This window comes from Vulpes vulpes, chromosome 8 (genome assembly GCF_048418805.1).
Source record: "Vulpes vulpes isolate BD-2025 chromosome 8, VulVul3, whole genome shotgun sequence".
NCBI lineage: Eukaryota > Metazoa > Chordata > Mammalia > Carnivora > Canidae > Vulpes > Vulpes vulpes.
The window spans coordinates 4,975,275-5,084,197 of NC_132787.1; the positions used below are offsets into that span (position 1 = coordinate 4,975,275).

Genomic DNA, 108,923 nt, shown 5'->3' on the forward strand with positions numbered 1-108,923 from the left:
ATCATTACCAACACTCAGATCAGACTTCTTAATTTTAGGTGTATAGTGGTATCTCATTGTGGTCTTAGTTTGCATTTCTGTAATGACTAATGTTATTGAATATCTTTTCATGTGTTATTTGTCATCCATATATCTTCTTTAGTGAGTGATCTGTTCAAATTTTTGCCCATTTTTTTTAAAGATTTTATTTATGTATTAATGAGAGACAGAGAGACAGAGAGGGAGAGAGAGAGAGAAAGAGGCAGAGACACAGGCAGAGGGAGAAGCAGGCTCCAAGCCGGGAGCCCGATGTGGCACTTGATCCCGGGACTCCAGGCTGAAGGCAGGTGCTAAACCGCTGAGCCACCCAGGGATTCCCCAATTTTTTGCCCATTAAAAAAAAAAAAATGGGTGGTTTCTTTTCTCTCTCTCTCTCTCTTTTTTTTGAAGATTTCAATTATTTGTTCATGAGAGACACACAGAGAGATGTAGAGACACAGGCCGAGGGAGAAGCAGGCTCCCTGCAGGGTTTGATCCCAGGACCTCGGGATCATGACCTGAACCAAAGGCAGACGCTCAACCGCTGAGCCACCCAGGTGCCCTGGTTTATTTTCTTAGTATTGATTTTTGAGACTTATTTATATATTTTGGATACAAGTCCATTGTCAGTATGTGATTTGCAATATGTTCTCCTGGCTTGTGGTTTGTTTTCACTTCTCTTAACAATACAATGCCTTTCAGGGGTGCCTTGCTGGCTCAATCAGTAGAACATGTGACTTTGATCTCTGGGTTGTGAGTTCAAGCCCCACACTGGGCGTGGAGCCAACTTAAAAAACAAAAGCAAAAAACAATGCCTTTCAAAGAGCATTAGTTTTTAATTTGATGAAGTCCAATATGTCAATTCATTCTTTTAAAGATTGTGCTTTTGGAATCATAGCTAATAAATTTTACTTCATCCAGGTCATGGAAAAGAGCAAACTATAGCCTGAAGGACCAAGACCAAAGACTAAATCGGCCATCAGGGTTGGTGTTTGGCAAGGGGAATGGGGAAGGAGGAAAAGATCCAATTGTAGATAATAACAAGACTTGGGTAGATTTCAGACTAGCAGAGTGGTCGATATGGTTCTCATCTCCTTCTGGTGTGCTTTCCTACACTGCAGAGGCTGAAAAGCTAAGGATTATATTTCTCAGAATGCTTTGTAGGCAGCCAGATGTCTTTGGGTGAGATTTAGAAGGCAGAAGTGAGACAAAGGCCATTGTACTATGACTTTGGCTATTTCTCCTGAAAGTGAAGTCATAGAGATGTGATATATTTGTGCAGCAGTGATTCAGTGATGTCTCTAGCTTTGTAAATATTGAGAGGTGGTTGCATCAGAGTGTAGCAGCAGCAACGTCCTGATCATAGCTTCCAGATCCCTGGATCACTCCTGTAGCCACTTGTTCTTAGACCCAGTCATCAGTGGAGACCTCCAGATACACCACCCTTCCTGACTGTGGGAGACATAGCAGCCTCTTTGCCAGAGTTTCAGCCTACAGTGGGATCCTAGTACTTGGAGGAACTTTTATTTCCTGCATTAAACCCTGAGTGATACAAGCAGACAGATTGTATCTAGAAGGAATGATAAAGAATAAAGGGACTGCCATTGTGTGGGAAGAATGTGACAATGTATAAAGTCATTCATTTGTTCAAGGAGCATGTTACAGACATAAAGTGGGTGGTATTGCTAGATATTAAGAATCTACCTGCCCTGAAGGAGCTTTCACAATTTGATGATTTCATAGTATGATGATAGAGATATGTTGGGACACTATGTGATCATGGACATGTTCTCAATTAAATTTAGAAAATCATGAAAGAGGTGTCTGTAAGCTTTATTTATTTATTTATTTTTTTAAAGATTTTATTTATTTATTTGAGAGAGAGAGAGCATGAGCCGGGGATGGGGTGTGGGGAGGGGCAGAGGGAGAGGGAGAAGCAGACTTCTGGTGGAGCAGGGAGCTTGATGACTGGGTTGTGATCCCAGGACCCTGAGATCATGACCTGAGCTGAAGGCAGACACTTAACTGACTGAGCCACCCAGGTGCCCCTGTAAGCTTTATTTTAATGGATAAGAGGAATTAGCCAGCAAAGAGGGAGAGAAAGAGCACTCTATGTGTAAAAGGGTACATTTTTAAGAAAAGCTTTTAGATATCTGTGTTCACTTTCCCCTCCCCCACCCTCCATACCTTCCCAGGAAAGAGAAGGAGAAGGGAAGTGTATGTTTCTCAAGACTTTAGAGGAGGAGGCCAGGGATAATGTATGAACTTCCTCCGTGGGGATGGTGGAAGTGGAGGCAGGAGCCTGAAAATGTTTCGAGTAAAGCAGTGGACACAGTTGACCTAAGAGAGAGATTCTGGGCTTCCCTAGAGATTAAAGGTAAGGCATCTTCAAGCTGGCCTCAACTTTTCAATCTTCTTTGTTCCCTTACATCTCACAAGAGAATCAGAATGGCATAGGAGTCTGAGGCCAAGGTCAGGTCTGATGTCAGGTTCACCATTTGCTAGCATATGGCTTTGAACATATTATTTAACTTCATTTAGTCTGTTTATTCATCTGTGTAATGAGGATAATGATAATATCCCCCTCCTACAGTGTTGTAAAGATAAAATCAGATAATGGTGGTGAAAAAAATATTGTAAATTATAAAGCACTGTAAAAATATTAGTCACTATTATCTAATAGGTATAACTAAGTCTTCTTGATACCATCTCAAGTATATCTCTGATATAGACTGAATTGTGTTCTCCCCAAATTCATATGTTGAAGCCTACCCCCAAAGGTGACCCCCCTGTATAGCTCTACCCTCTATTTGGTGGGTATTTGGTGATAGGGACTTTAAGGAGGTAATTAAGGTTAAAGGAGGTTACAGGGTAGGGCCTAGTGCAATAGGACCGGCATCCTACTAAGAAGAGATGCTGCAACCTCTTTCTCCAAGTCTCAACAGAGGTGAGACCATATGAGCACACAGAGAGAAGGTGGCCATCTACAAGTCAGGAAGAGAGGTCTCACCAGAAACCAATGCTGATGGCCCCTTGATCTTGGACTTCTAGCCTCCAGGATCATGAGAAAATAAATTTCTGTTGTTTAAAAATATGTGTGGGTTTTTTTAAAAAAGATTTTATTTATTTATGAGAGAGAGAGAGAGAGAGAGAGAGAGAGAGACGGGCAGAGGGAGAAGCAGGGGCATGCAGGGAGCCCAATGCAGAACTGGATCCCAGGACCCCGGGATCACACCCTGAGCCAAAGGCAGACGCTCAACTGCTGAGCCACCCAGGCGTCCCAATCTGCAGTATTCTGTTATGGCAACCCAAGCAGGTTAATGTAATCTTTACCGACGACCTTATTTCTCTTTGTTCTCCTGCCCTGATTTGGCTTAGGCCCTTCTCTTTTCCATATCATCTCTGTAGACCTTTCTGTATTCTCCATACTGATAAAGAAACCTTTCCAAAGAGCATACTAGAAAACCGTCTAGGATACAGAACTATCGACAGCATAGGACAAACTTCTCAGCTGAGCACAAGACTCCTTTTGAATTTGATTTGATGTGTCTCTCTAGCTTTGTCTACTGTCCTCCTGCTACACACACATCCTATGCTTCAGCCTCACAAAATTCTTACCATTGCTTAGACATCCCTACTCTTTTACAATTCTTTTCTTTGGCCTGTAATTTCTCCTCCTTCCTGAAATGCCCCTTCCCCTCCTAATCACCCCTCCTTCCATAACCTTCTCATTACACTGTCTCATCTTTCCTTCTGGGACATCTATTCATCTTTCAGACCTGGCTTAAGTGTTGCCTACTCTCCGAAGCCCCCCTGTATAGCTCTACCCTCTTGGGAACATTTTGCACACCCCTCTATTCCAACACTTACTACGCTGTTTTGTAAATATTTTGGGACTCTTTCCTAGTAGATTTTGAGAACCTGAAAGAAAGACACCTAGTTGTCATTGAATATTCCTTCATACTTATGAAACAAAGGAGGTACTAGATACATATGTTTTAAATAAACAAACAAAAAAAATCCCACAGTCGAGACAAGACACAGACACAAAATTAAACAACAGAACAGTGGAGGCACTACGAGTTATGAATCTAGGTAACCTCCATGGCACCTAGCACAGTCTCTTGCATGTAGTAGACTCTCAGTAAATGTTGTTCTTTTTTTTTTATTTATGTAAATGTTGTTCTAAATGAAAAGTAAAAGTTCTAAATGAAAAGTCAAGAAAAGAGTCATGATTATTTAAATCTAGGAGAACTCTAGGATGGGACTTAAAAAGCTGGTATCCAGCAATGATTTCATCTGACCCCTTCAAACTCAGTCCATATTCTTTCTCTCTATTTTGCCTCCCTTGCCTGTGAGCTCTTTTGAAGTCAGGGTATCTTTTATTCGTCTTTGTATCTTGCATTCTTTCTCTATTTACTGGTATCGAGGCAGATGCTTTGGACATGATAGCATCCAATAAGTATTTGTTGCATTTTTGTTAAAAAACTAAAGATTATACTGAGTCTAGGTGGGATTTGAATAGGCTGCATAGAAGAAAGCAGAAGTCTAAAACAGGGACACACAGCAGGGGTGTATTCATTCCCAATTACTACTTTAACAAATTACCACAAATTCAGTCTTAAAACAACACAGATTTGTCACGTTAAAGTTCTAGAGGTTAGAAGTCTGAAAATAGGGATGCCTGGGTGGCTCAGTGGTTGAGCATCTGCCCTTGGCTCAGGGCGTGATCCTGGGATCCGGGATCGAGTCCCACATCAGGCTCCTTGTAGGGACTCTGCTTCTTCTTCTGCCTGTGTCTCTGCCTCTCTCTCTCTGTCTTTCATGAATAAATAAAAATTAAAAATCTTAAAAAAAAAAAGAAGTCTGAAAATAGGTCTTATGGGGCTAAAATTAAAGGGTTAACAGGGCTGTGTTCCTTCCAGAGGCTCTAGGGGAAAATCTATTTCCTTGCCTTTTCCAGTTTCTAAAGGCTGCTGCCCTTGGCTTATAGCCCCGTATCACTCCAACTTCTGCTTCTGTTGCCATGTCTTCTTCTCTCCTTACTCTTCTGCCTTCCTCTTAAAAGAGCCCGTGTGATTATATTGAGAGGGCTCAGATAGCCCTCAATAATCTTCCCATCTCAAGATCCTTAACTTAATCACATCTGCAAAGTCCCTTTTGCCATGTAAAATAACACATTCACAGGTTCTGGAGATTAGGACATGGGCATTTTGCAGAGCCATTATTATGCTTAGCACAAAAAGCAAGTTGAAGACATAAGAATGTACAACTAATGTTTGGAGGTGGACCTTCCAGCTGAAGCAAAGGGTTCATAAAATATTAGAGCCAGGGGATCCCTGGGTGGCTCAGCAGTTTAGCATCTGCCTTTGGCCCAAAACGTGATCCTGGAGTCCTGGGATGGAGTCCCACGTTGGGCTCCCCACATGGAGCGTGCTTCTCCCTCTGCCTGTGTCTCTGCCTCTCTCTCTGTGTCTCTCATGAATAAATAAATAAAATCTTAAAAAAAATATTAGAGCCAGGTAAGATAGGAAAAGTAGTTTGAAGGGGCACTACGGTTTAGAGATGATATAGACCTTTGAATACCAGATTAAGTTTTGGTTTTACTTTGTATAAAGTTAGACACTTTGAAGGTGGGTGAGCAGAGTTAACAATGAAAGTAGTAATCTAGAAGACTCCAGAAGTCCCTGGAGTATGTAAATCTGGTGGTCAAGCAAAACCAAAAAGAAAAGTTTGGGGACCAAAAGACCACATAAGGGTAAATACACTGCTGTTTACTGTCTTATCAAGTCTCTTCTTTCTGCTGGATGTTCCTTGAGCAAATGTTAAAAAAGTGATAGATGAATTATTTCCCCTTTTGAATTCTCAAGTTTTATGTAGTAGAAGTCTTCAGTCACATTATAACTCTTCTGCTCTAGAAGAGTCTGCTACAGCAGTTGGGAAAATATGTTTGGGGAGGAGGGAGAGAGTAAAAGGGGATAAGTTGTGAGGTGATTGATTTGTTCAACTGCTTGGAAGATGTTGAGCTTCACAGGAGAGAGGTTCAGTGGTCGGGAAAAGACAAGGACTCCTCCACTTTTGGGTTGTAAGCAACAGAAACAGTGCATATTGACTTGCAAAAGAGAATTCACCAGCTTTAGATAGCATCCATATGCTAATGATTTCCAAATTGATACTGCCAACCTGGATCTCCGGACTCATTTATATCCAATTGCCAAGCACTACCTCTACTTGGATGTCCAGTCCGCAAATCAGACTCATCACAGCCAACACCCTGTTCCTAATCTCTTTCTGGCTCTCCCTCAACAAACCTACTCCTCTCTCCATTTCAGTTAGTGAAAATTCCACCCTCCTAGTTGCTCAGGTCAAATAAAACCTTGAATGCGGAGGGTGAATAAAAGATAATTCCAAAGTGCCAAACAATTCTACTGGTTCTACTCTCAAATCTGTTAAGAATCTGACCATTCCTGGGGCTCCTAGCTGGCTCAGTCAACAGAGCATGTGACTGTTGATCTTAGGGTTGTGAGTTCAAACCCCACATTGGGCATAGAAGGTACTTAAATGTTCTACTTTCAAATCCATCAAGAATCTGACCATTTCTGGGGCTAAATAAATAAAGTTTAGAGATAATTATGCTTATATCTATAAACTAAATGTGGCAAGAAAAAACATTAAAAAAAAAAAAGAACCTGACCATTTCTCTCCATCTGTAAAGCTACCCTAGTTCAAACCACCAACATTTCTCACCTGTAATATTGTATCAGCCTCTAAGTGATCTCCTGGACCATGCCTCTATTCCGTCTGTTTTCAATGCAAGAGCTATTATGATCCTGTTAAAACAGAAGTCAGATCATACCATTCTTCTGCTCAAAGTCCTCCAATGGCGCTCTCTCCTACTTTGAGAAAAACTGAAGTTGTTATGGTGGCCTACAGTGCCCTGCACACTATGGCATCTAGTTACTTTCTGACCTCATCTATTCTGACTCTTTGTCTTGCTCATTGGACTCCAGCCACACTGGCCTCCTTGCTGTTCCTCTAACAAATGAGGCATAGCATGCACTTGCCATCCTCTCTGTCTGGATCTTTCTTCCCTCTGATATACACATGACTTACTCTCTTTCTTTAGATCTTTATCCAAATCCAAATGTTATCTTATTACTGAGGCCTTCTCTGACCATCTTATTTAATTTTTTTGGGGGGGGGCAGCCCAGGTGGCTCAGTGGCTTGGCACCACCTTCAGCCCAGGGCCTGATCCTGGACACCAGGGATCAAGTCCCACATCAGGCTTCCTGCACGGAGCCTGCTTCTCCCTCTACCTGTGTCTCTGCCTCTCTCTCTCTGTGTGTCTCTCATGAATGGATAAATAAAATCTTTAAAAATAAATAAAAATAAATAAATAAAATAATAAAAATAAATAAATTTAAAAATATTTTATTTATTTATTCATGAGACACACACACACAAAAAGAGAGAGAGAGAGAGGCACAGACACAGGCAGAGGGAGGAGCAGGCTCCGTGCAGGGAGCCTGATGTGGGACTTGTTCCCGGGACTCCAGGATCACGCCCTGGGCCAATGGCAGGCCCTAAACTGCTGAGCCACTGAGGCTTCCCTTATTTAAAATTTTAACCTCTTCCACCTCTATCCCTTTTTAGTTTTATTTTTATTAACACTGATCACTAACATCTGTACATTTTACTTGTTTAGTTGTAAATGTAAGTTCCGAAAGGGCAAGATATATGCCTTTTTGGTTTACAGCTGTATCTTCAAAGCCTCAAACGGTATCTGACATATAATAAGCTTTTCAGTAAAAACAAAACAAAACAAAACAAAAACAAAAACAAAATTGTTGAATAAGTAAAGAAAGAGTCAAGGTGACAATTCAGGCTTGGGTAGATTCAGGTTTTCAGCATATCCCTATCTCTTAGCTTTGCTTTCCCCAGCATGCTTGAGGTGTGACAGGTGATGGCATGATGGCTACCAGCAGCTCCAGATTTACATTCTCACAATCCAACAGCCCTAATGGAAAGAGAGTGTCTTTCCTGTTACAGTGAAAGCCTGGGAAACGAATTTTATATTGTGGGTTTGGGTCAAGTGTTGATCCCTAAAACAGTCTCTGAGGGTAGGGTCTAGGTCATAGGGCCCCCTGGAGAGGGGGTGAAGTTCAGCTCCATTTGGACTAAGAACAGGCGATGGATGGGTGGTACTCTAAGAGAAAGCATGTGTGTGTGTGTGGGTGGGTGTGTGTGGGTGTGTGTGTGCTACTACTGGAAGAAAAGGGATGGAAGCTAGACTGGCAGAAAGAAACAGTAAATGTTCATCACATCATCAGTGATGACCCACCTGCAGACCTAGCCCAGAGTAGCATCCTTCTTGGGCACCCGTGTTTTCACATCCAGCCAGATCAACCTCTGAACTTTGGTAAGATTCTGTCTTCCTAAATGCTTTGTTTTTTATTTTTATTTATGAGAGACACACAAATTGAGGCAGAGACACAGACAGAGGGAGAAACAGGTTCCCTGCAGGGAGCCCGATGTGAGGACTCCCAAGCCCAGAGGATCACCACCTGAGCTAAAGGCAGACGCTCAACCACTGAGCCAGCCAGGTGCGCCCTAAATGCCTTTTCACCTGTCTCTGAGGATTAAGGTCTTCCTCACTCCTCAGTGCGAATGAATCCCTTATGATAAGGCTCAACAGTTGTGGTCTCTCTCCCTCTCCTGAGCATCCTAGTTGTTTCTTTTTTAAAGATTGCATTTATTTATTCATGAGAGACACAGAGAAAGAGGCAGACACACAGGCAGAGGTGGAAGCAGAGGTGGAAGCAGAGGTGGAAGCAGGCTCCCCGCAGGGAGCCCGACGCGGGCCTCGACCCCGGCCTCGACCCCGGGTCTCCAGGGTCACGCCCTGGGCGGAAGGCGGCGCCAATCCGCTGCGCCACCCAGGGAGCCCCCTATCCTAGTTGCATCTACACCGTGCGCTGTATTTTCCGTAGTTGTGCGCCTCACGAGCTCCCGGCGGGCGGGAGAGGGCCGGGTCCACCTCCCGCGCGTCCACGCCGCGGCGATTCGATTCGCATGGGGGCCGCCAGGGCGCGCTAGGCGCCAGGCGCGAGGCGCGGGGGGCGGGAGGCGCTGTGATTGGCAGGCGCGGCCGTCAATCGGGCGCGGGGGCGGGGCGGCCTGTGGGCGGGAGGCGGGCCCTGCATGAATGGGGCGCGCGGCGCGGGCTGCAGTCGGCGCTCGCGGGGGGCGGGGGGAGCGGGAGCCGCGGCCGGGAGTGGGTGGGAGGAAGCGAAGTGGGGGGGGAGGGACGGGAAAGAGCGCGAGGGGGCGGGGAGGGGCAACGCGGGAGCGGCGGCCGCCGGCTCTGTCGCTTGGCTGCCGCTGTCCGCTGCGCTGCCTCCGCCCTCGCCGCGCGCCGCCGCCCGCGGGACCCCGAGGAGCCCGGCGCCCCGCACGGGGCCGAGGAGCGGGGGCCCGGGAGCCGCCGCCGAGGGAGGAGCCGGGTCGGAGCGGCCGAGCCCGAGGCCCCCGGGCGTGGAGGTGGGGGGCTGAGGCCCCCGAGGGGGCCCCGCCGAGATGGGCAACCTGGAGAGCGCCGAGGGGGGCCCGGGCGAGCCTCCTTCCGTGTCGCTGCTGCCGCCGCCCGGCAAGATGCCGATGCCCGAGCCCTGTGAGCTGGAGGAGAGGTTCGCCCTGGTGCTGGTGAGAGCCGAGCCCGGTCCCTTCCCCCTCCTGCCGTCCCCGAGGCCCGGGTGCCCCCGGCCGGCCCACCCCTTCGGGGCCGGGGGCGCTGCCGATGCGCGCTCGGTGCCCCCTTGCAACCTCGGAGCAGCCGCTGGCCTCCCGACCTCGGAGGAGGGGTCCCCGGCCCGGGACCTCGCCGGGATCCGCACGTCTTCTTCGCCGGGATCTCTCCCTCCCTCTTCTGCAGCCCTCACACCTCTCCCCACCGCCCCGACAGCCTTCCCGGTCCGGGTCCCTAGAAGCCCCATTTCTGAGCCTCCTGCTGGTGCGGGGTGGGGGGCGGGGTGGAATCCAGAAACTTGGGGCCGGCCCGCCCCTCAGCCCAAGTCAGGGTCCTCTGGCTGGGGAGACCGCCTCTCGTGTTAACATGGAGGCTTCCCGGGGAGTGGGTCCCACTTCCAGCCCAGACCAGATGTTTGGGGAGGTGGGGAATGGAGGAGAGGGGGCTGGGAGCTGTCGAAGGGGGTGGAATAGAGGGTGATGCCATTCTACTTATTTTCAGAATGGCCTGCAGGCATCCTGCAGAGTTCTTAGTGGATTTGCCCAAAAGGCTGAACATGTGGATAAACCATTTCACCAGTGTATTTTTCCAATTGAAACAATACACAAACCATCCCGCGTCCTTTTTTTTTTTTTCCCCTCCCTCTTTATGTTAAGCCCTAGTGGCTGGTTTGTGTTCTTTGCCTGTGCTTCTTTTTAGTCTTTCTGTGGGTTTCCCAAAGACCTGTATAGATGAATTTTAAGCCGACTTTGGGATTCTCCTTTGATGTGGGAATTGGACGTTGGTGTCACTGGCTCTGTGGATAGGGAGGATTTGACCTGGTATCCCTGGGATGAAGCCAGTAAATGTGTTGGAGGTAAAAAAACAAAACAAACAAACAAACAAAATGAGGTTTTGGAGAAAGAAAGTGAACTAGGTGATGGGACATTTGCTAGCAGAGGTAAACCTTTAAGAAACTTGGGGAAATAGTTCCTAGTTCCTCCGAGAACTCTCTAAAGGAGCAGTGTTAATGCTGCTGTTATTCTTGGTACGGCCCAGAGGGCCGATTTTGCCTTTGCCCATGCGGAGGGAATAGTTGTGGACTTAGCAGCCTTATTGGATTTCATCTGCCTTGGAATAGGGAGATTAGATCTATTGGCAACAGTGGGACTGTCTAGAGATCCCGGCCTCTCCGATGGTGGAGAGCCTGACATTAGCCCACTGGCACCACAAGCCAGCTCAGAGGTATTCCAGGGGGAAGCCGTGTTACGGGAACCTCTCTGCCCACCAACTCTGCAGAGGGCCAAAGGGATCTGGGCCACACATCCTGTGGCCCTCTGCATTTCCCCCAGCCTCCTCAAGGGGATGGGTGAGTCAGTGATTACTAATGTACTGTGGCCAACTCAGAGGCTGAGAAGGAGAGATTGGGATTTGGTGCCCTTGAGAACAAGAGCTCAACTGTTGGGGAAAAGAGTGGGAGGGAATATGCACTCCAGTGGGGGTGTGAAATCCCCCCTCCTCCCCACCACCACCGTGAGTTGGCGGGAGGTAGTTACAGAAATTGGAGAGAAAGCGATGGTTTCAGGTGGACTGGGTCAGGGGCTGCCTTAGGTAAAGGCTGCCAGGCTGTTGGTTGTGTGAGCTCAGAACCAGAGTTGATCGTGTCCTCATTGGAGCTTGGTTGACAAGTTTGTTTAGTTAGTTGGCAAATTGATGGCTTAATAGCCGCAACATGCACATGGTGTCCTGATTACTAAGCAGAGCACCCAGAGAGCACAGGTCAAGCCAGAGGGACCACCCACTTGCAAGTTATATTTTCTGTATAAAGTTTTGATTTGGTTCCTCTTGGCTTTTGTTTTGGTCTTGTTTCTGTGTGTCTGAGCTGCTGCTGATCGGGGGTTGGAACAGGGCAGGCCAGGGCTAGTTAGCTGTCTTATGGGAGGAGGGGATTTTACCTCACTTTTCCAACACAGAGAAATCATACTTTCTTAGGGATCTGAGTTCTTCTCTGGGGGCTCTTTCCTCTGCTTCTGTAACATGCCCTTTTCACTATCCTTCTTTTACTGTCCTACTATTTGGAAATAGCACTGGCCATTGGATGTTTGACCCTGGAGTAAGCTCAGGTGTATTTCCTGTATTCAGGAGAAGTGTAGTGTGGTAGAAAAAGCCAAGGCTGTTTTAGTAACTGTCTTAACCTCTCTAAGCCTCATCTATGAATTTTATAGATTTCTTTATCTAGAAGATAGGGTAATAATTTCTGTCCTGATAGGTTTATGAGAATTAGATGAGCCATGTATATAAGGCCCTTGGTACCCAGGAGGTACTCAGTATAGATTAGCTTTTTTTCTTGATTGTGTGAGTCAGACAAGCTGATCCTTTCTTACTCTTTTCTTTCCCATATTGTCAGCATCATTATGATTGATTTGGTTTATGAAAAAGTTATTTGGGTATTTGTTGAGGTGACATACTGGTGTCTTGGTTAAGCATATGGATTTTCAAGGTAAAGTGGCCTCAAATACTGGCCTCTCCACAGTCTCTAGTTAGAAAAAAGTGTTTGGCCTTAAGCAAGTTGCTTAATCTCTTCGAGTCCCAGTTTCTTCTTATAAATGAGGATAATAATAGTATTTGCCACATGAAGTTGCTGTGTGGATATAATGAAACTGGAAGTCAGGTACTTAGATAGCAGAGTCTGGCAACTACTATATGCTCAGTAAATGGTAGCTTTTAAATTTGTAGCTCTCAGCAGTGACTCAGATCTGAGATCACTTGTATTCCCCAAAAGGATTTTAAGTTTAGAAATATGATGAGACCAATTACCCTATTCTGTATAGCTAGTCTCAGGATTTGCCTTCTGTGAGATGGAGGGATTCCCCCAGTTCCAGTGTATCTTTGGAACAACCCCACCCCCCCAAAAGCACACTGGCTGGGGAAGTTATATCATTGTGAGTCAAGACCACAGGTTCCCAGTTTTCTGGAACAGACACATGATCTGACACATAGCCTGTCAGCCGAGGTTGTAGAGTTGAAGGTCTAAGGCCATGAGATGATTTGTTTAGGACATTGATCCCAAGAGTTCTAATCTGGCCCAGTGCCCTAATCTAAGACTTCCCTACTGTTGTGCTTGGATACTGATCCCCTCATACCTGGGGGCAGCTGAGGTCCCTGATTGGTCACCTCTGACTGGGATCAGTTCCATCATTTATTCCGTGTGCTATACAAATAGTATCATTTTCTAGCTGTGCCCTGATATGAAAAAGATTGTGAAGCTGTGTTATGCTTCTTTACCCCCCTTCTCTGGGATCCTTCTTTACCCCCCTGTCTGAGCAGCAATTCCTATGCTGTTGAGCTGAGAAGTTTAGGGATGGTGCAATTATTGGAGCTTCTCTATTAATACCAGAATGAGAACCCATCTCTGTTCTGATAAAGCCCCAGTCTGTGTTTTGGTCCCAACTAGATTACTACCCAACCTCAGTTTCTCAGATGCCAGTACTGGCCTTTGCTAAGAGAGGAGAGGCAGGGATCTCTTAACTGCTTTGAAAGGATAGCTGTCTGCCCATGCTGTGTTTGCACCCTCACTTTTCTCTTTGCTGACTTATTATGGACTGGAAATGGAGTCTAAACGTTCTGACGCCAGAAAAAGCCCTGGATATCCCTCAGGAGAAGGCTGTCAGGGCAAAAGGGTGGGGTTGTATGACAGAGCCTGTCCTTGCCATGGGTCCTCCTCTCCTCCTCTCACATTTCCCTGGTGATGACTGATGGCTTGGGGTTTTGCTCTAAGTGTAGCGTTGACATGGGAGCTAAGCTGGTCTGGGTGCTAGCTGTCTAAGAGGCTTTGAGGGCCTCTTGTGACACAGAAAGGGGATGGGAAAAACTTGGATTAAATATCAAGTTCCAAATGGCCATGATGGAAATTTTTTCCCAGCCCTGGGGATTGTGGTGAATTAGTTCAGGCTGGAATAGGACATGGGGGAGGGAGAGGACCCTTGACAGCAGCTGGTCAGGGGAACCCCTTTGCTCAGAGACCCCATGGAGAAGACCTTAGGCCACAAGAGAGGAGCCTTATTCTCTTGACCTTTCCATGTGACCCTGCCTTAGACTGGGGGAGGTGTGTGGGGAGTTCAGGGGATAGGGCTGATGGAGTGGGCTTCTTGTCATTTGGGAATGTTTTCATTGCTTAAAAGGAGTTTTAGCTTTTTTCTTTTTCCTCTTAAAGTAATACTCATTCCCTAAGAAAAGTCTGAGCAATTTAGAAAGAGGAAAAGACTAAAGATTTATATTGAAGAAAAACATCCATATTTTCTCTAGTTCCTTTACCAAATGGAGCCAATGTGTTTTTAAAACTGTTCATATTTTTTTCTCTGCATAAGGTTTTGTATAATGTTGTAATATTGGAATATACTTTGGGGTTTGTTTGTGTTTTTTCTTTCTTTCTTTCTTTCTTTTTTTTTTTTTTTTTTGGCTTTGTTATTTCACTAGTTTTCCCAAGCCTGTCATTGTAAACATTTTTAAATGCCTGTACAGTGGTTCCTCAAGTGAATGTACCATTGTGTGCTTAACTGTTCTATTGTTGGATATTTAGGTTGTTTGCTTCTGCTTGCCATCATAAACAATGCTATGATGAACATCTTGATGTATAAAACTTTTTCAATATTTAGAGTTTTCCTTAGGATAGAAACCCAAAATTGAACCTGCTAGGTTGTAGGATGTAAAGTTTTTAAGGTCCTCGATACATATTTCCAAATAGTTTTTAAAAAAGAAGTAGTGCATGCGCGTATCTTCAAAGGAAGGGGGGAGGATTGAGAATAGCTTCTTTTCTCCTGATTATGACAATAATAATGACATGTTTATTAAGCAAATTTAGAAATTAAAAATGCAACAAGTATAAACTATCTAGAAAAATATAAAGAAGAGAATTAAAATCACCTGTAATCTCACTGTCTACTATTAACTTTTTGATGTACTTATACCTATTTTAACCTTTAGGATCATACTGTGCAAATTGTATTGTAAGCTGATTTTTATTTTACTATCTTTTTTTTTTAATGAACTAGATTTTATTTATTTATTTATTTATTTATTTATTTATTTATTTATTTATGAGAGAGAGAGAGAGAGAGAGGCAGGAGACACAGGCAGAGGGAGAAGCAGGCTCCATGCAGGGAGCTCAATGTGGGACTTGATCCCAGGACTCCAGGATTACGCCCTGGGCCAAAGGCAGGTGCTAAACCGCTGAGCCACCCAGGGATCCCCTTTATTTTACTTTCTTAAGCATTTTCTCCTTTGTTTAAACATTCCTCAGTATCACGATTTCATAGTTAGGTAGTATTTCATAGTATAGTACTTTATTAATGCCTTATCTTTTTTCTCTTTTTTGCCACTATAAATAACAACTGTGAAGAATATCCTGTGCATAACTATTTGTATGCACCTCTGATTATTTATGTAGGATAAATTGCTAGAAGTATAATTATTGGGTCAAAGGGGATGTGTTTTTTTTTGGGGTGGGGGGGATATGCTTTTTTAAAGTCTTTTGAGAAATATGTTTCTAAAAAAGTTATACTAGTTGGCTTTTTCACTGACAGTATGTATCTCTCCCATTCTTTGTAAGCTAAACATTACTGGATGGTTTAACATTTTTAAAAAACCTTTGCCAATTTCATTAATGAGAAATAGTGTTTTACTTTGTATTTCTTTCAACATTTCATCATAAATGTTTTGGCCATCTTTTGTGATCTTTGCTCTCTGTTGGGTATTTATTACAGATACATATTTCTATGTGATAAATGTGTACATTTCCACATTTTTATTATAAAAATTTTCACATATGAAAGAGCATATTATGAGATTAAAATAATGTTTAAAATGGATACACTGGTGTATCTACTGTGGAGTTCTTGGAATTGCTTCCTGTCCCTTAATTTCTTCTCCCTGCTATTTTATCTGGGATGAAGAAACCCTTTAGCTCAGGACTTGTTGGGTCTGGGACAAGTCTGCAGCTGGGACGGTCCAGGTGGCAGCCACACCAGTGTTTCAGAGCTCTGTCTGTGGGGAAACAACCACGACAGCTGCTGAGAACAGGAACTAGTCGTGGTGGAAATAGCTAATCTTCAATGAAGTGAAAAAAGAAGCCAAGGTGGAGAGGAAATGAGACCACAGATCCTCCCGTGCCCCTGAGGTTGCCTGGGAAGGCTGGTTGGAGCCAGGGCCTGGTTCTGTGGTCAAGACCAGAGTTCCGCCCCAGAACTGACTACCGTGGGCTCAGGGGACGGCAGCGCTGGCTGCCTGAAGTCAGAGTGTTGACTGGTCGACCAGGCTGGTCGCCTCAATCCTGGGGAAACATTTCTTCCAAGTCTGAGCCGAGCTGAAGCAGTGCCAGGGAAAGGCCGGGGGTTCATTCCAGTTCGGAAATGCACTTCAGAGAAGAGGAAGGACCTTTTACTTTGAAGATAAGAGAGGGTGCTGTCTCCACACAGCACCCCCACCTCCTGCTCCTCGCTGGGTGCTTCAGGACTCCCTCTTTGATCAGCACCAGTTGGGGACTGAAGGGTTTTAAGATCGTCATCCATAAAGAAAAGTACATTCTGGAACAGAGATGAACTAAGCAGCTAGAATTCCTGAGTTCCCAGTTCCAGTCTCTCTTTTGCCTCCCTCAGCAAAGCCGCATCTTTGCGTGTTGTTTTCCTTCCACATGGGAAAATGAATCACCCAAGGAAGACGTCGAACTGTCAAGCCGCCTCCCTGTCCTTGAGATACCCTGCTGGCCTTTGCCTCCCAGCCTGTTCTCTGCTTCTCTTTTCATCTTTCAGAGCCCCCTCTGTCCAGATTCTCTCGCCTTTTCTGTCCTTCATCCCCTCATAGCAAAGTCATGGGCTGGGAGTTTGTGTGTTTTGGTAAGAGAGGACCTGGAGAGGGTGTTTTGGAAGCAGTATACCCCCCCGCCCGCTTTATGAATTTGCACATTCTTCTTAGTTTATAAAGTACTTTGAGGTCCTTGAATGGTGTTGTAAATAATATTCAGAACCAGGGGGCTAGCAGAATTATTTACGTGATGAATTTTGCCAGGAGAAGAAGGGTTTAGGCTGTTTCCAATGTGGTGGTTCAGTTCTTGTCCTCATCTCTTCCTCCTGTCCCCTCCCCATCTCTTTTACCACCTTCCCACCCTAAGCCAGTGTTATTGCCAGCGGGGCTGGAGTTGGGGCTGGTCATCTTGCCTCTGGGTCCCTAAACACATTAACAGAGCTGGTATGTATTCTCTTCCTTCCCTACTTGCTCATCTACTCAGGTCTAGACTATGTCATACCCCTTCTGCAGTTGCCCAGTGCCTCTTTAAGAAGAGCTGGGGATGAGCCTGGTTTTCCCTACTTTAGGAGATGTTTATTTTAAGAACTACCTACCTACAGGGACACCTGGGTGGCTCAGTCGATTAAACATATGACTCGTGATTTTGGTTCAGGTCATGATCTCAGGGTCTTGGGCTGGAGCCCCATGTTGGGCTCTGCACTCAGTACAGTCTGCTTGAGTTTTTCTCTCCCTCTCCCTCTGTTCCTCCTCACACTCATGCACCCACATTCTCTATCTCTTAAATAAATAAACTTTTTAAAAATAAAAAGTTTATTTATTTGTGAGAGAGAACAGAGAGAGAGAGAGAGAGAGAGCATAAGCAGTAGGGATGGGCAGAGGGAGAAGGAGAAGCAGACTCCTCACCTAGCAGGGAGTCTGATGTAAGCTCGATCCCAGGACCCTAGGATCATGACCTGAGCTGAAGCCAGATGCTTAACCAACTGAGCCACCCAGGCACCCCTAAAATAAAATCTTTAAAAAATGTTTCTTTCTGAGCAAACTTCATTCTTTATGAAATGGCTGATGATGATATACCTATCTTACAGGATTTTGAGGCTGTTTAAAGTAGAAAACATAGTAAAAATACTTTGTAACCCTCAAAGGTTCTACAAATAAATGTTTGTGGCATATACATTACCCACTACACCAATCTCTGTTCCCATAAATAAAAGTGGTTGTTGTGTGGGGGTGGTATGATCCCAGGAGGGAGTTGTTGGAAATAAGTGAGGATGTTTTGGTTATACTGACTGGGTGGCACTTAGTGCTGCAGGGCCAGGGATATTAACTATCCTACAGCGTTTGGGCAGCCCCACACAGTAAAGAATGCTCCTGTCCACATGCTGACAGCACCCCTGCTGAGAATCATCTTCTACTAATCTATACCTCCCTTGTCCCGTGTCCCAGTTGGGGATTAAGCTTCGGGGGGGCAGTAAAAGTGAAAGCAGAACCATAGTTTTTTGGTACTTTCTTGATTTTCCCCACTTCCTGTTATGCCCTCAGGCAAGAAATGGATCTCTTTTATGACTTCTGTCTTTAGGTTTAAGGCCCGATTCCCTGATCCCCTCTGTACTTTGGGCCCTACCATAAATTTATCAAGGAGCAGTTTGGGGTATGCATACTCCACTGCTGATCTTTACCTACCCCTGGTTAGCTACTCAAGCCAAGGTAAAAATTCTTTGAGGTTGGGAATATGTTTGAGAGATCTTTGAACAATGCTTCTGAATCTTGTGGGTAACCAACCCTTTTGAAAATCTGATTAGACCTGTGACCCCTAATTCTCCCCACCCTAACGCATATGTGTACACACACACACACACACACACACACACACACACACAGTATCTGGGGGTTTAAAGCTTATTCTTGGATCTGCTAAAGAATTTCTGGCTTTGAGCCTAGAGGAATGGGAAGGTAGAGCTGAGGGAGAAGGTGGAGCCACAGAAGTCCCTTGATACAAGTACTCTTGATATTTTGTAAGGAGAAGAAGCCCTGGCTATCACTTCAGATAAAATGATGTCTCTTGGTGGTGGTTCCAAACAAGAGAGCTTGTTGAAACTTGGCTGACTCTCATTTAGGGGAGATATTCTTGCCCCTGGACATTTTGATTTATTTTTGATTAAGGACACTTTGTGATAGGGTCTGTCCTTACACTCTCAGCCTCCAGGAACATCTAGTTTAGGGATGACAGGATGTACTTTGACGAGCCAGGGGAACCAGTGGCATCCTTGCAGTGAGATCCAAAGTTTAGGTCATATCCTGTGTTTGGCGGTCCTACCTGCCTAATGTAGCAACTGCCTCCTGCAGGCCCAAGTTCTGGGAATATTCAGGCAGTCAGCTTCCCAGGGTGTGCCTGAGAGGGAACTGGGAATAGCCAGTCTCTAGGAGTTACTTTTATGCTTAAATCCTCTTGCTTTCTACCTTACAGGGGGAAAAAGAAACTAATAATAATTTTAAGATTTTTTTTTTACATCTCAGAACATTTCATACTAAAATTTTTGAAGGAAAGAGGTTTTAGGGGCCTTATTATGAAAAAAACTTTTTTTCTGGGTAGAGTCTCCTACCTCATCCTTATAGGAATGGCTCAGTTTCTGGTCTCCACCAAATGCCTCAATTTAACTTGTATAGGTTAAGGAAAGACAACATTTGTTGGGTATATGCCGCATGCTGTTACATGTGTCACATCCGTTAACTTGTCAACAACTCTGTGAGGCATTTGTGTCACTTCTCCTTTGCAGGTGATAAGACCAGGGCTCAGAGCGGTTAACTAACCTGCAGAAGGTCTCCACTTAAATGTCACTTACTTAGAGGAGCCTTAAGCAAAAATTTTCAGTTTTTTTTGTTGTTGTTGTTCATGTTAAAAGGACTGCTGGAATACAACTTCTAAAAAACGCTTAATCCTTGATCGTATGTATAGATTTTTAAATGCACAGAAAAATTTCTGGAAGTATACGGTGGTTACCTCTGGGATGGAGGGAGGGAAGGGACCGTATTGGGAGGAACAGGAAAGTCAAATTAAATTTAATTTAGCTTTATAAAATGTTTACATTTTTTATAAGGAGAATGTGTACTTGTGCGTTCATTATGTAATTAAAAGTTAAGGAAAAAGGTTCTTAATCTTACTAGAAGTCAAGGAAATGAATATTTAAAATATATGCTTTTGGGGAGTCTGGGTGGCTCGGCTGGGCATCTGCCTGCGGCTCAGGTCATGATTCCAGGGTCGTGGGATCCAGCCCTTCATCCGTCTCTCTGCTCAGCAGGGAGTCTGCTTCTCCCTCTCCTTCTGCCTGCTGCTCTGCCTACTTGTGCTTGCAGTCTCTGTCAAATAAATAAATAAAATCTTTTTAAAAAATACACTTTTTTTTTTACTAATCATCTAGGTGAAATTTGAGAGATTGATAATGTCTATGGGTGTCTTAATGGTACATTAATACACAATTAATGGTGGGGTAATTTGGTACAGGCATATTTGAAGGCATTTTAGAGTGTCTATCCATTTCAAATGGGCACACCCTCTGACCAGGCCATCTTCTAGGAAACTGTCCTACAGAACTATTTACACATGTGCAGGAAGGTGCATATAAAGGATCCTCAGGAAAAAAAAAAAAAAAAAAAAAAAGGATCCTCAGGGCTGCACTGTTTAACTGTAAAAAACTAGGGACAACCTGATGGTCTGTTTTGTGTCCAAATCTATTTCCCTTCCATTCACCTAGTTACTCAAGGCCAATGTTGGGAGTTATCCTTAATTTTTTCTTCTGTCTCTCGCATACCTGATTCCATCTCCAAAAATATATCTCAGATCTATCCATTTTCTCTCTACTACCATGGTTTCAGTCCAACCAATATCAGCTCTTGCTTCTATTATATCCAACCAACTGGCCTCCTCTACTGCCCCTTTCTCCATCCCCCTGTTCATTTTCCACAAAGCAGCCAAATTTAAAATATAAATTACATAGCATCTTTCCCCTGCCTAAAACCTTTAATGGCTTCCTTTTGTACCTAGGAAAAAAGGAAACTCTTGGCCTTGGCCCTTAAGATTGTGCATTATTTGGTCCTGCTGACCTCTTCAACCTCACTCACCCTCCTGTTCACCACACTCCATGTTAGCCTTCTTTTATTTCAGTACAAGCCCCTCTGTCTCAGGGCCTTTGCACAAGTTGCTTCCTCTTCTGGAATGCCTTTTCCCTGAATCTTCAAGCGGTTTGATCCAGCTTATACTTCAGGTCTCAGTTTTAAAAAAATGTGGAACACCTGGGTGGCTCAGTGGTTGAGCATCGCCTTCGGCTCAGGGCATGATCCTGGGATCCAGGATCAAGTCCCGCATCAGCCTCCCTGCATGGAGCCTGCTCACTCTGCCTGTGTCTCTGCCTCTGTCTCTCTCTGTGTCTCTCATGAATAAATAAATAAAACCTTTCAAAAAAATGCCACCTTTCAGAGAGGCCTCCCTCACTTTTTATTTTCTATCTTAACATGCTACTTATTTCTTTTGTATTATTTTCATTTTCAAATTATTTGTTGATTACTTATTTATTATCTGTCCCCTGAGACTGTTGGCTCCAGGAGGGTGGAGACTTTATGTATGCTTATCACTGTACAGCCAAATAACTGGCACTGGGTAGGCACTCAATAAATGGCGGTGGCTGATGGGAATCTCCAAGATGTGTATGTGTGTAAATAAAATAATCTAAAAAGCAGTTAAAAGGAGACTGTGTATAATGCTTTATAAGCCACATGTTTATATGTAAATATATAGAAAAAAGGTCTGAAAGAATCAACAGCAGACTTAATTGTGTGATGACCCTTGGAAGGCAATGGATAGAGTTGGGGCTGATGAGTGACTCATTTTTTATTCTGTAAGCTTTTGAGTTGATTGAAAAAAATTTTTACTCATGTATTTATTTTTCTTCTGAGGGAAGAGGAGGCAATAAAAAAAAAAACAGGGGAGAAGGACTCAACTTTTTTTTTTTTTTTAAGATTTTATTTATTTATCCATGAGAGACACAGAGAGAGGGGCAGAGACCCAGGCAGAGGGAGAAGGGAGAAGCAGGATCCTTGCAGGGAGCCTGATGCAAGACTCTATCCTAGGAACCCTGGGATTATGACCTGAGCCAAAGGCAGACACTCAACCACTGAGACACCCAGGCATCCCAGCACTCAACTTTTATTGCAAAGAAGAAAGTTCCTCTTTATTATTCCCTGCACTGAGCCAAAAGAAGTGAACAAGAGGGAGAAGGGACACCAGTGGGGTCAGCAACTGGCCACAGCCCATTCCCTGCCCTGTGCTGAGCTGGCACTAGTTTTTAGAGTAGAAAGAATCTTAGGAGATGCTCTTTTGCTCTGAGGTTGTATTTTAAATTCTTTAATGTAGGCATGATCTTGGTCCCCCAGACACAGCCTCGTTGTGTATTTTTAGCCTTTTTTATTTCTAGGCCAGTGAAAGCTGCACCTCCAGCCTTAGCAGAGCTGTAGCAGGTGAAGTCAGCAAAGAGAATAAATGTGAGCTCTGGACTTCACTGCTGCTAAGTTTTTCAAAGTCAAGACCATTTAGCAGCCCTGACCCCCACGGAAGCCACATTCTCTAGATTCTTATCTCCCGGGAATACAGATAGCTAATCATGTTCATAGCTAACATTTCCAGGGCTAATGGTATGCCAGGCACCATGCAAAGTTCTTCACATGACTTCATTTAATCATCACAACTTTATGAAGTAGTTTTATTATCTGCATTTTATAGATGAGGAAACTGAGGTCCAGGAAGGTTAAGTAGCTCACTAGGATCACACAGTAAGTGGTGAAGTTAGGATTTGAATCCAAGCAGTCTGACTCCAAGCCCCTGTTGTGAGCTAGGGCTTCCTTCTCTTCCCGGGGTCAGCCTCCTTTCCCTTGGTTGCTGCTTTGGAGGAGGGTGTGTAGATTATAGCAGAATATATGGGAGGCTCCAGGACAAGGCGTCCTTTGCTAAGAGGTGTGGTAGGAAGATTTGGGCTTTGGATTCAGTCAGACTTATCCCACTAGGACATGGGCTATTCAAGTGTTTTGGTTTTCAGGTTTTGGAGGGTTTTGTTTTATTTTGTTTTGTTTTACTTACTGTGTGCCAGCAATACCACTGGGTATACAGTGGTGAAAAGACAAATATCGCCTCTACCTTGGTGGAGTTTACAGGGAAAGACAGATTTTTTTTTTTAGATTTTATTTATTTGAGAGAGTGAGAGATTTTATTTATAGTGAGAGAGGATACAAGCCAGGTCAGGAGGAGAGGGAGAAGCAGACTCCCTGATGAGCAGGGAGCCCAAAGTGGGACTCTATCCCAGGATCCAGGAATCATGACCTGAGCCAAAGGCAGAGGCTTAACTGACTGAGGTATCCAGGCACCCCTGGAAAGACAGATATTAAGCAAATAATTAATCGCAAATTATGGTATGTCCTTGGGAGGCAAAGAACAAGTAGTTAGGAGAGAGCAATAACAAAGGCTCCCTCTAAATGAATGCCAGAAACAGCCTTGGAAGTTTATGAGCGGTTTTCTGCTTTCATTTCATTTTCCTTCCTTTCTTGATTTATTAAGGAAGTATGTCTTAGGTGCCTGCTGTCAACACAGCACTTTCCTGAGTACTTTGGAGAATACCAAGAAAGAGAAGACAATGCTCACTATCTAAGTTAGAGAGACAAAACATATACCTAGAACTGTACTTTGAACAACTAGAGAATTAGAACAAGCGTGTGTCCTCAGATTGTCTACGAGACTCCTCATGTACCTCTCGTATACCTGTTATCTTATCCATAGCATGGGGATGCCCTTTGTCTTGCCCAGTCCCATCTGGGAAGACCAAAGGAGATCATGAGGTCACAGAGTGTCACACAGCTACAAGCACTGAAGTGTTGGTGAGTTAGGGAAGAGTCCCTGTGGCAGAGGATTGCCAATCAGGCGGTGCTCTGAGGAGGACATGGACTTTCATTCGGGTCTTAAAGGGGATAGGTGTAGATAAGGAGCGAGGACATTGTTGCAGGCCAGAGCTTAGGGGAGGAGGTTAAAGGGGAAGAATGAGCCAGGCATGTGAGGGGCAGCCAGAAGCCCTGCTGCTGGGACAGAGGAAACCAGGTACAAACAGAGAGGTGAGCTTGGATCAGGTCAGAGGGGCAGTTGGTAGAGAGTTTTGTCTGAAGTGTCCCTGATTGCTAGAGAAGGCTGTGGAGGCCTTCCTGCCTGGGCTTTCAGCGGGGGAAAAGAGATCGTTGGCAAGTGGTTCATGGCCATTCATGGGTTTGTTCCCTAAACTGAATGATTGACATATGGGAGAAATACACGGCGACCCAGTCCTTATAGGTTACAAAATCAGAATAATTTGATGTAAGCGGCACTGGATAGAGGATGATCCATATGTTACCTCTAAACTGCAGAAGTCCAAAAATTTAGAAGACTCCATTTCTGGTCACCAAGTTTGGAGCTAATTCTTTCCTTTTGCTAAATCTATTATGCCTTCCTTTAGGATGAAATGTTGTCTTGCACTGTATAACTTGTATTATTAACAATGGCTTGTTCGTGGTAGGTACCCAATAAGTGTAGCTCATTGTGTAGTAATAGTGTCCGGTGTTTGTGAGCCACTTTCTACCCGCTCGTGTTTCCTTACACACTATTGGGGTAGAGGGTGGAAGGGTGGCCCCGCAGCCTCTTCCAGCTAGTCATCTAGGCCAGACTCCCGGGAGTCACGCTAAGCTATTCTTCCTCCCACCTTCTCTCTGTATGTACTACCACTGCCATAGTTGGTCCTCATTGCTTGCCTGGTGTATTGTAACAGATCCCTCTGTGGTCTCTCTACTCTGGTCGTGCAGACCCACCTGCCCTGATCCATCGTGTAGCCATATGTAAAGACCTCAGGGAAGGGTTTTCTAGGAAGAGAGAACAATCTGTGCAAAGCTGTGGAGTGGGAAGGAGGTTTGCACAGTTGAGAACGCAGAGGAGTGCCAGATTGATTGACAAGGATGCTGGAGAGAGGTGAGCAGGGCCCCCAGATCACGGGAGACCTTGTCAGCTTTGGTGAGGAGTTTAGGTACTATTGTAGGTGGAATGACTTGATCTGCTTTATAGTAGTAAGAGTTCACTATGGCTGCTGTGTGGAGAATTCTGGAATCTGGCTCCCCTCTGGGCAGCATGGTGGTCTGAGTGAGACCAGGCTCCTCATCCTCACTCAACTTTGTCCACAGCAGAGTGATCATACCCTCTGCCTTTTCAAGTTTGACTGGTGCTCAGTCCTCACTCCTCTACCCACCCTCAGGCCAGAAAGGGCAGTGCCTCTGCTAGGCTGGCCCCAGTGTTTGGCGTGCCTACTGGTGGCTTGAGCCTATAATTTGGCGGGTTGGCTGGTTACAAAAATAAAAAGTGCGACCTATAACTAAAGCTGAGTGGATTCAGTAAAGAGGGAGCTTTTAATTTGCAGAGGTCCTGGGCTGTATTTAAGTGGAGGAGAAATGTGTCTCCTCCCTATGTGCTGTTCCATTTTCTCCCTCTAGTACCTGCTCTGGGCAGGGTTGGGACTCATAGGTCTGCGGGTGAGCTGTGCAGGACTTTATTTTTTTTATTTTTATTTTTTAAAGATTTTATTTGTTTACTCACGAGAGAGAGAGAGAGAGAGGCAGAGACACAGGCAGAGGGAGAAGCAGGCTCCATGCAGGGAGCCCGACGTGGGACTCGATCCCGGGTCTCCAGGATCACGCGCTGGGCCGAAGGCGGCGCTAAACCACTGAGCCACCCGGGCTGCCCTGTGCAGGACTTTAGGGAGATATTTGGAGGGGATGTTGGGTCCAACAAAAGGTTGTAGGCTTCCTGTGAAGTCAGTATTATTCAGTCTTGTTTCTTAGGGATAGAAGTAGAGTCTTTAAGAGTCTAAGAGTAAGTCTTTTAGAGTCTTGTCTTTTCAGGGCTCCTCAAGCTTGATTCTCTAAAGATTTCCTGAATCCACTCTGTATGTTCTTGACTGGCAGAGAAATAAGAAATCTGGGCTGGGAAACTACAAGGAGCTCAGGGATTCCTTTTGCCTGTTCAGCCAGGCCTTTTTCAAGAGCTTTGGGACTCAGTGAATCTGGATTTGGATCCTGGCTCTGCCACTTATTATCTTTATGACCTTCGGCCAGTGCCTTAACTTCTTTGAGCCTTAGTTTCTTTATCTGTGTAATCAGGATAATAATACCTAGCTTCTAGGGATTTTGTGAGGATATAAAGGATCCAGGGCAGTGTTTGGCATACTGGCCACTTAATAAATTTTAAGTAGAAATATTTTAAGACCACTAACCTCTTAATGTTACGGATCTAGTATTAAGGGGCCGAAAAAGAATGTTCAAGAAATTTGAATTACTGTTGATGGGTAGGGACTGGTTTTATGTACCACAAGTTGTCAAATCACTGAGCTGCATGCCACCCAGTCATCTCCTTGCTTTCCCAGCTGATGATATTGGCTTTGTCCTGACCTATCCACAGGCCTAAGGGCCTTTCAGAACCTGTAACCCTTGCCTGCTGTTTAGCACAATTTCATTTCTTGTACAGCCCTGGACGTTAAAAGCCTTTTGGACTGGGGCATGTACCAAAGCCAGAATCGCTTGAATAGGCCTGCCTGGGCCAGATCCGTGCTCCTGGGACAGTAGGGAACTCTGGGGTGGTGGGGGCCACTCTTAATGTGCCAGATGCAGACTGGCAATCAGGAGATCACATACTCCCCTCTCCTTGATGCCAGCCTTAGAGGGAGGCCCAGATAATGTTCTAGAATAGATGGATCAGAGCTAACTGGGAAAGAGTGTCTTTATTTGAGCCTTATGTGTCCAGGATATGCTTGAGCCTCTTAGTTTGGACAAGCTTCTTGTTTGTGGTTGTGGTTATTTTGTTTTTACTTGCTGCTCAGCGGAATCAGCATCACACAAGCGCTCATTATCCTCAGGTCCTTGGCAGTCAGGGCACTTGGTGAATCCCTTGTGAAGTGCTCACGTCTGCAGATTATTTTCCAATGCATCTGGCATGAGTTCCAGAATGATGGTCCAACAGCAGCTATTACTTGCTCCCTTTGGGTTGGCTAATTACTGCTGGCATCGTGGGTGACTGAGGAATTAAGAATCTGTGCTTTTATGGGGCAACTGGTCCTGGTGAGCTCCCAAAGCAGTTATTTGTCATTTCCCCAGAGTATCCTTATTTAAAGTTTGGAGCATAACCTCAGGAGGTGAGGGGTAGCCAGCTAGACAGGCTATGGTGGCATTTGGCTACTCAGTTGATTCTTTCCAAGAATTGTAAAGAACTCATCCAGTACCTGTTGCTGCAGATGCCCAGGGAAATATCAAGATGGTGTCATAACCATATAAAAACACTATCAGTTGTTTCCGATTGTCTTGGGGGCAAGAGGGCAGACAGTTTACTCCATCCTTACTCTATGGCAAGGCAGGTGAAAAGATTCACATCAGTACTCTGGAGGGCCTGAGGCTGTGAACTGAGAACAGTTACGGTGTCATCTTTCCTGCCTGGAGAAGGGGGGGAAGGACCCAGTGCCAGCCCTCGGAGACTCACTGACTGCAGCCTAGCCTTCATTCACTCTGTAAGCATTTACTGAGCACTTAGAATAATGTTAAGTGCCAGAAAAGTAGAGATGACTAAGGCAGTGTCTGCCCCCAGGAGTTCAGTCTAGAGAGGGAGACAAGCACACGAAACATGTAATTGCAATATACAGCTTGGGAAGTGCAGTGCTAGAGATCATGCGGGAGCATCTGGGGAGCCCAGCGTAGAGGTGAGGCTCGGGAATGCTGCCCGCACGGGGAAATCTGCGGCTAAAGGGAGAATTAGGAGTGGGAGAGACGTGTAGGCGAGAACGTGGTCCGGGCAGAGGGGACAGCACGAGCAGAGGCAGCCAGGCGACGCAGAGCAGGCATGTCAGGAGTCCTCGTGCAGACGCTTGCTTGAGGGTTGTTGGAGTGGGAGGCGTCAGGCAGATTGGTGGGCAGAGAAGCGAGCGTGGTCAGGGAGGCCTTGGTAGTGCCGCCTTGCTAGTGGGAGCCCGAGCCAGGGCTGGTATGGAGAAGCATGCAACAGAGTCCATAGGTAGTGACAAAAATTAAATGTGAGGGCCTTGACAGCTGGTTAGACTTGACATTGAGAAGATGAGGGGCAAGAGAGGATTTCAGGATGGCACCCAGATTTCTAGCTTGCTAGAGCAGTGAGATGGGGGTGCTACTAGTTAAGAGAACACAGGAGAGAAAATAACGTTGAAGGAAAAGTGGTGAGGCTGGTTGGAGGCGTGTGAGGTCTCAGAAACTGGGGACATCCAGGTGGAATGTCTACCAGGCAGTTGGCTATTTAAAGCTGAAACTCCGGGATCCCTGGGTGGCGCAGCGGTTTGGCGCCTGCCTTTGGCCCAGGGCGCGATCCTGGAGACCCGGGATCGAATCCCACGTTGGGCTCCCGGTGCATGGAGCCGCTTCTCCCTCTGCCTATGTCTCTGCCTCTCTCTCTCTCTGTGTGACTATCATAAATAAATAAAAAATTAAAAAAAAAAAGAAACACTTTAAAAAAAAATAAAGCTGAAACTCCAAGGAGAAGTCTGGGATAGCAATTAATACTTGACAATTTTCAGTGTCTACTGGTCGAATAAAATTGGGGGCCGAAGCATTCTCATACCTTTGTCTCTGTCCCCACAGACAGTATGGCCCTTTGAGTGGCTGGGAGGGCGTGCACTCCCACAAGGCAAGGACAGACTTGCTAGGAAGAGTGGTTAGTCGAGGGGGCCAAGCTTAGAGATTTGTGGTAGAAATCACACCTCAGGTTTGCAGACTGCAGATTTAACCTGAGAAGTCAGGAGATAATGGGGAAATGAGGGATTTGAGACAAGGAGGAACACTAAAGGTAGCTTAGCCAAAACTCCGAAAGGTTAGAGGAATTGGAATTGTCCCAGATCACTCGGCAGGGCACCTTAGTGACTCGTTTGCATCTCCCCAGATTCTGGTCCCAGCTTTCTTTTTTTTTTTTTTTTTAAGTTTTTATTTTTTTATGTCTTTTAAAGATTTTATTTATTTATTCACGACACACACACACACACACACACACACACACACACACACACAGAGGCAGAGACGTAGGCAGAGGGAGAAGCAGGCTCCCTAGGGGACCCGATCCCAGGATCCCAGGATCATACCCTGAGCTGAAGGCAGATGCTCAACCACTGAGCCACCCAGGGATCCCGTGGTCCCAGCTTTCCTGTGAATCTACTGGGTGGCTGTTGGTGTCTCCGTCTTTTTATTATTTTTTTTTAAGATTTATTTATTCATGAAAGACACACACAGAGAGAGAGAGAGAGAGAGAGTGACAGGCAGGGGGAGAAGCAGGCTCCATGCAGGGAGCCCAACGTGGGACTCAATCCTGGGTCTCAAGGATCATGCCCTGGGCTGAAGGTGGCACTAAAACCGCTGAGCCACCGGGCTGCCCCAGTGTCTCAGTCTTATCTTTCCAAGGGGAATATATGCAATTGCTCTAACCTAGAGAGTTAAGAAACATATAAATATATTTACACTCTTCTACTACAGCATTTACTCTCACTTTTACGTATTTTAAAGGACTATGAAACTGTATTTTGAATGTATCCTTAGAAGTTAACTCGAGTCAGCTGAGTCTCCTGGAGTAGCTCACCCCAGTTACCATTTATAGAGTCTTTCTCCTGGGCCAGGTACCGTGCAAAATCCTTTTTGTTCATTTGTCCCTTCACTTCTTAAAAGGGGTAGATACCATAATCCACATTTTATAGATGAAGAAACTTAGGTTCAAAGAAATTTAATAACTTTCCCTCTGTCTCATAAAAAGTACCAGGCTTCAAATCTAGGTCACCCCTGATTCCAAAGTCCATGCTGTTATCCATAGCCCTCTGAATGTTTAAAATGCCATTCATATATGAGGGAATTGTCACCGCATGGTGTTCAAGAAGGCAATGCCCTTGTCTCTTTGCCCTGCATGGTCTCCTTTGTACTCTGAGACAGAAACCTTGAACTTTAGGTGTCTGGCACACCTTGTTTAGCTGGTTTATCCCAGTTGTGCTGGACAGGGAAGTACTGTTTAATGATCAACCAAAGCCAGTCAGACAAATCCAGGTGGACCTTCCCAAGTTAGAAATGGAGATTTTTTTGTTTTTTGTTTTTTGGGGGTTTTTTTGATAAAGAGATGGCAGGACATGGTAGAAAAAAAACCATGTCCTGGCAACAGTTACGTTGGAGGCCACATATCTGGATTTGAATCTGGGTTTTGTCACGTCAGTCTGTGTGATCTCGAGCCAGTTGGTTTCAGAGTCTTAATTCTCTCACCAGTTAAACAAGCATAACATTTACCTGTAGTGGTTATCGAAGGCAGTAAGGCAGATTAGGTGAGAAAAGTGCCTGGCGTGTAAGAGATGCTCAGGAACGTTCAACTCCCCATCTGTAGCCTGCAGTGAATTTGTTACTTAGGGGGCCAGATGTCGTAAGAAGCAGAGAAAATTCAAGGTCTCTTTGGTCATGGGGTGGGAACTGTCAGAAGGCTAACTCCAAAGAGATTTTGTTGTTGTTTTCCTAGCTGGATGATCGAACGAGACCTAAAAGATCTGGGACATTTACAGATGAAATTGGGGTGTGAGCACCAACAACGGTGTGTCAAGCTCTGGCCTTACTTAAAGGCACGAGAGGGACAATGTTGGGAAGAGAGCAGACTGGGGTCATTATTGTTTCTCTCCAAAGAGGACAGGAGCACTGAACCACTGAGGACAGACCTACATGTGAGAGCAATTGAGAAAGAAAAGGAGACAGAAATCTTGTGGTGCCTCTCTCCAGCGCATGTGACTTATTATGGATGGACGTGCGCCCAATGTTGGGCCTCGGTTTATCCTTCCAATAAAGCAAGAGTCCCACATATAGTCTGGAAGTAGGAAGGGATTCATTAAGTTTTATGGTTTGATAATAAGCTCTTAGTTTTATAATGAGAAAGCCAGAGCTGGGTCCCTCGCCAGTGTACTGGGTGAGATGGAGTGCTGCCCCCAGCTGGCCTCTGCTGCCCACATGGGTGGCCCAGTGTCTATGGAACTTCTTCTGGGTGCCAGACATTCTTGTCTAGGAAAAGTGTGTTCAAGGCAAAGTCCATCCCCTCACAGAGCTTACAGTGTAGTTTGGGAAATAACGCAGAATGTGAAGGGTGAATAACAATATGAGAAGTGATTTTTCCATGACATCCTGTAATTAAAGGATCTAGCACAGTGCCTGGCCCAGAGCAGATGTTTATAAACTGCAATTTCCCCATTCTTTGTAAATATATAAGAATTACCACAAAGCAAAACATATCTTCCCGTTGGCACAGCGTGTAGTACATAAAGGTCCCCAAAGTTGTTGAAGATGTGATTGAATATGATTGTCAATAGGAGGTGAAGGTCAGTAAACCTCATGCAAGTTCTGAGGAAGGAGTGTGTGAACTCTGGGTAGTTTGGGGAGGTTCCATGAGGGAAGTTGATCTGGAAGGATGTGTAAACTTTGAAAAGGCACAGAGAAGGGCTAATATAATTCATTGCCTCATTGTGTGAGGTTACAAGCTCAGGCTTTGGAAGCAGACCTGGGTTCAAATCCCAGCTCCAGTACAGATTTGCTCTGTGAACCTGGCCAAGTTCCACAGGCTTTCCAAGCCTTTGCTAACTCAGCTATAAAATGGGAGTAATGATAGTCCCAACTTCATGGCGTTGTTGTGAGAATGAAACGAGGTAATTCATAGAGAGCTCTTATCACAGTTTTGTGAATAAATGGTAGCTTTTGCCATTATTACTATTTTCATTTTAATAGTGGTATCATTATTATCCTATTCATGGCCACCTACTTACCTTAGCCCCTAAGACCCTTTGTCTTCTGACTGTTTGCTGCCTACTCTAATTTCCTCCTATACACTGTCATTTCATTACTGCAAATCGCTTAGGGACTTCTGGACTTTTTATGATGTTTTGAGCTTCCATGTCATGGAGCTGCTGTCTCCTTGCCTAGAATATCACCATCTTCCCTTCCTTTATTGCCATTACCTGAATCCCTCCTGCTTGATGTTTAAGACTAAATCCCTTTTTTTTTTTTAAGATTTTATTTATTTATTCAAAAAAGGCAGAGACATAAGTAGAGGGAGAAGTGGGCTCCCTGTGGGGAGCCCGACACAGGGACTCAATCCCAAGACACCAGGATCACGCCCTGAGCTGAAGGCAGACACTCAACCACTGAGCCACCCAAGTGTCCCAAGACCAAATCCTACAGGATCTCTTCCAGGAAACCTTCCTTGGTTTCTCTGTCCAATTAGATGTTGCCTCCCCAGGCTTGCACGGTGCCATGTGTAGCTCTCTCACAGCAGCACTGCTTACACTGACCCATGGTCTGCTTATCACCTTGCCCTCTGGATATAAACTTCCTGAATGTAGGGATCCTGCCCTATTTATTTTTATATGCCCAGCTCCTAACTTAGTGCTTGGCATATAGTTGTTTTCCAGTTAAATGTTGAATGAAAAACCCCAACAAAGAGCATAGCTAGCATTATATGTAACATTTACTACCTAGGTTCTGATTTAAATGCTTTACATAGGGGATCCCTGGGTGGCTCAGCGGTTTAGCACCTGCCTTCAGCTCAGGTGGTGATCCTGGAGTCCCAGGATTGAGTCCCACATCAGGCTCCCTGCATGGAGCCTGCTTCTCCCTCTGCCTGTGTCTCTGCCTCTCTCTCTCTCTCTCTCTCTCTCTCTCTCTCTCTCTCTCTCTGTCTTTCATGAATAAATAAATAAAATCTTTAAAAAAATAAAATAAATGTGTTACATAGACTAAATACATAAATAAACAAATAAATACTTTACATATGTTAACGTATTTAATCATCATAACAACCCTAAAAAGGAGATACTATTTCTACCTCCACTTTACAGATAAGGACACTGAGACTCACAGAGATTAAATAATTCTCCCAAGGCCACATAACTAGAAAGTGGTAGAGTCAGGATTCCTGCCAGAGCAGTGTGGCTCATCAGTCACTGCTGTTTAAGTACACTCTGAGGTTGTGATAGGATATTTAGTGGGTGTCCAAGAAAAGGTGAGGCGACATTAGCCATAAGTCACAGCTCTTTGAACGTAGTTTTGAAGGCATTGGTAAATGTGTGGAGATACTGTTGGGGGGGTGTGTGAATCTTGCCACTCTAACTTATGAAAGATTTGCTAGATCACCTATTTTGAATTGGAGAGGCCTTGCTGATAGTTGGGAATGATCTCTCTAGGGTGTCATGGAGCAGAACACTTAAGCATAGGAGGAAGAGGAGTATCTGTATGGGGAAATTCAACCTGCCCAATCTTTATTGAGCACTACAGTGTTAAATAATCTGGTAGTCATCCCTGTGCTTGGGAGCGTATGGTCTAGGAGGCTCTAGGATGAGTCTGATTAAAGAGAAGGGCAGGGGAGTGGCTCAGATTTATGGCATGAACTGAAGGACAGACTTGAAACTCAGAATGAGGAGTGGGAGTTTGCTGAGGGAGACACAACATGTAAAGAAAGTGATTTGGGCTACAGTAGATAAAGCAGATTACCTGAGAGAGAGGCCAGAAATAGAAAGGACAACAGTGAGGAGTTGGATAATCCCCTCCAAAAATAAAGAGAGGTCAAAAAAGAAGTTGGTGGTAGAAGAGGTAGTAGCAGGAGCAGTTACTTATTAAGCACCTGTACACGATTCAAGAAGGGATAAGGCATGGCCCCTACCCTCAAGGAATTCATGTTCTAGTTGTGAACAGAGGAAACATCCCCATGAAAGACACTGTATGGAACACATTTAATTTGGGTTGAGGTCCATGGTATCAGTGACCAGGTACTTTCCTTCTTGTTGCTTCATCCATCTGGACTTCATTTCCAAGGTTACTTCATGGTTCAGAATAGCTGTTGAAGTTCCAGCCATTACCTCCGCATTTCAACCAGCTGGAAGTGGAGAGGGGGAAAGAAGGGTGTGCTCCCTCCTTTTAATGACACTTCTCAGAAATCGTACACACTACTTCTGTTTATGTCCCACATGGCTACACAGCCATACCTAAATGCAAGGGAAGGTGAGAAATACATTAGCTGCCAAGTGCTCAACTGAACATCGGGGTTCATTGCTAAGGAAGTTGAGAAGAAGGTGGGGAATACCAAGGTCCCTGCGATACCATTCTTCACATATGATTAGGCTTTGGAGCTCAGAAGAGGGGCTGATTATTTTAGGTTGAGTTGTCACAGAACTGATGGATTTTGAGTCAGTAATAGATAGGGATTTGGGAGATTTGGGGAAACATCAATTACAAGCAGCTCCTATGGCAAGAGTGGCTATTCCAGAAGAGAGTCCCAAAGAGAACAAGGCTGGTCAGAGATGCAGGGGCCAACCTGGGAGACAGTCTTACCTTTGAAGCTCTTTCTTATTTTAAGATGCTAAGAAGAGGGGATCCCTGGGTGGCTCAGTGGTGTAGTGCCTGCCTTCGGCTCAGGGCGTGATCCTGGAGTCCCAGGATCAAGTCCCACATCACGCTCCCTGCATGGAGCCTGCTTCTCCCTCTGCCTGTGTCTCTACTTCTCTTTCTCTCTCTCTCTCTCTCTCTCTCTCTGTGTGTCTCTTGTGAATAAATAAATAAAATCTTTAAAAAAAAAAGATGCTAAGAAGAGCAGGCCAAGGAGTGCAGGGTTTTGTGTGTGTGTGTGTGTGTGTGTGTGTGTGTGTGTGTGTAAATGATAAGGAATCAGAGAAGATTTCTGAATTGAAAAGAGACATGATTTATCTTAGGTGCTGAGAAGTTGAGACATTTCATCCATGTGCAGGTAGGAAGGAAGGGAGGGCTGGAAATAGGGATGTTAGCTGGAAGTTTATCCCAGAGTGTTAGGAGTAAACAATGAGGGTCTACTTAATGGTGACAGTGAGACTGGAAGGGAGGGTATGGATGAGAGGCCCTGGGAGGGACACGTATAGGGTCTCAGTAAGCAATAGGCTGTGGTCTTGGGGGAGAGAGGAAAACCTTTGGGTGATGTAACCGCAGAAACATTGTGTCCTCTGAGAGGTAGCACTGCCTCTCAGGGCTCCCCAAGCAGGAGGGGAGAATATGAGGAGAAGTGGGGACCTTGGTTGGCCACAGGGAGAATGTGAGGCTCTGCCCCAAGCCTCCTTAGCTTTGGAAATCCGGCTGCCCCCAGCAGAATAGTTTCCATTCTGCGTAACTGGGGAGTGTGTGGGTCTGGCTAACCGCGAGGAGGGGCTGAGGAGCCAGCAGACAGATCAAGTTGCTGTGGCAGTGGCTTTTTAGCTAGGGCCTGGGGGCTCAGTTGGGAACAGCTACCTTGAGTTCCTCTATCCGAGCTCGTGTGCTTCTTGACCGAGTAGGCCAGAAGGGATGTCCCTGAGCTGGCATATGGGGGCCCCTTACCTACAGAGGTTATCTGATACCAGGTATGAGGCCGACAGTGTGGCAGAGGTAGAACTGGAGGGTTTGCTGGCATTGGGGAGATGACCAACTTCCTTTGCCTTTTCAGGATCCAATGGAAGGGTCCTCCAGGGTGAAGAAGAGGCCTCTGGGGGTACAGTTGTATTTGGAAAAAAACTACCTCTTTGATTGATGCTGGCCTTCTAGGGCCTCTCCTTCATCTGACTTCCCTGGTGTAGGTTGCAGAGCTCAGCCTGAGACATCTGGTGAATCCATCGCTTTTTCCTCCAGACTGTTCAGGGACTTGGCCCATGACTGCTCAGCAAGTCATTTCTGGTTATAGAGTCATTGGTGACCACAGAAGCACGTTCTCCAGACAGGGCTCTGAGCCTGTGAAAGCTGGCTTTCCTCTGGCAGTTTGTCCCCAGAGTGATTAGCTCCAAGTAAACAAAAGCAGCAAGCTAGACCTAACCACGACAGACTCTGAAGTCAGGGCGCACCCACTTTTCCGATGTCTGCTGTCATGAGGTACCCCAGCAACTTTCCCATGAGTGTAACAGGGCAGCCCAGGCCTAGATGAAACTGTGTGTGGCTAGAGTTATGTTGAACACCAGAGCTCCTGTGCAAGAGGGTTGTGGCCGGAGGGAGATGAGGAACAGAGGGGAACCGTGGGGTTTGGCAGCACCAGGGCTGGAGGCCTGGAGCCCACCCCTTCCTATCCTTGAACTCTCCAACGTGCAGGGGGCTGAGTGAAGCGCTTGCCCCCAGTCCATCACAGATGGGGAGGGCCACCTCGCCCTCCAGCTAAGTGTCCTACACCCAACTGTCTTGTGATTGCCTTTCTGCCCCAGGATACGGTTCTTCTCCTGGAACCTTTCACAGTTGGCTCTGGCTCATTCCAGGCTGTCTCAAGTGATCGTCTCCAAACCTAAGGTCTAGAAAGAAGGATGCGAGGGAGGTAGGCCAGGAGAGCCGTGCTGAGCTTCATCTCCTGGTTGGCAGCAAAGCCAGGCGTGGCCTGGGCCCGTGGGGGCCGCAGTGAGACCTGGCCTCCTATCCATTCCGTTTCCTCCCCTGCACTACTCCCGCCAGTCACGGGACTCGGGGGAAAGAGTGGGGGTGTTTGGGGGGTGCTCTGCTTCCCGGCCCCGGCCCTTCTGAATTTTAGCTCTTGGATCTTTGATCAAACCCTCTGATTTTTTTGATTTCCTTTGGACAGGGTTCTAGTTTGGGGGTGGTGGGCAGTGAGGAGGAGCTGTGCTGAAAGGAGATAAACAGTGACGCAGAGGCGGCAGCGTAGGCCGTGGGCTGGGCCAGCGGCTGCCGTCTGGGCGGGCTGGGCGGGCTGGGCGGAGGGCTCCCGCCCTGCACCCCGGCCAGCTGGCTTGCGTTAAAGCGCTGGCTGAAAATAACTCTCATTGTCTGGGAGCTGCTACTGCAGCGGGGCTGGCGGTGGCCGCCAAGGGGGCCGAGGCAGCAGGAGCTGGTACCTCCTACCTCCCTGGGCTCTTGCCCTTCGGGAGCAATGGCCAGCTGGCCACAGCTGTGCCTACTGCCCACCAGTAGAGATACGTGGAGGGCAGGCTGGGCCCCTCCCGGCGCTCTGTCCTTTTGGCAGCCGGGCCGGGCCATTGTGCCTGGGGTTGCTTGCTTTGCTGTTGACTTGGGCAGGGATGTTGGGTTGTGAGGGAACGCAGGGCGGGAACGCAGGGCGGGAGCGCAGTGCTCCGGCTCCTCCTGCAACGGCCTCCGGGCGCCCGAACCTCGTGCCTCCTCCCCACATTCCACCTCTGTCCATCTGTACAATGGGCTGAGCCGGGGTGCCCGAGAGGACTCGTTGGCTGCTGTGGCCAGGCGTTCTGCAGCATGTGGTGCCCAGGACGGTGCCTCATTTGGTCTCTGGGGAAGTTCTAGGTTCAGCTTCCCAGGCTCCCCACCCCTGTGGGCTGAGCACGGGGGACTGGGCCTTCCCCACGTGGGGGAAGTGTCAGCCACAATGGTCTTGGTGGGGAGACAGTTCCAAGGGGGAAAACACTAAGAAAACCAACTCACATTCTGTATTTGCTCAGAATAAACAGTCCCTGCCCGCCTTCCCTAAAGCCTCCAGAATCCCCTTCGAGGGAAAGTTTCAGAATCCCTCTCCCGCCGCTCAGAGGAGCTATGCCAGCGTTCTCTGTTCCTAAGATTCATGGGGATTGACTGCGACCAACAGAAATAGTTGGGAGTTTTTGGTGGTTCCTATTTCTGTTGGCTGGGTTTTCCCCAGGCCCGGCCCAAGGAGATGGACAGAGTCAGGGGTGAGTCCCAGAGCAGAACCCACACCTTCGAAGGAAACTCCAACCCCACCGGCATTTCCCTTCCCCTGCGATGGGAAGGAAGTGAGGAGGGGCTAACTGGCCAGGGGTACAGAGCAGGAAAGGGAAGGGAACCTCTGTGACCACAGCCACCTCCCTCCTCCTTGGCCTCACCGGAGTGGGGGGGGGCTGACAGGGGTCAGGTGGGGAGCGAGGAAGACTTGCTCCCCCAGAACCCAGGAAGGGGTTAGGCACTGAGCAGGGCTCCACGCCTGACCTCAAACTGGCAATAAACCAGGACAGCCTTGCTGGAGAAGCGTCAGGCCCACCCCTTTCTGCTGCTTCCCGTTATAGGTTTTTATTATTAGATTTCTGGCTGGTTCCTCAATGTGAGTTCATCTTCTCTGTCTCCTCCCATCCCTCCGGGGTCTCACTCCTCAAGGATGTTGGTATTTAATTGTCTCCTAGTCTTAGGGTTGATGGGGGGGTGGTGAGGGGTGGGGGCAGGTGCAAAGGACGGCTGTGTCCTGAGTGGTCGAGAAGCAGCCCTGAAGGGGGGACAGAGGCAGAGACAGAGGCAACTCAGAAGCAAGAGGGGTCCTCGGGGTGTCAGAACATCACACGGGATTTTCAGGAGGAAGGGGAAGGAAACTGAAGAACACCCACAGCGTCCCAGACACGTACGGCTATAAAATATTTATCATTTAATCCTCATAAAACCCTGTGAAGTAGCGAGATTATCTCCATATTATGGATGAGCTCTGAAGAGCCCAGTGTTGATCTTGGTCTCCCTGACTCCAGGGCCTCTGCTCCAGGTCTCCCTGACTCCAGGGCCTCTGCTCCAAGACAGCTGCACCCCCTTCCTGTTCTGCAAGGGTTTAGGGGAGGAGCTAGCAAGAACTTAGCCGAGCTTCTTGGATATAAACCCAGGAGAGGTCACCGTCTCTGTGGAACCACTGAACAAAAACGTCAAGGAAACACACCTTTGACTGAGACCGGCACGCGTCGGGTGTGTCCCTTGGCTGTGCCCAGAACGCAGGAAGGTGTCCTTCCTCGGGACGTCGGAGCCCTGCTGGACTCGCGCACATCATCAGGTGGCTGCAGAAGCCCTAATGCCCTTGTGTGGCAAGGAGAGAAACCCGGGCGGGTGGCTTCCACCCTGCAGTCGGGGACCAGTCAGTCTCTTGGGAGGGTGCTAGAGGCTGGGGGAGTTCCCCCCGTACCCACTTCCTTCCCCGTCACACTTGGGCCCCAAAGAAACAGAGAAACCAGAAAGTGCTGCCTAGATCTTTAGACTGGAGGTTGCGGGCTTGTGGTCTGAGCTGATTCATGCTTCTGCTGCCCCTGTCCATACTCCTGGGAGCGGGGGATCTCTCTGGGGCATCTAGAGTTTTGAACCCTGATGTACCTCTTCCATGCTCTTAGACTAGGGTTCCTAAAGGGGGTGACTTTGTTCCACCTTCAAAGTCCCCAGGGCACCAGACATTTTCTTCCCAGTTCACCTGGTGGGGAAGCATGAGGCTGCAGCAGCTGATAGTGGGTGGCTGAGGAAGTTGGTGTAGACAGGATGTGATGTTTGCCACGGTAGCGACAGCCACCCCCCACCCTTCTCTGCCTGTCACTTTCTTCCAGGGGAGACAACTATTTTCTATTTCCATGGCACAGACTTGGGAGAAATGGGCAGAAGACATGAAGGGCTCGAGATGTGCGGAGAGCCAGAAGCAGGCCTGAGGTCTCACTTGGGCTCAGCTAGCAGAGCAGCCTGGCTGTGGTTAGGAAGGAGAACTTGGTCTGCGCTCACCTTCAACTTTTGGGTCCCTGTTTTGTGGTAGTCTCCTGTCCCTGGGCTCCTCTCCACACAGACATGCTGAGAATGGCCCTCAGCCAAGTTGTTTCAGAGAGAACATTCGGGATTGTATTTGCCCAGCCAGCCATCCCTACTGCATCAGCAAGTGTGGGGGACTTGATTAGCCCCTCTTTCCTGCAGGGCTTCAGGCAGGCTCTCAGGGCCGCAGAAACTGAAAAGGGGGTGTGATGGGTGATCCTCTTCCCCTTCTGTTCTTCTCTTCCCTAAGCACTGAGCAGAAATCCCAGCCATACTCCTCTTTAGAGCCATAGTGACCAGGTTTCCAGCAGAGCTTGGCCCGTTACTCAGAATCAAGATGCCTTAACCTTAGCTTTATTGTCCACTTACTGTCCACTAGGTGCCTATCACAGTATTAGACATCATCAGGGGTTGGAGACCATACAAATAGATAGTCTGTGAGGGGCTAGATGAGTGTACAACTAGTTTAATCCCATGCACACAATTCGTGTCCCCAGGGATGACGATGTCAAGGAGTGGGTAGATATAAACCCAATGGCCGTACTTAGGTGACCAGGGAGTTAGAGCAGGACATGGAGCTGTAGGTAAGGGAGAGAAAGATGAGAGGAAGGCCTTCCAGGTGGCCTGCAGCGTGCTGGGGGAAGAGGCTGGATTCGTGGGAAGTCACGTGGGTTATCAGACAGCTATGATACTTCAGGTAGGAGAACATGCTTGATTCAGGAGTATGGGGTGAGGGGCAGGTACAGGGATCTGCCTTTAGAGGTAAGAGCTACAACAAAGGCAGCCACACTGGAGAGAAGAGAAGCTTGGGTGGGTGGGGATAGAGGAGGGGAAGGGAGGGCTGCTGGCCTGGGTAGGGCTAGCCCATGGGCACCTTGACTTCCCTTGCTCATACCCACTTTTATTTCTTTATTCATTCTGAAAACAGTAGTGAGCAAAATAAAATGACTCCTGGACTGTCCTCCTGCATTCTAGGTTAGAGTGTCTTTCAGTTCCAACCCTGGAACACTTTACTGTGTTTTAATTAATTAGGAAGTAAGTCAAAGTGACGTGCTACTAATAATTAAAGTACTGAAATCTGATAAATTATTTCCTTTAAAAAGTGAGCCTTTATCTTTATGCTGATGTCCTTCTCATGTATTTGTATCCTGATATGGGGCGAAGGGCTAGATTTGTAGCGTCTACACAGGCTGTGGCTGGCTCAGGATTCACCTGTGGTTGAGTATGATGTGGGAAGGCCGTGCATCCCTCAGGCCGTGGGGGAAAAGCAGGTTGAAAGTTGCTCTTGTAAACGGGTGGCTTTCCAACTTTTGCCCTGTCCCATGTTAAGAAGCACATTTTATGGCAGGACTTGTGTGTGTGCACATGTGTACACATATACTTAAAATGCAAAAGAAACAAAAGCTTCATGAAACATTATACTTCCTACTTGTAGTGATTTCTAGTATCTTCTAGCCTCTTTTATTTTAATCTATTTGTTTTCATTAAAAATAAAGTTAATCTCGACTCACTAAATTGGAAAACATTGCTCGACCAAACTGAACCAAATATGAAGGGGAGGCAGAGGGACTGTCCCACCTCTCTGAACCTTCCTTCTCAGCCACAGAGTGTCAGGGTGAAGCCGAGGGCCGGGAGGGGAAAGGTATGTGCGCTCTCCCTTTCTCTCCTCTGGGTGCGGGGAGCTTTCAGCCCTGGTTGACTCAGGTTCTCTCCTCAGAGCTCCATGAACCTGCCTCCCGACAAGGCCCGGCTCCTGCGGCAGTATGACAATGAGAAGAAGTGGGATCTGATCTGTGACCAGGTATGGGGTTTGGGGCAAGGTCCAGGAGTAGGGGTTGTGTTTTGGGCTGGGCAAGGCAGCAGGGCCAAAGTCACTGACCGCAGCCCTGGGATCCTTTGAGGAACCCTAGCCTGGCCTTGGCCTTAGCCCCTGCTCACTTCCTGTTCCAAGAGGACTGTCTTTAACAGAGGCAGGGCTGGTAGGCCAAGTCCCCCTTTAACTCCTGCAAAGAGCTGTCTTGATTTCTTCCTGATGAGCGGTAGCCTGAAAGAAGTCTGGGAAGGGCTGGGTGGCTGGCTGGCTGCAGGGTGTTGGGCACTCTCCCGGCAGAGCCTGTTCCTGCCCTTCCCCAGGGTAAGGCCTCTGCCTGCAGCATAGACCAAAGGGGTGTTTCCTTCTCTCTCTGCCCCGGCCCTGGCACATAGGGGTTTTCTCATTCTTTGCCGGCCTCTATGAACGAGAAGACCCAGTCCCCTAGTCCTCTGTTCCCAAATCTCAGAACAGGAGGACTGGAAGCTCTCCCTACATGAATAGTGTTTCCAGCTGAAGAGAGGGGAGGGATTATTACTTAGCTCAGAACCGAGAACCAGCACCCATGGCTTGGCTCTTGCCCCTGCACACGTTTGAATTTCACAAGTCATGAGTTTCTGAACTCAGGCCTGTCTGCACGGCGAGGAGAGTCCGCTTTTACTTCCTTACCTCTTGGGAGGTGTGGAAGCCTCTGGCACAGCGTGTGGTCAGTGTGCTTACCCAGTACTTCGCCGTGGAGCTGTCACGAATGTATTATTTCTTTTCAAGAAGTACTTGCTGTGGACCAAGGACTTCACATATACTGAAATATCTCGTTTAATCCTCACAAAACCCCCAAGGAAGGTGCTTTTTACATTTAATGGATGAAAAACTCGAGGCTCGGTGCCTTGCCTGACACGAGCTGGGGCGGTGGAGCCGACTCCATCTGTGCTGCCTGTGACGTTCCACTGCCTCCGAGATCAAGCTGCTTGACCTTGGGTAGAATGACGCTCCCGAGCTCCTAGTCCAGGTCCCCTCCTCTCCACGGAGGGCCTGTTTCCTTGTGCTCTGCATAAGCAGAGCTGGCAAGCATGGTGAGCCCCCGCCTGGGGGTTGCAGAACAGTAGCCTGTTGATGCTGAGTTTCTTTTCTTTTTATTTTTTTTAAGATTTTATTTATTTATTCATGAGAGACACAATGAGAGGCAGAGACACAGGCAGAGGGAGGAGAAGCAGGCTCCATGCAGGGAGCCCGATGTGGGACTCGATCTGGGGACTCCAGGATCACACCCTGAACCAAAGGCGGATACTCAACCACTGAGCCACCCAGGCATCCCTGATGCTGAGTTTCTTTAATTGATAATCTCTCAGTCTTTTCTAGGTCACGTAATTTCGACTGTTTCTCAAGCCTTTCTTTTTTCTTTCCTTTTGTGTCTAGGTTATGTCCTCACCTTAGATCATTCCACCTGGACCCTCGGCAGTCCCCCCACCCAGCAACTCTTCAGCTATCTTAGTTGTGAAGGCCCTAGAGGGACCAGGATGCTTAAGAGTTTCCCCTGAGTTTTCTCTTGGGTCTGAGGCGGGGGTTGGACCAAAATGGGGAGGACACAGTCCTTTGCCCTCCGTGGAAGGGGATCGAGGGATGACCTCGCCGAAAGCAGGTTCAGCATTTGAGGTTGCCTGGACTGTTGGAGCCTGGGGCCTGGGCAAGGAACAGAAAGTGTGTCTGCAGCCCTAAATATGTAGCCTGAAGCCCAAGTCTGGGTTCACGGCTGAGGAGGTTGCACTCTGCGAGGCCTAGCTCCCCGCTCCACAGCCCTGTGAATCCCGGTCCATCAGTCAGCTAGGCAGTAGACACCATTTCTCAGTTGTATCTTTATTTTGAGCACTGTGCCCAGCTCTTCCATCCCCACATCTTAGCAAGCCGCAGGCTCTTAAAATAATTTTCAACATAGGAAAATATTTTAGGCTCAGAGATCACTAATGAGAGAAGGGGAAGATGGCGGTAGATGGGGAGCACCTGAAAATCAGGCAAGGAAGAGGACCTGTGCTTTGAATGGTGTTACGGACCAGCTGACAACTTGAGGAGTCTGAATCCCCTCACACCGAACACCATGAGTGTTCGGCTCCCTCAACCCTCCTCAGAACTCTGGGTGTCTGTGCACACACACGTGTTTCCCTTACAGGAACGGTTCCAGGTGAAGAATCCTCCCCACACTTACATCCAGAAACTCCAGAGCTTCTTGGACCCCAGCGTAACTCGGAAGGTGAAGTGTGAGGCAGGGAGGACCCACCTTGCTGCCCCTTATAGTCCTGCGGGATTTGGGGAGGGGGCAGACCCTTTGACTTGTGGGGGGACATCTGCTTCTGAGCAATGGGAGTTGGGTGTCTGGGTTCTGAGGCCATGGGCCTGGAGTGGCTGGCTACCAACAGAGGGAAAGGCTTATAACTGCCCTCTTGCGTCCCTTCCCTTTTCTGCCCTTTTCGTTTGTACTATTAAGTTGGATCGGGGGGCCTCCAATAGTGACAGGAAATTCCGTGTTTACAGAAGTTCAGGAGGAGAGTGCAGGAGTCAACCAAAGTACTGAGGGAGCTGGAGATCTCACTTCGAACCAACCACATTGGGTGAGTCAGAATCGGCCATCAGGATCCGGTGTCCTCGGAGGATGGGTTGCTTGTTTATCTCCCTGTCAGGAGGCACCGTTGCCCCCTAAATGGCTTTTGGTTCCCTAGAGCTTCAGACTGTTCTTTTTCTGGCTTTTCTCCCTTTCAGCTCTGCCAGCTGCTGACTGGATGCTGCTGGCAAGCGTGAGGCCTCTCCTGGGGTCTTCAGCCTGTGGCTTTAAGGAGAAGACATTCCCATAGCAGCTGAGACGAGAGTCTGCTGTGGCCTGGGGCTGGGCCAAGGGAGGCCCGGAGAATGCTGGGGATGGGGGAGCATATTACATCGGGGAGCTGAGACCTGGTTCCCGGACTGTTTGGTGCCCAAAAGATGATTTTCTTGATTACAAGACCGTCTTAGTTCACGAGCAGAGGTGGCTTCCCAGAGTACCAAGCAAGTAGAAGTAAGGCAGTGGGGGCCAGGAACTGAACGTCTTCGGTACCTACAGACCTTGGTTACTGCCAACCTGTGGACAGGGTCCCCAGGGACTGCGTGGGTCTGAGTGGGGAACCAGAACCTGCTGAACGGGCTGAAGGCGGATGTGTGAGGTACAGTGAAAGACGCCCGTGGTCTCAGTTTTATGAACCTGTAACCAGTCAGAGTATGTGTAGTGGAAGTGAGACAGACAGACAGACAGAGGGAGCGTACACAAAGTGAGGAAAGCCTGATGGAGAACTGCGGGCAGGGCTGCTCTCCTGGCACAGATACGGAGAGCTTGCGCGACAGAGGCGTCGAGCCCGGGGTGGGGCGGGGGTGGCTGGGCAGGTGCCATCCCCAGGGTCCCGGGCTTCCTGAAAGCAGGGGTGGAAAGAGCCGAGTGACATCATCTGCCTTTCCCTCCTGCCCACGGCAGCCGCCACTCGTCCACGCCGGGCTGAGCCTGCCTGGGGCCCTCAGAGAGGCTTACCTGGTTGCAGCAGCTGCTGCAGCAGTCAGGGAGGGGGGCGGCGGATGGCGCGGGAGAGAACAGGAAAGGGACGGTTCCCGGCCTCGCAGCTGTGCTTGGTGGCCAGATTGGCTTCCACACCTCGTCTGTGAAGCAGAGTGAAAGCTGACATGCTAGCAAACGTGAACCCGAGCCTCCAGCTGGATTTGGAGAATCCTCACAGAAGGAGTGGCAGGGCCTCGTCAGCTAGCCTGCAAGGGGGGGCAGTGAGCCGTTGGCAGCTCCCGTCCTGCACGCCACCCCCACGGCCTTCTGCTCCCCTCCCTTCTCTCTCAGGCCCTCCTCTTAGTCTTGCTGCATGAGGATGGGCCCGGTTCTTCTCAGGAGAGGGCCGCGGAGCCGGGCGCACTGCCCTCCGCTCACCCCTTCCTTCTACCTGGTGCCCGCCTCTCTGGCCAGTGGCCAGGAGCTGGGGGCAGAGCAGCACGGTTCCCAGGCTCGGGCCTCTGGGCAGCTGGCACCCCAGTCAGAGGCCCGGACCTGGTCCTTGGTTCCCAGGGAACAGCTCGGTGTCTGGCATGTTAGGGCTCCTGTCCTGAACTGTGGCTTCTCTGGGTAGTTACGTGGGAGGACCAGGCTCCTTCCCAGATTTCTGGCTGGAAGAGTTTGTCCGGCTGTCAGGCTGGGGTGTGGGTGCTCCGGGGTGGTCGGAGCCCAGGGCAAGGCGGGGAGGGGGGAGGGGGATCCCGCTTCTGGCACAGCCGAGGCCGGTGTGCAGGGGCAGCCCAGCGGAACCGAGCCCCGGAGCGGGCCGCTGGACGCAGGGCTCCAGGGCCTCACCAGGGCCTCCGCTCTCTGGCGTGGCTTGGTTTCTCTGCCTGCCCAACTGCCCTTTAACCTCTCCTCAAAGTGTCAAGATCCCGAAAATAGCAGTGTAGACTCAGACAGGAAATGAGAAGGGGGAGGGGAGCTGGAGAGCAGACAGACAGGAAACGGGAGGCCTGTCGGCCCCCTGAGAGGAAGCTAACTTCAGGCAGCTCCGGTGTCAAGCCTCCCCGGGCCTGGTGCTCCGGCCCAGCCTCCGGCCCAGCCTCGCACCGGCCCAGGGTGTGGCCAGCAAACATGGCGCCGGTGCTGCAGCCGCGGGAGGCCGGCCCCGCAGGGCTTCTGGGTGCCGCCGGCCTGTGAAGACCCCGGACGTCCAAAGGAGCAGAGCACTGAGGAGAGCCAGGGGTTTAGCCTGAGAGGTTTAGGTTTCTCTGTGCCGTGGAATGAACCTGTTCTGGAACAGTCCTGGGATGGGCTCTTGAACTTCCTTCCAGGGATGCTCAGGCCAAGAGCCCAGAAGGCAGAAGGGGGAAGTGCCCGCGGCCATTGTCTGCAGGGTCTTTGCTGTCCACCGCCTGCCTCGCTGGCTGAAGGGGCCTGAGTCCTCCGTCTGGCTCTGAGGCGTCACGGCCGTTCTGGAGTTCCTCGAGTGACTGACTGTTCCCCACCCTCTCCCTGGCCTCCCGGCTTACCCTGAGCAGACACAGAATTCCCTCCCACATATGCGCCTTTGCTCGCTGTGGCCCAACTGTCTTGTCTTGAACATGGTGGAAGGGCCCTTTGGCCCACCATGTCTCTGTTCCAGAGCTCTCCTTGACCCTTCCCGCCTGTCTTTTGACTGAGGCTTGAGTCCAGTTGGAGACGAGCTAGCCCTTCTCGGGCACAGCCGTGCACAGCGCCGGCGGTGAACGCTCTTGATAAACCTCCCCACCTCCCCGCAGTCCTGCCAGTGAACATCAAGCAGGGTCAGTGCACTTGGCGTTGTGTTAGACACCAAGGGCACAGAAAATGACCGAGCCAGGGCCCTGGCCACTTAGGGGAGGGTTTCTGAAAGCTTGTGTGGCTGACATGGTATTAGAAGGCCTTGTGCCTTTCCCCATCCCTGGCTCCCGGACCAGTGGAGGTGGTGTGACCATGGATAGGTCTGCTGTGGGTTTTGAACCTTAGAATTTTCCCAGCCTGGTGCTGAGTTTCAGAGGATGCAGGAGCCTGTGGGGTCAGAGGCCCCTCACCCTTCTCCCCCTCGACTCGCTTTGGCAGACCCCTCCACTATGTTTCCTTTATTTGCAGGTGGGTGCGGGAATTTCTGAATGATGAAAACAAAGGCCTGGACGTGCTGGTGGATTACCTGTCCTTTGCCCAATGTTCCGTCATGTGAGTACCACCCTGGGGCTAGGGTTGGGGACTGGCAAGGGAGGACACAGTCCCATTCTGATTTGCTGAGGAAAGGTGAGACTGCAGGGCTGAAGATGGGAATGGGAGGCCGAGGCAGTGGTGTGGGAGTGGACACACAGCCCAGGAGATAGATGTCTGGGATCTGTGACGAATGCCAGGTGGCCAGAGTAGAAGGTACATTTTGGGGAGCAGAAGGAGAGAGACATGGAAAGGGATCTCAGGATTAGAACCCAAAGGATCCAGACCAGGCTGAGAGCAGTCCAAGGAAGTGTCCTGGCTCCTAGAAGAGACACCTGGTGGGATTCATTTGCCTTTGGAGAGAGTTGAGTCTTTAAGAATCTCCTTTGGGTCTCCAGATGTGAGACGGTTCCCCCAAATCATCGCTAAGGAGCCCTAGGAACAGTGGTCATAACCTTTGGCCCAGGTTGAAAATGAAGTATTTGGAGCCTTTTTTTTTTTTTAAGATTTTATTTATTTATTCATGAGAGACACACAGAGAGAGGCAGAGACCCAGGCCGAGGGAGAAGCAGGCTCCCTGCGGGAAGCCCTATGTGGGACTCGATCCCCGGACTTCAGGATCACACCCTGGGCCGAAGGCAGGCGCTCAACCACTGAGCCACCCAGGTGCCCCTGGAGCCTTTATAAAAGCACTTGAGGTGGTGGAGGGAGCCCTAAGCACACGAGTACAGATGAAAAGGCAACATGAGTTAGTGAAAAGAAGGAGTGCTTTCAACTATGACAACCACAGAGCTGGCTGTGGGTCTCAGGTATGTCCTTTATTCCCTGGGTGACCTCAGGCACATTGGCATCCTGTTTTATAAGAGGGGATCCATGTTTCAGAGTTGTTGCAAGGTTGAGATGATGATTTGTGCAAAGTACTTAGTAGTGTTTGGAACGTAGTAAGTCTATACTGCACTAGCTACTTTATTGTTCATTACTATTATTCAAGGTGATGTAACCTACCATAATTACTAGAATATTTGGAAAGAGGGATTATACTGACCATTCATGTGATGACCGATAAATTCGTCAGACTTCTAGCCGAGACTTAAGGCAGCCCTTAAGGCAGTGACCAGTCACCCCATCTGGGCCATGACTTTCCCCAATATTAGCACCAAAAGTCCCAAGTCCTGGGGAACTCCTCAGTTCTGGGACTTAGTCCTAACCTAGGCTTTCACTGTTGTTGTTACTGTCCTTGCCACGTGGCTGTTCTCCTTTGTCCAGCAGATCTTCAGTCTAATCTCTTGAGGGCTTCGAACTAACACCTCTCCTAGGTTTGGCCCGTCCCTTTTTTCCAGGTCATCCCCTGTTAAAAACCAAGAGTGGCCGACTCCCCATTCCCATCCCTGCAGAATTCATGCCTCGTGAGCCTCCTATCCCTTTAAAAACTACTCTTTTTATAGAAAGAAATGAAAAACATTCGCTGAAGTGATTTTTTTAAAAATTCAGAGCTTTTATAGTAAAAAGATGTAGATCATTTTTTCCAAATAAGCCTATCTCATTCGAAAGGCAAACAAATCCCAGCTGCTCAAAACCAAAATACACTCGATCCTCAGTACTGTGGTGTCCACAGCAGTGCTTTCGACTCTGTTTCTGAAAGAAAGATTCAGGGTGCAGAGAGGGTGTGAAGGGAAGAGAAAGTGTGTTTTGGGAAAGGTTGAAAGGAAAGGGGTGAAGCCAAATAGAGTTTGGGTGAAGGCATTTATTTGTAAACTGCGTGTAGCGGGGCTAGGGAATACTCTTACTGATTGAGGGAAGCCACTGGCAAGCTTCCCTGTCGGGGAGCCTCCTCCACTGTTTACTAGAGAGCCCCCCGTGAAGCAGCTGTTCATCAGGACTGCAGCCTGCCCCAGCCCCTTTGGAACATTCAGTCATCTGCAGATACCATTTCCTATTTCAGAAAGCCTTGGCCTCTGTGCCTTTCATCCTGGGGCTATGAATGTCCGAGCAGAACGTTCCTCGGGGGAGGAGCCCGTAGGAGAGGCTTGTTGGGTCCTTAATGACCTACTTGGGGGAAGAGGACGGGAAAGAAGACTGGGGCTGGCTTCTCAGAGCAGGTATATCCTGATGTGGGCCTTCGTCAAGGACAGTGCCCTGTGGGCTTGTGATCTCGAGCTGTCCTCCTTGCCCTGGCCACACTCCCAAACTGCTGGTGGCGGTCATGGAAGTGCAAAGTGACAGAGAAACCATCCCAACTCCTGTGGGGACTCAGGACCGCAGTCCACACACCCCCAACCTGTGATTTCTTCCCCTGGGGAAGCTAAAGCCCAAGGAGCCTCTCTGCCAGAAAGCCTAGCCGTCCCCCGGCATTAAAACCCAGTGCTGGGAAGGGAGCGTGGCACTCCTGACCATAGTGGACTGTCCCCCTCCAGGTTGGCTGGGACCCCCATTCCCTTCATTCAGACCTACCTTCATGAGCCAAACCCAGAGCCAGCCAGCACTGAGAGGTCCCTTTGGCCACTGCCATTTGCCAACTAGCAAGACCTGCGTTGGCCTGTCCCCCCCACCCTTCCACGAGGGCACATTCTCCACGGGGAGCCGTAGCTTCTGAGGTGTCCCCTCTAAGGCGGGGTGTGCAGAAAGACTGCCAGCAACCCTGGCGCTCCTAGAGCAGCGCACCTCTGTCAGCGTCCCATCCCCGCAGGCCCCCTCCTGGTTGCTGTCTGTGCCACCCAGTTCCGCTTTCTCTTCTTGCCCTCCTCGCTTCTTATTGCCCTCAAGGTCTAAAGGGTGGGGGTGGGCCAGTCCGGGGGCTTAGCACTGAATTTCTCCTCTGTGTGTGTGCGCTTGTGTGTCCTTTCCTGCTCCAGGTTTGACTTTGAGGGTCTGGAGAGTGGCGACGATGGTGCATTTGACAAGCTCCGGTCCTGGAGCAGGTCCATCGAGGACCTGCAGCCACCCAGCGCCCTGTCAGCCCCCTTCACCAACAGCCTCGCTCGCTCTGCGCGCCAGTCTGTGCTCCGGTACGTGTGCTCTTGCTCTGCCCGCCTGCCTCCTGCCCTGGCCCCCCCGGTCCAGGTCCGGGGTGACAGTGGGGATGCTCATTGCTTCTCCCTCCACTCTTGCTTCTAGGCTCAGCTCTCTTGCCCTCTGCCTGCCAGTCTGTCTCTGGTCTGTCCCCTCTGTCTCCCTGATTCTGCCCAGCAATCTGTCCTGGGTAAGTATACCGCCCTCGGGGGGGCCCACGCCATCTGGGGCTCCCCCTCTTGGGGCTCCCTCCATTCCACTTTTTCCTTCTGCCCTTCCTTCCGGCCTCTTGGGCAAGCCTGGCCTCACCCAGCTCCCTGGTCTCCACCAGGCCATCCAGCTCCTGCCCTCAGGTCTGCTGCCCTCTGGCTCTGTGTTCTGCCCATTGGCTGCTCCAAGACGAGCTCCCACCTGCCCTGCCCGCTGCTCACCTTCCTTTCACTTCTTCCTTTAGGACTTTTCTCTCCCAGCGTGCCTTATGTTCAGTTTTTTTTTTTGTTTTTTGTTTTTTTTTGCAGTATTTTAGGAGCCGTCCTGCCCGGAGGCAGGTGGATAAACCAGATGACTCTTCAGAGCCCCTCCTACCCAGGGAGACTTTCTTTTGGGCCCCGTGGCCCTTTCTGTGGTCTCTGTCCCTCTCGTGGCCGTGCTTTTCTCCTGGTCTCTTCTGGGTTTTGTCCTTCTGACCCTGCTCATCACTCCAGTCATGCGTGAGCAGACCCCGTTTGTGCTTCCTCTTTCTTTCATGAAACATCGCTGGGGGCAAAGCCAGGTGTAGCCCCCAGCCCTCTTATTGCCTTTGGGGTCTGCTCTGCCCTTTCTGAGACTACAAGTGGGATGGGAGCCAAGGATTTGTGGAAGATGCAGCGACTGGGAGGAGGGTGGGGGAAGGCTCAGCTGGACATCTCCCTGGATCCACCTTGAGGACTAGAAAGGCCTGCGCACCTGCTGTTGTATTTCGGGGAGGGTCCCCCCCGGGCTCAGGATGACTTGGACACTGATTATAAAGCTGCGATCCTGGCTAGTTACTCACAAAGGCCTGTTGGCAGAGAGGGGAAACAGTACCGCTGAGCACCCCGGCCCCTCCTCCCCCACCGCTCTCGAGACTGTGGCTCAAGGTGCCCTGTCCCCCTCTCCTGCTGCTGCTGAGGCGCAGCCTGCCGTCCAGGTGATGGTGAGCACTCCTGGGCCCTTCACCGGCCACCCCCTCTTCCCAGGTACAGCACTCTCCCCGGGCGCAGGGCCCTCAAGAACTCCCGCCTGGTGAGCCAGAAGGATGACGTCCACGTCTGTATCCTGTGTCTCAGAGCCATCATGAACTATCAGGTAAGGGGGCCCCGGATGCTCTGCCCTCATGAACTATCAGGTGAGAGGGCAGCGCCGGCCCCGGATGCTCTGCCCTCCCTGCCTCCCCTACCAAACTAGAAGAGCTAGGAGGGCACCAGCTTGTAAAAGATGAGTGTGCTGGCGGGCGTGTAGTCAAGGAGCTTCCCACCATCTAGGTCTTCCTTCCTTGTGTCCTTTCCCCTTGTTACAGTACGGATTCAACTTGGTCATGTCCCACCCCCACGCTGTCAATGAGATCGCACTCAGCCTCAACAACAAGAATCCCAGGTGAGTTCCTCCCCTCCCCAACCCCCTCACTGTGCCCAGAGCTCTGGCGATCTGGGCTCCACCTGTCCCTGCCAAGAAGTCCTGCCTGGTCTCGGGGTCCCGTGGCCTAGGTCAGTGCCTTGGGTCTGCTCCCTCACTTCAGCTGGAGGGGAAGGAGGGTCCCTGGCTTCCCTCCGATTGGCACAGCTTAGTGAGGGGGGAAGCCTCCCTTATCCTGCTTTCTTTCCAGAACCCACTCCTCTCACTTCTGAGGCTGTCTCCACTCGGAAAGGACCCACCTAGTTGTGGAAGTGAACTGTGTGGTAGCCAGGGTGGGGAGTTAGGTCTTCATCTTTTTTTTTCACCCCTTAGAACCAAAGCCCTTGTCTTGGAGCTATTGGCAGCTGTGTGTTTGGTGCGGGGAGGTCACGAAATCATCCTCGCTGCCTTTGACAATTTCAAAGAGGTCAGTCTCCTACATTTGTGGGGTGTGTGTGTGTGTGTGTGTGTGTGTGTATTTGGTGAGGAGGTGGGGAGCCAGGTTGGGAGGCAAGCACCCTTTCCTGTTATCCTCACACATTCCAGTGATGATTTTAACATCTCGTGCTTAACTAAGTCTCCTGCCCTCTCAGCCTTAAAAAAAAAAAAAAAAAAAAACACCAAAACCACCTGAATGGCCAGCTAAAGAGGCCTTCAGTTGAGAGCCTTGGCCCAATGGCCCTAACCTGGCCGTGCATCAGAATACCTGGAGCTTGCCGAACTTCTTCCTGAGAGGCTTGAGTACCTGTGCTTTCCAGGTGGCTCTGAGGCAGTGAACCCACCGGTAGAACCCAAGGCAGATGTGTTTGCCATGGGAGGAGAAGGCAAGCAAGGATCCTCCTGGGCCATTGGCGGCTATTGGTGAGGGGAGAGGAAGCTCCTGCTTGGAATTTCCCCAGCCTCTGGGCCTGGCTCTGAAACCATCATCTGCCTGAACATAGGATTCCTCGACATCCAGTCGCAGCTGCTGGTCCCACCCCCTTCCTCCTCTGTGGACCTCTTCCCTAGCATCCATTGTTCAAGCCAGGAAATGGCTCTTCCTCCTTGAAGCCAGAGGCTCAGAGGAGTCTCTGGACCCCTCTCAGCACGGGAGCTTTCCTGCACCCTGGCCTCTCTCCTGTGTCCTCACTAGGACCTCAGCCATGGCCCCCAACCTTCCTCCTTCCACCCCCCTTCCTTCAATAACTGAGCAACTCTGTTTCTTCTTGGCCTATCCCCCAGAGACCCATGAAGCCCAGACTCATGGCTACCAGCTTTATTGGGTTCCCTCAGCAAGTTGACGGGGGACCAGGGCCCCAAGGCAATGCCAGTCCCAGGCTTTCTTCTGCTTGGAGAGCTTGTTAAACCCACAGGCTTTTTGCTACGTGCCAAGTGGCTCCTTGCACATAAAGAGCTGTGGCTTGGCTTAGTCTGAACAGTCCCTTTTGCCCTGATGTTCCTGGGAGCTGGGCTCAAGGGCTTAGGATAGCTCTGCTCACTGAGACAGTTTTCTTGCTCAGGTATGCAAGGAGCTACACCGCTTTGAGAAGCTGATGGAGTATTTCCGGAATGAGGACAGCAACATCGACTTCATGGTGAGGAACTGGGTCTGCGTCAGGCACGTGCACAGCAGGGTCCCCATGTTCCTTGACAGCGGGCCCTACAGCGTTCCTTGATATTCCGCTCAGAACCTAGAATGATTCTCTCCACCCAATAAATGCTCCTTGTCTACTTACCTACCCCAGAGAGCTCTTAGAATCTTCAGGACGATGACATTTTTGTGGCTTGGGTCTACCTCCTTTCCACCTTTTCCTGGCCTCACTGCCCCTGACTCGGATTCTTTCAAGCTGCTTCGTGCTACCCAAGCTTTCCCTCTCGCTTCTCTTCCCTTCAGCCCATGGTCTTCAGTTAAGTGGCACTGTCTCCAGAAACACCTGCTGATGTGCAAAGGAAATCAGCTGTATCTTCATTTCCATCTATTTCTCACGTAATTTACTTGTCTTTGTACACTGAATATTAACTTTGCTTTTTTAAGTTAAAATACTCTTGTCATTCCCAGAAGGACTCAAAAAAATTTTTTTTATTTGCTCCTTTTGATGATCCACCTGACAATACTGGATCTAACACCCCGGCTCTGCGGGCTCTCCTTGCCCTTCCCACCTCTGACCCTCTGGGCGGCTGCTTCCCCAGGTGGCCTGCATGCAGTTTATCAACATCGTGGTGCACTCAGTGGAGGACATGAACTTCCGAGTCCACCTGCAGTATGAGTTTACCAAGCTGGGGCTGGAGGAGTTCTTGCAGGTGAGCTGGGCTCCAGTCTTCCCAGGCGAGGAGCTTGGGAGACAGAGGACCAGTTTAGTCATAGCACCAAGGGTTTTTCTTCTACAAGAACCTTGGTCGTGGGTGCTCTGGGAACCCTGCCTGTCTCCTGCAGCCTGGGTCTCAGGCCCTCCTGCGGGGCGGGGGGGGGGGGGGGGGTGCGGCGCGTTGGAGGCTCTCCAATCAGGCAGCTCCATTGGATGAGGCTCTGCAGAGCTGCAGAAGGAACCCATGGGGTCTTACCCTCTAGGAAGTGGTCATGGAGGGTAATGAGGACTAGGTCTCCCTCAGGAGGCTCCCCTGACTACTACCATCTCTGCTCTTCCCAGAAGTCAAGGCACACGGAGAGCGAGAAGCTGCAGGTGCAGATCCAGGCATACTTGGACAACGTGTTTGATGTGGGAGGCTTGTTGGAGGATGCTGAGACCAAGAATGTGGCCCTGGAGAAGGTGGAGGAGTTGGAGGAACATGTGTCCCACGTAGGTAGTCCTTTTTTGCTGCCAGAACTACTGTCAAAGTTGGCAGAGGACGGGGCCATCTCAGCTCTAGACTGAAGCGCAGGGAAGCCTCCGAACCCAGCACGCACGCTCTGGCCGAGGCCCTGGATGTGTCCTGGAACACACACTGACCTCCAGGGCTGAGATGGCCTCAGGCTTGAGAGAGTCAATGTGGTCTGGTTCATGTGGTCTCAGGCCCTGGGCCCACGGGAGTGACGTAGGGAAGCCACCAGGCCCCTCTGCCTGTGGAGCCCTGGGTGCAAGGGTCGAGCCCAGGTCCTGACTGAGGTTTAGGCTGTGCAAAGTGTCCGGGCTTTAGGGCCAGCACCAGACCTGCTCTTCCCATCCTGTAGCTCACGGAGAAGCTTCTGGACCTAGAGAATGAGAACATGATGCGTGTGGCAGAGCTAGAGAAGCAGCTGCTGCAGCGGGAGAAGGAACTGGAGAGCGTCAAGGTACCAAGTAATCTGAGCAAGGGAGGCCCTGACTGGTGTTGGGCGCCAGGGCCTGGGGAGTTGGCTTTGCTTTTTTTCTTTTTCTTTTTCTTTCTTTCTTTCTTTCTTTCTTTCTTTCTTTCTTTCTTTCTTTCTTTCTTTCTCTCTTCTTTCTTTCTTTCTTTCTTTCTTTCTTTCTTTCTTTCTTTCTTTCTTTTTTGATGTTTCTCTTATCGATTTATTTTTTTAACTCTTTGCTCTTTGATACAGTCAGCTCCATCCTATTATAAGCAATGCATGTGAAAATTGTAGTTATTTGCCTTTTCTTTCTTGAGTCACGTCAAGTCTTTGAAAATCCAGATCCTGGTTCACACTTGAGTCAGCACTCAGAAGAGGGTGGGCTGATGATTTCACCCCATTTTTTAGTTGGAGAGGGAAACTGAATCCAGAGTGGGCTGGACACACACAGAGGACGCTAGGGGCAGATGGGGCACCCACAGGCGCTTCTGGCATCCAGGCCTCCTCCTTGGGCCCGTCCTGTTGCTTCTCCTTCCTCTCCGTAATGGGCACACTGAGTAGCCCAGGTGCTGTCCACCAGGTATCCTATCGGAAGACCAGGGGCTGCTCATATCAGTGTCTTTTCTGTCCCTCGCCTCACTTGATGTTAGTTCTTTTTTTTTTTTTTTTAAGATTTATTTATTTATTTATTCATGAGACACACAGAGAGAGGCAGAGACAGAGGCAGAGGGAGAAGCGGGCTCCATGTGTGGAGCCCGATGTGGGACCTGATCCCGGGACCCCGGAATCCTGCCCTGGGCCGAAGGCAGGCACTTAACCCCTGAGCCACCCAGGCGTCCCTGATGTTAGTTCTAAAATCATGCCACAACCTCCCTTTTTTTCCAGAGGAATACAGTTGTCCTGGCTCTTCTGAGCTTGCTATACATCTGTCGAGCCCCTGCCGAGAGTCTGAAGTGCTGTTCTGGGGAGTGTGGAGGATACAGGGATGGCTAGGGCGGGGCATTATCCCCGGGGCTGCCACCTGAGTGATCGATCACACCAAGGCAAAGGCTGTGGAGCAGTAACACGGCACAGGGGGCTGAGGGCAGTGTGTAGGCTGGAGGTGGGCCCAGGAGATGTGCCCAGGGGCAGCCTCTGGCCTGGGCCTCTGGGAACCAGTGAGGCTAAGGCTGGGTCCCCTCATGTGCCCACTGGAGGTGAGCACCTTCAGCTCACCTCCCCTCGTGTGCAGCAGCTTCCCCTGGCCCCCACGTGGCTTTCTGCTGCTCTCTGCCTCTGGGCACCCTCCCAGAGACCCTTGCTGAGAAACCTTGGCTAGGAAGTGTCCTCTTGGAGGCAACGACTGCTGCACCTTCCACTCACCCTTTCCTTAATGGCCCTGTCTCCCCATAGGAGACTTATGAGAACACGAGCCACCAGGTCCACACCCTGCGGCGGCTCATTAAAGAGAAGGAGGAGGCCTTCCAGCGCCGATGCCACTTGGAACCTGGAGCCCGCGGCCTGGAGTCCGTGGGCAGTGAGGCACTGGCCCGGATAGGCCCTGCAGAGCTGAGCGAGGGCATGCTGCCCTCCGACCTGGACCTCCTGGCTCCAGCCCCGCCGCCCGAGGAGGCCCTGCCTCTGCCTCCACCGCCGGCTCCTCCCCTGCCCCCTCCTCCACCCCCGTTACCAGGTAAGGAGGACCGTGGGAGCCCCGAGGGGCCCCTCATCTCGGGCCCAGACCAAACCCCCAGTTCGCAGTGCCTCCCTAGGGGGAAGCCAGGGTAGTGGGTGGAAGGATGTGAAGGCAGGTGGGGAAGGCGTGAGGGATGGCGAGGACCTGAGGGAGGCCCAGGTTACTGGGGAAGGGGCGTTGAGGGCAGACATGGGTCTGCTTTAAGGATCATAAAGGTGCTGCTCCTGCTGCCTCTGAGGACGGCCACAGAGAGGGCTTAGCCCAGAGCCGGAGACAGTGGGCCGGAGGCCAGCGAGACCAGCCCTGCCAGAGTTGGGACCCCGGGGTGTGGGAGGGGCGGGGAGTTCACACATCCTCTCTCCTCAGGAGGCCTTGAGGGCAGGTGGGGTGGCATTGGGGGAGGGATCCCTGGAGAGTCTCCGGGCCCTGGGTCACCGTGCCATTTTTTTTCCCCCTAGACAAGTGTCCCCCAGCCCCACCTCTCCCTGGCGCTGCTCCCTCTGTGGTGTTGACAGTAGGCCTGTCAGGTGAGTGTCCCCAGGGCTCTGAGCCGGGCTGGTAGGATAGAGGCGGAATGTCATTAGCCTCAGTGCCTCACTGATCTTCCTTCCAAATAGCCATTCGCATTAAGAAACCTATCAAGACCAAGTTCCGGCTGCCTGTGTTCAACTGGACAGCACTGAAACCCAACCAGATCAGCGGCACCGTCTTCAGTGAACTCGACGACGAGAAGATCCTGGAGGTAGCGGGCCTGGAGCCCTTGGGGGCGGGGCTGAGGGCTGGGGGGACCAGATCGTGCTTTTCACTAGATCTCCTGGCTTTGGAGACGCCCTCAGACCCAGGCGTCCACGAGCCAGAGCTGAACAGATGCTGGGCGTCCTGCCAGGGTCTTCCAGTAGCGTAAGCCACCACGTTGTCCCTTCTTGTCAACCCCTGCCAGGACCTAGACCTGGACAAATTTGAAGAACTGTTCAAGACGAAAGCCCAGGGCCCTGCCCTTGACCTCATCTGCTCTAAGAGCAAGACAGCACAAAAGGCCGCCAGCAAGGTGACCCTGTTGGAAGCCAATCGTGCCAAGAACCTAGCCATCACCCTCCGCAAGGCTGGCCGCTCGGCCGAGGAGATCTGCAGGGCCATCCACACGTGAGGCTCCCATTGACCGCGCCCTGGTCCCAGTCAGTTGGCAACCCGATTCTCCACCTGGGATCCTGGCCTTCCCTGGGTTCTGGGGCATCGACAGAGCGGTCTCACACCCCATCAGTGATCCACTGGTTGGGCCAGAACTCAGTGCATCTGTGCTGTGTGCCAGGCACTGGGTGAGGTGCTGGGGACGCAGCCCAAACCTTCACTCGGGTTGCTGCCAGTCTCGGGAGAACAGTCCAGTAGCTGGGTGATAACCACCACGGTGGTGGCGGTACAGGCAGCTTTAGGGGGCACAGGGCAGGCCAGGTAGCAAGCTTGGTTATCCGGGAAGGCTTCCCAGAGGAGGTGAGGTCTCACCTGCAATGTGACCTGAGGAAGTATGTGGAGTCCATTTCAGTGCCTGGAGGGAGAAGCCTGATGCCCCAGGTACTGAAAAACCCATTATGACTTCGGTGTAGGAGGGGAGCAGGAGAGCGAGGGTACACGGGTGGACAGCAGTCTTGTCTGCTGAGCCTCGTAAGTCATGCCCAGGGTTAAGATTTCTCCCTGGGGGTAGAGGGAGGACACTGAAGGGTTTTAAAACAGGCCATGGAGTGTCCCCCTAGGATTGTCACTCATGCTCTGATGGGCCCTCTGCCTCTGGCTGAGTTCTGCTCCCAGACCCCAGCCCCAGTCCTTCCAGGAGCTGGAGAAGAGAGGGATGACGGATAATGGGCAGAGGCAAGACCTGAGGTGGCTCCTTCCTCCAACACAGGTTTGACCTACAGACGCTGCCGGTGGACTTCGTGGAGTGCCTGATGCGCTTCCTGCCCACGGAGGCCGAGGTGAAGCTGCTGCGGCAGTACGAGCGGGAACGGCAGCCCCTGGATGAGCTGGCAGCCGAGGACCGCTTCATGCTGCTCTTCAGCAAGGTGGAGCGGCTGACCCAGCGGATGGCTGGCATGGCCTTCCTGGGCAACTTCCAGGACAACCTGCAGATGCTCACGCCGGTACGGCCTCTGCCCGAATCCGGGTCGTCCACGGCTACCCCCGCCCCCGTCCTCTCCCCTGCCCCATCAGGCTGGCCTCGGCTTACGCAGCTCTTCGTCTTGCCTTCCAGCAACTCAACGCCATCATCGCAGCCTCTGCCTCTGTCAAGTCCTCACAGAAGCTGAAGCAGATGTTGGAGGTGGGGAGAGGTTGCGGGTGCGGGCGCCCGGGGTCCTGGGCCTGGGTGGGGGAAGGGGCCCGTGGGCCCGGCCTGACCTCCTCCCGTGCGTCTTCCGGACAGATCATACTTGCACTGGGGAACTATATGAACAGCAGCAAGCGAGGAGCTGTGTACGGCTTCAAGCTCCAGAGCCTGGATCTGGTGAGACGGTGGGGGCAACCCGGGGCCTGGAAGCCTGAGCAGCCACGGTGTTCGGCCCTCTCTCACCACCCCCTGCCCCCCTTCCCAGCTGCTGGACACCAAGTCCACTGACAGGAAGATGACGCTGCTGCACTTCATCGCCTTGACGGTGAAGGAGAAATACCCAGACCTGGCCAACTTCTGGCACGAGCTCCACTTTGTGGAGAAGGCCGCGGCAGGTGAGGGGAGCCAGCCCCGCCAGCCGGCCCTCATGTCTGGCCCAGGGCTATCCCAGGAAGCTTAGGAGAGAGAACACTTGGGTCCCTTCGTTTCTGGCTTATCTCCTTTCTGGCCACTTCACAGCTTTCCGCTGGGGCCGTGGGTAGAGGCCACCCCAGAGGGAGCCTTCCTAGAGGCACCCGCCTGGGCCTGCCCTTCCCACCCGGGTACCCTGGGTGCAGGCAGAAGGCAGCAGTGGCTCTGCACTCCCAGCTCCCTCGGGCTGGCCCTGGAGACTCTCTGTGATGCATGCGAAGGGCTTAGGAAGAGACCTGAGGGCCCACGGATGGAAGGCAGCGGACATTTCTGCCCCAGTCATGAAAACTGGCGCAGGCCTGAGGCAGCTCCGCTCGGAAAGCCGCGTCTCCCTGGCTTGCCTGCCTGTGCTCCTGTGCTCTCTGGGGTCGGAGCTCAGAGCCCTGCTCCTTTTCCTTACCTCCGCGGGAGCCTCGTTAGCCCAGTGTGTCCTTCTGTGTCCACCGGGTGGCCCCGGAAGCAGGGGCCTGAGACCCTGAGTGAGCCCTTGCTCGGGGGGGAAGGCCAGAGTTCTACGTAGCCCTGGGCTGGGAGGGGGGCACGTCGCCCCCGAGCAGGCCTCAGTCCAGGCTCTGGTGACCACAGTGTCCCTGGAGAACGTGCTGCTAGATGTGAAGGAGCTGGGCCGGGGCATGGAGCTGATTCGGCGGGAATGCAGCATACACGACAACAGTGTCCTCCGGAACTTCCTCAGCACCAACGAAGGCAAACTGGACAAGCTCCAGCGTGATGCCAAGACAGCTGAGGTGGGCACAGGGTAGAGGCGGGTGGGGACAGCCAGGGCCAAGGCACCAGGCCCCTCTACATGGGCTTTGTTCTGGCTCTTAGACCAAAGAATTTTTTAAATTTTTTTTAAGATTTATTTATTTGAGAAAGTGAGCACGTGCATGGGGGAGGGACGGGGGGCAGAGGGGGAGAGGGAGTCTTAAGTGGAGCCCGACTCAGGGCTCGATCTCACGACTTGAGCCAAAACCAAGAGTCAGACGCCTCACCAAGTGCGCCACCCAGGCGCCCCTGGACCAAAGAACTTTTACCACCTGGTTGGCTGGCTGCATGTGGGGGAGACGGGGCACTGGGGGTGGCAGGCAGCTGCCTCTGCGGACAGACTCGAAGGAGCTTTGGGAGGCCCACAGGGGCTTTGGCCCTACGCGCTGTTTTCTGTGGGCCTCCTGTCCCTGCGGGGGGCCAGGCTTCTCCTCCTCTGCCAGACTGACCCCTCTGCCCGCCGCTTCCCCAGGAGGCCTATAACGCCGTCGTGCGCTACTTTGGCGAGAGTCCCAAGACCACACCCCCTTCTGTATTCTTCCCAGTATTTGTCCGATTCATTCGTTCGTACAAGGTGAGCGGAAGCCAGGCTCTGAAAAAGAAGTTTGGCTCAGAGAAATCTGGTAGGGGAGGGAGGGCTGGGCTCCAAGGCTGGGCCTTCTCTGTCTCCTCCTCAGAGTCCTGGGAGGGAGCAATGGAAGCTGGCCACAGGCCTCTCAGCTGTGAGCGGGTGGGCAGGGTGGGGGCCCAGGCCCTTCCTGTCATTGTTCAGGGCAGGAAGTGCCCCTCCAGAGGGTGGCCACCTGGGGTTGCTGGTCCCACTGCCACCCATTCTCCACCCTCAGTGTCAGCCCCTCCCCTCACAGCCTGTGTGAGCCTCACCCCCCCACCCCCCCACGGTTCTTAGGAAGCAGAACAAGAGAATGAAGCTAGAAAGAAGCAGGAGGAGGTAATGCGGGAGAAGCAGCTGGCTCAGGAAGCCAAGAAACTGGATGCCAAGGTGGGTGGGACCAAGGGCTGGGGCCTGGAGGAGAGCGGGTCGAAGGATTGGGAAGGGGTGGAGAGAGAACCCAAGAGATGGAAAACTGGAGCCCAGAGACCACCCAGAGGGTCCGAGGCTGGTCCAGAGGGATGGGGAGAGGGGCTTTGGGAGGGGGGGTCCCAGGCAGCGATGGGAGCGGGCTGCTGTGTGCGATCATGGGCATCCTCAGACTGCATCTTGGGGCAGAAACCAGCCCCACGGTAGACTGGTGATGACCCCCTTCCCCTTCAATGCTCGGCCCCAGACCCCATCCCAGCGGAACAAGTGGCAGCAGCAGGAGCTAATTGCAGAGTTGAGGCGGCGCCAGGCCAAGGAGCATCGGCCTGTTTACGAGGGGAAGGATGGTACCATTGAGGACATCATTACAGGTGGGGCGCTCGTCCCTCCCTTGGGTCTGGCCCCTAGGCCCAGCTCCCAAACTCCTTCGGGCCCTCCTCCCACCCCATCCCCATGAGGCCTGACCGCTGTGTCTCTTTCCTGGGCCACAGTGCTGAAGAGTGTCCCTTTCACGGCCCGTACTGCCAAGCGGGGCTCACGCTTCTTCTGCGATGCAGCCCACCATGATGAGTCAAACTGTTAACCCCCCAAGGCTGGGGCTCTTGACAGGTACTGGGCACCACAGCTGCCCCCTCTGCATGCCCGCCTCCCGGGACTGCTGCTGGGCCCACAGGACCTCCTCCCCTGCATGACTTGGAACCACCCTGTGGCAGCCTCACGGTGATGGGGGCACAGCCTTCTCTGCCCGCATGCCCCATGCCTTGAGCAGCATGGCTTGTCCCCTGCATGTGCCCTCAGGGAAGTGGTAGCCCGCCCACTAATGCTGCCCCGGCTTCTACTAAGACCCAAGGGTTGGGGGCTTCCAGAGCAGGCAGGACCAGGCCACCCCCTCTTTGCTGAGGCTCCATCCCCAGGCCCGGGTATCTGTGGGCAATTTGTCCCCTCACCACCACCCCTACACCCACCGGTAGGAGCTCTGGCAGTAGCTCCTGCGCAGGGGCCTCAGATGTCCCTTGACCGGTTTCCTGATATTCAGTCTACCTGGGGTCTCTCCCTGGCTTTCTGGCTGTTGCCAACTTTGCTTTGTTTCTGCCACTGCCCGGGGCCTCCAGTCACCCCCACCTGGTCCTCTGAAGATGCAGAGCCCCAGCAGTCTCCCTCACCATCCCTTCTAGCCTCTTAAAGCTTCCCCTTCCTCGGCCTCATGGCTGGCTCTTCTCTGGCCCTGAGGGGCTGCTCCCCAGGGGGCTGTTCCCACACAACGTGGGCCTGGCCCAGCCTCCTTGCGTGTTCACAGGCCTCTGTCCTCCCCACAGGTCTCCACCGCCAGCCCATTGTCGTTCGCCAAGCCAGGAGTGCCGCACCGCCCACCGGCCCCCCTCGGGCTCCAGGCCCCCACTAAGGCCCTCCCGAAGGCAGAAGCACTTCAGCTCTCCCGAGTCCTGCAGGTCCAACCTGTGGACCTGGAGCCCCGAAGGCGCAGCGCAGGGCTATGCTGCTCTCAAAGCTGCATGTGCCTGAGGTCCCTGGGGGCACTGGGTCTCTGGGGCCTGGCACTTCCCTGGTGCCTCCAGCACTGCACTTCGTTCGGCCCCAGGGCCTTCCATTCATTTCCTGACTGAAAGGTCACCAAGGGGTCAGCTCAGAGCTGGGAAAATCATTTCTAGCTTTAGCCCATACAGGGGCCCGCAGGCCCCTCTGTCACTAGGCCAGAGGGACAAGAGGAGGAAGCAAGTATCCCTTCTTCCTCCCCCCCTTCCTTTTCACAGGCTCATGGTCAGCAGTGGTCTGGAAGTGTCCAGACTTAGGGAGCCCCGGGACGTGACCCGTCTCGGATCATCTTTTGCCAGGAGCAAGGCCCACGGAAGCCTGGTCCCCACCTGGCCATGCCCTGGTGATACGGGCAGGGGAGAGATTCCACGCTTCCCGCGCGTCGCCCTTTCCACTCTAGGCTGACTCTGTTCCTGAGGGGTGGGCAGAGGGGTAGAGGTTTTCCCCCGGACAGCTAGAGAAGGGGTGTGCCATCAGCATCCTCCTCTTTCCACAGCTGGGGGTTTCTCGGGCAGGGGACAAGGAGGCACGGTGGTCTGGGCTGGCTGTTCTCAGTCTCCTGCCAGTTTCTTCTCAGCCCCTGCGGGGAAATACAGGGACCCACTCCTTTTTTGTACATGTACCACCTCCCTTCTCTCGTGTACATAAATCTCAGACCGACCTTCTCTCAACAAAGGCTTGAAGCACCAGGCCTGACTCTGTCTCCTCTTTCGGGCAGGGGTGGCCATTTAGCGTGACCTGGGCCAGGGGGACAGAAAGGAGGCCCCAGGGGGCTGCCCTCTGCTTGGGGGAGGTGAGCACAAAAGCCTGGGGAAGGGGAGCCCAGCTAGTGGGCTCCCAGCACACAAAGGGAGGCCGGCCTGCCACGAGACACTGGTGCTCTCTGCTGGCCACGTGTACGCCTGCCGGGCCCCCAGCATGCCCCAGCAGTGATGGAGAAGACAAGAGCCACTGGCCATATTATAAATATTATTTAAAAAACAAAACCAAACCAAAACAAAACAAAACACGGATACACGGGGTCTCGGGGCTGAAAGAAGGAGTGGCGGGGCCCAAGGCCCCAGGCAGGCAGGAGCAGGCACTGACACTAGAGGCTAAGGACCCCGCCTGTCACCAGCCTGTCGTTCTCCCCTCGAGGCCCCTTCTCGCATCTTTCCTAGTGGCACCACCCCTCCATGTGGCATACCAATCTCCGATCTCCGGTCCGGGGTGAGGGCAGGGACTACACTAGTTGCCTGGGAAGCGGGGGGCCCTTGAACACCACGAGCAACCTTGGGAGGTGCCGGCGGCGGTGTGTCGGGGTGGGGTTACTTGAGGACAGGTGGGCACGGACCAGACCGAGAAAGGAGTCTAGCGCAGGTGGTGAGGGTGACCTAGGCCTCACGGCCCCACACAGACCCGAGGCAGAGCAGCTCGTCGGGTCACTGGTGGTCATCCAGCTGCTGCAGGAGCGTCCGCCGCCGCCTTTCCAGCTCGCCCTCGCTCAGCTCGCTCTCTGACGTGTCCCAGCCCGTCTGGCGGAGCAAAGGCACAGCTCACCCACAGCCTGCCCCGGGGGCCACGGAGGCCTGCCTGGAGGGGCTGCTGACTGGGCTGGGGTTGGGCGCCTGCTTCTCACCTTCTCCTTCTTGATCCCAAAACCTGGGGAACGGTTAGGGACTTCTGCCCGCCGGAGCTCCCGGTCCTTGTCCTGTTCGGGTTCTTTCTCATCACTCTCCTTGCCAGCCTTCTCCTCGGGGTCTGTCTCGCTCTCAGGACTGTTCTGTAAGAGCCCAGAGCCCGCCTGCTCAGTTCCTGTGGAGGACAACCCGGGAGGCGGCTGGAGAGCTCTCAGCACAGCAGGGCCCTGGGCAGAAGGCCCTTCTCTACCCACCGACTTGTGTCGTCTCTTCTTAGTTTTCTTTTTTGGTTTCTTGGCTTTCCGAAGGCCGTGATCTGGAGATAGAGAAAAATGCCCCTAAGTCCCACGGGAGGAGGGTGGGCTCACTCGTCTCCCTGCTCTCGTCTGCACTCTTCAGACAGGGAACTATCTGAGAAGTCTCCTCAGCCCAGTTCTCCGTCCTCCCAGTTCCTGGCCGGGCAGGGGAGGGGAGGGGAGGGCCGGGCTGGGCAGGGCAGGGCAGGGCAGGGCAAAGCCAGACAGGGGAGGGAAAGGCAGGGCTGGGCAGTTCTTCCTACTGCGGTGGATGCAGGCCTCCCCATCCACTCCACCCCCGGGTCACTGCCTCCTTGAGGCTGCGTCGACTTCTCCAAATGCCGACGGCTCACCTGATCCAAGGAGGAGGCGAGAAGACGGGGAGCCCCGTCCTCCAAGGGCAGCACCCCCACTTTCAACCGAATCAAGTGAGGACGAGGGCTCAGAGCCTGACTCCGAGGGGTTCCGCCTTCTCCGCTTGGGGGGTCGGAGAGACGGTGGGGGCAGCTCCTCCTCTTCCGACTCGGAGCCCTGGGCAGATCAGCAGATACCTGTCAGCGCACAGGTTCCCTGGCCTCCAGAAGCCCTCAAGTCTGGGAACTGGGGACAGAGAGGAGGATCCAGGGCCACAGGAATTTTCAGATCTCGCTCCAAGGTGAGGTGAGGTAGGGAAAAACACAAGAAACGTGACTCCTGTTTCCCTAAGGATCCAGCCACCCGCCCCCCACCCCCCATCACCTCTGCCCACCAACTCACTGAGGGCGAGCGGGAACGCTTCCGATGGTGCTTCTTGCCCTTTCTGCCGTGCTTCCGGCCTTTGGTGTGGAGGTGCTGGCATTCAGTCTGCAGAGGCAGAGAGAGGGGTGAGGAGGGCACCAGGGCTAGCCACAGGAAGCGCCCTGCACCCGAAAATCTGGTTTCGCCTCCTGTCCAGCGCCGCTGCCACACGGCAGGGAAGGGAGAGCCCGACGGGCAGGAGGCCGCACTGGGTGCTCACGAGCTGGGACATGCGTCGGGGGAAGGAAGCCCTGCCTCACCTCCAGTACCTGCAGGAACTCCCGGAAGAGCCGGATCCGCTCCGACTCCAGGGTGATCTGCTCAAAGGCTGAGTCGCACACAAAGCGCTCACGGACCTTGAACGGGAGAGCACTGCTGATCAGACCAGCCCCGGCAAGGCACGGACGCCGCCATGAGCACAGGGCAGGGCTGGGGCAGAGGAAGGAAGGGAGCCGGAGCTGGCCGCGAGCTGCGCCATGACTGGGGCGGGCCCCCGGTGGTGGAGAAGCACCGCTGCCCTCAGGACTGAGGGGGTGGTGTGTGGTGCCAGGCTGCGGCCCTGACCTCTTCCCAGGCAGTGCCCAGCTCCAGGGCCGGCACGGCCTGCCTCAGCATGCTCCGGAAGGCAGCCTCCCGGCGCCGCATCCTTCGCGCCTCCTCCTTCTCCCGCTCTCTCTCCCGCGCCTCTGCTTTCTCCAGCAGCTGAGGACAGAAAGCACGCGAGGCAGGGTCACCGGGAGGGCGGGTGTCCAGGCCCCACTCAGGCATGCTGCAGGACATGGGAAGCTGGGGTCTGGGCTCCTGCCGCCATCCCCGGAACGGGGTGAGGAACAGCACACTGGGGCAGTGCGTGAGAAGGAATGGAATGAGACACGGGATGAGTTTGAGAATGGAGCCCTGGCTACAGCCCCGCCCCGCCCGGCCCCTCACACTATTGAAGGTCAGCTTGATGTTGCCTGCGTCCAGCGCAGCAGCCCTCTTGTCAAAGCTTATGACGTGGGCGAAGTCCTCAAAGGCTGTGTTCACCTCCACGCAGAAGCCCCGGTCCTGTGGGCACAGCGGCGCATGAAGCAGGGGCCACCGCGGGCCTGAAGCCTGAAGCCGGCCTCCAGGGCAGGCAGACGGGCAGACTACAGGATGCTCTAGAATCCCCCAGGCCCCAGAAGAGACCCACAGGACTCAGATGCACTTCTGAAACCAGGTTGTCCGAGTCCTCACCATCTGACGATTGAGCCTCCCACGCCTGCCCTTGGTCTGGACGCACAGGGAGCTGAGGGGGGGCACTGGATCACAAGGAGCGCGGGGAGCAGGGTGTGTGCGCCACGTCTGCTGACTGACGCCTGAGTTTCTCACAATTAATTCTTTGTTCCTTTGGCTTAAGGCTGGGCCCCACTTGGGCCCTCCTGCTGCTCAGTAACTTCCCCACGTTCTCAGTCAACATCTGCTGGTCCCGTCCTCTGGCTTATTTCGAGTGCTTACTATGGTGCCAGGTACCGTGCTGAGTGCGTCACACACCTGGTCTCTCTCTTAATCCTCAGCATCGAAATTTAAGCCTAAGTCCTGGCCTCCTGATTTTGTGTGGCAAGAGAAACCAAGGTTTGGAGAGAGGAGAGCACTTGCCCACAGTCTCTCGGCTAATACGCAGTGGACGCAGAACTCTACCCCAGGTCCTTCTAGCACCGAAGCCCACAGTTGGAAGCACTACACCCACAGATCCCGTGGCCCTCGGGTGTACAGCTCCAGAACACTATTAAAAACACCTCCCCTTCTCGAAACACCCTGGGCCAGGCTCAGAGCTTGTCCTCTACGCCTCCCAACACCTCAATAAAGCAGAGGCTTAGGTCGACACGTGGCCCAAGTCGACCTGGTAAAAAGTGGAGCCACTGGAGTCTGAGTCAGTGGGGGCGGAAGCCCGGTTCCACTCCCCTCCCTCCACACGGCACTAATTTGCTCTGGCCTTCCCACCTGTGGCAGAGCGAGCTCTTCTTTTTTTTTTTTTTTTTTTTTTGAGCTCTTCTTTTTTAAGTTCTTACTGTAATGCCAGTTAGTTAACATACAGTGTTGTATTTAAGTTTTCAGATCTGTAATATGGAGAGCACACTCTTCTCGTGTATTCCAAGAGCACTTCCTCAACCTATGCTCAGGTTCCTCTCAGACCCACCAGTCTCTGTCAGGGAACCCAAAGGTTCGATCCCACCTCTCCACTGGCTCCTTCCGTCAAGCTCACACCTCGCTTAACTGGGAACATCCCCGTCCCCTCTGTGGTCACCTTCCTCAAGCTAACAACCCATGCTGCTTTTCCTTTGTTTCAAAATCTTTAAATGCAGCATAAAGGAAAACAAATTAACATGGAGTGAGCCTACTATATGCAAGACGCTTTACAAATATTACCACTTCTCACAACCGTGCGCACACGTTACCCCTATTCTACAGATGAGGAAACGAAGGCTCACACGTTATTTAACTTGCAGAGATCTCAACCAATAAACACTCCAAGGTCTGTGCTGTAGCCACTCGTCCCTCTTTACGGACACAGCTTTCCTAAAAGTGCTCATGTCCCCATAGACAACTCTAAGGGCCCCTTCCTGGTCCTCACTTGACTGGTCCTTGTACCTGGTGCCGCTCACTTCAACTGCCCTCTTGTCTCTCTGACCTCTTTTCCTGCCTCTCTTGCACGTGCTAGTTCCCCGGAGAACAGCACTTGGTCTTTTCCATCTACACTGTCCCTAGCCATCCCAGCCCTCCATCCTGATTTTCAGACCCATAATAGACTATTTCAAAGAAACTTCTAATTTAGCAGACCCCAAGAGAATTCATTCCCTGTGAGCCACCTCTGTCCCCACCCCCATGGATCTCCCAGGCCAGATCTCCTGGCTTCCAGCTGTTCCAAGTCCAGGGCTCTTTGCATTATCCTATGGGGTGAGAGGCGCCCTCACAGTCTCCCGGGGTAGTGGATGATCACAGGAACTCCTGGGCTCATCGGCCTTCCATAGGCAGGAGCCCAAAAGGGGGAAGAGGTAGGGACCTGTCTAAAGAAGCCCCTTTCTCAGGAGACGTGGAGAGACAGCGAGGACAGGACGCCTACAGGCCTGTCAGCAGGACCAGCCATTCTGTGGCTAAAATGTAAGCATCCAATAAAATTTAGCTCTCCCGGGATTAGATATTTATACTTCACACGGTTATCCTATTTAAAATATGGCATTTGCTTCATATTCCTCCCTGCCCCAGGGTACTTTTCAGACTAATTCCCCAGATAGAATTCCTATTTTTCTCCATCCCTGTTCCTGAATCCTCACAAATGGTACCATCCTCCTCCTCCACCAACTTCAATTCACTCCTCCCTTGCCCTCCATTTCACACACACAAAAATCTGTCCATTCAACTTCTGAGTGACTATCCTCCTGATTTTAAACTTCTTTTTTTAACAACAGAAACATTTTTTCAACAAAAATTCTTATGTAAAACCTCCATATATAAAAGAAAAGCTGCTGTACTGAAAACCAAAGGAAGGAGTATAAAATCCCCTCCTTTCTTGTCCCAAGGCACCCCTGAAGAAACCCGGGGTGTGGGGAGGGTGTCTCAGAAAAACAGAGATGGAGCACCACAGCCCTCCCTCATCCGCTGCCCCTGCTGCCCCTGCTGAGCTCCTCTGCCACCTAGGTTACCTCCTGTCTGGCCTCCTTTCTCCCCTCCTGCACCTCTAACCCGTACCCCAGAGTCCTGCGCTGCTCCAACTTTTCTACCAAAGAGCCCTAACGGCAGGGGAGAGAGCCTGGGGCTGAGTCAGAAGAGGATGGCTCAAGCTCAAAATCAGTTTGAATCACTTGCCACTAAGACTTTTCAGTGTCCTGAGGCTTTGTCCTACCGCCATCCATCCCCTAGGACACAAGCCCTCGGTCTGAGAGGTGTGACTCTACACTGACCCTGTGCCTCTTCCAAGACATCATCTGACCGTATCATTCCCTGGCTCCCTGTAACTTACAAGATAAAAATCCAAATTTCTTATTTTAGCATTCAAGGTATTTTACACGTAGGGTTCTACTTCCAAACTGGGGCGTAGGGTTCCAGGGAAACCGAGGAAGCCACGGGACAGTATGGCCTGTCCTACCTAATGGTAAGGAATTTTAAAACACCAAGTTTACATTGAACAGAGCAGTAATATGGTAATAAGATGCAACACCCGGATCTGTAAGACAAGACACAAGACTTCTAGAAAAAGTAAGTGTTGTGTGTGCAAGTGGGACATTCCTAGCTTCGTTCTCAGACCCTTCTCATTCCAGGTACCCAGTTACTCCCCCTTGGAACTAGGTGTGTGCTGGTGGAAAGTAACCCCTTTGTCCAATGAGGAAACTGAGGCTCAGAAAGCTTTAAAAGTCTGCCGGAGGTCACACAGCTAGCAAGCGGTTAAGCGGGCCTCATATCCCGAGCAGCCTGCCTGCACAGCGCTGCCCCTAACTGCCGGGCGTGTCTCCTCCCCAGGGCCTTTGCATGCTCTTCACTTCCACAAAGGAATATGCTTCCTCTTTGTTTCTTTCCTTCTGAAACACAAGGCTCTCTCACTGCAATAATCCTTTATCCACCTCTGATGGACAGAGACTTGGGGAACTCTCTCTCCGGCGTAAGATAAGCCATGTATGTGCCTGAGCCGAGGGAGCCGCTGCCACGCCAGAGCCATGGCGGGAGCGGTGAGGACAAGGATGGCGTCACAGCCTGAGTCCACTGAATGCCTTGCGAAACCAGCCCAGCTTAAGAAAAGTTGAAGACCCAGATTTTTATGTACAATCTCCTAAGTTCTAAAACATTAGTGGCCAATTTGGAATTGTGCTAAAATGCTGTACGGGTCAGAAGGAACACGTATCCACAAGCTATCAGTCTGTGATGAGCCATGCCCCTTGCTCCTCAAACCTGCCGTGCCCTTCCCACTCCCTTGCTTCTGCTCCTGTCATACCCTGTGCCCACAACCTCCATCCTCCCCCACCTACTTGTTCTTAAAGGCGTAGTTCAAATGTCAATTCTTTTGATTCTTGTCTCTGTAACAGCATTTGCCCCTCTGTATAAAAGGTGTCATGTTTCTCTTCCTACTAAGCCATGAGCTCCTTAAGGACAGAAATTGTATCTTTCCGTGTCCCAGGTGAACAGCTAGGGATCATAGTGGATATCTGCTGAACTGAGCTACAACGCTCCTGCAGAACGGGACTTATCAGGGAGTCCTGTCCAGAGAGTATGCCCTGCACCCACTCTGCATCCATCCACAACCCTGGGCCTCCCCTCACCTTAAGGATGTCCTTAATGATCTTCTTCTCATCATGGAATCGTGCCTTCAACTCTTCCACATAGAACTTGAACAAGTCCAGAGGGGTGGAGCCTGCGGGGGAGGGAGGGAGGGGGGCCTGGCGGGCGGCAGCTTCCCGAGGCCTGGGGGTAGGGTCGAGGACAGGACCAGGGAGTAGGGGTGCAGAGAGGCTGGCAGGGCAGGAAGCCAGGCCAGAGGAAGGGGCGCCTGGCTGCCTTACCCGGCTGGCCCAGCATGTTGGCAAAGCGGACATCAGTGCTGACCGCTGGGTACAGCTCCATCCAGGTGGACATAGAGTGCAGCTGCCCTGTTTCGTGCAGCTCGTCCAGGAAGGTCTGAGCAGAGAGAGGCCAGTTATAGGGCTAGTGAGACACGGAGAGGGGCCAGCCAGAGACTGGGGAGGAGGAGAGGGGATGGATGGGAGAGGGAGGCCGGGACAATTCAGACTGAGGAAACACAGGCAAAGGAGGCAGAGATGAAGAGATGTAGATAGGGAGGCAGAGAGCAGTGAAAACAGAGAGAATGCAAATACAGAGAAGGATAGACTCAAACGTGACAAGGAGCAGAAAAACAGAAACTTGTCTGCAGCCTGTCCTTCCTGTGGTTTGCTCGCAGCTTCCCAATGTGTTCCGGCTAAGAACCCCCACCATACCACCTCTGCCGCCACCTCCAAGCTGTGTGTGCTGCGGGATGAGCTAGCTCTGCCTATCGAGCTCCCCGCAGAAGGGAAATGAACTCGGCTAAGCTCCTAAGCTGTGCCTTTAGGGTGCTCTCTGCTGGCAGTTTCTGGGTGGTGCATACATACAGCCTCCCTGGAGGAGCTTGGCCCAGAGTTGAGGGGACACAGCAGGAGCTGCAGGCACAGAGTGGCCTTGTGGAGGAAGCACACTACTGGGCAGAGACAGAGCACAAACGGCCTAGCTAAGAGGAGGCAGGGCAGCAGGGCCTAGGCAAAGAGGTCACGGTCTGGCGCGAAGCTGAGCTCCTATCCAGCAGGCGGGCGGCAAAGGTACCTGGAAGGCCTCCCGGTTCTTGCGTTGCTGACGCCGCTCCCGAAGGCGGGCCCGCTCCCGCTCCTCCTCCTCCTCCCTCTCCAAAGCTCGGATGTGCTCCTCAAAGCAGATCAGTGCATCTTCCTTGTCCATGTCTAAGCACAGGGAAGGGGCTCAGCTGGCACCACATCGGTGGAACACCCTCCCTCCCAGACCCTGGCACCCCTACTGTTCAAGGATGCTGCCTCAGTAGGTGCCAGGGTCACCCAGTGTGGTGGGGCCAGAGGAGCAGAGGCCTCTGTGGGAGAGGAGACTGGAATGGTGGTTCTGGAGGAGGGTTCATTAATGTACGAGAAAAAATTAGCAAGTATTCAGCCCCTGTGAATTCAATTACTGGAAGTAATCTTATGAAACCAATAATCTTGCGATCTGAGATTTTATGTTCTATGGAATCAATCCGGCTTTGATGAAGGTTCCAAAGGTAAATTTCTGATTTGTCAGTGACTACAGGCCAACAACAGCTCATCAGAACACACGTGACCAGCTGTGGTCCATAGCACCACAACAATTTAAGACCATATTCAGATGAGTTCTAAAAATCATCCTTCTCTCCTGGTCATCTGACACCTATCCCAGAGCTCTTCCTCCAAGGACACACAACGTCCAGGTCAACAGTGGACCCCAGAGGGAGGAAGGGGGTGCCCCAGTGTTCTGGGATCTCCAGAGTCTGGAGAGATACAGGGATTGAGTGAGTGCTGAGGACCCTTGGATGTCCAGGAGGGCAGGAAGTGCAGTGGGGAGAGGTATGAGGCAGGCTCCGGGATCCCAGGTCAGTGAGGAAAGGGGAAGGGACAGGCAGGAGTGGCGAACCCGGGCTTACTCTGCAGCTGGTGGTCCTGAGCAAAGCTGGGGTTATCCATGAGGTACTGCTGGGCCTGGGACCATGTAGTTTGGAAGTTGACACTACTCATCCCATCCAGGATGCTCTTCAGGGCCTGGATGTTGCGGCGCCGGAGCTGCTTGGCTTGTTCCTGAGGAGCCACAGTGTCAGGGTCAGGGTGAGGTAGGGCAGGTCAGAGATATTCAAGTGGGCCTGGGCAGAGGAGCATTTGGGGCAAGGCAGGCAGCTAGGTGAACCCTAGAAAGACCAGACTCAAGACCTTCACATCCCCGGAAGGGAGAAGGAGCACCGGTTCCAGACCAACCCCGTACAGATGCCTTCCTGCCCTCCCACACCCAGGTTGCAGGCCCAGCGCAGAGATGCGGGATGTGCAAGTGCCACGCCAGCTTCCCAGGAAGGAGCTGAGGGTCTGGAGCAGTGGGGAAGTGAATGGCCGGGGTCCACAGGGATGCAAAGATAGGAAGACTCTAAAGTGAGACAGGTTGACTGATCCAGCCAGTGACTGTTACCTTCTCCTTCTTGGCCAGGAAGAAGAGGACATCATCATAAACCTCTTTTCGATCCCTCTCAGGGACCACAGCCCACACCTCCAGCTCCCCAAAGGTCTGTTCTGCTCGCCTGTGGAGCATATGGGCTGTGGGTAGGCAGGCAGGGGACAGAGACCCTGGGCCCGTGCGTTCTCGGGGTTCCCAGGCCCCGCCCCAGCCCGGCCCCCTGACCGGTAGCGGGTGGTGGAGGTCATGCGTTCATGCTGCTCCAGGAAATGCTGCAAGGTCTGCTTGGCCTCCTTGGCCCTTAGCCGGGCCTCTTCCTTCTCCTCCTTCTCCCGCTGCGCCTTGTAGGCATTGAATGCCTGCTTTTTCTCACTCAGTTTGGGCAAGGCACTGGGGTGGAGAGGGTGGGAGCAGGGTGGGGGCAGAGGAGTCAGCTTGAACCACCCCGCACAGCCCACCGAGCAGGGTCGAGGTACACAGAACTGAGTGAGGGGTCCATGCACGGGCACAGCAGGCTGCAGGGAGGCCAGACGCGTCTCTGGGATGAGGCAGTGAGGGGAAGACACTGCTAACGCTGGGCCCTTTTGCTCTGGGATTCTCAAGGTGCAGTCAGGCCTCCACCCTATCCAGCCCCCTCAACGCCAATTAATTCAATTCGAATCAATTCAATTCAACAAGCATTTATTGAAGGTCTCATGTCAGACACCTTTCCCCCCTTCCCCCCCTCCTCCTGGAGGCCCTCCAGCTTCTCCTTCCCCTGCATCCTTGCCCTTCTATCACTCTGACTCGGGTCCCCTTGGGGCCAGAGTGTTGAGCTGGGGCTTCTCAGGGAGGCCCTGGCCCAGCTGCTCTCACACACGCGGTCTGGAGGGCCTGGCTCCCTCTGCCCAGGCCTACCTGTAACGGGGGTCGGTGACCACCATCTTCATGGCCTGTTCCCACGAGGCATTGGAGGGGACAGCCTAGAACGGAGCAGGCAGGGGTCATGGGGCCTGCCCCCCTCCAGCCCCCTCCAGGCCTACCCTGGGAGCCCCACCCCCGCACCTTGTCCCTCAGCAGCTCCTTGAAGGCCTGCTTTGCCTTCTCCCGGTTGCTCCAACTGAGGCCAGACCTCTCTGGTTCTGGCTTTGATTCCTCTTCCTCCTGCTGTGGTGGCTGATGCTGTCCAGCAGCACTGGGGGGCAAAGGGGGCTCAGCCACAGCGCCTCCCAGTCCCCACAGCTTTCAGTGCCTTATGCGATCAGGGATAGGCCACCCTCTCCTGGCTCCCCAAAGCAGCCCTCTCCTGCCCTGCAGAGGCCAGGCCCAGATCTTCACACCCTTCCCCACAGGCCTGGCAGAAGTCAAGGGTGGAACCAGGCTGGGAGCTCGAGGTCCGCATCTGGAATGCCTCGGGGGCAGCCCTCACCTGCTGGGGCCCTCCTCCGGCTGTTGCAGAAACCCCTGCTCCACAGGCTGGGCAGCCTCTGACATATCGCAATCTTCACTCCCACCTGGCTCAGGCTCTAGAAGGCCCAGGGGCAGAGGGGTGGGGCCAGGCGGCCCAGGCGGGGGCTCAGGCTGGGGCTGAGGTGGCTGCGGCTGCAGTATCTGGGGCTGCTGCTGCTGCTGTTTCCTGCAGGTGGGCCGGAAGGGCAGTGTCCAGGAGTGGAGCAGAGAGGGGACAGCCAGGGGACAGCTGGTCTCTCGATCCTGCGAAGGACTGCGGCCAGAACAGACCACTCCACGAGGAAACGGAGAGCTGGCTTGTCCACTGAGCAGGGATCACGGAGAGAGGGTCTGCTCCCACCCCTCAGGTGGCCCCAAGTACAGGTGGACAGACGGGCAAGTCACTCACCCTGCAGCCTCTTGTTTGACTAAAGCTGCAATGGGAAAAGATACCATGGTCACGGGGGGCCAGGGCCACCCCCCAGAACCACAGCCCAGACCCCACCTCCTCCTCACCCTCCAGGTCATCCAGGTCCTTGGGCCGGGTCCAGCGAGACTCCTTACTCTGGTTGTTATAGTAGTAAGGTTTGCCCGTGTCTGACTTGTACTCTTTCCAGGGACACTGGGACAGCAGCAACTGCAAGAGGTTGGGTCAGAGGACATCAGTTGGCTGGGCACGCCCTCTAGCTACAGCTGGGGGAGCTCAGGGGATCCAGTGAGTAGGGAGTTGTTAGCTACCACCTGGCCTGGCTCAACAAGGGGGAAAGGAGACTTCCTGAGATCCTAGGGAGGCTGGGGGAGTGGTCAGGGATCTTGGGATCAGAGGAACCATGTGTGTGGTTAAAGACTCAGGGGGAGGCCAAGGACTTGGAAGGGTCGGGGCAGCCTAAAGGAAGGGCCAGAAAGCCCCGCTCAGGACCTCTGCCTTGGACTTGAGCACGCTGGGCTTCTCCCACACGGACTGCTTGTCGTCAGCATTGTAGTAGTAGATGCGCCCGTCAGGGGCCACATGCTCACTCCACAGGGCCCTCTGGGGGGGGGGGGGGCACAGAACGGTGGTCAAGGCCCCTTCCCCAGAGCTTCTCCTCCTTACCCCAAAATTGAACAGTCAGCCCCCCAACTTCCAGCTTTTCTACCCAGAGACCCCTGAGCTAGAAGAACTCACCGGAGGGCCTGTCCCAGCCACAGCAGCTAGAAAAGAAGCCAAGGGAAACATTAAGTCCTTGCCCCAACCCCCATCTTATCCCACCTATTCCTCCCCTACTCCATCCCCATTAAATATCCCTTGGTCCCATCAACATCCCAGGCTCCCTGGCATCCCAACAGGCATGATCCAGGGTGGGCTCTAGTCCATGGTCCCCTCTCCCCTGTACCCCCCCAACCTCCGAGCCTGGGGGGAGCAGACCCCCAGAAGACTCACAGCTGGCTGTGTCCGCACCCGGAGCCGTCTGCCGAAGAAAGAGGAGGGGGAAGGGTTGGGGCCAAGCCCAGTGGCCCCCAGGACCCAGGCCATGGGGGATGAAGAAGCAGGCCAGGCCAGGATCCATGTGTCCTGCTCCCAGGGACCTCTGCTCCCTAACAGGCATCCCCCACCCTCTGGGGCTATGGCTAGAGGATCCTAGGGGGAACTGCACAGCAGCTGTTCTCGGTTTGCCTCAAGTGAGAGTACTTTGTGGAGTCAATCTCCAAGGCCCCTCTTCCACAGTGGATGCCAAATGCTACATCCTACCCAGACTCTACTACACTGAGCAACAGCACAAGAAGGCACGGGGAGACCCGCAGGTGCTGTTGCTTTGTCCAGAGACAAAGAAGATGTGACGAGGGAACTGTATTCAAGTGTCTGCAGTGCTGGCTCTGCAAGGGTAAGCAGTGTACCACGAACGTGTTCCTTAAGGGAGCTGGGCCCAGCGAAGAGTAACAAGAGAGAATGTACGTGCCTTTGGGAAGGAGTGAGAAACTAAAAGAGTGGAGCACGTGGCTGGAGAGGAGGACTTGAGTGTGGGGAGGCGCTCCCAGGCCCAGGATAGATCCGATGACAAGAGGGAAAGAATGGAGGCCATATCCCTGTACTCCAAGTCAGACTCACAGGGCTGCAGGGCACAGCCTGCTTCCTGTCGGCCCCAGTGCTTACCGCTGCGGTGACAGGCACCGCTGGCATCAGCATTCCTGGCATCATGGGAGGTACCATTCCTGGTATCTAGGGATACAAAGAACACAAAAAACAGCTACCAAAGTGAGAGCAGGCGCAGGCAAGGCAGGCTTCGGAGAGATCCCACTGGGGGCCATGAGCTTCACATGGGCACCCCCCTCAGATAATCCCCAGGTTCTGGGCGCTCGGGCTAGCAGGAGAGCGTCCTCTAGTCATTCAGCAGATGAATCTGCATGGGCTGAGCCAAGCGCGGCCCTTCTCTCCCTACTTTTTCAAGTCCAGATGCCCACTCTCACCTCTGCCCCCTCCCACTGGACATCCGGGGTTTTCTATGGCACTACTGGAGGAGAGAGGATTACCTGCGTGAGTGGTGGTGGTGCCCCCATTGGTGGAAGCATTGGGGGCATGATGCCGGGGGGCATCGGGGGGATGGCTGGTGGTCTCTGACTCATGGGGGGCAGTCCCATCGGAGGAAAGGGTGGGGGAATTCCTGGAGGGGGCATCTGAAAGTGAGGAAAGGAAGGGATACTGAGCAGGGAAGACACGATCTTAGACTGCCAGGGAACACCCGCCTGTCTCCCGCTCTTTTCAGCCCTCCACCCCAGCTCTGAGGCAATTCCAAGGCTTCAGTTGGAGAAGCACAAAGCATGAAACTGCCTGCTCCTCACCACTGAGAGAGATGGAGGGAGGGGCGGGCTTCTGGGTCTAACAGGCAAGCACACCGCTTCTTCAGAGGTAGGGAAGGGAGAGGGAAAAGTCTAAGTGCCACCACCAGACCGTGGCTGGAAGGCTCCATCTCTTCAGCGACTCTCCCCAAAGAGGCCCCTCAGAGGCAGGGCCAGAAGGCAGCATCCCAGGTACCCAAATGCCCCAGTCCCCTGCCTCCCATCCCTTTTGCTCCAACTCGATGACCACCAGCTGCTATGTCAGCCTGACTTCTGTGGCACTTTGAAAGCACAGAGAAGGAGTAGTGAAAGAGACAGGCGGCCCCACCATGCCCTCACACTAGCAGGGTCTTTTCCCTTCCACTTCTCCTACCCCAGCCCCAATGTATCCCAAGGATGAAAAGACAAAGGGGGAGCTGTCAACTTTATGGACTGGGAGCAGCAGCTCCTCCCACCCCAATGCCCAAGCAACACCACCCCTTTTCCAAGGGCAGTAGAGGGGGCGTTACACAAAACCGTGCTGGCGATGCAGCAGTGCTAGGGACTGGGAAGTGGGGGGTGCAGGCTGGAAAAGCCAAGCCCAGGGAAAGACATAAAACTTACGAAGGGTGGTGGCATCATGGGGGGCCCCGGTGGGAAGGGGGCAGGCGCTGCTGGGGGCCGGGGACCAGAATCGGGAACCGACTGTTGAGGGAGAGAAAAGTCATAGGACCCAGGATGGGCAAAGAGATGGGCTTTTGCAGAAGGGAAGCAGAGCGGTGAGGATGAAAAAGGAGCACAAAGTTCAGAGGAAGGGTCTCCTGGCCCAGTTTCCTGCCCATGCCCAGCTCCGAGTGAGCCCTGGCTAGGTCTGCTCTCTTCCATCAGCCGAGAGCCAGCCAGCCGTGCCCCTTCACTGCTGTCTTTATTTCCCAAAAGCCACAGAAAAGATGGAGGCGGCTGTACCACAGGCACAGTCTGGCTCTTGCTGAGGCTTTTCATCCATTCTCCCATCTGTGGGCAAGGCTGTACTTCCCTCAAACCTTCAACAGAGGTCTCTCATTCCCAAAGCAGACCTCTTGTCCCATCTCCCTACCTGAATTCACCCAGTTAGATACAACCCCAAAGCTCTCTAAACCTAGTCACCAAGCCTGCTTAAGCACTAGCCTTGCTCTCTTCATTCACTGTGGGGAGGGCTCCCCACAACTCACTCACAACTCACTCTTTGACACCTCCCACTCCCCATCATCCCCTCCTCTACAGCTCTACTGCCCCGCCCCTACAGATCCCGAACTCCTCTCCCTGAGGCGGAGACTATGAACAGCCTAGATCTCCGGGTCCTCCGCCTACTGGCTGCCACATCCCATTCCTCAGCTGTTGGCTTCAATACCGCTTGCTCCACCAAGCCTTCCTGACTGGTGAATTTATTCTCTAATTCCCTACTTAGTTTCCTGGTGTATATAGTTTCGTAATTATTACACTTCCCCTTACTAACATGTCATAACGTTTCATGAGGACAAGGATCGTGTACAACTTGTTGAAAGTTGGACTCCTAGTACCTGCCACGGTGTCTGGCACATAATGGGTACTCAATAAATACTGAATGAATGCAAGAAGGAACAAATGGAGGAACAAACACTCACAATTCTAAAATTTCACCCTATAGATATAGCCCCACATGGTCAAAATGATGTGTATACATTTCCATTCCAGCATCATTCATAAAAACAGAAGACTGGAATCAGCCTAAATATCCATCACTAAGTAACTATGAAAATTACACACAAATAGAAAATGGAATACTATGCAGTCAAAAAATGAAGAAGCTTGTCTTGATAGGAGCAATCTCTTAAGATACATTAACGAGTGGAAGAAATGCAAAGTACAGCAAAGTGGGATCATTTGTATGAAAACTGGAGAAAAGATAACATACAAGACAGAAACCAGCAGCAGGGGGACTGAGGTGGGGAAGACTTCACACTGTACGTATGCCCTTTTGTAACCTTTGAATACGCATCCACGTGACTATATTACCCATTCAAAAAAAAAAAAGCCAAACACTTTTCAAGTGAACTAAGGCTTGGAGATGTAGCTAAAAAGCCCTGCCTTTCCTCCTTTTTGCATGAAGGCTAGGGGGTGTTAGGGAGTTCTAGGGAATGGTGGTAGGTGGCTAAAGAGGAGTTGCCCAATTTCCCTACTTCCCCAATGACCCCTGTGCTGAGAAGGCTCAGCATGTGAAGATGCTTTCTAATCTCTACCTCTAGTAATATCTGTCCTTCCTCTTTTTCCACCCATCTTCTCCTAAGGAGAGAAGTGGAGAAGCCACATTATTCCACCTTGAATCACCTTTCTCGGTGTTCAACTACTCTGGCCCCGTATTCAGACCTGCTTCTGCCCCAAGTCTGTCCGCGGCATGGGAAGTCAGAAATTCATCAATATGGGAGGAAACCCGATTCTCTGGGCCACACTTATCCACCTCAAGCTGCCTCAGGATCCTCTCTGACCTCCCAGATGCTATATAACCACCTTTGTTTGGGTTCTGCCAGGCTCCAGAGTTGCCTATCTGAGACTGGCACCACCGTCCGTACAGCTGTCTAAGATAGAAACCCGTGAGTCATTCTCCACACCTCCCTCTTCCCTGTCAATATGTCACCGAGTCCTGCTAATTGTACCGCGTACACATTTCTTGAATCTGTCCACTTCTCTCTACTTCCTCCGCCACCCCCACCCCTCTTGTTTTCATCTGACCTTCTGCGGTAGTCTCCCCTCACCCACAAGCTCATCAAAATGCACCTCAGACCACGTTACTCCGCACTTAAAATTCTTCGATGGCTCCCTCTGCTCTTAGGGTAGAGACCAAAACTCCTCCCTAAGACCTGGAAGGCTGTGGGAAATTTGCTTCCCAACTGCTTTGCCAGCCTCATCCCTGCTGAGTTTCTGGGTCTGTGCTCCAGCCACACTCACCTCCTCTCGGTTCCCCGACATCAGGCATGCATCTGTGCCTGGCACCACTTCCTGCCAACGCCACACACCTAGCCTACAGGTCTCACGTCTACCAGTCATCGCTTCCTCAGCAAAGGCTTCCTCCCAATGCAGTGGTCTAGGCTGTACCATGCACCCTCCCCTCCAACAATTACCCACTGGAATTTTAGTTACTTGCACAATGTTGACGGTCCTATTATTTTATGTGGCCGCTAATAAAAAACAAATGCTCCCACTTAAACTATGATACTCCACTGATTTTAAGATGTATCTTGACAAAAAAAATGTTAAAATGTGAGTGGAATCAATGAATTACCTGCTGCCTCCACTAGACCTTAAACTTTAAGCGGTGGGGATCTTGCCTGTTTTGGCTCACGCTGCTGTCCTATCCCCGGTGTATTTTCCTCACTGCCCCCAACTGCAACAGAGAAGGTGTTAGTATTTGTTGACTTAATGGTCTCGCAGGTCCCACAAAAACACAGCCCTTGGTAAGGCCTAGGAGTTATTCAGGGAACACAGAATGTCAGAGCTGGAGGGGACTCTGGCAACTACGCACGGCAGTCCCTTTCTCCGATGAGAAAACTAAGGGGAATTATCAGGCCCCGGCTCCACCATGGTCAGCGCCAGGACTGGCTCTAATCTACCCCTTCAGCATAGTCCTTGTGGCAGGAAGCAGGTCTGTTCTTTCACTCTCGCATATTCCCCACCACCCATGTGCTTAAATCAGCAAGGATCCAACCCTTCCTTGAGAACTCCCTATTGCTAGCCTTACAGAATCTCACCTAACAAAGTCTCAGTATTAGGTGAGCCGCTCTTCTTGGCTCAGCCTGATTAAATGGCTTCCCTCCTCTCTGCACAGCAATTGTTAGGTTATGCCATGTGTTTCTCTTATTCCACTTTGTCTCTCACTTTGCTCAAGATGAGTCAATATTCCCCCCCTTCAGACTACCTTTATGATTATCCTCCACACATACACATACTCCTACCTCCTTGTGTCCCCAGGATAAATGCTGCACTACTTGGCACTGCTGACACACTACTCTGTGGATGCTGCTGGGTGCTTCCCACAGGACCGCTTGTCTCCCTACTCAGGAGGACATTTCTCTATATTCAGGGATTATGTTTTCTCCTTTTGAGCCTCCTCTTGAATGTCTAATCAGGGCCCTGCATGCAAAGTGCTGTGGTAAAATGCAGACTCATCCTTAACCTTATTAGATTTTTGCATACTGGAGTATCCTAAAACAGGCAAATGCGTGCATCTGTACACATGTGCCCGGGTGCATTCGTAGAAATTCTCTGGGTAAAGGTGGCCTGTGATGAGACAGACAGCTTGGCTATCTGTACGGCTGGGGAAAGGAAACTAGAATCAAATACTGGCATGGAAAAACCTAAATTAAAAAAAAAAAAAAACTGTATATGACCATCTTTAACTTGGCCTATGTGCTGCCAAAGCGAGCACTGACCATCTTTAACTAGGAATGGAGACCGCTGGCCAGGATCCAGAGGCTGGACTGTTTTGGACAGTTCCCGCAGAGGACAGAGCAATGGAATGAACATAAATTACCGTGAAACTTCCACAGCCCTCCCTTTGCTGAGCTTCCCCTGTGCAACGTGTATACTTTTCTTCCTGGAACACCCCTGCCCCTATCTCACTTGCAGCAGTGCCTGGACAGCTTTGGGGTGAGACTGAAGTAACTCATGTGACAAAGGGATATAGGAAAGGGGACTCAAAGAACAGATCCTGTGTCTTCTCTGGAACAAAAATACATCTGTGGGTTGGAGAGAGACGAAGAGACAACTGATCATCTGACCATCATGTGTTCACCTGGGCCAGTGGAAGGACAGCCTCCCCTCCCGAAGGTGCAATCAATTTTTCTCAGCCTTCACATCTAAGTGGCACGTCAGAACTAAAGATTCAGATGAAAGAATAAAATAGGAAAAGAACAAGAATGGAGAGATGAGGGGGGAGCATGGAAAGAGAGAACAGCTAACAACTAATATTTATTGAGTGCTTATTATGGGCCAGAAATCATGCCAAACACTCATTTAATCCTTGCAACCATCTCAAAGCTTATTATTGTCCCCATTTTATAAATTAAGAAACTGAGGTTCAGAGAAATTAGGTAACTTGACCAATGTTCCAAGAAAGTTCTAAAGGATTAAAGGGCAGAGGCGGGTTTGGAATCCACGCAGCCTGACGCCCTAAGCCTGTGCTTTCAACTCCTCCACAAAGCTGTCTCTCAGCAAGGATGGTGGTGCCACAGCTATTCCTTACGGATTGGTGCTCCTGTTTTCTTGTCACCCCAATCCACACACAATCCCGAAATCCTCCAGGTGATTCCAAGGATGGCCCGGTCTGACTCACTCCCTAAAGGGATCTGTGTCTGAAATTGAAAACTGGAAGGCACACCTCTCAGAAAGAGTACCTATCATCAAAAAGAAAAACACCGTGGAGGCCAGAAGACCAGCCGATTACCCTGCGGTCTACCTTCACCTGCCGCAGGTGACCCAAAGAGGCCCAGCCCTTCTGTTTTCAAGACCAATCCTAGTCCCCCCTCCTCCACACCTGCCTTCCTATAGTCATCCTACTCCCCCAAAGATACTGGCTGTCTTACTAGAAAATAGCTTCCACTGCTTCTCACTGGTCCTGCCATCTCCTCAGGATGAAGACCTCATTCTGGTCTTCATTTTCTTGGGGTAGGTCTCTTCCTCCTCCGCCACGTCCAGGGTTCTCCCTTCCCTCCAATAGGATTCCAGAGGCGCTGGCTAGCCCGCTGGAGGCTTTGTGCCGACCATCCCCCACCTCCCTGGGGATTTTGTGCGGCCCCAGCCGGGAGGCCTCGCCTCCATCTTCAGCCTGCTTTGCCTTGCTTGCCCACACCCGAGAACCCATTCTCCTACACTCTTTCAAGAACCCCCCCATTCCGAAGCTCGAAAACATCTGGGGTATCATTCTCACACATTTTCCTTGTGGGTTTGTTTGTTTGTTTGTTTTTTTAAACCAATGGGAAATCTGAGGCCCCAAGAAAGGTAGTGACTTGCCCAAGGTCACACGGAGTAGTTACAGTGTGTTGGCGGCAGAGCCAGGGTTGGGACCAAGGGTCCTCTGCTTTCTCATTTCTTGGGACTATCCAGCACGAGGTGGGGGCCGAAGCCTCTCTTTCCTCAGGAGACAATGCCCCCTCCTCACCTCAGGAGACAATGCGGGGGAAACGGAGGAGGAGGTCCCCAGGGGGTTGTAGGAGGGATCCAGGGCTTCCGAAGGAAGCAAACGCTGGGGCCGGGGAGGGGCGTGTTGCACGCCGAATACCCTAGAAGGGGAACTGCGGCCCCCGGCTCTCCCCCGGTCCCTCGGTTCCCACATGCCCGCCCCTCTCCTTTGCCGACCTTTCTCCACAAACCCACCAGGTCTCCTTCCCCCCCTCCTCCTCACCCCGTCCCGCAACTCCCGCTCCCCTCACCCCCGCTCCCCCACCCCCGCCATCCTCCATCATGGCCTCCCCGCCCCTTCTCCCCCAAATCCCCGCTCCCCTCCCCCTCCCGGGCTCCTTTCCCTCACGCCTCAGGCCCCTCGCCCTCCCCCGGGGTCCCGGGGACCCCCGGCGGCCTCCCCGCCCCCCCGGCCCCGGCCCGGGCCGCCGGGGGCGCTGTGGGACCGCCCCGGGCCCCTCCACCCCCGCGCGGGGACGTTACCATGCCAGAGCCTCCGAGCAGCTGGGCCGGCTCGGCCCACCCGCCAGTAAGAGCCGCTCTGATTGGCCGGGCCGCAGCCGGGAGGGCGGGGCCAGTGGGGGGTCGCACCCCTTGGTGGCCGGGGCCCCGGTCGCGCCCGCGGACCAGCCCGGCCCTGCACCGGCCCCGAGCGCCCGGCCCGGCCCCGCCCCCGGCGCGGAGAGCCAGGCCCCGCCCCCGAGCCGCCCGGTCCGGGGCCCGCCCACGGGGGGCGGGGCGCCGCGGGCTCCGGACGCGCGGCCCGAGGCGCTGGAGCGCGCGCCGGCGGCTGCCCGGCTTCCCGCCCTGCCCGCCGGCCGCCGCCGGACCCGGGCCCGCCGCTCGCTCCCGGCACCGGGGGCTGGACCGACGTGTCGTTCAGAACGTAGGGGTGTCTTTGCACCTCGCTAAGAGGTCTTTTTTATTCGTTGCATAGTTTTGTTTTGTGTTTTTTTTTTTTTTTTGCACTTTTAAATTCATTCATTAAACAGGTATTTGTTGGGCATCTGGTACGTGCCACGAACTGTTCCAGCGCACGGGGCAAATGGCAGGTGAAAAAAAAGCAGATCCCCTGAAATCCCTGCCCTCGGGGGGCGTACGTGCTGCTCAGGTGAGCCTGGAGTTACTTCTTCTAAGCTGGGGCTCCCGCCGAGCGGTGAAAGCGAGGCAATCATCTGTGGGCGTTAAAGATGTGAGCTAAAAAAATAAAAATATAAATAAATAAATAAATAAATAATAAAGATGTGAGCTAAATGCTGTGTTGCTCAGATCAGGGAATTGCAACCCAAAACTATTTATGAATATGCGGAAGGTTTCAGGGCTGGTGACTGACGGGGCTCCCGAGACGGGTGCAGAAGGGGATGGAGCATCTTCTCTCCAAAGCCTGGATAAAGCTGTTTCCTTTTTCCTTTTTTCGTCACCAGCTGAGCTGTATATTCTGCTCTTGGTGCAATGCAAGGGGCTGGAGGTTCGGAGCTGTGCAGGGGGGGGCCCTGCTTGCGAGGGGCTCAGGATCTCCCGGGAGAAACAGGGAAACGACCCACAGGAAGCAGAACTCCTCCTCCTCGATGAAAGGGGACAAATGGGCAGGAAGGAAGAGGGATTCATTCTGGGGGCCTTTGGTAGAGAGAAACTTCATTGTGGGTTTCTTCACAAAACCTAGAAAGCCTCAAATGAAGGGCTAGTCCTGTGGTTTTCAAACTTGATTATTGAGGCCTCAGCGCATAGCGGAAGTGGTCAGAGGTGCCATAAACCTTTACCAGTCACATTTTAATTTTTTTAATGAGATATTTCTTAGCATACGTAGGCACCTATTTAAAGAGGCAAATAATCCTATATGGTTTGTTCGTAAAAATAGCAGCGCCCTGCCTCCATCATCTCCCTCCCTGGAGGCAGGCATTTTCAGCTCTGTTAAGCTGTTTCTTTTGGCATTTACCTTCATTGCTCTGGCCCTGCTTCAGTTGCATCCCTCCCCACAGGGTGAGGAATCCAAGGAGACATGCCTATCCAAAGCCCACCTACCCCCTTCTAGGCCATATCCTAAATACTTGGGACCCTGGATCTCCCTGCCCAGCCTACCTCCTTGGATCTCTCAAAGATCCTTGGATCTCCTAGGATCTTCTCCAGAAGGACCTTGGTGATGATATGGGCATCGCTAGGCCTGAGGGAAAGCCAAGGGGCAGTTATTTGGAGCAAGAAGCTAGAGGCAAGAGCCCAAGCTGGGGTCTCCGCAGGACCCTGTGTGAGGCTCTCTCAATGTAGGACAGAGGCCTAAGTGCAGAGGAGAAGGGGGTGAGGCAAGAGCCAGGGACTGGGGGCTCCTATCTTCTAGTGTAGACTCTGAGGATTCCAGAAGTTCCAAAATTCTAATTTAGAACCAGGCTCTCCAGGTCCTTATGAAGTTAAGAGTTTAGAAGGTGGGCAGCCTGTGTGACTCAGCGTTTAGCTCCGCCTTGGGCCCAGGGCGTGATCCTGGAGTCCCACATCCCCACATTGGGCTCCCTGCATGGAGCCTGCTTCTCCCTCTGCCTTGGTCTCTGCCTCTCTCTCTCTCTCTCTCTCTCTCTCTCTCTCTCTCTCTGTGTCTCTCATGAATAACTAAATAAAATCTTTTTTTTAAAAAAAGAGTTTAGAAAGTATTTTATTTAAGTTTGTTAGCTTAATTTGTAACATTAAGATATTTGAGTAAGTTTCCCATTTGTAGTCTTGCCCCAGCTCCCATAAATAAGAGGGATAGGCTGGAGAGGTTTTGTTTGTTTGTTTAAAATTTTATTATTTTTTTATTCATGAGAGACGCAGAGGGAGAAGCAGGCTTTCTGCGGGGAGCCCGACAAAGGACTCGATCCCAGGACTCCAGGACCTGAGCCAAAAGCAGACCTTCAACCACTAAGCCACCCAGGTGCCAGGTTGGAGAATTTAACTCTTTTCCCTTCAGGTCTCCTACCCTGCCCACTGATACCTCATCCCCCATCCGCCCAAATTAATGCAATGATTTTTGTCAGCTCATTTTTCAGCTTTTATAATACTGACTACACGTGCTACTCAGAGTTGAGCCATGTAGAAAACTTTGATACTCTTCCTCTCCTGCACTTTTGATTTTTTTCCTAGAATTAATACTTACATTGCCTTTTCACTTGTTTAGCTTTCTATGAATGTATCATAAAATCTGCCTCAAAATCTTCCCCTATTTGCCTGAATCTCCTCAGAATATCTAGACACGGCAGATATTCTATCAACTTCATCTGTTTTTTTAAAAAGATTTTATTTATTCATGAGAGGCACACAGGGAGAGAGGCAGGCTCCATGCAGGGAGCCCGATGTGGTTCTCCATCCCAGGATTCCAGGATCACACCCTGGGCTGAAGGCAGCTGCTAAACCACTGAGCCACCCAGGGATCCCCTCAACTTCATCTTCTTGAAGAGATCTCTTCTGGAGCCTTCTGACCTGCTCCGAACATCTGTCAACTTGGCATCTCCTCATCTTCCTGGCATTGTTTTTTATTTCTCCCTTGTTGGATCTTTTATTTGCCAGGTTCTGTGTCTTTCTTTTTTTGTTGTTTAATTTATTCCCTCTTTTTGGAGACCATCTTTCAGAAGTTTCATGAAAAAGGGAGAGGTAAATTGTTTTGAAACTTTACATGTTTGACATTGTCATTATTCTACCCTGACACTTGATTGATTGGTTGGGTATTGAATTTCTTCAGAATTATGAAGGCATTGTGACATTACCTTCTAGCTTTCACTGTCTTGAGAAGTCTGAAGTCTTTTAACTTCTTATCCTTTGTAAGTGACTTATTCCCCAACTCTGAACCTCTTCTTGTCTCCAGTGTTCTCAGATGGCTGTAATATATCTTGGTGAGAGGGCTGTTTGTTGTGCTGGGCACTCAGGGCCCCTCACTTCTGGGAAATAATCTTGAATCATCCCATTGGTGATTTTTTCCTTTCCATTCTCTCCGTTCTTTCTTTTTGGGGACTCCTATAATCCAGATGATGGATCTGATGGACTGCTCATACCAATTTCTTATTTTTCTCTCCTACTTTCCATCGTTATTACCTTGATTCCTGGGAGATTTCCTCAATCTTCTCTTCCCGTTCTTCTACTGAGTTTTTCAATATTGTAAGGATTTTTATTACTCTCACTTTACTGTTATTTTCCAAGTATTCCTTTCTATAGCATCTTTTTTTTTTTCAGTGTTGAAATGGTTTATCTTATCTCCGAAGCTATTATTGGTACCTTTGTTTCTTCTTTCTCTGTAATCTGTTTGCTCTAAATTTCTTTTTCTATTGTTTTGGTCTCTCTCATGTTAGATTCTTTTCTTGGAGGTCTTATAATCCTTGGTTGTTTGCTTACATTAAAAGATGGGTTACTAAAAAGCCAACTGGAAACATCTGTGTTCTATGAGCTCAAGTATATGGGTGGGGCTTGTCGGCCAAGAGCTACACTGTAGGGAGCCTCTGATGTTAACATCTTTAGGTCTTCCTTCTGGACTGGTCAGCCATCTGGCGCAACCAATTCTATTTGCCATCTGGTTGCCCCATTGCTGCCTTAGGACCCATCCTTCTCTAGTCTAAGTCAATAACCACTCATCCATATGCTTTCCAATTTCCTAAAGTATTTTGCTCCTGTCTCCTCTCCTATTTCCCTGTCCTTGTGGATTTATGGCTTAAAAAAAAATCCTTTTGCTATAGTTTTAGTGTATTTTTAGTAGACCAAAATTAGATACATGTGTTCAATCTACCATTTTTACCCAGAAGCTTTAAATATATTTTATCTGTTTTTAAAACAGTAGTTTAAAATATAATATACTCAAGGAGCGCCTAGCTGTGGCTCAGTGTAACATGCAACTCTTGATCTCAGAGTCATGAGTTTGAGCCCCATGTCGGGTATACACTCAAATGTCCTACATATCATCAAAATTTTGCAGTTTATCAAAACAGCCTTGTTGACATTGAATGATTTTGTGAGATATGAAATTGAACTTATAATATTAATGCATTCTACTAAGCTATTACTTTTATCTGTTTTAGATACTAGGTTCATTCTGCAAAAGGCTTTGCTTGAAAAAGGAGGTTGGCTGCTTTTAAAAAAAGTTTTACAAACATTTTTCCTAGGCTAGTGATCATGTAAGTGTGGCTCTTTTTTTTTTTTTTTTCTTTTTAGAGAAGGTGTGGGGAGGGGCACTGAAAGAGGGAGAGAATCTTAAACACACCAATCGCAGAGCCAGTCTCATGACCCTGAGATCATGACCTGAGCTGAAATCAAGAGTTTGTCATGTTTTCATTTCCACTTAGTTCACAGTATTTGATAATTTTCCTTGGGCTTTCTTTTTTGATTTATGGATTATATAGAAGTTGTTTAATTTACAAATATTTGGGAATTTTCTAGGTATTTCTCAATTATTGATTTATAGTTTAATTCCATTATGGTCAGGAAACTTTTTTTTTTTTTTGAGGATTTATTTATTTGAGAGAGAGAGACCACCTGCTCAGGTGGTAGAGCAGAGGGAAAGAAGCAGACTCCCTACTGAGCAAGGAGCACCAATCCAGGCTCTATCCCATGGTCCTGAGATCATGAGAACATGACTTCATGATCTCAGGCGAAATCAAAAGTTGGTCGCTTAACTGACTGAGCCACCCAGGTGTCCCATTATATGATTCTAATCTTTGTAAATTTATTGATATTTATTTTAAGGCTCAAATTATTATTCCATATGCATTTGGAAATAACATGTGCCCTGCTGTTGTTGTTGGATGAGGTGTTCTATAAATGTCAATGGAATCAAGTTGGTTAATAGTGTTTTTCAAAACCTCTAAGCCCTTACTTATTTTTTTACGTCTACCAATTCCTACAAAAGAAGTATTGAAATCTCTAACTATGGTTGTGGATTTGTCCGTTTCTCCTTTCACTTCTATAACTTTTTTTGCTTCATAAATTTTGAAGCTCTGTTATTAGGTGCATTCACATAAAGGATTATATCATTTATTTTTTAAGATTTTGTTTATTATTTATTTGAGAGAGAGAGAGTACAAGCACAGGGCAGGGAGAGAGACAGAGAGGGAAAAAGCAGGCTCCCTGCTGAGAAGGCAGCCTGACATGGGGCTTAATCCCAGGACCCTAAAATCATGACCTGAGTGGAAGGTATATGCTTAACCGACTGAGCCACCCAGGGGCAATGGATTATATCTTTTTTATTAATTGACACTTATTATTTATGGAATGTGCCTCCCTTTTTATCTTTGCTAATATTTCTTATTCTGAAGTCTGATGTTAATATAGTCACCCCATCTTTCTTTTTCATTAGTATTATAATGGTTTATCCCTTTCTATCCTTTTACTTTTAATCTATTGTGTCTTTTTATTTAAAGTGTGTCTTGGGTTTTTCTTTATTGAACCTTACAATCTCTATCTTTTAATTAGCTTTCTTAGGTCATTTATATGTAATCTAATTATCAATATGATCAGGTTCAAAAGAAAGAAGAAAGGGAGGAAGAAGTGGGAAAAAGGAAAGGACCCCAGAATGGGAATTGGGAAACCAGGGTGAAGTCCGGACTCTACTTCCTGGCTCTATAACATTAGGTAAATCTCATAACTCCTCTGAGCCTTAGCTAGCTCATACATGTTTTTAAGGATGAATGAGTTATTTATAAACTACAACATGCTCTGAAATCTTAAGGGATTAAAGAACTGTCCAGTGCCAAATGTATAGACAGAGAGGTATATCTAAACTAGGGTATGAGTGCTTCAAAGAGAGAACTAGATCTCACGCATTTCTTTATTTCTAGCACATAGGCCCAGGCTTGGCATGTTACCAGTAGGTGTTCATTGGGTGAAAGAGGCAATAAAAGAACTAACTTTGAATATATGAATGAAAAGTGGGTGTCAGGTGACAAGTTATTAAGTGGCCATGACCCTGCTAAGAACTGAACTTAAAATATTTAATTCTTAAAAAAAAAATTTAATTCTTTATCTGTTAAATGGGAATACTTTTAAGTAGCATAGAAGAACAATTTGCAAGTAAACGTTTTTGTTCTTACAGATGCATTCATTCAATAAGCATTTTATTAAGTGCCTACAGAGTGCCAAGCTTGGTTCTAGGTCCTGGGCATACAACAACATCCATTTTAGACATTTGTTTTTAACTTTATTATTTATTATTAAATATTTTATTTATTTATTTGACAGAGGGGGAGAGAGAGAGAGAGCGCCAAGCAGGGAGAGTGGCAAGCAGAAGTAGAGGGAGAGATAGAAGCAGGCCTCCCACTGAGCAGGAAGCCTGACGAGGGGCTTGATCCCAGGACCCTGGGATCATAACCTGAGCCGAAGGTAGATGCTTAATCAACTGAGCCACCCAGGTATTCCTAGACACTTTTTTAAAGATTTTTTTTTTATTTATTCATGATAGACATAGAGAGAGAGAGAGGCAGAGACACAGGCAGAGGGAGAAGCAGGCTCCAGGCCAGGAGCCCGACGCAGGACTCGATCCCGGGACTCCAGGATCAAATCCTGGGCCGAAGGCAGGTGCTATACCGCTGAGCCACTCAGGGATTCCCTAGACATTTGTTTTTAAAAGCCATCTTGCAGGGCACCTGATACCAAGTGCTGACAGAGCCTTGACCCCTGGTGCAAATGCAAACATATCAACATCAATTATTAATGGGCTCTAATTTTTTTAAAAACTTCTCTTTGGGGATCCCTGGGTGGCACAGCGGTTTGGCGCCTGCCTTTGGCCCAGGGCGCGATCCAGGAGACCTGGGATCGAATCCCACGTCGGGCTCCCGGTGCATGGAGCCTGCTTCTCCCTCTGCCTGTGTCTCTGCCTCTCTCTCTCTCTCTCTGTGACTATCATAAATAAATAAAAATTAAAAAAAAAAAAACTTCTCTTTGGACAAAGAAAAAGGCCTAGTTGCTTTTTCCTATTTTTAGCCAATAATATTTAGTTTGGTAGCAGAATATTTAATGACTTAAATAAAAAGCAATAGGTCAACTTAATATATATTAGGTAATGGATAATAAGCTAGATAACCAAGCAGATAGTTGAAGGAGATTAGAAGGAGCCATTCTTCTAATCAAACTGATGATGTCACTGGAGAAAAGGTCAGTTGGAACCTGATGTCTGGCAGTTACAGGCAGAGGGTACTCAGTTACTGCCCTGGGGCCCTTAACTGCAAAGCAGCCAGCATCACATGTCCAGGCCAGGGTACCAGAGACACAGGGACATCTTTGCAACTGACAGGGTGATCCAAAAATGGAGAAAGACAGGCCCCCACAGTTGATGACCCCTGCATCAGTGAAAGCCATCATCTCAAGGATTGAGGCTGCCCAACTAACACGAGCTCAGGAGGTAACACCTGAAATGAAAAAGTCACCCTTCTATTGGGATCTGAAATGGAGACTGGGAACTAATCCCAGATTGGGGCAAGATTCCAACTCTGGGCCTTCAGGGGTCCTCAGGATCCTCAGCAAGCTGGGTTTGCAGACAGATTAATCCAAAATACCCATCTCCTAGATTGGCCTCTGTAGGGTGAGCTGGAATCAAACCACCCCCATGAGGCAGGGCACAGGAAGGGAACAGCACAATAAGGAAGCCCCAGGATGCCCCTGAGACACACAGTGGTAGGTCTTAGCAGAGCAAGAGGAGGAGCCCAGAGTTCCTGATTCAGGTCTATTCTTGGCAGCCTGTCAAGACTCCTTCAAGCTAAGCCCTAGAAATTTACAGGGAAATGGCTAAAGGCTGAAATCACCCTGCACATGAACCTTTAGTCCTTTTTTTTTTTTTTTTTAATGGGAGCCTCTGATCCTAAGGGTTTCTCAGGCCCTCATTTTTCCAGTCTGTTGTCTCTGGATCCTTGGGAGGAGAGATGTCCAGAAGTCCCTAGAAAATTTTGAAATTCTGAAGAAATGTATGCTCTGAATTTTTAGTATCCTCTCCCTTCCTGACCCGTTTTAATCATCAAACTGACATTAAGAAGAGTTAACCATCATGATCCCCAATTTACAAGTCAGAACACTAAGGCCCTGAGAGGTGAACTGATTTCTCTGAGATCACACTGCCAGGACATGGTATTCTGGCTCCAGAGTTCACTCCCCTAAACACTACAATCTGATGCTTCCCATATAGGATATTTCTTCCCAGCTCTCAGACATCTTGGACAACGTCAACTGTGTCATCAACCGCTTCCAGGAAGAATTAGGATATGATTTAAGAGAAAAGGCAAAATCTGACCAGATAGAGCAAAAGGGCAAGAACAGATTCATCTTGCTGGAGAAAATTGCCTCCTTCTCCAAAGATGCTAAGACCAAAGAGAAGCACTTGTATGAAATTCTCCACTGGCTGGGGGACTGGGGTGAGTTTGGACACTGGGTGTCTGAGAGTGGGCATCTCCCCTCCTGGACACTGGTCCCACACTTACTCCCATCTCCTCCTTGCCCCACCCCAGTTCAGCTCTCCCTGGGAGGGGAATGTGGGGCAGCAGGTGTAGAGGGAGCAAAAGACACACTGCAGTGCCTCTCCACTGAGACATTCCCCCAATCTTTTTTTTTTAATTTTTATTTATTTATGATAGTCACACACACAGAGAGAGAGAGGCAGAGACACAGGCAGAGGGAGAAGCAGGCTCCATGCACCGGGAGCCCGACGTGGGACTCGATCCCGGGTCTCCAGGATCGCACCCTGGGCCAAAGGCAGGCACCAAACCGCTGCGCCACCCAGGGATCCCACATTCCCCCAATCTTGTCACAGCAATCACATCTACTCCCCAGAGGGACAAACATATAATTGTCCAAAACAGTAGCTTATGAACATTAGCTGCATGTGTGATGAAGCCTGTCACAGATCCATTGTGACATCTCATTTTTTTAGCAGAGTTGAAACTAAAGTGAAACTCATGCTAGCTATTTTATTTATTTTTTTCCAGATTTATTAAGATGTAATTGACAAATAGCATTGTGGAAGTTTAGAGTGTACAATACAATGATTCAATAGACGTATATGTTGTGCAATGCTTGTCACAATAAGGTTAGTTGACACATCCATCATCTCACAAGTTACCCCCATTTTTTTTCCGGTGAGAACATTTAAGATCTACTCTCTTAGCATATCACAAGTATATAGTACTGCACTGTTAGTTTAGTCACCACACTGTACATTAGATCCCCAGAACGTTTTTATTTTATAACTGAAATTTTGTACCCTTTGGCCAACATCTCACCATTTCCCACCCCCAGCCCCTGATAACCAACATTCTAATGTCTGTTTCTGTGAGTTCAATTTTTTAGATTCCACATGTAAGTGAGATCATATGGTATTTGTCTTTCTCTGTCTGGTTTATTTCACTTGGCATAATACCCTCAGGGTCCACCCATGTAATGACAAATGACAGGACTTCCTTCTTTGTTTTGACTGAATAATATTTCATTGTATACAGGGGACACCTAGCTGGCTCATTTGGAAGAGCATGTGACTCTTGACCTCAGCATCATGAGTTCAAGCTCCACTTGGGAGTAGAGATAAATAAATAAACTAAAAAAAATAAGTATTTTAGGGCAGCTCCGGTGGCGCAGCGGTTTAGCGCCGCCTACAGCCCAGGGTGTGATCTTGAAGACCCAGGATCGAGTCCCACATCGGGCTCCCTGCATGGAGCCTGCTTCTCCCTCTGCCTGTGTCTCTGCCTCTCTCTCTCTCTCTCTCTCTTTGTGTGTCTGTCATGAATAAATAAATAAAATCTTTTTTAAAAAATTGAATATTTCATTGTATATACCACATTTTCTTTAACCATTCATCCATCTACTGACACTTAGCTTGGTTGTATGTCTCATCTCTTGTGAACAATGCTTCAGTGAACATTGGCATACAGATATCTCTTGGAGGTAGTGACTCCATTCCCTTTGGATATATACCCAGAAGTGGGATTGTGGGCTCATATAGTGATTGTATTTTTAATTTTTAGAAAAATCTCCATATTGTTTTCCAAAATGGTTGTACCAATTTATATTCCCACCAGCAGTGCACAAGGGTTCCCTTTTCTCCACGTCCTGACCAACGCTTGTTATCTCGTCTTTTTTCAAAATAGCCATTCTATCAGGTATGAGGAAATATCTCATTGTGGTTTTAATTTGTGCTTCCCTGATGATGAGTGATGTTGAACACCTTTTCATGTACCTGTTGGCCATTTGTATGTCTTTTTTAGAAAAATGTCTATTCAAAAAAAAGTCTATTCAGATCCTTTATTTCTTTCATGTATGTGTTTAATCATAGGGTTGAATGGAATAATAGATATAATCTGGCTCTATATCCTTATATCCTTTCTCATTACAAATGAGAAAATTAAAAATATCCTTATATCCTTTCTCATTACAAATGAGAAAATTAAAAATAACAAATGCATCTTTTTTTTTTAAGATTTTATTTATCTATTCATGAGAGACAGAGAGAGAGGCAGAGACACAGGCAGAGGGAGAAGCAGGCTCCCTGCAAGGAGCCCAGTGCGGGACTTGATCCCAGAACTCCAGAACCATGACCAGAGCCAAAGGCAGTTGCTCAATCACTGAGCCACCCAGGCGTCCCAAGAGGCTTTTTCCCTATGTTCTTCTAGGAGTTTTAGGGTTTTAGGTCTTTAATCCACTCCAAGTTAATTTTTTGTGAATAGTGTAAGATGGGAGTTCAATTTCATTCTTTTGCATATGACTGTACAGGTTTACCAACATCACTCATTGAAGAGCCATCCTTTACCCACTTTGTATTCTTAGCTCACTTGTCAAATATTAGTTGCCCATAAATGCATGGGTTTATTTCTGGGTCCTTGATTCTATTCCATTTGTCTTTATATCTATTTTTATGCCAATACCATATTGTTTTGATTACTATAACTTTGTAATATGGTTTGAAATCAGGTAGTATGATGCCTTCAGCTTTGTTCTTTTTCTCAAGATTGCTCTGGCTATTTGGGGCCTTTTGTGGTTCTATATGAATTTTAGGATTGTTTTTTCTGTTTCTGTGAAAAATACCATTGGGATTTTGATAGAGATTTCATTGAATCTAAAGATGGCTCTGAGGTGGCAATATGGACATTTTAAATAGTATTGTCTTCCAATTCATGAACATCGAGTATCTTTCCATTTATATGTGTCTTCTTCAATTTCTTCCATCAACGGCTTACAGTTTCCAGTGTAGAGATCCTTCACCTCCCTGGTTAAATTTATTTCTAAGTATATTATTGTTTTTGATGCTGTTGTAAGTGGGATTATTTTCTTTCTTTTTCAGAGGGTTTATCATTAGTATATAGAAATGCAACTGATTTGGAAAGAGAACTTTATTTTTCTTTATTTTTGAGAGAGAGAGTGCGCACACATGCATGCAATGGGGGAGAGGGTCAGAGAGAGGGAATCCCAAGCAGGCTCCACACCCAGTGTGCAGCCTGATGTGGGTCTCAATCCCAATACCCTGAGATAATGACCTGAATTGAAATCAAGAGTCAAATGCTTAACTGACTGAGTTACCCAGGTGCCCTGAAATGCAGCTTATTTTTGTATGTTGATTTTGTATCCTGCAACTTTACTGAATTTATTAGTTCTAATAGGTTTTTTTGGTGGAATACGTCAGGTATTTCATAGAGGAACCCACAGGTGATATTCAAAGTACTTAATGACCCTTACTGCGTGGGCACTGGGGCAACAGCATTGAAGCCAGCTGTAAACAATTGGTGTAGCCACTTGAGTGTAGACCAACCATACTTCAGCCTTGGAGCCAGGTGCGATCCCCATTAAGATCAGAGTTATACCTTCATGAGACCTTACTCTGCGCTGAAGTTGGGCAGATGCTGCTGTTGGAATAAGATGGTATAAAGGAATGTGCCCCACTTCCTTCATACTGCCCTGCCCCCAAGGAGTTCTCAGTTCTGTGGTGGTTCAGCTGCCCCCATAAACTAAGCAGGGTTGTTCACTCCAGTTAATTCAATTGTCCAGATACTGAATTAGGCAATGGGGATAGAGCAATAGCAAGGCAGACACATCCTTGGCCTTATAGCTAAACAACAATACTGTTTAATGTCTATTGCATATTTTCTTCACATCAGGCCTCATGTTAATCATTTCACATGTATTATCTCATTTAAATCTCTACCCAACCCTCTTAGAGGCACATATGCTGAGACTCGGAGAAATAAGTAACTTCCCTAACATCACACAGCTAGTCAGAGGTGAATCCAGTCCAACCTCAAAGCCCAACTCCTTGGGTCTCCCTAGAGGACAGATTGCACTCAGCCTGTACCTCCCACTCCTTCTCCAGGTGACAGTCTGACCTATGAGCTCAGGAAGAGGAAGGGTAAGGAGGAAGAGGAAGCTCTGGATGAATGGATCAATGTGATGGAAAAGGTGTTACCTCTCTCCCTCATTGCCACCAAAGGAGGCATCGAGTCTCTCATTTCCCTTTGCTCTACTCTCATTGAAGGACAAAAGAAAAGGACACAAAGTAGGTTCCAAGAGCACCTGGGAGGAGTGCTGGGTGGGTGGATGCCATCTCAGAGGAAGAAGTCACAATCACATACTGGGGTCTATGGGGGTCTTTCTGACTCTCCTCCATACCAAAGCCTTATATGAGATGGAGAGGCAGTAGTGAGAGGCTGGGATGTTGAACCCAGGCTGAGCACTGAGTAGTTTTGTGCTGTCCCTCTGGGCTGGAGGAAGGAATAATGTGGAGACAGATCCTTGCTGGTGCTTCCTGGAGCTGTAGCCTCATGGAAGTCCTGGGAATCAAGGGTAGAAGGCCAGGAAGGCTGGATGGAGTTTGTAGCTAGAACCCAAAGACTTTCCTTTCCAAGACTCAGCCAGAGGCCCTTCCAGAACCTTCTCAATTGTGGCTGCTCCAGAAATGGTCAGTCAACAATATGTCTCAACCTTGAAATTTTACTCCTATCAGCACTGGTAGGGACCTGAGATTATGAACTCCTACATTTTGTAGATGAGAACATGAAAGCTCAGAGAAGAGAAAGGACCACAAAAAACAAGAAGCTATGGCAAAACCAGACCCCACACTTAGAGGTTGTCTGGCTTTTAATCTTATGCCAGAGCATGAGCTTCACCGTGTGACAGATTTGATTTTTGAATCCTGTGTGCCAATTTCTCGCTTAGTGACTTTGAGCAAGTTATTTCATCTTTCTGAAACTCACTCTCTTCATATACAAAACGAGGAGCCCACTGCCCATTTGCAGGGTTCCACTGGGTATGAGGCACCTGGCACCAAGCTTAAAACGTGCTCAGGACTTAATAAACAGTAGGTCACATTAGTGTCTTGCCATTGATTCTCATGGCCAGGTTCCTTATCAAGCAAGATGGATAGTTGGGGGAGGGAGGAGACAGTCTCTCCTACAATCCTTACCACATTATGTCTTGAAATATAGTTATTTGTATACTCATTTCCCTACTAGATTATAAACTCCTGAAGGGCAAAAGCTATGTCTTATTTGTTCCTTCCTAGGGATCAGTTATTGAGCACTCACTAGGTACCTGGTACTGTGCTTGCCACTAGACATGCATGATCTAGTGAAGTCCTCTGAGTAGATGCTGTGGTTATCCCCATTTTTCAGAAACAGAGGCCAAGATGGAACCAAGATGGAAACCAAGATGGAAACTTGCCTAAAGCAAGTTGTAAGGATGGGATTCAAACTCAAGTTATCTGATTCCAGAATTCAAGCTCTGAACCACTAGGCCATATGGTCTCTCTGACAACATGAGCTAAATCCTAGCTTGACTTCAATGCCATTTAATTTCCATATACCCTTTAGCCTCTCATCCAAAGTTAGCCAGTGGTTTTTTTCTGTCAGTGATGTTTGTTGAATGGGCAAATGAATGGATGCTCCAAAATAATCACTCAGCAGCCCTACATATGGTAGATCAAGGGGGTACCCCTATGATCATGACCCAGCCCTGAGTAGCTGAGGTTTATAAACAGGTTTGAACAGAGCACTCAGTCTTTATGTGCATTTTCCTGGGGAGAAGGTCCCCTGCTTTCATTAAAGTATCAAAGGAGTTCATGACCCCTCAGTTGGAAAAAAAAAAAAAAAAGTAGTCATTAAAAAAATACCCAACACAGGAACAGTTGCAGAACCCTGTGATAAATTCTCTCTGGTAACAGGCAAGGGAAACAGCTTCTCAGGTGGTCTGGAATCTAAGTGCCAGATAGGCTTCCAGAGTTTGAGTAGTTGGCCAAAAAGAGCCAAACATGGATACTGAGGCTGGGAAGTAGCATGATTTAGAAAAGTTACTTTACTCTAGGGAAATATATAGGATCAGAAGTCCATTGAGTTGAATTGAACTGACTTGAATGGTTTCAGGCCCCATGGGCCCTGCGGGTGCTTCGGAGCTGAAGACCCTGGCAGGTAAGCTCTGGGCAAGCTCTGAGCCTGGCAGAGACCTCTCCTGACAGCATCTCCCCCAGCCTCACGTATTGCCTCAGCTCCTTATTCTTGCCAAAGGCTTAAGAGGGTTGAATGGGGAATTTGGCCACGCAGGGTGTGAAGTATCAGTATAATCCTTGGCACCCATGGGAGTTTGCTGCCTCTGTTCTCTCCTAGTATCCAAACACACCTTCTGGCAGAACTGGTGGGAACAAGGCCCCCCCAAATCTACATCCTACCCTCAGCCACTGAGCCCAGAGCAGATGCTGCAGGACAAGCACACTACCTGCATGAAGGTCTCTGAGGTGAAGTCCATGCTGCAGGAGCTCCTGGACTCTACCATATTCAACCAGGGGGAGGTCAGAGCCATCAGGTACATGTCTGCCATGGTGGAGAACCTCAACAAGGCCCTGACCCTCCAGCACAAGGAGCACAGTAACCTAGAGACCAAATATAGGAACCTGAAAATAGAGATGACCCAGGAACTGAGCAGCCAGCGGCTCTATTTCCAGAATTCCCTCCAAGTTCTCCAGACCAAGAGGGATGCCTTACTAAAGCAGGTAGAGATTCTAGGGGGGAAATACCATGACCTTCTCCTGATCAAGCACTCCTTAGAGTTCCAGCTGAAGAAGGCACAGTCTGCTAGAAACCAGGCAGAAGAAGTGGCCACAATCTTGGTTGACTCCCGGGGACCCCCTGAGAAAGAGACCCTCCCAAAGAAAGAAACCATCACGGAGGAGACCCAACAGGAACACAAGAAGGAGGAGTTGCTTTTGTCCCTGCCCCCAGGTTCCATGGCCACAGCCTGGGACAGTGATCCTAGGCCTTCAGCGTCTCAGCCACTTTCCATCATGACCATGCAGTCTAGGATTGCAGATGTGTACAGCAGCAAGGACACTGAGCATCTCCAGTCCATGTTGCCATCCTCCGTGGATCACAGGTTTCCTAAGAAATGGGAAAGACCTGTGGCAGAGAGCCCAGGCCACCAAGTCAAAGACCAGACAGACTTCCAGAAAGCATCCCAGGAGAAGGAAGGCCTCCAAATGAAGTCTCATTCAAGGGTGCAGCTGTCCCCAGAGAGCTCTGAGAAGGTGGACTTGGAGAGCAAGGTGGAGCGCAGGGAAGAGGAACTCAGCTGGGAGAGGCAGAGGCAGCAGTGGCTGGAGGAGCAGGAGATGTGGCTACAGCGGCAGAAGAAATGGGCCCTGCTGGAGCAGGAGCACCAGGAGAAGCTGCATCAGTGGGAGGTGGAAGAGGCACTGAGAGAGCAGCAGCAGAGGTTGGGCCAGCAGGAGAAAGAGCAAGGGGGCCCACGGAGAGAGACGGGGCAGCCAGGGGAGCACGTGGACAGGGTGCTCTTCATGACCACCAGGCGCTGGAGGGACTTGGAGAAGGCATCCCTGGCGCCTCCCCCAAGCCGGGCCCAGTCTGCTCACCCAGGCGGGAGGCCACACTTGTCCCCCAGGGCCCAGCAGCCGGCCCCCAGAAACCAGAGGAACCTGAGTTCCGCCAAGTCTGCCCAGAAACCACGGGCCTGCCAGGTTCCTACCAAACCCAAGAAATTAGCCTCCTTCCCTGTCTCGGGGACATCCATCCAAAAGGTGTCCCGGCCTCCTTTGCACGTATCCCCAGTAACTCTCAAGGGGAAAGTATACCGCATGGACGTGGAAGCCCAGAGGAAGAACCTGCAGCTCCTGAGTGAGGAGGCTGAGCTGGGGCTGCCCCACTACCTGCGCAGCAAGGCACTGGAGCTCACCACCACCACCATGGAGCTGAGCATGCTCCGGCTGCAGTGCCTGTGCCATAGGTACATCCTCTACAAGCGCTTCCAGAACCTCCGGTAGGTACTCCTGGCATGTGCACCCACTGCAGTGTGCGGGCAGAGCCAAAACCCAAATGGAGGGGAGAAGTATAGGGCAAATGGGGATGGAGAAGATACCCCAGATGAGGACAAGGTCTCCTGAGGGAGGGGACTGGCAAAGAGCATCTGACCCTGGGGCCTTGGGCAACCCTGAAGGTGTGGGAGGTCGGGGCGCTTACATACACACTCTGCTCTTCCCGCAGTGGGCTTCACCTCTGAGCCCCCTTCCTTACTTCTTCCTATCGCCCCATCCATAAGGCACCTAATGCACTCCCCTGCTTGCCTTACCCTCTCTTCCTGTTTCCAGCCAGGCACCAAGGCTCCTCATCAGTCACCACCTTGCACTTCTCTACCTCCTACTTTCCTCAGCTCTCGCCAACCTCAGTTTCTCTCCTTGCTATGGGGCATTACAAACATAGGGTCCTACCTGGTTAATGGATTTGAGGGAGCAGGAGACCCTTTCACCCACGAAATCACTTCCTTCATTTCCCAGACAGGAAGTGATCAACCACATACAAGTCATCCGAGAAACAGGGACTACCTACAAGGCCCAGAACCTCTATGTCTTCCTCGAAAACATCGACAATCTGCAGAACTTCTGGCTGCAGGCCTGGACAGACAAGCAGAAGGACGTGGAGGAGAAGCGCCGAGAGTGCCTGAGCAGCATGGTGACCATGTTCCCCAAGGTGGGCCTCTCCTGTCAGGGGTCAGCGTGACCAGCAGGGAGGGGGCCAGGAAGTGAGCCCGTGGGGCTGTGGGGTGTAAAGGAGGCAGCAGAAGGGAACCGAGAGGCCAGGTGAAAGCCTCTGAGCCAGGAGGAGGCAAGGCTGGAGGTGCCTGAGTGTGAGGAAGGGCAGCTTTCCAATTTCCATGTATGGGGAGAGAGAGAGGGAGAGAGAGACCCTCAAAAAAAGCTGTACAAGAAAGACTCTTCTGGAGAGGGGAGGCAGCTGGACCCATGCAGTCCCAGCTTCATGCTCAAGATCTCCCTCCTGCATGGGTCCCTCTGTCCTGCCCCTGTGGGTTCTGGTTGCTTTCCCTGCTTGGTCACAGCTGTCCTTTTCACCCACACACTGGGTTCTCACTTTGCTTCTCTCTGGGGGGTGGCTCCCTTGCTTTCCAGATGCCAGGTCTCCTCCAGACACTTCTGGTCCCAGGTTCCTGACAGATAAAATCACTGAGACCCAGGTGGTCTGAAAATGTCTTTACTTCCTACCCTCACTCTGAACCAACAGTTTGCCTGGATACAGAAGTCTAGGTTAGAATTCATTTTCCATCTCAATTTTGACAGCTCTGCTCAATGCTTTCTAGGTTTTGGTGTTGCCATTGACAGTATAAAGTCACTCTGAGGTCTGATCCATGGGTTTGACCTGTTTTTATTCTCTGAGGGTCAGCTTCAGGTTCCCTTGTTAACAGGGGTCAGAGAAGCAGCAAATACCAACATGGTCCACAGACAGGGGGCTAGCTGGCAGTTCGGGGGGGGGGTGGAGGAGGGTGGGGATTGGAAAATCACAGCATTGGCTAAGACTCCCCAGGGAATCCCCCTAGGATTGGGCCAGGAGGGCAACCCACCCCACCCCAAGTCTGGGGGAAGCTGAGGCACGCGGTGTAGGTGCTGACGTTGGGCAGTTGGAGGAGCCTTGGCCTTGAGGCCATCCCCCAAAGTCCCTTTCCTATCACTTTCTCTTAGTTCTGGTCATCTCCCGCAGGTATCTTGACTTGCTAAGTTCGTTTTGAGATTGAGAGGGAAAGGGACTATATGAAGTTCTCTGGGTAACTAGGAGGGTTCCCTCAGCCCCTTACACAGAGCCAGGGCAGGAGCTGGATAAAAAGATGCCCAGATCATTCTAGGCACAACCTGGCCTCATGTCATGAACGCTGAGTGCCCTCTTGAGTTCCAGCTGTTTTGGCTTCCTTTTGTTTTTTCCTGTTTTGCTCATTGTCCAGCTTCTCTAAAACAAAGAGAAAACAGGAACTAATGTAGCAAGTAATACTTCAAGGAATTTTTAGGAAATTTGACTTGGGGACCCCAGGAGTCTCTGATGGGAGGGATTCCCTGGGGCTTTTACCTTCTCTTCTCAGCCCTGAGTCAGGACATGCTCTAGAGGGGGGATAAATTCCTGTCTCCCTGATGCCTCTCTGCTGGTTCCTCTAGCTCCAGCTGGAGTGGAATGTTCATCTGCACACTCCTGTGGTCACCAACCCAAAGTCAAGGAAAAGCAAACCACCCCCGTCCTACCTCCAGCACACGCACTCCTGTAACCCCTCCTGCAAGCAGTCCCCAGAGCACTTCCCATCCAAGCACTGGGAATGTGTGCCCCTGCGCATGGCCCGGTAGGTGCAGGGAAGCTGGTGGGCGACCCACTGGATGGGTGGGGAGAGACGGAACAGGCTGGGGTGGTCAGACTGGGGAGATTGGCAGCTTGGTGAAAGCACAGACAGGCAAAGCTCACCTCACGAGTTGCAAGAGGTCTGTCTTCTCAGCCGCCCTGCTCAGCTCTGGCCATTGGCCCAGATGAGGGTGTGTGTATGTATGTGTGAGATGACGTGGGCTTCAGAAGCCAGCCCAGCCAAGCAGATGTCAAACTGCAACTGAAAGACTCTGAGGACCCACAGCTGAGAGCTTACAACCATTTCTGCCCTGCACATTGTTGGTCTAGCACCTGTTATTGGTCTGCCCATATAAACAAGCCTGATCCTTCCCACCATGTGACCTCCAGGCTCAGAAAGAGATACCATGAACCTCTGGGTGGTCAAGAAGACTCCCAACCTCACCAAGTATGGCCCTGTGCAGGGCAGCCCAGGAGCATGTGCCTAGAAGAAGAGAGGCTATCCCAGCACCCTTCCAGCAGCTCCTCAGCCAGAGGAGCTCCAGGGAGGTGAGGCTTAGAGATAAGGGGAAGATAGATGACAGGATGGTGGTGACAACTATTCAAGAGGGAAAGAAAACAAGATCTGAGGTCTTGGGCCTTATGGCCTTGGAGAGCTGGTTACTTCTCAGTCTCCCTCCCTCTGTGTATCTAACACTTTGTCTCTTTCTACACTTTCAATCTCCATGCCCCAGCCATCAGGAGAACCAGATGGAGGCCGTCTGGAAGACTGATGTGGCCTCCTCTAGTCAACCGATAGAAAAGAAGACTCCCCCCAGCCTGCTCTGGGACCAGCTAGGAGGGTACCCAGATATTCCCCGGCTGTTGGCCTTGGATGTGCATTCATCCTTCCAAAAAAGCTTAAGGTCCCTCAAGGGGTAAGGAGCAAGCCTGGATGGTTAATCTGGATTCGGGGAGACCTTCCCACTGAGGGCAGAGGCCAGTATACATACTATCACTGTCCAGCTGCCCAAGACATCTCTTTTCAAACATTCATAACAACCTCACTTATTGTAGTACCTCAGCCAGGGAGATGCTGACCTGCCTTATCAGCCACCCGCTTGGGTCCCCATGCCACCATTCCAGTCCTCTCAGAGGACTTTCCGTAGTGTGTCAGAAGATTGCTGTGCAGGTGTTCACTTCCCACTGTTGCCTGAGCCGCACATGAGTTGGCTCAGGAGGTAAATTCTGCCCAAGGCCTGGGGGTTGTTCTCATGGAGAGCCAGGTGCGGGAATGGAATGATGAAGGAAGCCAAGAATCTCATGATGAGCTTGACACTTGGGTCTGGCCCTGGCTTTGGCAGTCTCATTTCCTTCCTGCCTTCGAGAATTGTTCCCGGGAAGAGCAGCTAAGGGGAAGAGGCAGGACTCAGTGGGCCAACAAGAGGCTTTTCTAATTAGGAAGGTTCAATTCTCCTTTGCCCCTCCGGATTTGGAGACGTCACCGTTGAAGACTCAAGTGCCTTTGAGGGAGCCTTTTTAGATTTTTAGAATCAATCCCAGCTGTCTCTGCAGCGCAGGCTCTGCCCCAATTACAGATCTTTGACAGATAGAGGGCACTAATGCCTGCCAGTCTAGATCTAACCAGAAGCAAGGCTGTAAGATGCTGCTGCTGCCCTGTCCTCCAGACAGGGATTTAAGGAAGACAGGGTGACATGGTAATGTCAAAGAAGGCTGGTCCTTGGCTCTGCTTCTGCTCTGAAGTGGGCCTGAGGGTCCCAGCTAGTGCATAGATAACCTGGTTTCCAGTTCCTGGAGAATTGCTGAGAGGTAGGTGTGTGTCTGTGTACCTGTATATGTGTATGTTGTTAGTTGAGTTGGATAAAGCAATTAATTGAAAGTCACCAAAACAATACTGTGGCAGAACTCGGGAACCCAGGGGTCAACGGGGCCCTGCCCCGCTAAGATTTGGCTAATCTTGCCCGAGCCCCACCCCCCCAACAGTCTCTTCTCCCCAAGCTCCTCCTCTGCCTCCCTGCCAGGGCCTGGGCTTTGCCTGGCACCTGCTTTAATCTGAGGCCCCAACCCCTATGTTCTCCCACATGCATAAATACGTATACATAAATATCAAGAATACGTACTCCACTTAGGCCCTGAGCATTTCATGATGGTAACTTTTTGAAGATTTAGTGGGGGCTGTTGGGGAAAGGGAATCACAGTGAACAGCACCAAACAGCCTCCTTTCTTCCCCTCTCTCTGGCATAACATGCAAAACTCAAAGACTCCTTCCTATCTCATGCAGAGCTGTTCCACCCACACGCAGGCCTCCACTGGGATCTCAGCTTCAGGCTTAAGCACTTATCAAAATATTGTTCCCGGCAAAGACAGCTTCTCCTTTCCAGGGGAATTTAGGTGAATACAATTTTCTTCCCCCTTTTAAAACTCCATGCAAGTTTATTCAATGTATCCTACTATCAGGTATAGAGGCAAGGCCCTGCTTCTTCTTTCTTCTTGATCTGCATCCCAGGTTGGCACCACCTACCTGCATGTCAGTCTGGTCCTGGATGGTTCAGTGAGGGGGCTCCCGGTGTTGTCTTGGGACCCCGTTAATTGTGGCATGGGATCTGCTACTCTCATGAAAGTTCTCTGCTGCTCAAGCTACTGCTGCCTGGGGTGGGGGTGGGGTAGCCATGCTGCTTTCTTTGTGAGGGCTCCTTGCATAGACACATTCTGCTTCCACTCCTAGAGTGTGCTTTCTCTTTGGTTGCCTGTCCCTGGCTCACCAAGAATACTCACATCCAGCAGCTGTGTGGTCTCAGGTCACTCACTTCTTTGCAATTCTATCATCAGCTCCCCTGACCCAGGTCACAGCACCATCTAGTTTCATAACTAGGACCAACTGCACACCACCTGCCCCATGCTCCTGCCTGAAATGGACAGCTTGGCTTTATCTACAGCCCCTGGGATGTCCTCTCAGAATGTGAGGAAAGGCTATTCATCTTCCCTCTGTGGTTTGGGAACTAGAAAGGTCGTGTCCCTCAAAAATCAGCAGACCCCCTCCTCCAAGAGCTTTCTGTTTTGTCTTATAAACATCTCCCCTGGGCTCTCCATCTGACAGGTAAGATAGCTGTGTGCCTGCACATACCAAATACGGCCTGCAGTTGGAGAAGAATCTTAACCCCGACTACGCGCCCTGCCCTCCATTGCTCAGGGCCTATTCCTGCACAGCTAAAGTACACAGTGTTTCACATGTGTGGTCGAGATGCAGCGAGCACAGATCTCCAACCTGCTGCAGACAGAGGAGAGGGCTTATAACTTGGTTTCTGGGAAGGAGAGTAGATGGGAGTGGAGAGGAAGGAACAGGGAAGAGTGAGGGGCGGGAAGAGGAAGTATTCTGTGATGTGAGACAAAAGGCAGATCACAAGAGGAGAAGCAGAGCCCGTGGGATGGGGCAGAAATGTTAGGTTAAGTGGTTCCGTGTCCGGATCAAGTCTGGGCACAGCTCTGGACTGCCTCCCAGAGGTGACTAGGGAAGCTCTTGGGTGGGCTGGGTGGGCTGGGTGGGCATTGTCTCAGCTGCTCTCCAATCCATGATTGACTTAACTCTTTCAGTGTCTTGACAGCTGAAGGAAAGGAACACCAGGAAGCCCCAGATGAGTCAGCCAAGCTTGTCTGTAAAAAGTCAAATGAGTCCTTTCCTGGAGCCCTAAAAAGCCAGAAGGATTGAGACAATCTCAGTCCCCACTCCCTCCCTTAGTCAGTGATTCTCAAACTTCAGGGTGACTAAAAATCACATGGGAACTTGTTTCAAATGCAGGTTTCCAGCTGGTGTTTTTAAACAAACATCCTGGGTATTGCTAAGTAGCCCTAGAACTTTGAGAAACACTCCTTTCCCCCTTCAGTCCCCAAAATGTACGTTTTTAATAAAATAGAGACGTGTTTATTTTTAAAGATTTCTGTGTTGTTTCTGAAACCCACATCTCCCGAACTCATTTTTGGAACCAGGTCCATGACCACCTGGCCCCAGAGCTGGACGCCAATCAGGAGGGATTCCCCCAGTGGGGTCTCTACCTTTTGGAAGCCAATAAGCTGAGATGGCCACAATTAGTGCCTGGCACACAGTAGGCACCAGTCACTTTTAATCAGAGACATGGACAGATAAGTAAGTGGTGTGCTGAAGATTAGCCTGAAAGCTCAGAAGGTAAGAACAAAAGGAGATACCGAGTACCAGTCAAGGGTGGGAGGCAGAGGCGTGTATGTCTCAGGAGTGAGGACACAGGTGGAAGAAATGGAGACACAGGGTTCCAAATCTAGATGGTGTGGGCTAAGGAGGCTGTCTCTGGCAATTGTCTTCAATCCAGTCACAACACAACTTTCGAGAGTTTATTCAGCTTACGAGCACTGCCACTCACCCCAACCTCCCTGGCACTCAGCCATCTGCCTCATCTCGCACTTGGCCTTCACCCTCCTCCTTTTTTCCACTGGCCCAACCACACCTGGCCTAGGGACATTGGTCAGGAAATGACGCTGTCCTCAGAGAACCCACAATCCAGTGATTCTATTGATCAGGAATGGTGCCCATTCTGGCTTTCCCCTCAAGGTCAAGACTCTGGAAGGAAGAGGAGGACATGGGATGTGAACAGCTGGCCTTTGGATGATGTCAGAGTAGAAAATGACTTTTGAGCTATGGTTTAACATGTGGCAAGGATGCCTGGTCCAGGAGGAAGTTGAGAGACAATCCTGATGCAGGTCTTACACAGGACAGACAGCCGCGGTAGCCACACCGCTCCTGGCCTTTCAGATCTCAGGCTTATCCTTTCTTTGGAGGCTTCATCCCAATCATATCCCATATAATAAAATGCCCTCACACTAAATGTACTGCTTTAAGTCATTTGAAAGGATTTATATAACTTTTCTTTGGAAAAGAAAAGCTATGAGCTTTTTAAACATGTTGTTGGCTGTGACTTCTCAACAATCTTCATGCATAGAGATGAAACATAACAAGTTTTGTAAATGTAATGAGAATATTTTAATACTAAACTTGACAGTATAATGAAATAATGTTTTATAAACAATTGCATATTACAATTTTTACATTTTTGTATTTTGATGCCAATGACATTTTATTATTTTATTTTATTTATTTTTTAAAGATTTTATTTATTTATTCATGACAGACACAGAGAGAGAGAGAGAGAGGCCGAGACGCCGGCAGAGGGAGAAGCAGGCTCCATGCAGGGAGCCCGATGTGGGACTCAATCCTGTCTCTAGGATCACATCCTGGGCTGAAGGTGGCGCTAAACCGCTGAGCCACCCAGGCTGCCCCGCCGATGACATTTTAAAGGTTTTGTGCATTTTTGTAGGCTCTTGGCACTGTGCTAGAGGTGCCTAGTGGTTCCACCTGCTCTGGTGATGGAGGACTTTGACTTTCTGGACATACTCTAGCAAGGTCTCTGGCAAACAAGCAGAGTGTCTGACAGATTCTTGTTGACAGTTTCATCTCCTGGAAGGCAAAGAAGTCCTAGATTGTCCAACCTGTGAAGCCTAGAGGTTTAGACACCAAGGAGATATATCTCTATCCATGTCTCTCTAGTATGTTATGTGATATATATGATGTTTATCTAGTTATGAGGTTTTTTATATTATACATGAGCCTCATTTTTTTTTTCAGAGCAAAGTTGATGTACTTGGCCAAATAAGATATCACCTCCACCCCAAAAAAGCCTCCAGGAAGCCCATGACATGGGAAGGAATACTTCTTGGTGTATTTTTTTGAGCCAGATTTGGGAGTCGGCCATAACTCTGTTTGCATGGCCCATGGCTTGGAGGCCTCCAAGATGATGAACCAATAGTAATGTGAAGAAGGGAGGAAACATGAGGAAAGGGTCTACTTGAAGCCCTAAGCATGACCTGCAAGGAGGTCATGGTAAAATGGAAAGGACAAAAACCCTTTAAAGACAACCCGGCCAAAGAGCCAGGGAGAGGAAAGCCATGCCAGGTCTTGTTTTCCATGTACTGGGAAGGCCAACTGGAAAGTCACAAAAAGGATGAGCATGGCTCCATGATTGGAGGTGTTATCTTCCAAAATAAATTTTTTTAACTAAAATAAATTTCAAAAGAGCATGGCTAACATATAGCTGTCAATCAGGGACTTTGAAATAGCTATGTTTGCTACAAATAGTCTAGTGGAAAAGGTCAACAACACGCATAACAAATGGGGAATTGGGGCAAAGAATAGAAAATT

General features: G+C 50.4%; 3 protein-coding genes across 39 annotated transcripts; 2 read left to right on the forward strand and 1 right to left on the reverse strand.

The window, feature by feature from the left end:
• Positions 1–9,377: 9,377 nt before the first annotated feature.
• On the forward strand, positions 9,378–63,024 carry FMNL3 (formin like 3). 16 transcript variants are annotated; one of them, XM_072765347.1, is made up of 28 exons: positions 40,861–40,913; positions 43,087–43,167; positions 43,449–43,525; positions 46,567–46,650; positions 49,482–49,634; positions 49,744–49,828; positions 50,157–50,348; positions 50,856–50,964; positions 51,176–51,252; positions 51,604–51,697; positions 52,770–52,844; positions 53,440–53,550; positions 53,901–54,047; positions 54,419–54,520; positions 55,910–56,189; positions 56,651–56,719; positions 56,810–56,934; positions 57,133–57,335; positions 58,090–58,324; positions 58,435–58,503; positions 58,606–58,686; positions 58,775–58,904; positions 59,566–59,726; positions 60,218–60,319; positions 60,653–60,745; positions 61,032–61,155; positions 61,276–61,393; positions 62,101–63,024. In XM_072765347.1, exons 7-27 carry the CDS (start codon positions 50,200–50,202, stop codon positions 61,365–61,367), a joined length of 2,628 nt encoding a protein of 875 aa, XP_072621448.1. In that variant the 5' UTR covers positions 40,861–40,913; positions 43,087–43,167; positions 43,449–43,525; positions 46,567–46,650; positions 49,482–49,634; positions 49,744–49,828; positions 50,157–50,199; the 3' UTR covers positions 61,368–61,393; positions 62,101–63,024. The 16 variants fall into 16 exon arrangements, with proteins under 16 accessions (XP_025856048.2, XP_025856049.2, XP_025856050.2 ...); XM_026000263.2 differs by lacking the exons at positions 49,744–49,828; positions 50,157–50,348 and adding an exon at positions 9,378–9,720 and having other exon boundaries at positions 40,830–40,913; positions 53,898–54,047; XM_026000264.2 differs by lacking the exons at positions 49,744–49,828; positions 50,157–50,348 and adding an exon at positions 9,378–9,720 and having other exon boundaries at positions 40,830–40,913.
• Positions 63,025–63,284: 260 nt separating this feature from the next.
• On the reverse strand, positions 63,285–83,765 carry PRPF40B (pre-mRNA processing factor 40 homolog B). 21 transcript variants are annotated; one of them, XM_072765369.1, is made up of 26 exons: positions 83,604–83,765; positions 77,553–77,633; positions 76,644–76,787; positions 76,267–76,332; positions 75,556–75,583; positions 75,301–75,326; positions 75,055–75,165; positions 74,652–74,772; positions 74,545–74,569; positions 74,116–74,322; positions 73,752–73,881; positions 73,605–73,669; positions 72,933–73,097; positions 72,723–72,831; positions 72,193–72,343; positions 71,334–71,467; positions 70,541–70,655; positions 70,301–70,392; positions 65,958–66,074; positions 65,592–65,729; positions 65,288–65,383; positions 65,007–65,093; positions 64,604–64,781; positions 64,209–64,270; positions 63,954–64,097; positions 63,285–63,849 (listed from the first exon to the last, which is right to left on the reverse strand). In XM_072765369.1, the coding sequence occupies exons 1-26, from the start codon at positions 83,604–83,606 to the stop codon at positions 63,757–63,759; spliced, it is 2,688 nt and encodes an 895-aa protein (XP_072621470.1). In that variant the 5' UTR covers positions 83,607–83,765; the 3' UTR covers positions 63,285–63,756. The 21 variants fall into 21 exon arrangements, with proteins under 21 accessions (XP_072621470.1, XP_072621456.1, XP_072621455.1 ...); XM_072765355.1 differs by having other exon boundaries at positions 65,297–65,383; positions 83,604–83,764; XM_072765354.1 differs by lacking the exon at positions 83,604–83,765 and adding an exon at positions 82,526–82,689 and having other exon boundaries at positions 65,297–65,383.
• Positions 83,766–85,869: 2,104 nt separating this feature from the next.
• Positions 85,870–106,630, forward strand: FAM186B (family with sequence similarity 186 member B). Of its 2 annotated transcripts, XM_072765371.1 has the most exons (8): positions 91,357–91,461; positions 92,239–92,464; positions 96,403–96,585; positions 98,687–100,349; positions 100,864–101,056; positions 102,526–102,704; positions 103,435–103,617; positions 106,292–106,630. In XM_072765371.1, exons 1-8 carry the CDS (start codon positions 91,366–91,368, stop codon positions 106,404–106,406), a joined length of 2,838 nt encoding a protein of 945 aa, XP_072621472.1. In that variant the 5' UTR covers positions 91,357–91,365; the 3' UTR covers positions 106,407–106,630. The 2 variants fall into 2 exon arrangements, with proteins under 2 accessions (XP_072621471.1, XP_072621472.1); XM_072765370.1 differs by lacking the exons at positions 91,357–91,461; positions 92,239–92,464 and adding an exon at positions 85,870–86,026.
• The last annotated feature ends 2,293 nt before the right edge of the window (positions 106,631–108,923 follow it).

Excerpts from the sequence above, each read along its gene's own strand:
- FAM186B (XM_072765371.1), top strand. The coding sequence starts at position 91,366 with ATGGAGAAAGACAGGCCCCCACAGTTGATGACCCCTGCATCAGTGAAA. Across the intron at positions 91,462-92,238 it reads AACTAACACGAGCTCAGGAG|GATATTTCTTCCCAGCTCTC; the intron begins GTAACACCTGAA and ends CTTCCCATATAG. Across the intron at positions 92,465-96,402 it reads CCACTGGCTGGGGGACTGGG|GTGACAGTCTGACCTATGAG; the intron begins GTGAGTTTGGAC and ends CTCCTTCTCCAG.
- FMNL3 (XM_026000263.2), top strand. The coding sequence starts at position 9,595 with ATGGGCAACCTGGAGAGCGCCGAGGGGGGCCCGGGCGAGCCTCCTTCC. Across the intron at positions 40,914-43,086 it reads GGGATCTGATCTGTGACCAG|GAACGGTTCCAGGTGAAGAA; the intron begins GTATGGGGTTTG and ends TTTCCCTTACAG. Across the intron at positions 59,727-60,217 it reads GTGATGCCAAGACAGCTGAG|GAGGCCTATAACGCCGTCGT; the intron begins GTGGGCACAGGG and ends CCGCTTCCCCAG.
- PRPF40B (XM_026000268.2), bottom strand. The coding sequence starts at position 77,942 with ATGGGAGAATGGATGAAAAGCCTCAGCAAGAGCCAGACTGTGCCTGTG. Across the intron at positions 74,570-74,651 it reads GGACCTGGATGACCTGGAGG|CTTTAGTCAAACAAGAGGCT; the intron begins GTGAGGAGGAGG and ends TTCCCATTGCAG. Across the intron at positions 74,323-74,544 it reads GTCAAACAAGAGGCTGCAGG|GAAACAGCAGCAGCAGCAGC; the intron begins GTGAGTGACTTG and ends GCCCACCTGCAG.